This window comes from Myotis myotis, unplaced genomic scaffold, assembly GCF_014108235.1.
Source record: "Myotis myotis isolate mMyoMyo1 unplaced genomic scaffold, mMyoMyo1.p scaffold_m19_p_12, whole genome shotgun sequence".
NCBI lineage: Eukaryota > Metazoa > Chordata > Mammalia > Chiroptera > Vespertilionidae > Myotis > Myotis myotis.
In genome coordinates this window covers 41539440-41650783 of record NW_023416316.1, presented here as the reverse complement: position 1 = coordinate 41650783, position 111344 = coordinate 41539440, and the positions used below count along the sequence as shown (strand labels likewise).

Here is a 111344-nt window from a genome sequence, read left to right as displayed (position 1 = left end):
TGGGTGATAACATTGGCAAATATATTCTCCCATGCAGTGGGCTTTCTTGTTGTTTTGTTGGTGGTTTCTTTTGCTGTACAAAAGCTTTTTATTTTGATGTAGTCCACTTGTTTATTTTCTCTTTAGTTTCCATTGCCCTCACAGTGGTCGGCAAACTGCGGCTCGCGAGCCACATGCGGCTCTTTGGCCCCTTGAGTGTGGCTCTTCCTAAGCCTTAGGAGTACCCTAATTAAATTAATAACAATGTACCTACCTATATAGTTCAAGTTTAAAAAATTTGGCTCTCAAAAGAAATTTCAATCGTTGTACTGTTAATATTTGGCTCTGTTGACTAATGAGTTTGCCGACCACTGCCCTAGGAGCTGTATCGGTGAAGATATTGCTTTGGCATATGTCTGAGATTTTGCTGCCTGTGGATTCCTCTAATATTTTTATGGTTTCCCATCTTATGTTTAAGGCCTATATCCATTTTGAGTTTATTTTTGTGAATGGTGTAAGTTGGTGGTCTAGTTTCATTTTTTTTGCATGTATCTGTCCAATCTTCCCAACACCATTTATTGAAAGACTGCCTTGACTCCATTGTATGATCTTGCCTCCTTTGTCAAATATTAATTGAGCATAGTGGTTTGGATCGATTTGTGGGTTCTCTATTCTATTCCATTGGTCTATATACTAACTGCTTCTTAAGCCTTTTACTAGTGACATAGCACTGCATACATTAGTGGAATAATTGATTTTTAAGCGTTTTATTTCACATAAACAATCTCAATGTCCCCGCAAGCTTCATCTTGTTAGAATGTAAACTGTATGAGGGTAAGGACTCTGGCTTGTTTTGTTTACCTTTGTAGTCTCGGTACCCAGAAGAATGTCTAGTATATAATAGGTGCTCAATCAATACTTGCATGAATGGATGGAAGGAAGAATGGATAGATGGATGGGTAGGTGGGTACATGGATGGATGGATGGATGGAGGGAGGGATGGATGAATTTAATCCTTTCAGTATCCTCCTAGCTGGAGATATTGTTATCCCTTTTCAAAGATAAGTAAACCAAGGCTCAGAAGAAGGAAAAATAATATAGCTGTTAAGTGAAGGAACTCAGTGTCAGGTCTCTCTGCCCCCAGAGCCCATACCTCTTACTGCTTTGTGTGCCCCCAAATCCATTGGTCTGATGGAGGATTTCCCATCAAAATCCATAAATTAATCTATAAAGAACATTATATCTCTCTGAACACCACATTACTTAAAAAACAAAAAATACTCAACAAAAAATAAACACTCTGAGATTTATGAAGAGAATCAAATAAACTCTTATAGTAAAGCAAAATTTTGTAAACCAAATCCATTCCAGTCATGATGATTAATTATCATAGCAGGGAAATCCCTAGAGTTGAATCACTGGAAAAGGAAGACTTCAAGATGATGACCAATTCAACAGCATACTAGACCATATAATTTCCTCAAATGTAATTCCTGTCCAAAATGTAATTCCTGTTCAGAGCTTAGTTATATCTGCTGAATAAAGAAATGAAGATTGTGTCTCTAGGACCTAGTATCTAGTGCATAGAAGTGGTTTTTAATATGTGATGAATGAATGAATTCATTCACTAGCCTCCTTGCTTATGGATTACATAAATCCATAGTAATCTAGCTAGCATTTATTGAATACTTACTATTTTTAGGCATTGTTCAAAGAGCTTTACCTGAATTCGTTCAGACCTGGTATTATCATCCTGATAACCCATAAAATAGATCTAGGGATATTTCCATTATAAATAGGGAAAGTGATTCTGTTCAAGTACAGCTGCTAGTGCAGGGCCTAGTTTGTTCGGTTTTTTAAATAGATTTTTATTGATCTCAGAGAGGAAGGGAGCGGGAGAGAGCGATAGAAACACCAATGATGAGAGAGAATCATTGATCGGCTGCCTCCTACATGCCCCCTACTGGGGATCGAGCCTGCAACATGGACATGTGCCCTGACCAGGAATTGAATCGTGACCTCCTGGTTCATAGATTGATGCTCAACCACTGAGTCACGCTGGCCGATCAGGGTCTAGTTTTGCACCTGGGTCTGTTTCACCGCCAAACTTGTGTTCTAATCCTCATCAGACCGCCTTCTGAACCTAGCTCTCCTGACAGCTCCATCCACAGTACTAAAACTCTAGCAAAAGGTTCCAAGTTTCCCTCACTCAAGAGTATTTATCAGCTACCTAAATTGCCCCAAAGATTGCTGAGTCAGAAATGCTACTTGGGGCACCAGCTTTGGGACTTGTGGGGTGAGGGAGAGTTGGGAACTAGTTATTGACTTAGGGCAGAAAGGAAGGAGGTCATTGTTGCCATTTGTTGTGCAGAAACAATCTGAAGTTCCTGTAAGAGAAGAGAGGAGGCGGAAGGTGAGCCGATTCGTTTACCCTCCCTCATGTGTGCTCCTTTTGCAAGATTTGCTTTTTGGATGCTTCTCTTCCTTTTCCAGGTTGCCCTTGGCATTCATTTGAACTAAATTTCACCTGGAGGGAAAATATGAAAGCATAGTAAAACATGGTATAGTTTTCTCGGGTTTAGAAATATCCTAGGAGGAAGGCATACTAACTTAACAGGTAGCACTTAACATTTATCCCCAGTGTTTGCCTTTATTCCAATTTTCACCTAAACACACAAGTGTTTCAGATAGAAACTACTTTTTGACACAATTGTCTTCTCTCCTATAATTTGCTGTCTAGGTTTGAAAGTAGTGAAAAGGGGGAGGCTGAGAAAATAGTGGCTGTGATGCAAGGGCTGGTTTAATGTGGAAGGAGAAAAGCTTCCACAAAGACTTGAGAAATCTATGCCCCAGGCATTATACCAAGCATGGGGGTTACAAAGATGCTCACATATCAGTGAGCAAAGCAGAGATCTAAACCTGTCAGCACAATTCAGAGTGCTAAGTACCAAAAGGCCATATGCTTAGGGTGCTGTGAGAGGGCCTAGGGTGGGGCATCTGACCAGGGACAGCAGGCAGCTTCTTGGTTAAAGTCTGGGCAGAGCAACCAAAGGAAACCTACTAACATGGACTCTGACTTATTGCCAGACGGGGACATGTTTTCCAGTGCGATTTAACTAGAACTAGGGGGCGGAAAATGAGTTTTAGTAACTGGTCATGCTAATGTGGTGGCATTTTTGTCATGTGGGTTACTATAAAGAGGTGATACAGCATAGTGATTAAGTGCACGGTTCCAGATTCAGGCTGTTTCAGTTTAAATCCAGGCTTTGTGACTGAGGGCAAGTCACTTACACCCCCTCCAACTTCTATTTCTAGTCTGCAAAGTGGGGCAAATACTTGACTCTACTTCTTTAGGTTGCTGTACAGATTAAATGCAATTATTACATGCAAGCATTTAGTATCTTACACACAGGAGCCTTTCAAGTTTATAAGGTTTGAGTGAAATTTTTGGATAAATCAGTTATGTGTATGTATTCTTTCTCTACAAAGGAATTGTGAGTTTATAGTGCCATCTTAAGGATAAAGCAACCATATAAACTTGTCCTTTGATCAATTTTTTCTTATTACCAGCAATACACGGCCCATTTTAATCAGCACCTCGGCAACGCCTTCCCCTTTGTTCTTCCTAATTCAGCCACTATTAATGCTTCTTCTGTGCTACTTACCCTGTATATATATATATATGCCCCAAGCAAAATTTATCATGCTAAACCTAACTTCCTGGTTCATGTCCGTCTCCTCAAGAATGGTCACTTAGTCAGTGATTGTGCTCCCACGGGCTAGCATGCTCAACAAATATGGATGAAGTACACAAACGCTCAGTGAAAGCATTTAGTTTAGTACAAATATGTATGTGGATTTTTTTTAAAAATCACAAGGGATATAATTTTCTTTGGTCCATCAAAATTTCATGGTCTGAAAATCCACATACTCAAACTTTAACATGAAAATATGTCCCTGGCCAGTGATATGCGTAGAGTACCTGGAAAAAACAAATAAAAACCTCCTTTAGAGGGCCATGCACCCAACCCAGACTGTACAAGTTCCTCACATGTACAACTGCATGGAAAAAGAACACACAATCCAAAATTAGAAAAAATTTAGTGAAACAGTCCACTAGAAGCAAAATCAACCATCAATGAACAGCAGAATTAGATACCCAAGATTTCATGGGATGAAATTTTTTAAAACATATTTTTATTGATTTCAGAGAGAGAGAGAATCATTGATCGGCTGCCTCCTACATGCCCCACACTGGGGGTCGAGCCCACAACCTGGAAATGTGCCATGACCGGGAACCAAACTGTGACTTCCTGCTTCACAGGTCGACGCTCAACCACTGGGCCACACTGGCCAGGCAATAGGATGAAACTTTTTGATAGACACTTTAACTATTTTTTAAAAAATCAGACCCCCCCCTACACCCCAAGAAAAGCATTGAAAACGTAACAGAACAAAACAATACTCTATGAAAAACAAGCAGGTAGATTTTAAAGGGAACCAAACAGAACTTCTAACATGAAAAATACAGTCATTAAAATGAAAGAGTCCATGGAAAAGGCAAATATCTAGTTAGATGCATAAAATAGAAGAGACATGGTGAGCTAGAATATAAGATAATAAACCAGAATGCAATATATAGAAAAATTTTAAAAATGAAAAAATATAAAGGATACAATGAATGAGACTATCATTCATTCTGTCTTGTATTAATCCTATCTGATAAAAGACAAACATGCAAATTGACCGTACCTTCGCTATGCCCCGAGCTGCCGGGAGCCGGTCCATGCTTGCTGTTTCAAGGGACCTGGCATATATGGCATACTGTTCTTAATATGTTTGCTCACCTTCTTGGCACTATGTGTTTTAACCAAGGTCTCTGAGAAAGGTTGTTTCCCCAGGTAGGGATTTTCCCCTGAAGTTAGGGAGGGAATAAAACCTCTCAACTAAGTGCCAGGCGGGTAATTAATCACTTTAACTACGAACAATCATGCTTAAGCTACTTAATCTTTACTCCCTGGAATGGAGATAAGAAACGCCCTAACCTTTGTAATAGAGATTGATAGGATTGAATCAACTGGTATAAATACAGATGTAATAAGACAGCAAGACACAGAACTTAGAATACGGAACCAAGAGAGCCAGAACTTAGAACACAGAACTTAGAACACAGAACTTAGATTGAGAGAACATGACAAAAGATCCTGGACTGAACCTGACTACAGAAATTGGCAAGAGAACCTGACTAGACCCTGGTGACTGAACCTGGCTGGAGAACCTGGACTGAACCTGGCTGGAGAACTTGGACAGAACCTGGCTGGAGAACCTAGCGAGGGAACATGGCTACAGAACCTGGCTGGAGAACCTGGACTGAACCTGGCTGGAGAACTTGGACAGAACCTGGCAGGAGATCCTAAGCAGAACTTCGCTGGAGATCCAGACCAGAACTTGGCTGGAGATCCTGGCTGGAGATCCTGGCTAGGCTGCTGATCAACTGAACACTGTCTCTGTGTCATTCCTTCTTCGCCGACTCCGTCTACGCCTTTGGGGACCCCTGGACCCGCTGGGGTTGGACCCCGGCACCGAGCCACACCCACCAGCCAATCAGAGTGACTATATGCAAATTAACCCAACCAAGATGGCGGCCGGCAGTCACGGAGCTGGAGCAAGCAGGAGGCTTGGTTGCCCCCGCAATGGAGGAAGCCTAGCTTCCTGCATGCCCTGGCCTCTACTAAAGGAGTGGCTGGGGGTCTGGGTGCTGGGAGCAGGGCGGGAACTAAGCAACCGGGAGAGGGGTGCCGGGCCGCTGGGAGCAGGAACTAAGCAACCAGGAGAGGGGCACCGGGCCACTGGGAGCAGGGCGGGAACTTCCCGGGGTGGGCGTCAGGCAGCCGGGAGTGGGGTGGGAACTTCTGCCATGTCGCCATGGCAACGCGGTATAATTTCCCGCCCAGTAGCTGCTTGCTCATTCACTTACTCGCTCATTCATTCACTCACTCACTTACTCACTCATTATTCACTCACTCACTCAGCAAACCCTCTCAGGTCCCTGGCACCAGGCCAGACACTGAATGTGAAGCAGGATAAGACAGAGCTATGTCCTCAAGATAATAGTAATTCAGTAGGGCGAAGCAGGCACATGAACGAGGTAGTTGTACACATAGATGCACTGTACTGGGTTCGGTGAGGGCTGTAACTAATGCCGACTTTGTTCTCTTGATAAAATGGGGCCTCGGGAGCCAGGCCGCCCCGAGCCTGTAGGCCTGTGCCTAGGCCCGCAGCGGCCGGGGTCCCGGAACATGACAGAGGGTGCAGGTCGGGCTGAGGGGTCTGGTCCCACCCCTCACCCCCTCACCCCCATGCACAAATTTTTTTGCACATCGGGCTACTAGTATATACATACTAGCATATTAAAATATACATACTAGTGTATTAAAATAAGAGCTTCAGAAAGACAGAATGGGGGGAGGGTATATTCAAAGGGAGAATATTTGAGACTATTTCAGAATCGGACATGCCTAAAAATGCTCAAAATCAGGAAGTTCAACAAACTCTGAGCAACATAAGTCAAAATAAATCCATACCTAGATACATCATTATGAAATTATGGAATGCCAAAGCCAAAGAGATTGAAATGTAACTGGAATGAAAAGACAGATGAACTACAGAGGAATGAAAATTTAAACAAAATCAAACTTTTCAGTCATGAGGAAAGTGTGAAGACAGTGTAATAATATTTTTTAATATGCTGAGGGAAAATAAATGTCAACTGAGAATTTTATCATTCAAAAGGGCAAAATAATATTTTCAGATAAACAAGGAAGAAATCATGTTTTTTATGGTTATATGTATATATATACACACACATTTATATCAATGATAGTAAAATAAATCTATACATATTCATGAATCAATTATAATAAATGAATATATATATCAATGATAGTAAAAGTACCACATATAAAAATTCACTATATATATATATATATATATATATATATATATATATATATATATCTATGTGTGTGTGTGTGTGTGTGTATATTGCCTTTTTGCTCAAAATTATGATTTTGGGATTCAGCTATGTTGCATTTCTAGCTGTAGTTCATTTCTCTATGGTATGGTATGCTATTACATGATTATACTATAATTAATCCATTCTATCATTGATGAATACCTGGGTTGTTCTAGTGCTTTGCTATTGTGAGCAGTGCTGCTAAAATATTCTCATACAAATAGCCAGGTACCCATGTGAAATAATTCCTTATGGTTATATAGCTAATACATAAATTGCAGGTTTGTATGATATGTACACTTAACTCAGTGATGAAAAACTGCTTCCCAAGTGGCTACACTAATCTACACTATCCTTACCAGTATAGATGATGCCAAAACTTGCTTGTGTCAGACTTTAATTTTTGCCAATCTGATAATTATGAAATTATATTTCATTGAAGTTTTAATTTGCATTTTTCTAATTATGAATTAAATTGAGCATCTTATATGTCCTATGTCTATTCATGCAAAATGCCTATTTTGCCCATTTGTTTCATTGAACTATGTATAATTTTCTTGCTCTCTTTTTAAATTTTATTTATTTATTTATTTATTTATTTATTTTTAGCATTTAATGTTAAAGAGAGTTTATTAGTGAAGCAGTGAGGCAGAGAGTGGCTACTCCACAGACAGAGCAGCCCCTCCCTAGTGGGATTTACTTCTTTCATTGAGGCTCCTTTAATCGAAGGGTAAGGCATTCAAGAAGGCGGAAGAATATTCAGGATTTTTCTGGGGTAAAGGGGTGGAGACTTCTTGGAAGAGCCCCCTAGATAACACCTTGTGTCCTTATACCAGCTTTCTGTTTTGATTATGGTGATGTCATTTAGTATGCTAATATTACACTGAGTGTATAATGAGGGAGGTTACACAAGGTGAAATTAGTCACCATGTTGAATCGATCTGGTCTTCTGCAGGTTCTAAGCCATAAATCCATGAGGGAGGGGGTTGTCTTACTGTCTCCTTGATAGTCCTTTTAGCCCTTATCAAGTAAAGTCCTTTGGCTACATACCCTATCTCACTCCCCACTTAGAGATTTTGTTTCTCCTGATTGTTAAAGGGTTGTTGGGCCGAGGTATTTATCATATTCATATATTTTTGTAGGAATTCTCTAATACACCAGATATTAAGCTTCTGTTTGTTTTAAAGGTTGCAAGTGTCTTTTTTTTTAGCTGTGATTCCCCCCTCCCCACTCATGAAAGGCCTTATTTTATATTATATATTAACTAATAATCCTTTAATTCTATTAATGGTTTATGTATATTTTGTCTTATTTAAGAAATTCTTCCTTACCTTGTGTTTTGAAAGATGTTCCCATGTGGTTTCTTCTAAAACATTAAATGTTTGCCTATCACCTTTAAGTTTTTGATTCATCTGGAATTATATCCAGTAAAATTGCCAAGTTCTCTATCACTTCTTGGAATAGACTCGATATTGTGGCTGTAACAAATTACTACACTCTACTACACTATTTGTGGCACAAAACAGCACATTCATTATCTTACACGTCTGGAAGTTAGAATTCTGGAAATGGATCCCATGAGGCTAAAATCAATGTGTTGGCAGGGTTGTGTTCCTTTAAGGGAAGCTCTGGGAAAATACATTTCTTGCCATTTCCAGCTTTTTTTATTTTTCATTTTTTTAGAGAGAGAATGGGGTAGGGGGAGGAGAGAGAGAGAGAGAGAGAGAGAGAGAGAGAGAGAGAGAGAGATCCCACATGTGCCCTGACCAGAAGTCGAACCTGCAATCTAGGTATGTATCATGACTGGGAATCGAACCAGAAACCCTTTGGTGCATAGGGTGATGCTCCAGCCAACTGAGCCACCCAGCCGGGCTTGCCATTTCCAGCTTTTAGAGGCTTCCCACATTCCTTAGCTCCTGGCCACCTTCCATCTGTGCATCACTCACATCTGCTTTTGTGATCACAGCTCCTCTCATTCTGACCATCTTGCCTCCCTCTTATAAGGGCCCTTATATTTGGCCCACCTGGATGATCCAGGAAAATTACCCCATCTTAAAGTCCTTAACTTAATCACACCTGCAAATTCCCTTTTGCTGTGTAAAGTAACATATTCACAAGTGCCAGGGATTAGGATATGGGCCATCTTTGGGGGGCCATTATTCTGCCTACCATGATTTTCTTTTACTTTTAAATCAGATTTCTTAATAAGCCCAGTTTGGGTTTTTCCTTTTGAATGTTTCTATCTGTCCTGTTTTCTTAATGTATTTGGCAGACTAAAATATCCAATACAGTTCTCAGTAGAAGTAGTGATAGTATCATGCTTGACTTGTTCCAGAATTTGAGAATATTTCTAAGTATTTCATCATAGAATATGAGTTTGCTGGAGACTTTTGGAGTTGCTTTTTAATCATTTAAGGAAGTTTTCTTTTACTTGTACTTTCTAGGAAATTTAAACATGAATATGTGTTGAAAATAATTGAATTTTTTTTTCTGCTTCAATCTTTCTCCTGTAATCTTTTAATATAAATAATCACATTAATCGATTTAATTTGCTAGTACTTAATCTTGAATTCCTATAGTAAACCCAATTAGGTCATGAAGTATTTACTGTTTTCAACATTGGTAGATAGTTGCATATATGTTAATGGGTAAGATAGGATCTTTTCATTTCCTTAGAAATTTAGGGGATTTAGACACAGTTCAACTCATAAGAGGAGCTGGAAAGGCTCCCTTCCTTTTCTATGCTCTAAAAGAGGGCAGGATTAGAGCAGTGGTTCTCAACTGGAGCGATTTTACCCCTCAAGGGACATTGCTAATATCTAGAGACATTTTTTATTGTTAAAACTGGGGAGGTGCTACTGGTATCTAGTGGGTAGAGGGCAAGGATGCTGCTGACCATCCTACAATGCACAGGACAGCTGCCTACTCTTCCCCCAACAAAGGATTTATCTTACCCAAGATGTCAATAGTTCTAAAGTTGTGATTTCTTCTCTCATTCTGAATAAATAATCTCTATCCTAATTTTTTGTTTTTTCAGATGGGGCTTCACAACTTATATGAGCTTCAGGCTCCACAGAATCTGGAGCTGGTGGGAGAAAGTGGGCACCGTGTAGAGGAGGTTGTGTGTGTGTGTGTGTGTGTGTGTGTGTGTGTGTGTGTGTAAAAGAGAGAGAGAATAACCATTGAGCCAATGCTAGGAAGACAGGGGGAGGGACAGATAAATTTTGTTTTGACATACTTTCAAATAATCACAGTTACTAAGAAATTGGCCACAAGCAATAATACCAAGAAACTGAAGGAAAATCATTAGTTGATATATGGTCTAGCAATCCTAATTCTTGGCATCTATTCTAGAGAAATGCTAGCACATATACATAAAGATGTATCTGAGGATTTTTCCTGAAGCAATGTTTATAAAAATGAAAAATTGGAAGCAATCCCTATGTCAGATCTGTAGAGTAATGGATAAAGTATGATATATATATATACAAAACCCTAGAAAAGTTAAAAGGAAACCAGATTTATATGAGTCAACATGGATATATCTCAAAATTATATTTTTTAATGAAAAACCAAGTTGTATAACTACTCTTATTATATTTTATGTTGATAATATATACATGTAATACATTATGTGTTTATGTAATACATTTATGTGATATATTCAGACTCAAAATACTACTATGTATCTTCTCTAGTTTAAATGTAAAATATTAAAATTGCCTTAACGGACATTACATTACACAATGAATAAGTGTGTAAGAGTAGTTAACTGGGGGATCGGGCCTAAACGGGCAGTTGGACATCCCTCTTGCAACCCGGGACCGCTGGCTCCTAACCACTCGCCTGTCTGCCTGATCGCCCCTAACCGCCTCTGCCTTGGCTCCTGCAGCCATGGCTTCATCTGGAAGGATGTCCAGAATGACGTCTGAAAGGTTGTTTGGCTGTCTGGTCTAATTAGCATATTATGCTTTTATTATTATAGATATATGGATGAATGGATGTTTCTGTTTAATGCTTTTTTGGATTTTCAAACTTCCAAAAATACAACTTTAATTATTAAAAAAGAGTTTTATGAATACCAATCAAAGCAATGGAAGTGAGAAATTAAAACCACCATGTTTATGGGAGAGTTCAGCAATATCCCAGCTTCTTGAGATGCCGGGATGAAATGTCACTCTTGGTGACAAATACCATAGGACTGAATTTATAATTCATACAACTAATTTCAACAGATTCTCCACAGTTCTAACAATTACCCACTTCCTTTCCTTTGGGAAGTAACAGGGGGTGAGAAGAAACCCTTGCTCTGCCCCGGATGCTCCTGACCGAGGCTGGGCAAGAAGGACTATCACTTCACGTTGCAAGGACTTGCAGAGGGGATGGCACATGGTGCTTTAGCACCTTGTTCATGAAGGAATTAAAGGTAAATTCCTTCTGGAGCAAGTTAATACTGTTCTCCCGTTTTATATTCTCAAAAGAATTGAAGGCCAGTTTAGCTCTAGGCTTTCTATCATGACACATCACAAACAACCTCTGAAATCTAATATTAATTCCTAATGATTTTTTTTAGTCTTTCAGTTGTTTTTTGTATCCAAGAGATGGCAATTTGAAAAAAGGGGCAAATCTGTTGAGACATTGATACAGAATATAAAATGAATTATGGAAAAGTGCTTGGATCAATAGTTTGGTGTGTGGTAAGTGCTGTTGGTTTTAGCTATTACTAATACTACAGCTGTTACTACAAACAACTCTAATATTAATATGACGGCAGTATAAGTAGGTATTTTAATTGTTTTGTATTACGTTAGAAACAGCTTATCTGTAGCAGAAGCTTGCTCTATGGGTTTTAGGTCCCTTGGGGAAGGGTGCTGATTCTCCCCGGAACTCCTCCTCCCTGCCTAGATCTTCCCCAGGAGTTCTTTAACTAGATAGTCAGAACGTGTACGTGGCAGGAAGGCGGAGGGAGTGGGAGAAGGTTTGTTCCTGGGTGCTAAAGACTCGGGTTTAAGCATCTGACTTCTTCCCTCTTTCAAGCCATGAGGGTTCACTTTTTCACTTCAAGAATTTGCCAAAAGCAAACGTAATATGTCCTCTTACTTGGCATATAAACCAGAGGAGATGAGTCCTGTTAACCTGTGAGGGTTCTTGTTAGAAGAGTAAAATGTCTCGAGACGTCTCAGCGGAGTCCCACTCCATGCATCTTGTCCACCTTCGTGCTACTGTGGCACCATTATCAAGGGCTTGAAGTGCAGCCAAGAAAGAGAACAAACACTGAAGATGGAATTTTGATGGTGAGATGAAATGTGTAATCCTTGACCCTGCCCCTTTCTGCCAGCTTTCTGTTTGTGTCAGTTTTAAAGTTTCTGCAGAATGAAAGGCCGTCACTCAAAATAGCCCCTGGTGCCCTAGCTGGTTTTGCTCAATGGATAGAGCGTCAGCCTGCAGACTAAAGGATACCGGGTTCGATTCCAGTCAAGGGCTCATACTTCGGTTGCAGGCTCCTCCCCGGGCTGGGCCCTGGTCAGGATGCATGTAGGAAACAACCAATCGATGTGTTTCTCTCACATTGATATTTCTCTCTTTCCCTCTTTCTTCCACTCTCTCTAAAAATCAATGGAAAAATATCCTCGGTGAGAATTAAAAAAAATAAAAGCCCCCCTGGTCACTTACTCCTTGGTCTATAGAATGTTAAATGCAATTATTTTGCCATATCTATTAGCTAGCAAGGATGGGGTGATGAATTCCGCTGATGACTGGACTTTTAACCCTAGGAAGTGTAGGATTAGCTATTGTGTCTCACTCACGCCTTAACAGATTCTAGCTAATTTATAATCGTTCTAAAGACCTTATCCCTCTGCCTCTTTAACCACTACTCTTGGCAATGCAGACAGTTTTTATCAGTGGAATTAAAGAATCCAGATGTGGCAAGATAAGTGTGCATATTTTTATGGGTGCATGAAATTTTTCAAGAATGTTAGGTAGCACTGAGCCATTACAGTCTGCAGAGTATCCTTGGTTCATGATAAATTCCAGTTATACAAAGCCCAACAAAAGAGATTTAAATTAGTTATGGTACATCTATATAGTTACTTAAAATTATGTCATAGAAATTAATGTCATGGAAAGATATTCATAATATATTCAGTGAGAAAAGGAGGTCAAGTAATAATATATATAATTTGTGTGGTATCATCTTTTTTTTCCTAATGAAAGGAGCAAACCATACACGTACAAGTAAAAAAGATGTCAAAAAATACAGCAAAATCTTAACAGTGACTTGTCTGGGTTGCCCTGGCCGGTTTGGCTCAGTGGCTAGAGCGTCGGCCTGCGGACTCAAGGGTCCCAGGTTTGATTCTGGTCAAGGGCATGTACCTTGGTTGCAGGCACATCCCCAGTGGGGAGTGTGCAGGAGGCGGCTGATCAATGTTTCTCTCTCATCGATGTTTCTCTCTATCCCTCTCCCTTCCTCTCTGTAAAAAATCAATAAAATATATTTTTTTAAAAAAAGAATTATGAATAATTTTTCCCTTTGTGTGTTTGGTTTTTTGTGTGTTCTCAAATTATCTGCATTTACCTCTGGCAGGTTGCTCAGTGGTTAGAGCATCAGTCTGCAGACCCGAAGGGTCCTGGATTTGACCCTCTCAAAGACGGGTACTTCGGTTGCAAGTTCCCCAACCTGGGTTGTGCAGGAGGCAACCAATCGATATGTCTCTCTTATGTCACTTCAATGTTTCTCTCTCTCCCCCAACTCCTCCCTCAATTCCACTCTCTCTAGAAAGCAATGGAAAAAATATCCTCGGTGAGGATTTTTTAAAAAAAAAAATTACTGCATTTAGCCCTGGCCTTCTTGGCTCAGTGGATAGAGCGTCAGCCGGCGGACTGAAGGGTCCCAGGTTTGCTTCCAGTCAAGGGCACATGCCTGGGTTGTGGGCTCAGTCCCTAGTAGAGGGGCGTGCAGGAGGCAGCCCATCAAGGATTCTCTCTCATCATTGATATTTCTATCTCTCTCTCCTTCTCCCTTCCTCTCTGAAACCAATAAAGAAATATATTTTTTTAAAAAATTACTGCATTTAGCATATGTGGCTTTTATAATTAGAAGCAAAATTTTCCTTTTTAAAGGATGATGGCAGAGTATAACTGGCTGGCTGATTAAACAAGAACTCATAGTGTACGTGCACTTGTGGGGTCATCACAAGTTCTGGGGTCATTCTTAAATTTCAAGTTTATAAGCACGATTTGATTCACTATAGAAATTATGATGGTACAAAAATGATCAGACTGCTTCTCTTCCCTCAATTCTCATTACCACTGTCTATATTATTTCCCCATTAGGATAGATTCCCCCAGATGTAATCATTTCTTCAAAGAATTTGACTCTCCTAAGGCTTTTGAAGCAGGGTAACATATTATTTTTTTTTTAATTATTTATTATTTTTGGTATTAGCAATGTAAGGAATGATAGTGCTACTGAACTCAAGGGGTTCCCTGGCTGGGATATTCTATTCAAGAACAAGATGTGGTTGTCCTCAGGTAGTTTTATTTATTTGCAACAAGTAAAGGAGACGGGATTCATATCCAAAGTTCTGTCTCCCAGAACAGAGGTTTAGCCATTGCTGTTACGCACTATTTAGTTAATCACGTTTTCTTCTTTGCAGCTGGCTAAACTTCAGGTCAAGCTCAACAAGTTGCAGCTGAGTCTTCAAAATACTGTGCTACCTTTTAGCATTTAGCAACATAGCATTTAGTAAAAACTGCCCAGACCCTGAGACCTTTGTCTTATCTAACAACAGTATAGTGGTGCTCTTTTATAAGCACTGAGTATATTTTATTGTTTTCTGCCATTTGACAGTTTTCAAATTATTCTTTAATTTGCTTTTTAAAAAATTTTTAGTAACCATGACAAGTTCACATGATTTTTACTCATTCTTTTTTCTTCGGTTATAACTTTGAAGAGAGTGCCGATTCTGTGTGCATGAGGGGAGAAAGCAGAGACCGGGGAACGGAGCATTGGGGTTTTACTGGGGTTCTACTGCAATAGCTTTCTATTTTATTTATCAAAGCACTGTTCATCTTCACCCAAGAATATTTATCCATTGCTTTTTGTTGTTGTTTTTTAGAAAGAGTGGAAGGGAGAGAGAGAGACATGGATGTGAGAGAGACACATATCAATTGTGTTTGCGGGGCTCTAGCCTGCAACCAAAGTCAGCGGGCCCGTGACCGGAATCCAACCTGGGAGCCTCCAGGCTGCTGGCCGAAGCTGTGACTACTGAGCCAAAGCGGCTCGGGCCGCAAGGGCTTTTTCAATCGCCTACCCACTGCTACCCTTGACCGCCTCCAAACAGTAACCAGAGAAGTCATTTAAAACGTCCAAATCCTGTCCCTCTCCTGCTTAAAACCACCCGGTGGCTTCCCGCTGCGTTTCAAATAAAATTCAGCTGTGCCATGGTGGGCCCAGTTGAGCTGTGCAAGCTTGCTGACTGCACCGCAGCCACGCCGGCCTCTGTTCCTCAAACGCCCCACTTGCTTGCACATCCGTCTGTCCTGGCCGGGGACAGCCTTTGCTCACGCAGACACTTGGCTCCTTCTCCGTGGCTTTTCGCGCAGACAGCACCTCCTCCGACAGGCCTTCCGTGCCTCCCCCATCACATGCATCGTTTTCGCTTCTTGCAGCACCTCTCACAGCCTGAAATTATCCTCCGTTGGTTGGTTCGCTGGTTCTCTTTCGCTCTCCCAACCACCAAGTCAGGCAGGAGGCAGGCAGCCCAAGCCTCTCGACGACACATGGTTAGTCGGGTGACGATCGCGGTCCCCCCCGTCTTCAACGAAGGGGTTAACCAGGCTAACGCGCAGGTTTAAGTGGACGCACCCTCCAAAGGAAGCCAGGGCACTCTCGTTCCCGCGATCCCAGAAACCTCGGGAGGAGGAAGTCTTAATAAGGACCCGGGGAGCGAGCGCAGGGAATAAATAGGAAGAACCTGGGCGACGCAGTCTTCACCCGCCGGAGAGCGCGGAGACTTGGCACGGCGCTCTAAGGGAGCCACTGGGCACGGAGCCATTGGAAGTTTTCTTTTTTTTTTCTTTTAAGACACCAGGACCTGACTGAAAGCCAGCGGAACACACTGAGACGAGGAAGAACCGAAGAGCTGCGCGTCCCGGCGCACTTGGGCGGAATCCACGCAAGACCTGTCTGCCATCGCCCGCCTCGATCCTCAGCGAACCAGGACCCGCTGCAAACGCCTCCTCTGTCCCCTCGCGGGTCGGCTTCCTCCGAGCGCTGAAAGGGCTTTCAAAATACTAAATGAAGCGGACCTCTTTTTCTAAAATAAAAAAGTAACAATAACCACCATCTGAAAATGGCAGGAATGTACAGAGAAGAAAGTCCGGAAGCCGCATTCCGCTAATCTCCCAGGCCCGCCCCACGGACCCCCACCTGAGGCCTCCCAGGGGGCGGGGCGGGGCGGGGCGGGGCGTGCCCACGGCCGCCGCCGGGCTGGACTGCGCAGGCGCGGGGCGGGCTCACGGGCAGGGTCGCGCGCCGCGCAGTTCGCGCGGGAGCGGGACGTCAGGGCGCCGAGTGTGCAGGTCGGTGGGACCGGAAGCCGCCGTGGGGCCGAGGGGACGCCAGGATGGCGACTTCGAGCGGGAAGACCTCGACCCCCACGCCCCTGGCCTCCAAGAGACCGCTTCCGAAAGATCCCTCGTCGGAGGTCCCGAGCAAGAAAAAGAGTTCGGCGCCGCCTCTGTCGCTGTCCGGACATTTTGTGGAAGGCTCTATCGTCCGCATCGCGATGGAGAACTTCCTGTGAGTGGCCCGCGGCCGCGGGGCAGGCGAGCGGGCCTGGGGGCGCACGCTGCGTGCGTGTGCGCGCGTGGGGGCGCGGGTGGGTGGATGTGCGCCTGGCTGGTGGGTCTGGCGGGGTTACCCGCACAGATGTTCGCAGGCTGTGGAGATGGATGGATGTGATGGTGTGCGAGGCGTGTGTCTTGCGTGATGCGTTTTTGTTTTGGTTTTATTCGTTCAACGTTTTGTTTTTTTTCGAGCACCTATCATGCCAGTTATGGAAGAAGGTGCTTTATTTGTACAGTGCGCTCTCGTTCTTTCTTCACAACAATTCTTTGAATTACTACTTGAATCCAGATCAGGGAAGATCATCAAATGAATTACCTACCATAATAACGTTTTTGGAAGGCGTCATTGGCCGGGCAGTGCACGTAGTAGGGCTCACATCTCTGCCCGCTGCAAGTCACGGCCTGCAGAGGAAGGACATCATCTGTAAATCACAAAACTATGGGTCCGGGGACTCCCTGGAAGCAACAGTTAAAGCAGCGGTAGTGATGATGTGGCAGTGGCCAGGTGGATAGAAATGGTGACGGTGGTACGGGATGGAGGTTGCAAAGTACAAGAAAATGAGCCCGTGCTCTCAGTGGTTGGGCCTCCCAACAGACCCTTGACCTTTACAGATCCACTTTTCTGCCCTGGTTCCTTTCTCTCCCTCCAGACAACTAATCATAATCATTTTAGAATTTAATAAAATGTTTGAATACCGTGTTAGTATAGCACCTTGCAAGTTCATTTGATCAAGATTTTTTTTTAAGCTTGCACAGAGTGGTGTAGGGGAAACGGTTGGAATGACAGCAACATTTTTTTTTCAAGCACCTATCATGCCAGCTATGGAAGAAGGTGTCTTATTTATACAGTGCTCTCTCATTCTTTTTTCGCAACAATTCTCTGAATTACTATTTGAATCCAGATCAGGGAAGATCATCAAATGAATTACCTACCATAATAATGTATACATCAGGATGGCATGGGGGCACAAGGGGTGACTGGTTACTGTCTTTCACAGCTGTGAGAAAGGGCTTTGTAGGGACGTTATAAACGTCTTAAAAGAAGGGGAGAGGACTGTAGACCGAAGGAACTGCCTGCAACAGTTTGTTATATTTAGGAAGCATCAGGTATTTGAGTAAACCATAGGATGTGTGTGAGAGAACATGTGAACATGGGTGATACTGAGGGTCTGTTCGATACTGTGTAAGGAGTCCCAGCTTCATTCTAGGAAATGGCATGAGATTTATATTACTCTGGAAGCAGTGTAAAGGATGAATTAGAAAGGGTGCAAGATTGGGGGCAAGAAGACTTTTGCAATATGAAGGCAAGAGAGGATCAGGTTTTGAACTTGTCGAGTAGCACTGGGGAGGTAGGAGTGGAAAGACAAGAAATTTGACAGAATCTGGCAGCAGATTAATTGGGAAACATTAGGGTAAAGGAGAACTGCAGCATTGGCTAATTGGTCAGATATGGTATTATTCAGAACTGGAAACAGTTTGCAGAGAATAATAATAATAAGCGCCTTTTAGATCCTGTGACTTCAAGTTTCTTTGGGGGTGGGGGGTGGGAAGGTCTTCCATAGGCAGTATTTTAAGTGTCTGAGGCTTACAGGAAGATGTGAACAGATGAGAGATTTGGGAATCGTGCATATAAGTAATTGTTGAAGTTGCAGAAATGGTTGAGATTGCCCAAAAGAAAATATAAATATGAGAAATAGAAGGCCAAGTATAAAGTCCTGGAGGAATACCAATATTTAAGGATGAGCTGAAGAGGAATTCACAGGCTGAGCAGGAACTATTCAGGGAGGTGAGAAGAACTGTAGGAGAGTATTATCCAGAAGCCAAGGAAAAAGAGTGTTTCAAAGTTATCTGCTAAGCTGAAGTCAGGTAACAGGACTGAAAAAGAGCCCACTGCATTAAGAATTTGGAAATCTTTGAACCTTTGATGGAGCAGTGGAAGAAGAATAGTTTTGCAGATCAGAGAAGAATGAATGAGTGTGAGGGAGTAAAACTTAGATGTGAAGAGAAGGAAAAATATGGCTGGAAAATGCAGAACTAGGTGAGGTTTTATTTTCACAGTGAAAGGATTTCTGGGTTTTAGGAAAGAAGTAAGAGAGATAAGCTTAGAAAAAAAATGTTCTGGAAAAGAATGGTCAAGGGAAGGATTCCTGTTTGTGAGCCAAGTCAGTGGGGTTGGGAGTGGAGGGCAAGATTTCTAGGTAGCAGGAACAGCATGTGCAAAGGCTCCATTGGAGAAAGGAAGGAAGCCTAAAACAAGCCAAGAAACTGAAAGAAATTCATCATAAATATGATTTAGAGGTCTGATTAGAGAAGAGGGGAAGGAGATAGAAAGGAGAAAAAGTCGAAGCTAGAGAGAGCTGAATTATTAAGGATCCTATTTATTTTTCTTAATTTTTTTAACAAGTGACACCAGATTTGCACGTCTACCAACATGATTGGGTGACTGATGGAGTGTTGTGGGTAGAGGTTAAGGAAATGGTAGAATCAAAGATAATTCAAAACAAATGCCTAGGTTTCTGAATGACAACATTCACTAAGAGATCACAAGAGTGGTTTTGGATGACAAAGATGATGGCTTTCGTTTTGAATGTGTTAAGTTTGAGTGACAGTTGTGGGACTTCCAAATAAAGTTATTGAGGTGGTGATTTCATTTATAGGTCATCTGAGCTGACTTTCTGAGGCCGTAGAGAATACTTGAGATACCAGGCAAAGTAAATAAACTGGTAAGAGGTGGGCCTTTGACAATAGCTGTTTCAGGGGAGCTTAGACAAAAGGGAAGTCACAGAAAGGGAATTCCCAATAAACATAATGTAGAGTCAGAACAATTATTTTAAATGCAAAGGCTTTGTTTTGCTTTTGGCAACTCTTCCTGTTTGTAATATATATGTATAGACCATAAATTCTCATGCTTTTTTCTGTTGTTCTATTTTCGTAAATACCAGTAGCAACACTATTTTAGTAAGAGTTGTGCAGAGATTTCACAGCAGAATATTCAAGTGTTAAAAGAATAGGGCTTGTGTGTTGGGATTAAGAAATTCCACCTCAGGTAATTTTCCAGATGTGTGAAGTTCCCCAGAGTTTTACTTTAACCATTATAGAGGGTTCCTTCAAGACCCAGCTGCTAACAGAATAAAGCACCTGAAAAAAGTAGATAGATGCTGTGTTGAAATGTGGGGTTGGAAACCTGCCAGAAAATACTTCTCCTTTACTACCTGTTTTTGTTTTTATTACCACCTGGAATTTCAAAATTATTAATTTTTTTTAGTATTAAAGTTGAATGTGTTTGTTTAAATTATCTATGTGTAGGGTGTGGCAAAAATAGGTTTACAGTTGTGAGTATGCAAAACACAGTTTATTCTTGTATTATTAATTCTTGTTTTCCATAAAAACAACTGTAAACCTACTTTTGCCCCACACTATAGTTAGCAGATTAGTAGCAGGTAAAACATTTATTCTTGGAGAATTAGTTGTGGGAACAGGATGTTATTTATGGGGTTTAATTTAGGGTATTCAGAGATAAGCTAGGAAAATATATGAGTCAGAGTTAGCTTCACATTTTGCCACAGTTGTCCCTGGCCACTAATAAGGATTAGATGCTATCGATGTAGGTAGAGTCCTGGACAGCATGCAACTTTCTGGCACAAGGGAATATTATAGAAGTACTTGGTGTTGATTCATTCTTATTTCCTCCCGTAGGAATAAGTTCTATTTGAACATGGACTATGCATCCTTGGGTGAATCTCTGGCAGCATATTCAAGGAAATTGGATGTAATTTTTAAAAATTAATAATAAAATGAAATCATAGGGTTGATATACCAGTATATCTTCAGTTTTCTAATCAGAATAAAAACAATTTGATTGGATTATTTCAAATATTAGGATGTATAAAGTTACTGTTAAGCATTTTTGTTTCAAACAAATGAAATGTAAAATCTACAGCTTACAGATGAGCCATGGCTTCTCTTATATAACATTTTAAAAAATTATTTGTATAGTAGCTTTGATATATTTCATGTATTATAATTGTTAAAAAAGAATAAATAATGTCAAATTTTGCTTTACTCAACAGAATTATAGTTGAAACAGGCATATGAAATCTATTTTTCTAATGATATTTTCATTTTATTTAGTTAGTTTTTAAATTTTATTTTTTAATAATATTCAGTATTATTTTATACCAGAGGTGACGAAATTCGTGCAAGAGTAGACCTTCCTTCCCCTGGCTGCCAGCACTGGCTTCCCTTTGACACCTGGGACCTGGGCTTCCCTCGCAGCCCCAGCTTTGTCCAGAAGGACGTCTGGTCTAATTAGCATATTATGCTTTTATTATTATAGATAGATTAGCTTCAGGTGTATAGCATAGTGGTTAGACAATCATATACTTTACAGAGGAGTCCCCGATATTTCAAGAACCCACCTGGCTCCATTACATAGTTATTACAATATTGACTATATTCTGTATTCTGAACTTGACATCCCCATGACTGTTCTGTAACTACCAATTGTATTCTTATTCCCTTCATCTTTTTCACCAAGCCTCCAACCCTACACTCAGTCTGGCAACCATCAGTTTGTTCTCTGTTTCTGTGAGTCTTTCTGTTTTGTTTGTTTGTTTATGTTGTTTAGATTGGCTTTTTCATTTTTTTCCATTAATAGATTTTTTTCCCTCTAGTTTATTAACAACCTATAAATAACATTAAATTTGTAAGATTAGCTGGCTTTAAAGGAATTTGAGTAAACCTATAGATGATGATAATATAAAGAAAAAATGCTTTTGCAAAGAAAATATTCTTCACTTCTTCTCTGCTTAGTAATTTCACCTCTTTATAATTCAGAACATATGATATCTGTGAAGTGTGCCCTGGACCCCACTTGAATATGATTATTGGAGCTAATGGAACGGGGAAGTCCAGCATTGTGTGTGCCATTTGCCTTGGATTAGCAGGCAAACCTGCTTTCATGGGACGGGCAGATAAGGTGAGTTAACATAAGTACTTTTTTTAAAATTTCGAAGTGGTGACTTGCTTTAGTAAGAAATCCATTTCTACATTTCAGTTTCTTGGGTGTAGCAAAAGTATAGTGCTGAATTAAATAATGAAGTTGTCAGGTAGAGAAGCTGGGAGGACATTGCCATTTCTAGAAGTATTTTAAGGCTATAGATGGAGAGAATTCTCCAAGTATACAATACTTGCAATTCTTAGTGTCAAAAAAAATTTTTTTTTAAATGTATTGCTGGGATTGTAAAAAGGTGTGAAGTAAATTTACCAGGCAGAAACAAAATAGTGTGGATCTGAAAACTTAAGCAAGCTCTAGAATTGTTTCCCTGGGGGTATTTGCTTACCTTCTACCTTAAAGCCTGCCTTTGAATTAGATCCATGGGATAGGGGGCCCTGAAGGTAGTGTGGGAAAGGGCTAGAAGATAAAACTAGAAGCTAAGTACTATGTGTAGCACAGAAAACAATATCTCAGAATGGGACAGTGGGGTTGCTTACTCTTCTCATTTGTTAACTCTGAATATAGTAGAGAAAAAAAGAAACTCTTCCAATGAATTCTTAACCACAAGCCTTAATACATGTTTGGGGCCAGAATTCATATAACCTTTATGGCCTAAATATCATAAATTGTAATTTTAGTTTAGAGTGGTCACAGTTAGTAATATCTCCAGGCATTGGCAGAAGCAAATGCAAATTCTCTTAAGGGAAATAACTTCAATTCTCAAAACTATCCAAACAAAGGCCTAAGAAATTCATGAATTTTTAACCAAAAGTCACAAAATATAGGAGGAAATGAATCTCCAAATATAAAAGCTAACAAAAATATCAGACTACACAATCAAACCTACAAAGCTTATAAATAGACAGTATAAACTAGGAATCTTTAGTGTAAGGAAATAAAATAAAGCTGTAAGAGTAACAAAGGACTCCCACCAATGTGGTTCAGTGGTTGCGTGTCAACCTGTGAATCAGGAGGTCATGGTTCGATTCCTGGTCAGGGCACATGCCTGGGTTGTGAGCTCGATACCCAGTGTGTGTATGTGTGTGTGGGAGGAGCGGGGGTACAGTGATCATTCTCACCATTGATGTTTCTCTCTCTCCTCCCTTCCTCACTCTAAAATCAATAAAAATATGTATTTTTTTAAAAAAAATGTAACAAAGGAATAAGTAACAAAAAGATTAGAAATTTGAAAAAGAATCAAATAGAACTTAAAAAATATTAATTGAAGAGAGAAACTTTATGGATGGGTAAAACAACAAAGCAGACATTTAAGAAGAGAATTTATAAACTAAAGTACTGGAAATTTTTTCTTAAATGAAGAAAAAAATCAAGATTGAGAAATGATTGGTAAAGGATGATAATCCATTTTTAAATATAATATGAGAGATAATATAGATTTAAGGAAGAGGCAATATTTGAAGAAGGAATAAGAATTTTCCAGAAATGTTGAAATTTTGAATTCTCAAACTCAAGCAGTATAAATAAAAGAAATACATAAATAGACACATTCTAGTGAATTAAAGAATATCAAACACAGTAGTAATATGTTCTCAGAATGATGAGACAAAGAAAAAAGAGTAAAGTTTCTCACTAAAGAAACTTTGAAAGTATATAATGTAGGAAGAAAGAATATGGTCCCGTAGGAAAGTCTAAGATGTAAGAAGAAATGGTGAGCAAAGAAATGATAAACGTGAGGAAATTATATAGAAACCATCAAATAACACTAATATCTAATTTGTAAAGTTTAAATAAAAAAGATAAAACTAACTGTTGCCCATTCTGGACAACTAGAAGGAGTGATCAGATTCTATGGATTCTATGGATTTGTGGTGTTGGGAAGTTAAGATAATTGATTAACTTCAGAATTTATTAAGTTAAATATGCATCTTAAAATTTCTAGGGTAAACCACTAAAACAATTGAAATTTATAAATCCTCCAAACAAGAAAGGTAAAGAAGTAGAAAGAGAGAGGGGAGAAAAAATAAAACAAAACACTGCTCAAACAACCCAGAAGTCTTGAGAATAGAGGAGAAGAAAAGAATCAGGAATATAGAAAATAAGATTATTAAAAAACATAAGATGGTATAAAAAATCATGCAGCCCTAGCTGGTTTGGTTCAGTGGATAGAGCTTTGGCCTATGGACTGAAGGGTCCCAGGTTCGATTCCTGTCAAGGGCACATGCCTGGGTTTTGGGCTCAATCCCCAGTAGAGGGCGTGCAGGAAATAGCCGATCAATGATTCTCTCTCATCATTGATGTTCTTGTCTCTCTTCTCCCTTCCTCTGAAATCAATAAAAATATATATATTTTTAGCCATTTATGGTTTGGCTCAGTGAATAGAGCATTGGCCTGCGGACTGAAGTTTCCCAGGTTTGATTCCGGTCAAGGGCACATGCTCAGGTTGCTTTGCAGGTTCGATCCCCAGTAGGGGGCATGCAGGAGGCAGCTGATCAATGATTCTCTCTCATCATTGCTGTTTCTATCTCTCTCTCCCTCCCTCTCCCTTCCTCTCTGAAATCAATAAAAATATATTTTAAAAACTATATATAGTTTTTAAAATCATGCAAATATAGTTATTGTAATATAAATTGTCTAAATTCTTGTTAAATGAGGAAATCTGTTAGTGTAGGTAAATAGAAAGAGTTCAGTGCTATTTTATTCATAATAAGCATATTTAGAATTGAAAGTAAGAGGATAAAAAATACATACCTGGCAAAAGAAAGTAGGCATAGTTGAATTAATACCAGGCAAAATAGACATTAAAGTAAAAAATACTTTTGGAGATAAAGTTGGTTATTTACTATTGATGAAAGGTTCAGTTCTCAACTTGAATTCACATAATCTAGCTCCAAAACACATAAGCAAAATCAGCAGAACTAATACTTGCATGAGGATATTTTTTCCATTAATTTTTAGGGGGTGGTGGGAGGACAGAAACATCGATGTGAGAGAGACACTTCCCAACCCTGGGGGGGGGGGGGGGGATCAAACTGGCAACCCAGGTATATGCCCTTGACTAGGAATCAAACCCATTACCCTTTGGTGCTTGGGCTGATGCTCTAACCACTCAGCCAAGCCTGCCATGGCTAAATCAACAGAACTCAATGAGAAATGAACAGATTGCATAATCACAGTGGGAGGGCTATTAATAGATCAGTGAGATAAAAAATAGTAAGAATATATACATACCTCAGAGATGCTGTAAGTTCAGTTCCAAACCATCACAATAAAGCGAGTATTACACTAATTTTTTTGTCTCCCAATGCATATATAAAAGTTATGTTTATACTATACTGTAGTGTAAGTGTGCAATAGCATTATGTCTAAAAAAAAATAACCAACAAACAAAAAAAACCCAGTGTATATACCTTAGTCAAAAAATACTTTATTGCTAACCATCATATGAGCGTTAAGCAAATCATAGTATTTTTGGCATAGACTTGCTCAACACAGGGTTGCCACAAAACTTCAGTTTGTAAAAAAAAAAAAAAAAGTAAAATGCAATATCTGCAAAGTGTAATAAAATCTGTACCCCTGTAGAGATCAACAATTAAGCTTGAATCAGTGGTCAGGTTATAAATGCTATACCCAACAATTGGAATGGGTACGTTCTTTTTTAAGCATAAATAGAACATTTCTAAAAGCCATATACTGAGCCATAAAGCAAATACCAAAAATATCAAAGAATTTTAATCACACAGACCATAATCTCTGACCACAATGCTATTAAGAGAAAAATAATAAGATAATTAATTTTTTTCTATTTATTTGGAATTAAAAAATAGTACATAGGTCAAAGAAAAATCTTAATGGAAATTGAAAAATAAGAGCAAATTAATAAAAGAATGAACAATGATATAAGTACCACAAAACCAAAACCTGCTTTCAAAAAGACTAATGAAGTCAGTAACTTCTGAGAAAATAAAGTTGAGGTGTGGGTAAAGAACAAAATATAAAGGAATGAAAAAAAGTAATAGTTGGTATATAACATTGTGATCCAAACAACCCCCAAATTTAAATGCAAAAGTTTAATTCTTGCCCTTACTATTTGTAGGCCCTTTGTAGTCACTTAGGTACCGAGGCTAAGAAGTCAAAAAGCCACAACTTGTATCAGAGAAAATGAGCAAAAGCAATTCTACCATGGGCTTGGAGACCAGAATCTTTATGAACTGCCCTAATAATTACCACTGGGGCATTATCAGAATGAAGTAGAGAGTTAAAAGATTATAAGAGAATATGGACAAAATTATGCCAATAGATTTTAAATTTTTTTAAGTGAATATATAGGTCTCTACAACTAAATTATTGAAGTTGACTCTAATTAGAAAAAATGAGCTGTTGCATTTTTTTTAGAACACCAGATAATTATGGATTAGTTCAACAGCAATAATTTCTTATGTAGAGAATATGACTCTAGGTACCAAAATCAGTCAAGGAAAGAATTAGAAAATTATAAGCCTGTATCATTCATGAATATAGAGGCAAAAATATCAAAGAAGAAGAGCAAAACTTTAGCCTGCTGAATTGAATACATAAAATGCATAATACATTATGACCAAACTGAATTTATTTAAGACATGGAAGACTGACTGAACATTAGAAAAATTAATATAATATATCATGTTTTAAAGAACTGCATCATCATCTCAATTGATGGAGAAAAAGTATTCAGTTAAATTCCACAGTAATTTATGAGTTAAAAACGCTTAGCAAATTAGGAATAGATGGGATCTTAATTTCATAAGATATCTATAGCCCTAGCCAGTTTGGCTCAGTGGATAGAGTGTCGGCCTGCGGACTGAAGGGTCCCAGGTTCAATTCCGGTCAAGGGCACATGCCTGGGTTGCGGGCTCAACCCCCAGTAGGGGGCGTGCAGGAGGCAGCCATCAATGATTCTCTCTCATCATTGATGTTTCTATCTTTCTTTCCCTCTCCCTTCCTCTCTGAAATCAATAAAAATGTATTTTAAAAAAAGATATCTATAAAAATGCACAGCAAATTCAGGAATAAGTTGAGCTTACACTACCAGGGCTATTCAGCTTTGTACTGGAAGTTCTGTCAAAGGATACAGGTTGGAAAGACAAAAGTCAAGTCACAGGTCATATGAGTATCTGCATAAAAACCACAAAAGAAATTCTAGATAAGTTTTCTGATGAATTAATATGGATTTTTATCAGGATTGCTTGCTATCTAGCAAAAATTGCATATCTGTACACTTAACAATTAACAGAAAAATGCAGTTAAAAATAGATACCATTTATAATAGCCAGAAATATACAAGTTACACAGCAATAAATAAAAGACATGTACTATAAAATTTTATTTAAGAACTTTAAAATTTTGCCCTAGCTTGTTTGGCTCAGTGGATAAAGCATCGACCTGGGGTCTGAAGGGTCCCGGGTTCAATTCCAGTCAAGGGCACATGCCCCGGTTGTGGGTTTGACCCCAGTAGGGAGCATGCAGGATGCAGTTGATCAATGATTCTCTCTCATCATTGATGTTTCTATCTCTCTCTCCCTCTCTGAAACCAATAAAATATATTTTAAAAATAAAGATAAAATAAAAACTTTAAAGATTTCCTTGGCTGAGTAGCTCAGTTGGTTAGAGCATTGTCACAAAACACCAAGGTTGTGGGTTTGATCCCCGATCAGCACATACAAGGATCAATCAATGAATATAAAAATAAGTGGAAACACAGATCAATGTTTGTCTCTCTCTCTCAAAAAAAAAATCAATCAAAAATTAAATAAATAAAAACTTTAAAAGTTTGATTAAATGGAGAGAACCACTATATTAATGACAAGAAGACCTAATATATTTGTTCTTCACATTGATCTGCATATCCAGTGTCATTCCACTCAAAGTCCCAACACTGTTCATAGGAAGCTAGAGGCCCAGTGCATGGGATTTGTGCACTGGTGGGGGGCATGGCCTGCAGGGATTGGTGGGAGTGCCGCTCATCCTAGTCAGCCGAGCGGCTGTGGACCTGCCCTCTGAGAGGCTGCTCCCTGGTCCAGCATCTTCCATGGAGCCGGAGCACTCGCCTCTCCAGGGGACCCGATTGGGGCCGGCCCAAGGACAGTAGCCCTGAGAGGCAGTGGAGTAGGCCTTAGTCCCGTGGTGGCCACGAACCCGCCTCCCAGCCTCCGGGGTCAGCTCTGCGAGCCCAGCAGCAGCAGCAGCAGTGCGGTGCAGCCTGTGGGCATCCAGAGGAGGTGGCAGGGAGCTAGGAGGTGACAATCACAGCCGGGGTTCCTGCCCCTCGGCCTGGGGTTTGCAGTGGGAGCAGCTGCTCATCCTAGTCAGCTGAGCGGTGCTCCCACTGTGGTAGCACACTGACCACCAGGGGCAGCTCCTGCATTGAGCATCTGCCCCCTGGTGGTCAGTGCACATCATAGCGACTGGTCGACGGGTCATTCTAGTCGTTCTGCCATTCAGTCTCTGGGCTTTTATTATATAGCAGGGGTCCTCAAACTACGGCCCGCGGGCCACATGCAAATACAAATACTGTATTTGTTCCCGTTTTGTTTTTTTACTTCAAAATAAGATATGTGCATAGGAATTTGTTCATAGTTTTTTTTTTTTAAACTATAGTCTGGCCCTCCAACGGTCTGAGGGACAGTGAACTGGCCCCCTGTTTAAAAAGTTTGAGGACCCCTGTTATATAGGATTATAAGCTGGTTCTAAAATTTACATGGAAGAACAAAAGGCCAAAGAATAGCTTAGATACTCCTAAAGAGAAAGAAAAAAATGGGGAAACTTGTCCTACCAGATACAAGACTTAATAGGAAGTTACAGTAATTTAAGACATGTGCTATGTAGGACTATAAAATAGACCCCTGTGATGTGACAATGAAAATCCCAGGTATAAAATCATGATTAGTAGACTCTTGACTTATGACAAAACTGACATTGTAGATGTATGGGGATAAATAGTACCGAGATAACTGAGTACCCAGATAGGACAAAAAGAAATTGAGTCCTATCCTCACACTTTAACAAAAATCAATTTAATGTGATTAAAGATGATTGACCAGAAAGTTTTTAGAAGCTATTAGTAATAGAGAAGAATATCTTTTAACTATGGGTTAAAAAACATTTTTGTGTGTGTGTTTGTTAATCCTCACCCTATGATATTTTTTCCATTGATATTTAGAGAGAGTGAAAGGGAGGGAAGGGGGAAGAGAGAGAAACATCTATTGGTTGCCTGCTGTAAGCCTCCCATCCTCTTGACCAAGGAATGAACCGGACCCTGGGCATGTGCCCCGACCAGGAATCAAACCTGAGACCCTGTGGTGCACGGGACAATGCTCCAACTAACTGAGCCACACTGGCCAGTGCAAACAAGTTTTTTTTTTTTTCATCTTCCTGGGACTCAGTTGTGAAGATAATTATTTGCAAGGTGTCTTATTGTCTGATTTAAGAGCCAGTTTGATTTTTTTTTAGGTCCAGGGTCTGTTTTCATGCTTATGCTCATATACATATAGAAACTAGCTCAGTCTATGTACATTGTACTTAAGTTGTATTTATTCTGTATATTGCTCTTTTTCAAAAAAAAAAATACTTGGTGACACTTATGCCCTGACTAATAGCAGGATAAGTAATATTGGAGTGGTTGTTAATAATGTTTAATCTGTGCAACTCCTTTGAAGTTTACAATGGTAATGAGATTGGGTATATATTTCTTTGTGATTATTCTATAGAAACTGTTTTCCCACTGGCTTGTGTTCTTCTCTCTGAGAGTGTGGCTAAGGACACTGGTTCTGGAACCAGATTACCTGGGTTTAGATCCTTGCTCTGTACCACTTAAGAGCTTTGTAAGAGGCTATCTGGCAATAAATGGTAACTAATACTAGTATTGTTTTTTGTGAGTGGAAACAATGAAGGGGCTTTTTATACAGAAAAGCTATTGAATGAATATTGATCTCCTGACCTGGGAATGTCATCATACAGCTCCCCCCCCTTTTTTTTTATTTTTTAGGTTGGCTTTTTTGTGAAGAGAGGATGTTCCAAAGGCATGGTTGAAATTGAATTGTAAGTGTTAAAAGCGCTAAAATCACTTTTTTTCCTATAATTTTTTATTTCATGTTCATTCTCTCCTGATGACTTTAGAAAAGAATAATAACATAATATTATGACATAAATATTGGAAATATTTCAAGAATACTTAATCCAGCTAAGGTTTTTAATGCATCTTTAAAACCTAAATTATAAGAATTTTCTTTTGGAAAAATTATTAAGGAAATTGTAAGTTTATGGGAGATAATGAAATAGAAATATATCATTGTTAAACATTCAATATGAAGTTGCAGTATTTTTTACAAATTTAAGATGTCTGTGCATGCTGATTTTGAAAGTAATGCTTGCTTGTTAAATGCAAATATAAAAGTGTATAAAGTTGAAAACGAAGGCCTTCTTGATATAATTTTACTTCTAGAAATAATCGCTGTTAATAATTTGGTGAATATCATGCATGGCAAGTACTTGGCACCTCAGTCTCCATTTTCCACATCCTTCTTCATGACAGAGATCAATAATTCATTATAGTATTCTTTTTCCTCGAGCTTAGATGTTATCAGTTTACCACACTTGACAGCCATTTCTTTTTTCTTTTTTTATTTCAGAGAGAGGAAGGGAGAGGGAGAGAGAAAAAAACATCAATGATGAGAGAATCTTTGATCAGCTGCTTCCTGCACTCCCCTCAATCCAGGCATGTGCCCTGACTGAGAATCAAAACTGTGATCTCCTGGTTCAAAGGTTGATCCTCAATCACTGAGCCATGCCAGCTGGGCCAATTTTTTCCTATCTTATTTAATTGTTTTCTATTTCATTAATTTCTACTATTATCTTTACTAATTTTTCTTTAAACCTTTGGTTTCTTTGCTCTTTTTCTGATTTCTTGAAATGGATATTTATTGTACTAATTTTCAATCTTTTGTTTATCTATTGTACTAATTTTCAGTCTTTTGTTAAGGTCAAAATTTTCCTCTCAGTATTTATTTCCATCGCCCAAATACTTTTTTTAAAAATTTAAGTTAGGTTTATTTTGCTCACTGCAGCGAGGGAGGAAACACTCCAGAGAAACCCAGGGCATCCCAGTACTAGGAGTTGAGAGGGGCTTCTTAGAAGATCTGGGCTTAATGCTGGTGAGACTAAGAAAGGGTTTGGGAAGCGGGGGCCATTCTGGATTGCAGTCTGTTGAAATGAGGGGATGGGCAATTGGATGATCAGGTGTCCATAATTTGATAGTTAATTATTATTAATTCATTATTGGTTAGTTTTACCCATAATGATCTAGCAGGCAGGAAGATGAAAGTAGGTCTAGAGCCAGCATTAATATGGGAGCAGCACCCCTGTGAGTTGGAAAGGGAAATGTTTAGTCTCATTTTTGGCTTCAGAATGGCCTCCTCTCTGTCTTGTTGAAACGTGGATGGATGTGGAGGGTCCTTGTAGCACACTGTTTCTATTCCATGGGCATTGTCTGTGTTCAGTTGAATACGTCATAGTCTGGCTGCCAGCAAGGCTGGTTTTTGTTGTTATGTTTCATTTTTTCACACACCAAGAAACTGGTAATGTCTTGGAGGTATCTCTGTACCTTGGTGCTGGCTGCATGGCTTTGGCTGACTGCCTTTACTTCCTGTGCCTCTTGATTTCCCACACGTAGGGAGCATGGATTCCTTTCCGCACTAACATCCCGGGTCTCAACAAGGCTCATTGAGAGGTCACTGCAGTGCCCTGGACCTTCAATGGTTGCCTCATCTGGTGTCATCTATCTAAACATTAACAAGGCAGAGAAATAAGAAAGCACAGTTTCATCCATTTTAAACATGAGACATTGCCCCCTGCCTTAACTCTCGTGTAAGTCAATTTCCTTGAGCGATTCAGAGATTCCCAGATATCACGATTCTGTTTGCAATTCTATAAGAATAATATAAATAGTAAATAATCATTAGACACCCCCTCCCCAAGCTGTTTTATGCAGGGACACATCATCAAAGTTTGATCAAGTATTAACAATGAAAACATACATTTTGTGCTTTTTGGAAAGAAACTCTTGCATTTCTTTGAGTAGAACCAAGATGTATGAAATAATAGCAGCTGTTATTTTTCTTTGTTTGTGTTTGTTTGCTTGTTTTAGCAGCTGTTATTTTTAAGACCTTTTAAATGTGTCAAATGCTTTGAGTATTTTTTTCACTTAATCCATGCAGCCACACTGTGAAATTAGTATCATTATCTCCATTTTATAAATGAGGAAGTTGTCACTCAGAGATTTGAAGTAACTTGCTCTAGCCCTCTCAACCAGTGAGTAGCAAAGCAAGAGTCACAACCAGGCATGTCTGACTTCAGCCCACTACTCTCTGGCAAGCCAGAGAAATTGGGTACTTCAGCCTTCAGAGGTATCCCACTGTGGATATGGGAGCTTTGGACATGCTTTGAGCCCTTCTGGGCCTGGCACTTCTAACTCATCTTCCCCACGATGAGTGATGGCCACCTTAGTGGCCGGGAAAAAACCCATCCCTAGTCAAAGTCCTTGTCCTCTCACTCAGCCTCCCTCATAGCTTCTGCTTCCTGATAGTCAAGTTCAGAAACTATGTGAACACAAACTCAGGCAGCCCTACAAAAAAAAGAGTGGTCCCAGGATGTCAAGCTTTAAAATCTGGGCCAATTTGAGGTAACCAAAGGTACTTTAAAAAGGCTAAAATGTTTTTCTTCACCCAAGAATCCTCTAGGTCAGGGTTTTTTCACACACTGAGCTGGATCCTACATGGCTTCTCTGTGGCTTGGTGATATCATCAAGACAACATCTGAGAAATCTGCCTTCATGAAACCCCCCTCCTGCCTGTTACACAGGTCTTGCAGTTGTTCCATGACTAGGTCCTCCTGGTGTGTTGTTCATGTCCTGGCCATCACCTTCATGCCACTTAGAGGAACTCCCATTCCTGAGATTCATAAGGATAAGTGATATTGTAGCAGGAAGAGCTGGAGAAGAGACTCATGAGGGAGGGTGGAGGTCAGCTCACAGGGGACACCTCCAAATGACCAAGACATTCAGAGCATGGTATCTGGGCCATGGATTTACTCACAGTTGTACCCATACACAAGCTTTGTGGCAGGTCTTATGGTTGGACTGCAACACATTCAAAATTCATCCAGTGAATTAGTTGGCTAGGGCTAGAAATTTATTTTCTCACAATTCTGGAGGTTAGAGTCCAAGATCAAGGTGTCAACTGGGTTAACTTCTGACGTTAGTTGTGTATTTGTCAGATATGGCCTTTATTATGTTAAGGTATGTTCCCTCTATTTCCAGTTTACTGGGAGTTTTTGTCATAAATGTATGTTGGATTTTGTCAAGTTATATTTATTCTTCATTTTGTTTATGTGGTTTATCACATTATAATTGATTTGTGGATATTGAACCGACCTTGTATCCAGGGAATAAATTTTACTTGATCATGGTGTGTGATCTTTTTAATGTATTGCTGAATTTGGTTTGCTAATAACTTTGTTGAGGATTTTTACATCTTTGTTCATTAGGGATTTGGCCTGTAATTTTCCTTTTTTTGTAGTGTCTTTGTCTGGTTTTGGTATCATGGTAATGTTGGCCTGTAAAATGAGTTTGCAGCCTTCTCTCCGCTTCGATTTTTTGGAATAGTTTGAGAAGGATAGATAGATATTCATTCTTTGAATATTTGGTCAAATTCACCTGTGAAGCCATCTGGTTCAGAGATTTTGTTTGTTGTGAGTTTTTTTTATTACTGATTCAATTTCATAAGTAGTTATCAGTGTGTTCAGGTTTTCTGTTTCTTCCTGATTCAGCTTTGGAAGATTGTATGTTTCTAGAAATTCAATTAATTTCTTTTAGGTTGTTCACTTTGTTTATCTTTTCAAAGAACCAGTAAGCTCATCAATCTTTTGTATTGTTTTTTTTCAGACTATTTTATTTATTTCCACTCTGATCTTTATTACTTCCTTCTACTCACATTGGGCTTTGTTGTTTTTCTAGTTTCTTTAGGTATAAGATTAGATTGTTTATTTGAGATGTATTTGCTTTCTTGAGGTAGGCTGTATTGCTATAAATTTCCCTCTTAGAACTGCTTTAGCTCTGTCCTATACATATTTTCATTTTCATTTGCCTCAAGGCATCTTTTGATTTCTTCTTTGATCTCTGTGTTATCCCCGTTCATTGTTTAGTAGCACATTATTTAGCCTCCACGTATTTGTGTGTTTTTTAGTTTTCTTTTTTTAAAAAAAGATATCTTTATTGATTTCAGGGAGGAAGGGAGAGGGAAAGAGAGATAGAAACATCAATAATGAGAGAGAATAATTGATTAGCTGCCTCCTGCACATCCCCTAATGGGGATCAAGCCCACAACCCAGGCATATGCCCTGACCAGAATCGAACCTGGACCCTTCAGTCTGTAGGCTGGTGCTCTATCCACTGAGTCAAACCAGCTAGGGCTAGTTTTCTTCTTGTGATTGATTTCTAGTTTCATACTATGTGATCAGAAAAGACGCTTGATGTGATTTTACTTTTAAATTTATTGAAACTTGATTTTAGGCCTAACGTGGTCTGTCCTGAAAATTTTTCCATGTGCACTTGAATAGAATGTATATTCTGCTTTTGAGTGAAATGTTTTTTGTTTTTTTTTGTTTTTTTTTTTAATATATTTTTTATTGATTAAGATATTACATATGTGTCCTTGTCCCCACGTTACCCTCTACCCCCCACCCCCCCCACCCCCGCTCATGCCCTCACCCCCCCGTTGTCCATGTCCATTGGTTAGGCCTATATGCTTGCATATAAGTCCTTTGGTTGATCTTTCCCCCTTACCCCCACCCTCCCCTACCTTCCCTCCAAGTCCCGACAGTCCAATCAATGCCTCTCCGTCTCTGGATCAGTCCTTGTTCACCAGTTTATGTTGTTCATTATATTCCACAAATGAGTGAGATCCTGTGGTATTTATCCGCTCTCAAGTTCCATCCATGCTGTGGCAAATGGTAAGAGTTCCTTTTTCTTCTTCCTCTTCTTAAAGAATACCTTTCAGCATTTCATATAATGCTGGTTTGGTGATGATGAACTCCTTTAGCTTTTTCTTATCTGTGAAGCTCTTTATCTGACCTTCTATTCTGAATGATAGCTTTGCTGGATAAAGTAATCTTGGTTGCAGGTTCTTGCTATTCATCACTTTGAATATTTCTTGCCACTCTCTTCTGGCCTGCATGGTTTCTGTTGAGAAATCAGCTGACAGTCGTATGGGTACTCCCTTGTAGGTAACTGACTGTCTTTCTCTTGCTGCTTTTAAGATTCTCTCTTTATCTTTTGCTCTTGGCATTTTAATTATGATGTGTCTTGGTGTGGTCCTCCTTGGATTCCTTTTGTTTGGGGTTCTCTGCGCTTCCTGGACTTGTAAGTCCATTTCTTTCACCAGGTAGGGGAAGTTTTCTGTCATTATTTCTTCAAAAAGGTTTTCAATATCTTGCCCTCTCTCTCCTCCTGGTACCCCTATAATTCTGATGTTGGTACGCTTGAAGTTGTCCCAGAGGTTCCTTACACTATCTTCATATTTTTGGAATCTCTTTTCTTTTTTCTTTTTCGGTTGGGTATTTTTTGTTTCTTTGTATTTCAAATCTTTGACTTGATTCTTGGGATCCTCTTGTCTGCTGCTGGATCTCTGTAAATTATTCTTTATTTCAGTCAGTGTATGCTTAATTTCTAGTTGGTCCTTTTTCATGTCCTCCATGGTCTCCCTATACTTATTGAGGGATTCATTAAATTTATCGGCGGTTTCCATAAAATTCTTGAAAAACCTTATAACCGTGGCCTTAAACTCTATATCCAATCGTTTGCTTTCCTCCATTTCTGCCATTTGTGACCTGTTTCTTTGTCTCCGCATTTTGGCAGCTTCCCTGTGTTGATAGAGTGGCCCTGTGCGCCAGGTGTCCTGTAGGGCCCAGTAGCTCAGCCTCCCCAGTTACCTGGGGTGGACACTCTTGGTGCACTCTTGGTGCCTTGGTTGTTGTAGAATCACTGGGAGGAATTGACCTCCAGGCCAGTTGGCTGTGAGAATCAGCTGTGTCTAAAGTGGGAGAACTTCTGTGCTGAAGACACCCTTCTGGGGCAAGACTTGCTTCAGTGGGGCTTTGGTGCTCACTGAGTCAGCTCCCTGAGTGCGTCCCTTATGGATCTGAGGAGTTGCAGTCTGGATGGACCCCCTCTGACCACTGGGTAGAGTGGCTCCTGGATCTAGGGAGGTGCTAATTCAGCCTCTGCCTGAGGCCACACAGCAGGAGCCACGAAGAGGCTCAGCTGTGAAGCAATGCAAGCCGCTGCGGGGCCTTGGGCCTTCTCTTGGAAGTTCCAGGTCTGCCTGGTTCGGCTGCAGTTAGGTACATTCACATGCAAAAGCCTCTGCGGCAGCCTGGGTGGGGCGGGGTCTCAGGGAGTCAGAGGGCGGAGAAAGCGGCCATGGCCGAGTCGCGCGTCTCAGTGTTCCGGTAACGGCTGCAAGCACCTCTGAGGGAAAGCCGCCCTCAAGTTCGCTCGCTGCCGGACAGACCAGTTTCTCCCCGTATGAGACCTGGGTCCCCAGAGACTTCCCGGAACCGGAGTTCAGAGCCGTCGGGAGTTTGTGATTCAAAAAGTCAGCCGCGTCCTCAGGCGCCACCCCCTTTCCTCGCGGGCGCCGCCGTACCTCTGCACTTCACCTCCGCAGCGCCTCTGGCTCTCAGCGTGTTTTTCTTTCCTTCTAGTTGTGGAATTTACACTCAGCCAGCCTTCCTGTTTTTCTGGATGATGTTTGCTTAGTCCTTTGCGGTAATTTTCAATTGTTGTATGAGGCGATAATTTCCCGGTGTTTACCTATGCCGCCATCTTAGTTGCTCGAGTGAAATGTTCTAAAAATATCAATTAAATCCATCTGGTCTAGTGTGTCATTGAAGGCTGCTGTTTACTTTTTGATCCAGACAGAAGTCTGGATAATCTATCCTTGGGTGTCAATGGGTTGTTAAAGTCCCCTACTATGATTGTATAGCTGTTGATCTCTCCTTTTATGTCTGTCAGTATTTGCTTTATATATTTAGGTGCTTCTACATTAGGAGCATGAATGTTTACTAGAGTTATACCCTTTTCTTGGATTGATCCCTTTATCATTATGAAATGCCCTTCTTTGTCTTTTACAGGCCTTGTTTTAAAGTTTGTTTTGTCTGATACAAGTATTGCTACCCAGCCTATTTTTCATTTACACTTGCACAAAACATCTTTTTTACCTCCCTTTACTTTTAGTCTATGTGTGTCTTTCAATCTGAAGTGTGTCTTATTAAGGAAACATATGTACAGGTCTTGTTTTTTTATTTGTTTGGTTTTCTTAATCTGTTCAGCAACCCTGTGTCTTTTAATTGGAGCATTTAGTCCATTTACATTTGAAGTAATTGTTGATAGGTATGTGGTTATTGCCATTTGGATGTTTTTAAGTTGATGGTAGCTTAATTTTGAACATATTCTAAAATTACTAAAATTTTTTATTTATTCTGTCCAGATTTATGTTTTCATCGTTATTTTTTACCTCTTTTGTGTGTTTGTGTATCTGTTAACTTATTGTAATTACACATGATCTTTCTACTTTTGCCTTTTAACCTTTGTCATAGGTTTATAGTTGGTTGATCTACTGCCTTTACTATGTATTTATCTTTTTCAATGATTTTTTTCTTATATTTTTTTAATCATATTTTTATCTTTTCTGCTTAAAGAAGTCCCTTCAACATTTTCTGTAATACTTGTTTAATGGTAATTAACTCCTTTTTTCTTTTTCTTATCTGGGAGTCTCTTTTCTCTCCTTCAATTCCAATGATATCTTTGCTGAGTAATCTTTGTTGTTGCCGAAACCGGTTTGGCTCAGTGGATAGAGCGTCGGCCTGCGGACTGAGAGGTCCCAGGTTTGATTCCGGTCAAGGGCATGTACCTGGGTTGCGGGCATATCCCCAGTAGGAGATGTGCAGGAGGCCCCTGATCGGTGATTCTCTCTCATCGATGTTTCTAACTCTCTATCTCTCTCCCTTCCTCTCTGTAAAAAATCAATAAAATATATTAAAAAAAAATCTTTGTTTTTTGCAGCTGATAGTCTTATGTGAGCTCCCTTATATGTAGCTAATTGCTTTTCTCTTGATAGTTTTATGATTCTCTCTTTGTCTTCAATTTTGGGGATTTTAATTGTGATGTGTCTTGGTGTGGACTTCTTTGAGTTCATCTTGTTTGGGACTCTGTGCTTCCTGGACTTGTAAGTCTGTTTCCTGTGTCAGGTTAGGGAAGTTTTTCACTTTCCTTAATTCAATTTCATTTCATTCTCATTATTTGTTCAAATAGGTTCTCAATCCCTTGCTCGCTCACTCTCTCTCTCCCTTATCTCCTTTTGGTTCTCCTGTGATGCAACTGCTATAACATTTGATGTTGTCCTAGAGGTCCTTTAAACTGTCCTTATTTTTAAAAATTCTTTTATCTTTCCGCTGTTCTGGTTTGGTGTTTTCTGCTACCTTATCTTTCAGATCCCTGATTCAGTCCTCTGCTTCATCTAATCTGCTGTTGATTACCTCTAATGCAGCGGTTCTCAACCTGTGGGTCGCGACCCCTTTGGGGGTCGAATGACCCTTTCACGGGGGTCGCCTAAGACCATCGGAAAACACATATATAACTACATATTGTTTTTGTGATTAATCACTATGCTTTAATTATGTTCAATTTGTAACAATGAAAATACATCCTGCATATCAGATATTTACATTACGATTCATAACAGTAGCAAAATTACAGTTTTGAAGTAGCAACAAAAATAATTTTATGGTTGGGGGTCACCACAACATGAGGAACTGTATTAAAGGGTCACAGCATTAGGAAGGTTGAGAACCACTGCTCTAATGTATTCTTAATAGCTTCTATATCTTTGTTGAGGTTCTGAGTTCATCTATTTTCCCCCTAAGTTTATTGAGCATCCTTATAAACAGTTTTGTTTTGTTTTTAACTCTGTATCTGGTAGATTGTTTGACTCCATTTCATTTAGTTCTTTTTCTGCAGTTTTGTCCTGTTCTTTCATTTGGGATATGTTTCTTTGTCTCCTCATTTTGGCTGATTCTCTGTGTGTGCTTGTAGTGTCAGGTAGATCTATATCTCCGAGTCTGTGCGGAGAGGCCTTATGTTGTAGGTGTCCTATGAGGCCCAGTGGCACAGTCTCCCTATTCATCTGAGCCCTTTGCTCCAGGAGTGTCCCTTGTGTAGGTATGTGTGTCTTCCTGTTGTAGTTGAGCCTTGATTGCTGTTGGCACATCAGTGAGTAGGATTGCCCTTCATGCTGACTGGCTCTGAGGGTTCATCTTGACTACAGTGGACAAGCTGTTGTGTGGTGGCTGACTCAATGGAGTGGGAGTTGCTTTAGTGGGGTTCTGGTGCCAGCTGAATCTACCTTCAGGTGTTGTTGTTTGTGGACCTCGTTGGGTGTGGTGTGAAGCTGGCCACTGGGCTTGTTGGTTCTAGTGCAGTGGTTCTCAATCTTGGCTGCACATTAGAATCACCTGGGAATCTTTTTAAAATCCCGATTTCTGGGCCTCATCCTCCGGAAATTCATTCTTTGTTACGGGGTGAATTTAAAAAGATTCCCAGGTGATTCTAATGTGCAGCCAACGTTGAGAATCACTGATTTAGATAGTTTGTTTCTTTGTTACTAATGTTGTGGCCTCACCCCATAAAAAAGAAACAGAATTTCCGGAGGATGAGCCCTAGAAATCAGGATTTTAAAAAGATTCCCAGGTGATTCTAATTTGCAGCCAAGGTTGAGACCACTGTTCTAGGCCAATACAGGCCGCAGCTTATTCCAGTCTTTTGGCCACCTGATGGGAGTTAACAGTGTAAAGTGAGACCACATGCTGCTTGTGCTGGGCTTGGGGCTATGGGACATTTAGCACAGTGGTTCTCAGCCTTGGCTGCACATTAGAATCACCTGGGAATCTTTTTAAAATCCTGATTTCTGGGCCTCATCCTCTGGAAATTCTGTTTCTTTGTTACTAATGTTGTGGCTCCACCCCATAACAAAGAAACAGAATTTCCGGAGGATGAGGCCCAGAAATCAGGATCATAAAAAGATTCCCAGGGCCCTAACCGGTTTGGCTCAGTGGATAGAGTGTCGGCCTGCGGACTGAAAGGTCCCAGGTTCGATTCTGGCCAGGGACATGTACCTTGGTTGCGGGCACATCTCCAGTAGGAGGTGTGCAGGAGGCAGCTGATCGATGTTTCTCTCTCATCGATGTTTCTAACTCTCTATCCCTCTCCCTTCCTCTCTGTGAAAAATCAATATGTAAAATATACTTAAAAAAAAAAAGATTCCCAGGAGATTCTAATGTGCAGCCAAGGTTGAGAACCACTGATTTAGCAAGAGGCACAGGACACACTGAATCCAGCTCCTGCCTATTTGGGGTTTGGAGGCCTCTGAGAGATTTTAGGAAAGTGCAGCACTAGCCAAGGCCAGATGCTTAGGTGGAAGAGCTGTTGGAAGTGGCTTGGGCTGGTGCTTGAGTTGGGCTGTGGTCTTAGGGAATCACCAGGCAGGGAAAATGGTGTTAGCCAGATTAATGGAGATCACAGATTTGGTGCCTGCCTGCACTTGCTGGGTGGGTGGAGAAGGGGTTAACAGAGAAGTAATGGCATCTGCCAGCATTTACATCCTAGGAAAGATGTACCCTGACTCCTATGCCCACTCCTGTCCCTCTCCCTGAAGCCAGTCAGTTTTGTTTCTCCCCATAATGTTCCTGGTGCTCTTCAAGCTGCTGCCCCCTCACTGGACTGCAGAGCAAGTTAGTCTGTGAGTGAGCAAGTCTGTTCATGGGCTCCACAAGAGGAATGCCTGGGACTCCAGTAGATCTCTGTCTCACTCAGATGCAGTCCATGTTGGTTTTCACAGCCAGCTATTATGGAGACTTCTCTTCCTGGCACTGATGCCCCAGGTTGAGGACCTGAGTGTGGAACTGGGACTCTATGTGCTCCTCAGGGGGAATCTCTACAGCCAAAATAGTTAATTGCCACATCATGTCTCCATCCCTCCTACTAGTCTTTCTTTGTGGCTTTTTTTTTATATCCTTCGTTATGGTTATGGGACTTCTTTTTAGCTGGTCTTCAGGTGTCACTGATCGTTGTTTGGTAATTTTGGTGTGGCCATTGGAGGACGTGAGCACACCTTTTGCCTACTCTGCCATCTTGACTGGAAGTCCCTTAATAACTTTAATTAGAGACTAATGTTAATTAAGTATCTTTATCTTCCTACTGAATAAGATCATGAAATACTTTTATTTTAATAATATCTATGAACTTATGCTATTTTAATTCTGTCTTATTAAACCCTTCAAAGACATATCTATTATTAGTTTATACTGTCTGTGTTTGTCTTGAATTACCACACACATTTTCTCTTTGCCTTGTCTTTCATTCTTTCTTGCATTTTTGTTCTTCCCTTTGGGATCTCTTTCTGCTAAAGGGCATACTTTAAAATTTCTTTTAATGAGGATCTTCTAGTGCAGCGGTTCTCAACCTGTGGGTCACGAACAATGAAAATACATTCTGCATATCAGATATTTACATTACGATTCATAACAGTAGCAAAATTACAGTTATGAAGTAGCAATGAAAATAATTTTATGGTTGGGGGTCACCACAACATGAGGAACTGTATTAAAAGGTCACGGCATTAGGAAGGTTGAGAACCACTGTTAGTGGAACACTTAGTTTTTGTCTGAAAATGATGTAATTTTGCTCTATCTTGAAAGCTGTATTTGCTAGATATAAAATTTTACATTGATAGGTTCTTTCATAGCCCATGCAAAGTATAATTTTATTGTCTTCTGATATGAGCCTAATTGTAGTTTCTTTTATAGTAATTCTCTTTTTGTCAGGAGGTTTTTGAAATTATATCTGTTTTTGGTATTTTGTAGTTTTACATTATATATTTAGGTGTGGGTTTAATTTTTATTTATTTTGTTTGGGATATAATGAGATTCTTCAGCCTGTGATTTGGAAAATTTATCTTTTTATAAAATCTTCAAATATTGCCTATGACCCATGCTGTCTTCCCTCACTTCTAGAACTCATTAAACAGATGTTAGACTTTCTTAGTCCCAGTCATCCATGTCTCTTAATAGCTTTCACATTTTTCTTTTTATTTCTTTGTGTAGCATTCTAGGTCCATTTCTCTTTGGGTTTTGTGGGGTTTTTTTGTTTGTTTTTTTCTCAAATCTTCTTGTTTACTGCTTATATTTTCAATATTTTCTTAAAATACAGTAAACCTACCCCTAACCGGTTTGGCTCAGTTGATAGAGCGTCGGCCTGTGGACTGAAAGGTCCCGGGTTCGATTCCAGTCAAGGGCATGTACCTTGGTTGCAGGCATATCCCCAGTAGGGGGTGTGCAGGAGGCAGCTGATTGATGTTTCTCTCTCATCGATGTTTCTAACTCTCTATCCCTCTTCCTTTCTCTGTGTAAAAAATCAATAAAATATATTTTTAAAAAATACAGTAAACCTATGTATTTTATTTTGGAGTTCATTAATTCCAATATAATTCTACTTTCTACTATTTCTGCTAGTTCTTACTCTTGATGCTTTGGGGTGTGTGTGTGTGTGTGTGTGTGTGTGTGTGTGTGTTTCTAGTGAACCAGTGAGATGCTCCTTTATCTTTGAACTTTATCTGTTAATTCTTTGAGAATACAGGTAGATTCCTACAGAGGGAATTTTTATTAACTTTTATCACAGACCATTGGACACTTTCAATCAATGATCACAATATACAGAATTTTCAGTTTGAGGGTTTTTTAACCTCCGTAGGTATGTCATTTAACTTAAAGATGCATCTCTGTTTGAGACTGACTTGTTAGTAACTTTTGAGGGAGGTTTTTTTGCTTGTTTCACAATTCAAGCCATAGTTTAAGACAGGCACTTTACCTTGCTTCCCATGTGGTAGTGGAGGAGTGTTTCCAGTTTGCGCTTACACTGAGCGTGTATAGCCTTTGGGGGATGGTTTTTATTAGACTGTCTACCTTTGTAAAAGCTCTGGGCTGTATCTGCAACACCCCTTCCCTGTAAGCTCATGAAAATGAATGTGCAAGATTACTCTTTTGCCAAATGCCCTTAGAGTGAAAACCCGCTTCATTTTTTTCACTCCCGTGTTCCTACTTGGGATTTTGACCAGAATTCATTTCTTTCATGCTAACTCATAAGTGCATTTATGAAGATATTTTAGTATTTTATCTATCAATTTTTGTTGTGTTTGTAGCAAGATGATTTTAAAAACTCTACTTTATTATTCATTCTGCTGGAAGTGAAAGTTTAAAACAACAATTTTTTAAGTCCTAAAATCTTCCCGTTTGAGTTCTGATTATAGTATAATTTGTATATACAACATTTATAAATTGTCATATAGCTATTGGATACCAATAATTTATCTTTCTACCACATGCTGCTGGTTCCCAGTGAAGAAGATTAATGAATAGATGGGAAGTGTGGTGCAGTAGTACTCCTAAAAGCAAGAAATAAGTAAATACCCTTCTTTCAGGTTCTTTGTCATTTAATGTCCCTGTATATCCATGTGATATAGTCCCCTCTGAATTCATAGTGGCGTACATAATGAGGAGAAGCCATGGACAGGCTAGTTTTGATGTTTGGAAATGCATATGCAAGAATTGGTTTCATTCATACATTTCCCACACAGAGGGACTTTCAAGGTTGTTACATGCTTTTATATACCAACCCATTTTGAATTGCAATCAATACATCTAATTGGAGAATAGCATAATGATTAAAGGATAAATAACTTCAGATATGTGAATCCTCTGGCAGTGTTTGAGAATTAGTATTGGAATTTATTTCAATTTTATTTTAAGTTTAAATAATGTTGAATGTTGAAAAGAGTACTAAATCATGTGTTAATACTAATAAAATGTCAGAGTTTTCTTCTCTAGATGGGCCAAAATATCAAAAGAAATAAAAATTATTATAATAACCATGTTCGGCAACCTTTGGTGCAAGAGTATTTTGGAAATTTTATTTCTGAAATAATGCATGTATTTTGAATATAAATATTTTAAAATTATTTTTTTAACTAGATTCAGGAGTTCTGGAAATCTTGTAATTACTCGTGAGATTGATGTGGCAAAAAATCAGTCCTTTTGGTTCATCAACAAAAAATCGACAACCCAGAAAGTAGTAGAAGAGCAAGTTGCAGCCTTAAATATTCAAGTGGGCAATCTTTGCCAGTTTCTACCTCAGGTATGGGAGAATTAAATGTAAAGATGGGAAGCTTTGTATATAATGTTTCCTTTTTATGCTGTATAAGAATGTAAATACTTTTCCAAGGATATTGTAAAGATTACTATTTAAGCTGAGCATAGCAGTCTTATGCTAATAATTCTTTGTAAGAAAGGTAGCATCTTGTCTCTTACAGCAGCAATTTCCAACCTTTTTCATCTCAAGGCACACATAAACTTTACTAAAATTCTGCAGCACACCAAAAAATACATTTTTTGCCAATCTGACAACAAAAATAGATAAAATTTTGATTCATTCACACCATACGGCTATTGTGTTGGTTGTTGTCATTTTTTTTTGACAATCTAGGGCAGTGGTTCTCAACCTTTCTAATGCCGCAACCTTTTAATACAGTTCCTCATGTTGTGGTGACCCCCAACCATAAAATTATTTTCGTTGCTACTTCATAACTGTAATTTTGCTACTGTTATGAATCATAATGTAAATATCTGATATGCAGGATGTATTTTCATTGTTACAAATTGAACATAATTAAAGCATAGTGATTAATCACAAAAACAATATGTAATTATATATGTGTTTTCCGATGGTCTTAGACCCCCCCAAAGAGGTCGTGACCCACAGGTTGAGAACCGCTGATCTAGGGGGAAAGAGGTAAGTGCCCCTGACTTAAATAGTCAGGTATTACATGTTGAAAAATTCTTGCCCTAACCGGTTTGGCTCAGTGGTTAGAGCGTCAGCCTGCGGACTGAAAGGTCCCAGGTTCGATTCCGGTCAAGGGCATGTACCTTGGTTGCGGGCACATCCCAAGTAGGCGGTGTGCAGGAGGCAGCTGATCGATGTTTCTCTCTCATCGATGTTTCTAACTCTCTATCCTTCGCCCTTCCTCTCTGTAAAAAATCAATAAAATATATTAAAAAAAAAATTCTTGCAGTACACCAGTGGGGCACACTGATTGAAAATCACTGTTTTAAGGTATAATCTTAATTTCTAGTAATTTGGAAAATTTCAATTAATAAATAGTCTAAGTTATGGAGTATTGTACAGGAAATAAAGTATTATTTTCAAGTACAAAGAGCTTGAATTACTGTGGGCTTCCATTTGTTAATTTTTGTTAATAAACAACTTAATCATTGGATTTATATAAAATATTTGATAAACTAAAACTCTTAAATTTTTAGGAATGCCTTGTAACACCTTTATATATTTTGGGGGTTTTTTTTAGTAAAAATAAAACTTCTTGCTAATGCATATTAAATGTTAAAGTGAGATGCCTTTTAACTTTATCTTTGACTGCTGCCTGGTAATAGTAACTATAAAAAATTATAGTTCATTTTTTCTTTAAAAACAGTGATGATTTGTTTATATGTTTATATCAAGTAAAAATTAAACTTTGAAAGCATTTATCATCTGATGTCAGATGATTTCCAAAAGTGGATGTTTAAAATTGCCTCTTTTTTTAACTTCTAATATTCCAATTGATGTGTGGTAGATGATCATTTTGACTATTTTCTCTTATCCAAAACTGTTTATTGTATGTATATAAACTTTTGAAACTGGAGATATTGACATAGAATTTTTTAATTTTTATTTAGTTTATTGGGGTGACATTGGTTAATAAAATAGTATAGGTTTCAAGGGGTACAATTCTATAATACGTCATCTGTATATTATATTGTGTGTTCACAAACCCAAGTCAAGTCTCCTTCCATCACCATTAATCCCCCCCCCCTTCCCCCTCTTTTACCTCCTTCCCCACCCCTTTCCCTCTGGTAATCACCATACTGTTGCCTGAGTCTATGAGTTTGTGTGTTTTTTATTTGTTTCTTAATCTCTTCACCTTTTTTTGCCAGCCTCCCAACTCCCTCCCCCTCTAATAGCTGTCTGTCTCTTCTCTGTGTCTGAGTCTATTTCTATTTTGTTTGTTAATTTATTAGATTCCACATATAAGTGAAATCATATGGTACTTGTCTTTCTCTGGTTTATTTCACTTAGCATAATAATCTCTAGGTCCAGTCATCTTGTTGCAGAAGTTAAGAGTTCCTTCTTTTTTATGGCCAAGTAAAATTCCATTGTGTAAATGTACCACAGATTTTTTTATCCACTCATCTACTGATGGCCACTTGGGCTGCTTCCAAATCTTGGCTGTTATAAATAACGCTGCAATGAACTAAGTGTGCATATATTCGTTCAAATGAGTGTTTCAGGTTTCTTCGGGTATATCCCCAGAAGTGGAGTAGCTAGGTGAAAAAGGCAGTTTGATTTTTAATTTTTTGTGGTAGCTCCATACTGCTTTCCACAGTGCCTGCACCAAGCTGCATTCTCACCAATGCAAGAAGGTTCCCTTTTCTCCACATCCTCGCCAACACTTGTTGTTTGTTGATTTATTGATGAAAGCCATTCTGATAGGTGTGAGGTGATATATCAGTGTAGTTTTAATTTTCATTTCTCTGATTATTAGTGATATTGAGCATCTTTTCATATGTCTATTGGCCTTCTATATGTCCTCTTTGGAGAAATGTCTATTCGGGTCCTTTGCCCATTTTTACTTGGATTGTTTTTTTGGTTGAGTTTTATAAGTTCCTTATAAATTTTGGATATTAAGCCCTTACCATATGTTTTCATTGAATATGTTCTTCCATTCAGTGGGTTATCTTTTCATTTTGTTGATGGTTTCTTTTGCTGTGCAAAAACTTTTTGATTTAGTTCCATTTGGTTTTCTTTTGTTTCCCTTGCCAGAGGAGATATATCAAAAAAATGTTGCTATAAGAAATGTCCAAGATTTTACTGCCTGTATTTTCTTCTAGGATTTTTATGGTTTTGAGTTCAACATTTAAATTTTTAATCCATTTTGAGTTTATTCTTGTGTAGAGTATAAGAAGGTGTTCACAGAAATTTTTTAAAGGTTCTCAAAAAGATGATAGTTTATACCCTAAGTTTATTTCTATTATTTTAAAGAATAATATATGAAAGGACACAGTTTATATTAAGATCACATCTCAAAATAAATATTTTTTCTTTTATTTCATCTTGACAAATGTGATCATTTAGTGAAAAATATTTTGGAGATATTTATAAATGATAATAGTTGCTGATATTTAAGTTTTGTGCTCTAGGATAAAGTTGGAGAATTTGCAAAACTCAGTAAAATTGAACTACTTGAAGCTACTGAGAAGTCAATTGGTCCTCCAGAAATGCATAGATATCACTGTGAACTCAAAAACTTCAGGGAGAAAGAAAAACAACTAGAGGTATTTATAAATGGACAACTCATTTTAATTGCCCCTCTTTGATTTCTATGTCTCAAAATGTGGGAAAGTGAGTGCTGAACCATTGAGTAAATTCATATATTTGTGATTTTTTTTTTTCATGCAGGATTGTAGTGCTAACATTAATTAAATTAAGTGACAAAAAGTGAGACTATGCCCTAACCGGTTTGGCTCAGTGGATAGAGCGTCGGCCTGCAGACTGAAAGGTCCCAGGTTCGATTCCGGTCAAGGGCATGTACCTTGGTTGCAGGCACATCCCCAGTTGGGGGTGTGAAGCAGGCAGCTGATCGATGTTTCTCTCTCATCGATGTTTCTAACTCTCTATCCCTCTCCCTTCCTCTCTGTAAAAAATCAATAAAATATATTTTTTAAAAAGTGAGAATAGATTTGATAAATGTAAAGTTTGAAATTTTTGACTATCATTTCATCAAATATATGTTATTGAATTTCTAAGGAACTAATAATAGTATTACAAAGTATTTTTGTCTCAGAAGTTTCAGTATTATTCTCTTACTCATTTAATATTTATTAAAAACCTACTATGTGCCAGGCATTATGTAAGGCTTTGGATAGTGCAGCAAATACCATACAGTTTTTAATATAGTGTCTCTATTCAACCTCTGATATTTCAGTTGTATGAAGATAGACTTTGTAAGAAAACTATACATTTAGTAGAAGTGTTGATTTTTTTCACCTTTAATAAAACAATTAAAATGTCTCTTTGCATATTGTTTGTAAAGGTGTTTTATTTAATGAATCATTTCGTAGGGCTCAGAAACAAATAATTCTGTAAGTTTTTTTAATAAGATACCTTATAAATGCTTTTTCTTGTACTGTAACTGTCTATACTTTATAATATGTTTTTGTTATAATTTAGTATTATTTTTATTATTACACTTATTCAGAGTGAATGACCAAAGGATTTGTAATTATTTTACCTTCAGATATCTTTTTACCATCTCCACATCAAACAATCTAATATTCCCATCTGAAACACTCCCTGAAATTACCTACTGTCATGTGAAAGGAAAAAAGCATATTTTATACTAAATTCTAAGTACATCTTTGTATTTATTATTTTGCAGTAGCTTTTCTTCTCATTTCTAAGTCCTTAAGTTATGGGTGTTCATAACATTAATATTTTTATTTGTATATCACATTACAGTTTATGAGCTTTTACCCAAAGCAAGTGAGCTGCTTCTACCCTTGACATGAATGAGGCAGTTAACTTTCTTCTCTTTAAGCGAGAAGAATCCAGGCTCAGTGAGGTGGCAGGGCTTCCTCGGAGTCACATGACTAATAAATTATAGTGCCTAGACCAGAGCTTACATGTGCATGTTTTCCATAGTTTTTTGGTTTTTGTTGTTGTTGTTTTGTTTGGTAATCCTCACCCGAGGATATTTTTTTCATTGATTTTTAGTGAGAGTGGAAGAGAGAGGGAAAGACAGAAACATTGATGTGAGAGAGACACATCGATTGGTTGCCTCCTGCACATACCCCGACCAGGGCCCGGGCTAGAGAGGAGCCTGCAACCAAGGTACGTGCCTCTGACCAGAATAGAACCTGGGACTCTGGTCTGCAGGCTGCCACTGAGCACAACTGGCTAGGGCTGTTTTACATAGTTTTTAGAACATCTGTGGAATTCTTTACTGTAAAATTTTGTTAATATTATACATTTTTTATTATTAAAAAACTTGACCTGTTCTTTTCCCAGTTAAACTAATAGTTTAAACAAATATTTCTTATAGACCTCATGCAAAGAGAAAACGGAATATCTAGAGAAAATGGTTCAGAGGAATGAAAGATATAAACAAGATGTGGAGAGGTTCTATGAACGTAAACGACATTTAGATTTGATTGAGATGCTTGAAGCTAAAAGGCCATGGGTGGTAAGTTCTTAGTTATTAGAGGCAAATATAGTGATTCTTGAAGTAGAAGAAAAGTTAGAAAGGAGCTCTAAAATTCCAATTAGGTGCTTTTGTTCATTTTTGCTTTATAATATATAATAAAATGTATCTGTCTCTGTGTTATATAGCTGTGTGCTGTGTTATTAAAATATTAACAAGTAACAGTTTACTAGGTCTAAGGACTCAGAAAAAAGCTGGGATTTCTTCCAAATTTTTGTCCTTAACAGATAGTTTTGTTTTATAAAATGGTAATGACATAAAAATGTTTACACACGTAAAAATTAAGTTCTTGAGTGGCCTCCGGTCACTAAAAATTTACTTGGAGTGTGCTATTAATATCAAATTCAGCTGTAGACACATAGCTGAAGGACATAAGCTGTAGTCTTCGACTCACATGCCTCATAAATTTACTGAGGCTACTGTTTCTAATCACTGTGAGATGTATATTTTATTATTTATGACTGCAGTTTGAGCTAAAGATTCAATTCCCTCATGCATTCCTTCACAGTGGGTAAAAAGGAATAAGAAAGTTTTTATAATGTTTGTTCCAGGGTTAGAATGGAAATAATTGTTACTAGATTGAAAAAATATGTGCCTCTATTTTTGTCCCTCTCCCCCCCTGCTGTAACTTCACCCTACCCTGTCTTATAATTCCATTATTAAACTTTTGCATCCTTCCGCACATTTTTATTACATTTTTCTATACCTATTAGTACTCTTGCACTTTATCTTTGCTTTATGAAGTCTTCAGTTTCTCTTTTATTTTCTAATATTGACATCAGTCTTTTTTCATTTTTTTTTTTGCTTTACTCTAATGTTTACTTACGTTCTTTTCTCTTTTTAACTTCATTGTAGTGCTCCATTTATTTTTATTAATTCCTGTGACATGACAAGCATCATTTTCACCTGCATGTTTCTTTTTCTTCTATTTTTTTTACACATTTTTCTATTGTCTTACACTTTTTTCATTTTTATTTTTCATAACTGAGTTTCTTTTGCTTCTTTATACATTCCTGTATCCCTTCTCTATTAAGAGACTAGAGAACCTCATTTTTACTAGCCATTAGGATATCAGAAACAGGAAGAGATGGATATCAGAGTCCAAACTACTGATGGAGATAAATGCTCAATGAGTTTCAAGACTCTTAGTAAATCATTATGTTTGTATTCACCATTTCTGAAGTTGTTTCAGAGGGCAAATGTTATATTAATAAACCTGTCAAATGGATATCAAAACAGTCTTTTCATAGATTTAGTTTCTGCTTCTACCTTGATGTTAGTATATGTGTTAGTTTAAGCTAGTAGTGCATTAACTTCTGTTTTGTGTTATTTTTAATAATTGCAAGGAATATGAAAATGTTCGTCAGGAATATGAAGAAGTAAAACTAGCTCGTGACCGAGTAAAGGATGAAGTAAGGAAACTTAAAGATGGGCAGATTCCTATAACACGTCGAATTGAAGAAATAGAAATGCAGCGTCACAATTTGGAGGCTCAAATCAAAGCGAAGGTACTTTCCTGGCTCAATTTTGGACTTGCACATACAAAAAAATATTTTGCAAGACATGTAGTGTTGGTTCCTTAAGTTTAACTAGAAATTGTACCATCATAGGGCTTGCAACATTCTAATCATCACTGTTGGAAGGTTGCTACTTTATATCAAGATATAAAAAGAGGAAACAAAATGTGATTAATTACAAGAGGATTCAAATAATATTCCTATCAGAACGGTTTAAACCAGCCGTGGGCAAACTACAGCCCACTGGCCGGATCTGGCCCGTTTGAAATGAATAAAACTAAAAAAAAAAAAAAGACCGTACCCTTTTATGTAATGATGTTTACTTTGAATTTATATTAGTTCATACAAACACTCCATCCATGCTTTGTTCCGGCCCTCCGGTCCAGTTTAAGAACCCATTGTGGCCCTCGAGTCAAAAAGTTTGCCCACCCCTGGTTTAAACTATGGACTCTGCTATCTTAAAGGATTGTTTTTAGCATCAGATGAAAGAACATGAGAAAATAAGTGTAAAGAGACTAAAAAAACATGTCTGCATATTGCTACAGTTGTTTTTAATATCAATAGGAATAACCTGTAGATTTGCAGATAACGTATTTTTTGGGTGATAATGATGTATTTGGTTTGAAAGAAATCATGGAAAAGCATTGTGGGTTAACTTACATAACAACTTAATATTTGGATGGCTGAAGCACATACTTCATTTTGCTTGAATTTTTAAAATCTCTCCCCTTCTGGTTCAATCTTACAGGCAACAGATATTAAGGAGACATCTCAAAAATGCAAACAAAAGCAAGATGTTATAGAAAAGAAAGATAAACATGTAAGATTTTTGTATTGAAATTTTTATTATACTAATTTGCCCTAAAGTTTGTGTTCGAGTCTGGATTTTGGGATCACCTTTTGTTTGGGAATTGTCTAACATCTTCCTTATTCTCTATTTCTTATAATCTATGAGGAAAACTAATATTTGGAAGTATAACCGTTGCACAGAAGATAATTAGGAAAAATTGCTCAAAACTAATCATAGATACGCATTATCATCTTTGTAGCTACGTGGCTGAAGTTGTGTGTTTTTTTTGTTTGTTTTTTACTAGGCTAATGATAAAATTGGATTCAGTTACCTTAATAGCAAAAAATAAAATATAAGGAATTTATTTTGTTTATATCAAGAGTAGGGCATTAAAAAGCTGATTACAAATTCTTTTTCATGGGTAGGACTTCATGGCAAATTTATTTTAGAATGTTGGGCAAGAAAGTGGGGTTTTTAGCTAGTGGATCCGCAAATGTAAGTGGGATTCTATTTTCTAGGATCATTCAACAACTGAATTTTAAATTATCTGCCTTAGGGGTAGATATTCAGCCTCACCCCTTTTTCTGTGCCTTTATCTTCAACTCCAAGGCTTCTTTCGTTTATTTCCCTAGAGAATAAACCTCAGATTTTCATGGCAGAAGCTTTGGCTGCCAGTGTTATGTGATCAAGGTATGTGTATGGGTAGGGTGTAGGGACATTGGGTAGGAGGTAGTGCTGGAGTAATTACATTCTATGCGATGTCTTTTATACTTGACACTAGAGGCCCGGTGCGCAAAAATTTGTGCACTCGGGGGGGAGGGAGGGTCCCTCAGCCCGACCTGTGCCCTCTCGCAGTCTGGGACCCCTCGGGAGATAACGACCTGCTGGCTTAGGCCTGCTCCCGGGTGGCAAAAGGCAGGCCCAATCCCTAGGTGCAGCCCCTGGTCGGGCTCAGAGCAGGGCCAATTGGGGAGTTGGGGCGCCGCCCCTGTCAAACACAGAGCAGGGCGATCGGGAGGTTGTGATTCCACCCTCAGTCACGCTCAGGGTAGGGCCGATTGGGGGGTTGGGGCACCATCCCCTGTCACACTCAAGGCAGGGTCGATGGGGAGGTTGTGGCGCCACCCCCTGTCACGCACAGAACAGGGCCAATCGGGGTTGGGGCATTTCCCCCTGTCACTCACAGAGCAGGGCCCATCAGGGGGTTGGGGCACCACCCTCTATCACCCACAGAGCAGGGCCGATCAGGGGATTGGGGCGCTGCCACTCTCACACTCAGGGCAGGGCCGATGGGGAGGTTATGGTTCTACCCCATCACACACAGAGCAGGGCCCGTGGGGCGATCAGGGGGTTTGGGCGCTGCCCCCTGTTACGCTGATCCCGGTGCCGGGAGGCATATTACCCTTTTACTATATAGAATAGAGGCCTGGTGCATGGGTGGGTGCTGGCTGGTTTGCCCTGAAGGGTGTCCTGGATCAGGGTGGGGGTCCCCACTGGGGTGCCTGGCCAGTCTGGGTGAGGGGCTGAGGGCTGTTTTCAGGCTGGGAGTGACTGAAGTTCCCAACTGCTCCTTTTTTTCTTTTTTATTCTGGGTCAGCTTTACCTTGAGGCTTGGCTCCAGCTCTTAGGCCTCCTGCTGAAAGTAGGTTTCTGGCCTTTGCTTACAATGTTGCGAATCTGCTGGCTGAAGTCCGGCGGTATTTGTTACAATGTTTCTTAAACTGCCTGCTCAGAGGTGCGCTCAGAGGTGCAACCGCAGGCGGGGAACGTTGGTTTCCTCCAACGATCCTCCCTCACTGAGGCAAGCAAGCCTCATGTTAGTTTCAAGCTGCCTGGCTGCCGGCCGCCATCTTGGCTGACAGTTAATTTGCATATCTCGCTGATTAGCCAATGAAAAGGGTAGCGGTCGTACGCCAATTACCATGTTTCTCTTACCATGTTTCTCTTTTATTAGTGTAGATTTCCTTGTTCTAAGAGTCTCTGGGATTTTTTTTGATTTTTTTTTAGAATTGTCAGCTTTTTATTGTTCCTTTTTCTTTCACTCTTTTTTTTTTAAAAAATAGCATTATATTAGTTTTAGGTATACAACATAATGATATGATATTTGTATATGTTGTGAAATTATCACAAAATAAGTCTAGTTAACATTTCTATTGTACATAGTTACAAATTTTTTTAACTGGATGTTTGTACCTTCTGATCCTCCATCACCCATTTCACCCATCCATTAACCTCCCACCTCTGGCAACTACCAATCTATTCTATGTATCTATGAGCTTATTTCACTTTGAATAGTCCTCAGGTTTCATCCATGTTGTTGCAAGTGACAGGATTTACTTCTTCTTTTTTAAAAAATATATTTTATTGATTTTTTACAGAGAGGAAGGGAGAGGGATAGAGAGTTAGAAACATCGATGAGAGAAACATTGATCAGCTGCCTCTTGCACACCCCCTACTGGGGATGTGCCCACAACCAAGGTACATGTCCTTGACTGGAATCGAACCCGGGACCCTCCAGTCCACAGGCCGATGCTCTATCCACTGAGCCAAACTGGTTAGGTCAGGATTTACTTCTTTTTTATGGCTGCATAATATTCCATTGTGTATATATCACATTTTCTTTTTCCATTTATCCATTGATGAACACTTAGTTTTCTGTTTCCATATCTTGCTTATTAGAAATAATAGTGCAATGAACATGGAAGTACATATGTATTTTTAAGTTAGGTATTTTTGTTTTCTTCAGATAAATACCCAGAAGTGGAATTGCTAGATCATGCTAGTTCTATTTTTAATTTTTGGAAGAACCTCCAAACATGCCCATAACCCAGGCATGTACCCTGACCAGGAATTCAGCCGTGACCTCTTGGTTTGTAGGTCAGTGCTCAACCACTAAGCCACACTGGCCTGGCAATAAATGTGGTCTTGATAACTTCATTTTAGAATTTTTTAAGACCTCTTTGGACTTTTATATTTAGTTTTATACATGTTCTATGTATAATTTAAAAGAATGTGTAGTTTGCCTTTAGGTATGGAGATATATGTTAGAATAGGCTTACTATAATTATATTTACACAAATGTCCTACTTATTTTTTTATCTTTCTGATTTATTCAATTTTAAAGTGTCAATACCTGAGTGTAGATTTATCTATTTATTTTAAATTATATTAGTTCTTGCTTCCTAGATTTTAAGCATTATTATTTTGTTCTTTCTAGATCATGTTTTGATTCATTTTATTTACTATAAATAATATATAGTGGGCTTCATATAGTAAAGGAGTTTAGCCAATTCACATTTACTGTTTACTACTTGCTTTGCATGGGTTGATTCCTCCTGTGCTCCTTTCTATTTTATTTCTATTGATCAAGATTTTCTTAATCTATTTTTTCTAAAGTTATATATTCTAAACCTATTCTACTGATTACTCTTAAAGCTTAAATAACACATTTTTTTCATTAATATATTTTTGATTTCAGAGAGAGAGAGAAACATCACTGATGAGAATCATTGATCAGCTGCCTCCTGCACACCCCCTACTGATCAAGCCTGCAACCCAGGCATGTGCCCTCATCTGGAATCGAACCACAACCTCCTAGTTTATCCGTCAGTGCTCAAACCATTGAGCAATATTGTCCAGGCTTCTTCCATATCTTTCTGTCTATATCTTTCTCTAACCCTCTCCTTTTAATAAATTCCTTGGCATTTTCTACATAGGCATTGATGTCATCTACAAATGAGGACAGCTTTATTTCATCCTTTCTGATTTGTATGCCTTTTATTTCTTTTTCTTTTTTTTTTTCCTTATGCAATGGCTAAAAATTTCATCACTGTTGAATAAGAATGGTAAGTTTAGGCATTTTTGCCTTTTGCCTGATCTTAGGAGGAAAGCATTCAGTTTTGCACCATCCTATATAATAAAAGGCTAATATGTAAATTGACCAAATGGTGGAACGACCAGTCACTATGACACACACTGACCACCAAGGAGCAGACACTCAACACAGGAGCTTCCCCCTGGTGGTCAGTGTGCTCCCACAGGGTGAGCACCGCTCACCCAGAAGCTGGGCTTAAGGCTGGCGAGCCCAGAGGCAGTGGTGGGAGCCTCTCCCGCTTCCACGGCACTGCTAAGGATGTCCAGCTGACATCCTATGCCAGTGGTCGGCAAACCGCGGCTCACAAGCCACATGCGGCTCTTTGGCCCCTTGAGTGTGGCTCTTCCACAAAAGACCACGTGCAGGCGCACACGTACAGTGCGATTGAAACTTCGTGGCCCATGCGCAGAAGTCAGTTTTCGGCCTGGGTGAGTCTATTTTGAAGAAGTGGCGTTAGATGAAGTGGGGGGTGCCCTGACCGGTTTGGCTCAGTGGATAGACTCAAGGGTCCCAGGTTCAATTCCGGTCAAGGGCGTGTACCTTAGTTGCAGGCACATAACCAGTAGGGAGTGTGCAGGAGGCAGCTGATCGATGTTTCTCTCTCATCGATGTTTCTAACTCTATCCCTCTCCCTTCCTCTCTGTAAAAAAAACCCAATAAAATATATTTTAAAAAAAAAAAGAAGTTGGAGGTGTTGGTCGGGTCAGGCCATAGGAGACTCGGCGCAGGCGGGCCGCGGGATACGCAGCGCAGGGGAGGCGTGTAATTCATGCACGAGTTGAGTGAACCCGTCAGTCAGCAGTCTCATGTGCAGTGGTTAGTGCTAGTCGCGTCTACAAATCGTGCGCGGGTGACAAAAGTACCTACTCGAAGCATAAAGTTACCTGTATTTTTCCAACCAGCTGCAAATCCTACCGGTATTTTTGTCATCAATTTAAGAATAGATGAAACAAGTATACAAGACGAGTGTGGATGGGAGAGTTGGAAGGAGTCGACCTCAGCGAACGTACCTCAATCAGATTGAGGACGTTTTTAGTAAAGGCCAGCTTAGGAGTACCCTAATTAAGTTAATAACAATGTACCTACCTATATAGTTTAAGTTTAAAAAACTTGGCTCTCAAAAGAAATTTCAATCATTGTACTGTTGATATTTGGCTCTGTTGACTAATGAGTTTGCCGACCACTGTCCTACGCCCGAGGGCTCCCGGACTGCGAGAGGGTACAGGCCGGGCTGAGGGCCCCCCCCCCCCCCCCAGAATGCACGAATTCCATGTACCGGGCCTCTAGTTGACTATAATATTAGCTATAATTTTTTATAGGCGTTCTTTATCAAGTTCAGAAAATGCCATTCCTGTGTTTCTGAGAATGAATGAGTTTCCTCCTCTTCTGTTTTTTTGGGGAGATTGTGTAGAATTGTTAATTATCCTTTAAATATTCTGAAAAATTATCAAATGATACTATCTGGATCTGGATATTTTTGAGGTGGAGTTTAAAGTTATGAATTCAACTTAATAGTTAAAGCTGTTCAAATAATCGATTTCAAGTTGGATGAGTTGTTCTAGTGTTTTTGAGGAACTGGTCCATTCTGTCTTAAGTTGTTAAGTTTATGTGTTTATAGATTCTCCAGTTATCCTTTTGATGTCTGAGGTCTGTAATGATACAGTGATACCCCTGTCCATTCATGATATTGGTAACTTGTTTTAGGATTGTTTTGTCAATCTTGCTAGAGTTTTGTTAAATTTAATGTGGGGTTTTTTAAAGAACCAGTCTTTTGTTTCATTGATTTTTCTCTTTTCAATTTTATTGCTATCTGTTCTTACCTTTATAATTTCCTTTTCTCTGTGTAAGTAGGTATATTTTGCTCCTTTTTTTAGGCTCTTAAGGTAGAAGTTCAGATTGAGATGTTTCATCTTATGTATGAACTTAATAGTATAAATTTTCCTCATTGCTGTTTAGCTGTGTCCACAAATTCTGATATGTTGTATTTTTTGGTTTGTGTTTGTTTCATTTTTCTTGAAATCACAATTTGTTTATTCATTTGCCATTGGTGGGCATTTAGGTTGTTTTTGCTTTAGGGATATAATCAATAAAGCTTCCATAAGTATTTCATATACATTTAATTATGAACATATATTTTTGTTTCTCTTTGATAATATTCTAGAAGTAGAATATCGTAGGCCAGATAGTTTACCAAAATGATTGTTAATAATTTATTGTACCCGAAACCGGTTTGGCTCAGTGGATAGAGCGTCGGCCTGCGGACTGAGAGGTCCCGGGTTCGATTCCGGTTAAGGGCATGTACCTGGGTTGCGGGCACATCCCCAGTAGGAGATGTGCAGGAGGCGGCTGATCGATGTTTCTCTCTCATTGATGTTTCTGACTCTCTGTCTCTCTCCCTTCCTCTCTGTAAAAAATCAATAAAATATATTTTAAAAAAATAATTTATTGGAATTAATAAAAGTTGGCTTGTGATGTCTTGAAATTTTTTTATAAATTGTTCTTCATAAATAATTTGAGAAACACTGCTTGGAGTAGCCTTGCAAGGTTAGATTTAGTTAGGTAGCTATGAGAACTCTCCTTACATTATACAAGATAAAGCAGAGTGAGTACTGCTGGAAGTTAGGGTGATAGATATGAAAATGGGAAAAGCACTGTGATCAGAGAACTCTGATTTTGAATATACCATTGGAAATGTAAGACAAGAACATTAGCGGAGTGAGTAGAGAGCCTGTAGCAATAAAGGATTGAGGAAGGAGGGAAAGATGTGGACTCTTTTCAGAATGTAACAAATCACAACTACATTTGTTAGAGAAATGCAATAGGTTGTTTGAAGTGCGTATTTAAGTTTTGTGGCCATTAATTTAAAGTGTGGCCGGTTTTAGAGATTTCTTCAATTAGTTTAATTGCTTAAATACAGATACTAGTAGATAGAAGGTATATAGTTAAGTTTAAAAAGAACTAGGCTTTCTCCTGGCCAGTGTGATAATAGGATTAGTGGTGTGTTGATAGGTCTTTGCAAGGGAGTGGTTATAGTGGAGGGTTCTGGAACCTCAGCAGGTTAAGGAAAGAAGTGATGGATTTTTTTAAAAGGTACTAAGGTCAATGGATTGTAGGACCATATGGGGGTCAAAGGATGGTTGGAATAGGAATACTATAGCAAATAAAATGGAAGGAAAGGAAATGGTGATCAAAGAGTAGGATTGTGGATATAGAGTTTTCAGAAGTAGTATGTTTTAGGGAGATACACATGTAACGGTAAAAGAAGGTGGATGAGGGAGGAAGGTTTTAGGTAAAATGGGTGAAGTTGCCCTAGCTGGTTTGGCTCAGTGGATAGAGTGTTGGCCTGCGTCCTGAAGAGTCCCGGGTTCATTTCCGGTCAAGGGCTTATGCCAGGGTTGCGGGCTTGATCCCCGGCAGGGGGCATGCAGGAGGCAGCCAATCAATGGTTCTCTCTCATCATAGATATTTATCTCTCACTCCCTTCCTCTCTGAAATCAATTATATATATATATAAAGATGCTGAAGTTGAAGTCAAGGAACACTTAGAGGCCAAAGAGTTAGATTTATTTTTCTGTATGTATGTTGAAGTCTCATGACAGACATAATGATGGAGAGGACGACAATGAGTCAGTCTGGTACTAAAGTCATCACTGAATGAAGAGGGTAAGGAAGAATTCTGAGGGAGGTAGGTAATAACCCAGCAACAAAGATGATGGTGTTAAAGTCTTATCACATGGTCTTCAAAGGAACTGAAGTGGGGCTGTTAATGGAGGAAGCAGTATAGTGGAGATTAATCAGGACACCTTCCTCACCTCTTGAGTCCTAAAGTACTCTGAAGGATTATGGAAGGAAAAGGTCACAGTTCAGAGGGCTCTAGGGAGAAGCATGTCAGGAATAGCCAAATTTTAGTTAGTACAAAAAGAGAAATGGAAGATAGTAGAATAGAAATGGTATCCTAGTGAAATTGGTGATCTAGGAATCTTGAACTTAATGTGCCAGAGCTAATAAACATGGGTATAATGGGATTAGTCATTGTAGTTTCTTGGATGATTTTTTGGTACCTAAGATGTCTCCATTTTGCTGAGAGGGCAAGATTATTTTAAATTTCTTGTTTTTCATGGAATTGGACTTCCTCATGTGTTTGGTGATTCTTAATTCTATGCCTCTCTTCTATGATATGCCTATTTATTCTCCTGAATGGCTTGGACTTCCCTGGCTGAACTCTATGGCTTCTTGTTTGCTTTCTTCTTTTAGACCCATTGAATATTGTTAATTTTCAGATATATAACCTAATTTTTCAAATATTTTTTTCTCCTGTGCATTGGTGTAGGAGAGGGGATTTTGGCATATGTTTTGTTTATTATCTTAACTCTTCCAAAGCTAAGTTTTTAGGAAGAAGAAGTTGATACCAACCCATTCCAACAATAGTGAAATGTAAAATGTAGATGTCCATATAACAGGACATTATGTACGTATTAGAATTTTATTTTGCAAGGACATATGAGGATAATGAGAAACTGCTCTTACTATGTTTTTAGTCATGCCATTTAGTAAAATATGTTCTATAGATAGGCAATAAAATGAAATGTGTAAACACATTAAGATTATATATAGATTTTTAAAAATATATCTCTGTTGATTTCAAAGAGGAAGGAAGAGGGAGAGAGAAACATCAGTGATGAGAAAGATCATTGATTGGTTGCCTCTTTCATGCCCCCTATTGGGGATCAAGCCCACAACATGGGCATGTGCCCTGAAGGAAACTAAACCCTGACCTCCTGGTTAATACGCAAGATTATAGATTTTTGTATTTTCCATATTTTCTATAATCAGTATGTTATTTTATAATGAGGAGAGAATAAATGTGACTTGAAAAGAAAGTGAGCTAATAGGCAAATTATGAGTTGTGTTAGCCTTGTCTATTTTGATATAAAATTCTATTTTATTTAATAAAGTGGGTGCATAAGTGTGTATTTATGTTTATGTGTGTGTGTCTTAAAATCTTAACTCTGTCTTAGATAGACTATGTCTGGTTTTGACAAAAATTTCACTAACAACTTATATGATAGAGGTTTTTTAAAAAAAAGAATTTACCCTGAATGTAAGTTAACAAATCTAAATATATAGGTCGATGTTTAAAAATCTCACAATTAATTTGAAGTGTTAGTAGAAAATAATTTTGTTGGAAGAAAATAGTTTAGTTTAAAATTAATAGGGTAAAATAATCATCATTTCTATTATTAACTTTATTCAAAGTATCATATTGTGTGTCTCTTAATTTCAGTGTTAGGATCTGAATGAAGCATGTATTTACTTCCTATAAATATCTAGAAAGTAAATACATGCTTTCTAGATATTCGGTTGGCTTTATAAATAATTTGTTTATTCAGCAAATACTTAATGAAGGTTAACTATATGTTAAACACTGCTCTAGGTACTTAGGATGTATTAGTGAACAAGTAAAGATATAAATAACCTGGTAAGAGTAACAGTCTAATTCGAGCAGGATAAGTTTTAGTGAGTAAAACAATCATGTTCTTAGATTGTTGACATTTTAAAAACTATATTACTATAAAAGCCTTATAAACTAGGAGAAAAAAAACCATCTCCAGTACTAACCGTCTTTTGTTTTATTAGATTGAGGAACTTCAGCAGGCTTTAACAGTAAAACAAAATGCAGAGCTTGACCGACAGAGGAGAATAAGTAATACCCGAAAAATGATAGAAGATTTGCAAAATGAACTGAGGACCACAGAAAACTGTGTGAATCTTCAACCCCAGATCGATGACATTACAAATGATCTGAGACGAGTTCAAGATGAAAAGGAATCATGTGAAAGCGAGATAATTGATAAGCTTAAAGAGAGGGAAACTCTAGAGAAGGAGAAAAAGAGTAAGTTTTATTAAACTTAGGATGAAGCGATGTTTATAAAATGGAGCTATATCTGATGATGGGCTTTCTTTTTCCCCCCTGATACCATGTCTTTCAATATTCAGATCTCCCTGTTGAGGAAGCTCAGCTCAGTTCTTCAAACTTAGTGCCTTAATTACCTATGGCTATCATGTATCATTTGCCAGTGGCTGGCCATTGTCTTAAATCAGATTATGTCAGTTTATTTAATTCTCTAAAACTGCTTTGCTTTCTTTACAAAGTCACTCACTATTATTTCTCATATCACATTTAAGCTTTTTATTCTAGCCTTCATAAACTTTCCATCCTTGAAGCCTGTCCAGTTATATCTTTGCTTTTCTTTCCTTCAAAGCATGTCAAACTCGCGATAAACGAGGCATGCAGCCCTCTGGCCACTAGTTTGACATGCTTGCGTGTAGACTATGTGGATAGATCTATAGCATTATTCAAATAGAGGATATGTCATATTCGTTTTGCTCTATATATACTAGTATAAGATCAGTTTTTCAAAAAGCACCCATTTTTATATATTTATCAAAGTATTCAATGTGTATAGTTAAAAAACAAAGAAAACTAGAACAGAAGGGAGGCCCAACATGTTGCTAACCTCCAGACCCCTCTCAAGAATAAGCACTTTTAACTATTTCAACAATTTTTTCTAATAGTCCTTCCTGTATTTTCAGCATATTCTTTTTTCACCATAGCTTAATTTGTCAATTTTAGACTTTTTTTTATTGTTGGCATTATTACAGCTATTCCCCATCCCTCCCCCTTTACCCTCCTACACTCAGCCCCTGCCCCACCCCAGGCCTTCACCACATTATTGTCTGTGTCCATAGGCTACGCAAATCCTATATAGTAAAAGGCTAATATGCAAATTGTCCCCTTGGGAGTACGACCTACTGGGAGTTTGCTTGTTATGACATGCGCTGACCACCAGGAGGCAGCGTAGAACGATGGAAGGCCCCGGCTGGCAGCCAGGGGAAGACGGGCCCAATCAGCCCTGATTGCTGGCCAGGCCTAGGGACCCTGCCTGTGCATGAATTTTGTGCATCAGGCTTCTAGTATGTATATAAGTTCTTTGGTTAATCTCTTCTTATGTCTCACCCTACTCCCCTCTGAGATCTATCTATCCTATGCATCCATGCCTTTGGACCTATTTTGTCAGTTTATTATACTCAATTACATTTCACATTTAAGTGAGATCATGTAATATTTAGACATCTTCTCTTAATATTTTGTTACTTTAGATGAGGCTTAAGCTCATAAATCCCCTCCCTATTATTGTAGTTCCTCAAATGAGATTATTATTAGTTATTAATCATTAAAATTTAATATGTATTATGAATAATTTTTCTTTTTGTCATTTAACAGTTGTCACTATTTCTTGAATGTATACTGTAAGCTAAAAATACTAGTACTCCCATCCTTTCTTTTTACTTTCCTCCTTTCTTCTAAATTCTCTAATCTATACTCTGGTTTTTATATTGTTAAGGCTGAAAACATTTTGTGGAGAAGTTATTAATCATTAATTATGTTGAATTAATTATTAAACAATCAAGTTTTATGTGCTCTGTTTATGGGTTAACTCTTAAGCTAGAAATATTAAGTATTATTCATATTATTACAATGAAACTGGTTCATAGTATTGTATTATGATTTAATTTCCTTTCATTGATAGCGTTTTTAAAGGTTATACTTTACCTTTTTAAGCACCATTTGTTTTAGCATTTTCTTAAATTGAAAAAAAAATACCAACCTATCTTATCAGGCATTCTCTTGTGTTCTGGAGCCTGTCATCCTTGTCCTTTCTAAACTGATTGTTTTCAACGCCTTCTGCATGGCAGTCATCTGGAATTTTTCTCAGATCCTTTTCTGTGTTGGATAAAGCTATTTCTGAATTTCATGTCTCCTGTTTTTGTGGGAGTTTTTTTGCCTACATTATTCCCTTATTTTGTTAGAATACATCTTCAGGTAACCTCCTAAGAAGGGTTACTAGGGAATTAATTTTAGAATCTTAATATCCTAGAAAATATCTTTTTCATTATCCCTTTTCTTCAATGTTGTATATATAATGGTAAGTTAAAAATAATTTTTCTCAATTTTGAACGCCTATTGTGATTGTCTTCTGATTGGAAGGCTAATGTTTTCTCATTCCTTTTTATCTGACCTATTTTTATTATTTTTATTTTTGATAGCTTAATCGCCTTTTATTCCAAGTATTTGGAAATTTGAGAATGTTTTATTATGGATGGGTCTTTCTGTACTGGGTACTTGCTAAGTGGTGTTTGTAATTTGTGGATCTAAGATATTTTTTTATATTATTAATAGATTATTTTACTAATAAAAGTTTTCAGGGTAACAATATTTTGTTTCATTTTTCAATTTTCAATTTTAGGTGTCAATGATCAAATTGTACAATTTGACAATCTTATGAATCAAAAGGAAGATAAGCTGAGACAGAGATATCGTGATACATATGATGCTGTTTTATGGCTGAGAAATAACAGAGACAAATTTAAGCAAAGAGTCTATGAGCCCATAATGCTCATGGTAAGAGCTTTTGTTTATGTAGAACCTGTTATTTTTATTATTGTAATCATAGATTTTTGTTGTTTTAAGAATTCTTAGTCTTATTTATACCCCTGGTTTTTTCATTATCAGACTTGCAGCAGCTGGTATACTGCTAAATCCATACATAGGCTTTTTAAAGGGCCCTTGATCAATACACCTGTGAACTTTTTCTAGAAAGAAATATGAAAATGGCACTTTATTGACTAAGAACTGTGTATAAAGTTAGCGTGGTTAGCTGGTTCCTTCTGTAATTGCTATTCTTAGGTCATAGCAGGCAGTAGATTAAATGCTGCCAAAGGGGTAGAAAACTGCTGTAAATACATGTTGATATAAGGTACCTGACAGAAGGTAGACAAGAAAATCATTTGCTACAGAAACAGAGCATTATGAAGATTCTGAGAGTGAAACCAACAGTTTATTGACCTCATAAACATTTCTTAGCTCTTTTTAAAAAATCTTTATTGTTGAAAGTATTACACATGTTCCCTTTTTTCCTCCATTGATTCCTCCAGCCCGCCCCAGGTCCTGGGTCCTTGGGTTATGCATTCAAGGTCTTTGGTTGATTACCTTCCCTCCGAGATTCCATACTCTGTTCCATGCTTCCATGTCTCTAGATCCATGCCTTTTGATAGTTCTTATTGGTGATAATGGGTCATCAAGAATAGGATGAGCTATATTTAGTAAATCATCTAATGAAGTGTGGCCATGGGTTTAACAGGAAGATTTACATGTAAAATTTAAAATAATAAGTTTGGTCACAAAAAGTAAAATCCACATTCTTTGGTAATGATAGCTATACATACATAATATAAACTTAAGGATTGTTTTTGTTAGATAATTTCTTGTACTTTAGAAAAGAATGTAGTATAGATCCTTGCAGGATTCATGAAAAGTTCTATTTTCCAAAACTTATGATTGTGTTATACTTTATTAAAAATCATTTCATATAGTTTTTAACATTACATCTTATATTACATTAGCAAAATTAATATGCATAATACTGTATTCTTTTCTTGTTAAGATGTATATCATTTAGACTATTTTTGGTAGATCAAGAAGGGAATATCTATTTTGGACCCAGGTACCATTTGATTGATTTGGTAAGGACTGGGAGAAAATATTGTGCCTGGCCCGTGTGCCTCAGTGGTTGAGCTTTGACCCATGCACCAAGATGTCACTGGTTCGATTCCTGGTCAGGGCACATGCCCGGGTTGTGGGCTCGATCCCCAGTAGGGGGCATGCAGGAGGCAGTCGAACAATGTTGATGTTTCTCTCATCAATGTGTCTGCCTCTCTTTCCCTCTCCCTTCCTCTCTCTAAAATCAATAAAAACATATTTTTTTAAAAAGGAAAAATATTGTGATCCTAAATATAAGTTACAGTCAAGTGTGATTGTCAACACATTTTTATTAAAATGCCAATTTCAAAATAGTACTTTCGAACTTTATTAGATATTTTATCCTCTCGTCACTTGGTTTTTTAATAGTGGCCTATCACTAACTTGGATTACTAGCTGGCATATATTGTCATTTTACAAATCTTTGAGATACAATGATAGACTCTGCTTTTTTACCCTTCCTAGAATAACCCTTCACCTTTTCTACCACTTTCTTCCAAATGTATTCCCATACACACTTAACCCTTCCAGATTAAGTTGAAATGCACCCATCTTCATAAGCAAGTTAACAATATGTAAACTTAAAATTTTAGTCACATAACTTGTCAATTAGCAATCAGATTTCATGAGTTATTTCTAACAATTTCAATAATGAATTGGAAAAATGTGGGAAAATGTTTTTACACTTATATTCCACAGTAGTGTTTATAATAGCAGAACGATGGGGCAAAAGAACAAAGTTTTCAAAGATATTGTTAGTTACGTGAATTACTCTATGTCCTTATATTAGAATACTATGTAGCCATTAAAAATGTTGCTGCAGGCTCTACTTACATAAAAGGACATTTGTGGCATGTTAATGAATTATTAAAAAGACTACAGAATAGGATGTATAGAAAGATTTCATTTTTAAAAATTGTGAAACAGAATGCTGTCATTAACCACCAGATCATCTTGGAGTGCTACATACACTTCCTATGTCTACCTGTCTGTCTTACTACTGTGACTAAGAAGATGTGGCTTTGGAGAACTTTACCAAATATTTTCTTCACCAATCTTATGAGAAGGAGCATGCTAAGAAACTGATAAGCCGCAGAGCCAACAAGGTGGCCAAATCTTCCTTCTGGATATCAGGAGACCAGACCATGAATGCAGTGGGAGTATGCATTACACTTGAAAAAAAGTGCAAATCAGTCACTACTGGAAGTGAACAAACTGGCCAGTGAATAACTGCCCCCCTTCCCCACTTCTGTGACTTCCTTTAGAAGTACTACCTAAATTAGCAAGTGAAACCCATCAAAGATTTGAATGACCATGTAACCAACTTACACAAGAAGAGAGATCCAGAATCTGACATAACAGAGTATCTCTGACTAGCGCACCCTGGGAGAGAATGATGATGAGAGCTAAGTTGTAGGTCGCTTATTGATAGCTATAAAAAAAATTTCTACTTCCTATAGTCGTATTGGGGTTACTTTTGCTTACTCTTTCTATAAGTTGGAGCAAATATCCACATACATTTTCTTTCAATTGTGCTATTCTTTCCAATAATGTAATTTGGTGCCCCCCCCCAAAAAAAAAAAATTGTGAAGAAATAGACACTAAATGTTTTTAGTGTTGATGTCCAGGGAGTAGTATTTTATGTGGTGTTCAATTTATTTTGTTTGATTGTGTATCTTTCTCCATTTTTCCATACTATTGATATCCTGTAATTTAAAATAGTGATATTAGACAGCATTTATGTAACAAGTGCTGCACTAATTTTTTATTGTATCTCTTTTAATTCACATTTATTCCTATGAGGTATAGGCTGATTTACTTTACCCATTTATAGGATGAAATAACTAAAGTTTTCAGAGATTTTAGTTCAAGGTTATGCACAGGATTTAAAGTGGCATCTGTCTGACCCCAGATGTCACATCTTGGCTTTTAACTACTGTGCTGCATTTTATATATTTATAAAGCCTTTTATTTATTTATTTATTTATTTATTTATTTATTTATTTATTTATTTATTTATTTATTTTAAGAAAGCTGATTTCCATCTGCTGGAGCTAATCTCTCCCTTTAAATTTCCTAGATAGCATTTTTATATACCTCTGTTGTACTGTGCTTTTCATTATATTTATCATTTGTGATAGATTGAATTCTTGAAAATTTTTCCTGACCTATCTTTGTATCATCAAATACCATTGAGTCTCAGCATGCAGAAATGTCTAATTAGCTGGTATTTTTAAATAAATGATTAAGTTTTTATGTTGTAGTGGTACTAGCCTTGGGTATCTCCTGAAGACACTACTAATAGTTATAATCCATAGCTAGTTTTTTTCATTTTCATAATTTTATTCAGTTATTTGTGTTTTTGTACCAGTTATTGCCATGTATAATATTAATTCCTCTTAAAGATGAGGAAGAAAAAAGTTTGGGGACAGATGAGAAATGTTTTTACTTACAGATCACAATCTAAGACTTTCAGTGTTTTCAATGAGTTGACCAGAAAGGAACTTTATTATTATATAATACCAAAACCAGTATGCACCAGGTACTATTCAAGTCTTAGCTTTCATTTTATGATGTATTGGATGTTTCTGGGTAATAATTTAGATTAAATAGATGTTTTACAATGTTGACCCTTCAATACCAAGTTGTTTTGTTTTTTGGGGGTTTTTTGGTCTCCCTTTTTCTCAGTCATCAAATTTAATCTAATTAAATCTATGATAAACGTGATTATTTTCTAGTAATCTGGGTTTCATGAAAATCAACTTATTTTTTCTCTTTGTTTTCTTTAGATCAATATGAAAGATAATAAAAATGCCAAATATATTGAAAATCATATTCCATCAAATGACTTGAGAGCCTTTGTATTTGAGAGTCAAGAAGATATGGAGGTTTTCCTCAAAGAGGCAAGTATAAACTAACATATTTTGACTCACTTGACACTTCCAGTGATTTTAAAATTTAAACTAGAGCAAAAAGTGATAATGGCTGATTTTACCAGCAGTAACTCTAGTGTGAGCAACTCTTACTAATTTCTGTCCTATCTATGCCGTTATTGGGAAATGAATTTGTTTTCTAAGAGGAAAAACAGCCTATACTCCCCTCTGTGATACACAATTTTGAAATTAACATTTGGAATTAATATGAAGAGTAATTCTGTGACATTGTCTAAAAAGATAGAAACATCATAATGATGGACTTTTGGTCTTGAACATCCTTTTGGAAACTATATTAGAATGAACTTAGTTTATCTTTGAATGGGAAATCAATCTGATGTTATTGTTTGATATAAATAAATCTTCAAAAAATGAGATTCCTGTATCTGGCTAGAAAACACCACTAACCAAGACTCTAAGCCACTGAAAGGTAGCATAGCTTAGGAGTTAAGAACATAGCCTCCACGGCTGCCAGGATTTGAATTCTGACTTTGATACTAACTTGGGCAAGTTGCCTAAATATGAGCCTTAGTTTCCTCAACTCTAAAATGGAGATAATACTATCTACTTCAAAATATTTTTGTGAGGATTAAATGAAAAAGTATTAGCTAGTGCTTGTTAGCTATTGTATTTATTATGTGTATATTATTATATGGCTGTATAGTATATATTGTTAGCTATATATGCTATTATATCCTGTCAGTAAGATTTCTTTTTCTTTTGCATATGCCATCTACTTCTTTTAAAGCCCCAGAAAGATTTTGTTTGTTTAAACCTTTGCTAGTGAGTCTTAAGCGAGGACAAGACCCTAAATCAGCTCAAGTGGGCCTCTATTTGTCTGGTACACAAGTGAGTAGATTAGATTAGAAAAATTTCTTGCTTTGGCTTTTAACATATTGTCCTCCATCTCTTTCGGGAGTTGGTAGGGAATGTGAATATATGGTGACTGCATAAAAAGATTAAATGTATGAAATTATAAAATGTACTTTGTTAAACATTTGTGTATTTTAGGACTAATTTAAGCCTGACCCAGTGAGTTAGTGTTCTAGTGTCAGAGCTCATTCAAGAAGTAGGTTGCTTGGGTTACAAGTCTGTGACACACCACATATTGTGAAGGGCGCACCACATAGTAAGAGGATTTCCAGTTTGAAAGTCACCAGCTTAGCCAATTCTGAGTACCCTGCTTTGCCTCAAAAACACATGCTTCCTCTGTGCTAAAGATATGAACTGTGTATTGATAATTTAAGTTCCTAAAAATTAGACCTTTATTATTTTTTTCTTGTGCTGTTAGCAATGAACTTTACAAAGGGTCTCATCAATAAGACCAGAACTTCCTCTTACATGTATGACTTTTTATGTATTTTTTAAAAATATATTTCATTGATTTCAGAGAGGAAGGGAGAAGGAAAGAGAGATAGAAACATCAGTGATGAGAAAGAACCATTGATCAGCTGCCTCCTGCATGCCCACAACCCAGGCATGTGCCCTTGACCGGAATTGAACCTGGGACCTTTCAGTCCACAGGCCAACACTCTATCCACTGAGCCAAACCAACTAGGGCCTTTATGTATTTTTAATTGTGAAATTTATTGTATGTACTAAAGTACATTTCCCATCTTTTTAGTAATTTACAAACCATCTTCACAGTTTTTGCCACTTCATATACTACTGTGCACTACCATCCCAACATGTAGTGCTACTTTTTAAAAAAAGATTTCTCTTTTTAATTTCGAGAGAGAGAGAAACATCATTGTGAGATCGAGACATCAGTTGGTTGCCTCCTGCACACTCCGTGCATGGGATGATGCCCACTGGCCAGGGAGAACTATTATTTTTTTATTTAAATCACTTCACTTTTTAAAATATATATTATTGATTTTTAGAGAGATAGGGGGAGGGAGAGAGAGAGAGAGAAACATCAATATGAGAACAAGACATTGATCAGTTGCCTCCTCCATGCTCCCTACTGGGAATTGAACCTGCAACCTGGGCGTGTGCTTTGACTGGAAATCAAACCGGCAACCTTTTCAGTGCTCAGGACAACATCCAACCAACTGACTCACACCGGCCAGGGCTAACTCACTTCACTTTTTATTACTCAAAATATTCTGAAAGGGAGTTTAATATTACTGCAAAATTAGAAAACAGTTTGCACAACAATAATGATAAAAACAATGTTAGTGCTAGATCTGTACTGTTTCTTACTGAAAGCAGAGAACAGGATACTTTTTAAAAAGGGAGGGGGAGATAATAAGGAGTTATACAGCAGTTTTCTTCCTGTAATGAGAATTGAAAAGGAAATTATTTTCTCTTTGTATAATTCTTTTATTTAGAGTAACCACTAAAGCAGTATATTTTACAAACATAAATAAGAATCAGTATGAATCTATACCTTCTATTTCTTTTTAACCCTTTGTGGTTGTATTAAATTTGGACATGGGTGTCGTACTGGTCGGAATTAATTTCCATTGAAAGAGCAGTGATGCCGAAACCGGTTTGGCTCAGTGGATAGAGCGTCAGCCTGTGGACTGAAAGGTCCCAGGTTCGATTCCGGTCAAGGGCATGTGCCTGGGTTGCGGGCATATCCCCAGTAGGAGATGTGCAGGAGGCAGCTGATCGATGTTTCTCTCTCATCGATGTTTCTAACTCTCTATCTCTCTCCCTTCCTCTCTGTAAAATATCAATAAAATATATTTAAAAAAAAAAGAGCAGTGATACATAACATGCAAGATTATGAAGGATAAACAAGATTTATTAATTCTTTTTTGGAACTATGTCACTACTAGTAGAATCACTACAAACGTTATCACTTTCTACGTCAGAGTCAGTATTCAAGGTGCCAAAATAAAACTCTTCATCATTACTTTCAGATTCGCAGTACACTTCTTTCGGTAACTTTCTTTTTGCCATTTTGGAGTATTATTTTGAAATATCTTAACAAGCGAGAATGCCTAATTACAGTTAAACGTAATTTGTAAAGCTTTATTTGAAATTCTGCGAAGTATCTCCGGAGCTTGTCTATTTCTTCACTCTCAAAAGGCGACTGACTCGCCACGGTGTTTTGCATGGAGAGTGTGGAACGACCACGTTTGTTTATATTGAGTTTCGATTTGTCGGGGCAATGTTTTGGTTCGTGACAAGGTCGCTTAGACACTTAAGAGCTTTCAGAGAAATTATGAACTGATACATGAATGGAGTTAAGATTCGTACGGTTCCTTGCTGTGGTGGCTGAAAGCAGACATACGACCGGAACGGTAAAAAAGCTTCGGTAGCGGGGAGTAGACAAATGACCGCAAAGGGATAATAAAATTTTATTTTGATGTAACCTTAAACTTACAGAAAATATGCAGGAGTATACATGGAAATTCTGTATACCTTTTACCCAGATTCACTAATTACTTGCATTTTCCCTGTTTGCTTTATTATTTCTCCATTGCAGAGTAGTCAGTTTTGCTATAACCCAATATGTTCATTCCTAAAAATCATTATGTTATGCAAAATTATACAATAGAAGCCCATTGGGCCTATGGAGAGAAAAATGACAGCATAGTTTTACACATTTAAGATTGTCAAGAAATATACAAATACAATAAATATGTACTTTGTTTTTAGAAAGACCTGAAGCTAGCTTGTGGAAGCAGGCCTTGGAAGGGTATAGTGCAGTGATGGCGAACCTTTTGAGCTCGGCGTGTCAGCATTTTGAAAAACCCTAACTTAACTCTGGTGCCGTGTCACATAGAAATATTTTGATATTTGCAACCATAGTAAAACAAAAACTTATATTTTTGATATTTATTTTATATATTTAAATGCCATTTAACAAAGAAAAATCAACCAAAAAAAATGAGGTCGTGTGTCACCTCTGACACGTGTGTCATAGGTTCGCCATCGCTGGTATAGTGGGTCAAACAATTGAAAGCGCTTATCTAAAGTTGGATAGAAAGCTGCAACAGCAAATGTGGTTGGATAGGGCTCATAATACATGTGGTGACCTGAGGTAGCTGGTAGATGTTTGAGAGGAGTGTATGTGTGTCTGTATTTGTGCACAAATTACGTGTATTTCTCAGCAGCTAGGTTGAGTTGGGTGCAGTTTTCTGCATTCACCTAGAGAAAAACCTCATGTTTCTTGTAGATAGAATTGCATGTAAGCAAATTTGAAATCCATGTATTTCTTAAATTGTCTCCTAATATATCAGTTGCTCAGAACAAATTTGTCTTTAAAACAAGTATTATACAAAACTGTTTTTCTCCTTGTAATTATGTATGTGGAGATACTTTGAAACTATGTTGTATCCTATTCTTCATGAAACTAGGTTTAAGAACCAGTGATTCTGCCCTAGCCGGTTTGGCTCAGTGGGTAGAGTGTCAGCCTGCAGACTGAAGGGTCCGATTCCGGTCAAGGGCCCATGCCCTGGTTGTGGGCTCGATCCCCAGTAGGAGGCATGCAGGAGGCAGCCATTCAATGAGTCTCTCTCTCCTCTCTGAAATCAATAAAAATATATTTAATTTTAAAAAAAAGATGATGCTGGTATCATAAAATGACTTGAGAAATGTCCCTCTTATTTCCTGAAAGAGTTCTGGTATTATTGCTTTTTTTTAACTGTTTCATAGAATTTATCAGTGAATATTATAAAAGAAATGGACTCTTTGTAAAAACACATAACTACAATATCAATATCACTAAAAATTTTTCTTGTAAGTACCATTGAATACCCTGTCAGTGTTTAAATTTCTGATCATCCCATGAATGCCAGTAGGAATACATTAATTTTAAAAATCATTTTGGTTGAGCATAGATGGTTATTAAATTAATATTTTCTTTTTTTATATTCAGGTTCGTGACAATAAGAAATTAAGAGTGAATGCTGTTATTGCTCCCAGGAGTTCATATGCAGACAGAGCACCTTCAAGATCTCTAAATGAACTAAAGTAAGTCTTGAAAATACTATTAGAACTAACCTGTACCTTTTAAATATTGAGTAGTCATTTATCTCTTTAATATATTTTAATTATCTTTTTGTCACATATTTGTTATAGGCCGTATTATTTCCCTTTAGGATCTCTACTTAAGTCTAAAATAAGGAAAAATCTAGGTGCAGGAACAGACTATGGTATAGTTAATATATGATGATGATGTTTTAAATCATTGGAATAATATTGGACTATTTAATTAAAAATACCAAAATGCTTGGTTAATTATTGGGAAAATAAAGTGATAAAACACCACTTAATAATGCAAAAATAATTTCCAGAGGACTAAATGGAAAAATTGCAATTATAAAACAGTAATAAGTAAATATCTTAACTCTGAATGTAAGCAGACATTCTAAATACAAAATCAATAGAAGTGTCCAAAAAAACCAGTTTAATAGTTTGTAATCATAAATATATAAAAATTAAACCTTGACAAGGCAATAAATCTCAATTATTAACCACTTAAGTGATTTTCAAATATACAAATACACAAGGAAAAGACTCTTATTTATTGGCTACTTGTCAACCATCAGATTTTTTTAATGATATTTTAAGAAGAAAAATCTAATAGGTGTTTTTCCTTTCAGACAATATGGATTTTTCTCTTACTTGCGAGAATTATTTGATGCACCTGCTCCTGTCATGAGCTACCTTTGCAGCCAGTATCATATTCATGAAGTTCCTGTAGGAACTGAAAGGACCAGAGAAAGAATTGAACGGGTAAGAAAGTACTAAATCGGTAGTTTTATTAAGTTTTCTTAGCTTACACTCAAGGAAAAAAGGTAAGAAATTTAAAGAAGCTTTATCATTCTGTTGTTTTTAACCACACAGAAATTATCTTTGTATTCTGTATTTTGAATATAACATAAAACATAATATAACCTAAAGTATTGACTAGTACTTTATGACAGGAGTGATGTGGAGTTACCTAGAGTAAATAAATAATACCTATAGGGTCATTAAGTTAAATCCTGAAAAGAAATACCTGGCACTCTTACCTGATTCTGTTCTGCCTTGCTTGATGGACCTATGTTTAAACGTTACATTAATGATTTAATCATTTAGGTTCTTGTATTCTGGATTATCTTTCAGAGAAATTATACTTCAGGATGGTAGGCTTCAATATAGTGAAATCTCCCCGTCTTAAAGCTTCTACTTAAGATTACCTCATATATCAGTGACCGTCCTTACTTAATAGGGTCTCATTTTCCTGGCTTATTGTAGTACTTAGGCTTTTTTTTAATCCATTGGATTCTTTAAAAAAAATGTTTGTTTTTTATTTTCCTATTATAGTTGACATTCAATATTATACTAGTTACTGTGTACAGCATAGTGGTTGGATTTTTATATGACTTACAAAGTGATCTCCCTGATAAGCCATTCTTTTCTATAATTCTTTATTGTTGAAAGTATTACATATGTCCCCTTTTTTTCTCCTTTGACCCCCCCCCCACCCACCCCCCCCCCCAAGCCTTCCTTCAACACACTATTATCTGTGGCCATGGGTTTATGCATACATGCATACAAGGTTTTTGATTGATTATCTCCCACCCTCCTCCACCTTCCAGGCTTTTTTTTAATATACTAATTGCAATTTTATTTGGGTGACATTGGTTGATAAGATCATACAGGTTTCTCAAGGAACTCTTAGTTCCTATATTCTGCCAACATGGTTTAGAATTATCTTCTTACAAGTTAACTCCAAGGCTCCAAACCACATTTGTTGTTTGTATCACAGGCAGAATCAGGGAAGAAATCTCTTCTAAAACAGGTTTTCCATAACACCAAGTTGCCCTATTAATACCACTTGTAAGCATCTAGGACCCAATTACAGACCTACTATTACTTACAATATTGACTTTATTAGAAAATATGTTTAAAATTTTCTAACAACTGGTTTACAGTTATTCCAGTGTAGCGCTCTGGTCTTAATTCTACGGTGTTTAGAAAAAAGGACAAGACCATATTCATAAACCAAACCAATGTCTATCATAACTTTAGGTATAGGTAGGGCTGTTGGAAGGTGAGGGTAGCTTTACTATTGCAAAAAGACTATAGAAAATTCGGTAAGGGCTTTCAGTTTTACTGCTTGAACAGTGCTTCATGTTGAATTATTTTCATGTATTTTAAGTCACCCAGAGAGCTGTTTTACTAGAGAAACAGCATTGGAATTCAAATAATTTACATTGAAAGTAAAATTAATTCATAATAAGTCATATTTTCCTTCATCTCTTTTCAAATATTTTTCTTAAACTCTATTTTTATATAGGTGATGGTATCTTTAAAATCCTTGAAAACATTGAATATTTCTTATACTTATTGTTTCATTGTCCAACTCGGTGCTATATTGTATATAAACACCTATAAATTATGATGAGATGCTTCTCAGACATGTGCATATACTGTAAAGTCCCTGACATTATTTTGGATATCTTTCAGAAGATATAAACTTATATTGAGGAAACTACTTATCTTTATATCTGCAATCATATCTAGATAATGACAATAACAGCTATATTTCTTCCTAGACTAACCGTACATTTTTTAGTGTAAGTTTTGCTTTATTATTGAATTTTAACATTTTAGGTTCTCTAACAATGATTACAACCTACTTATGGAATTATTCTCAATTTCTAATACTTCCCCCTTTGGTTAAATTTTCTGCTGACGTTCTTGATGTCCTTTTTGGTGGGAATGCCTTTCCCCCACCATCTCTCAGTTCAATCCCATTTAAAACTTATTTTCCTGAAACTTGGGTAACCTGTTCTAGGCTTTCCCTTTAATCCAAATTATTCAGCATTGGATGCCAGTTTATAAAATTTAGGATGCTTAAATGTCTTTTCTCTTCACTTAGACTATAAACTTCTGCAGAGAAGCCATAATAGTATTGGCAATAAACCTTTAGAGATTAGAAAGAAACTGAATTACAGCAGCGTATTCTTTATTAGATCTATTCCTTGTATAAGTTCTTGAGAAAAAAGATCCCCCCAAAATGCAAAAATTAAGTCTCTGAAATCCTTGAAAAGTGTTTCCATTAAGTATTCTCTCAAATTATACGGGAATTGAATTTAAGATTATGTATATTTGAACAGTATAACTGAGGGGAAGGAAGAGTAAGTAATTTACCTGAAATAACAGTTCAATGTATGGACACATGGGTCCTGGTATCTTTTCTGTAGATACAATAAACCTCCGAAAGTACACTTAGTTGGGAGAGATTGTATAGCGAAGTAGAATATAGTTAGCTTTGCTAGTTGTTTTGGTTTCTCCTAATTTTCTTAATGTTATCTAAGATAATAACATAAAATGTATCAGCCACCGTTTTAGAAATACTGTTGGATAAGTTTTTAAAAAACAACTGTATACTATATTTTGATCTAAAATTCATTTGATCTGTATTTTTAATTCTTTGTTTTTTTTAAATATATCAGTTATTATTAGATGTGCACTGATACTTATTTTACATTGTAGGTAATACAAGAAACCCGATTAAAACAAATGTATACAGCAGAAGAAAAGTATGTGGTGAAAACTTCTGTTTATTCAAATAAAGTTATTTCTAGTAACACATCCCTAAAAGTAGCCCAGTTTCTCACAGTCACTGTGGATCTAGAGCAAAGAAGACACCTAGAAGAACATCTAAAGGTTAGTTTTTTTTAATTTATTAGAAAAAAATATTAACTGGATTTATAATACTTTAACTAGGGCTCTTTAACTATTTTGAATATCCCATAGGAAATTAATAGAAAATTGCATGCAGTGGAATCAGGGTTGATTGCTTTGCGTGAGAAGAACAAACATCTAGAACACAAAGATAATGAACTCAGACAACGAAAGAAGGAGCTTCTTGAAAGAAAAAACAAGAAAAGACAACTGGAACAAAAAATTAGTTCCAAACTAGGAAGGTATTTTGTATCGTTTCATGGGGTGTGGCTGGGGACACAAAGCAGTATGGGATATTATTAGTTTACCCTGGAATGACACCATAATTCCCTCAAGCACATTTTGTAATAATTTTTTTCTCAAACTTTAATCCTACTACCAGGGGAAATGAATATTAGCTTTTAGTTTCAAGGTTTTTCCCATATCTTACTACATCATAGCTCAGATCTTTTTGTTGTTGTTCTTTTATACTTCTTGCCTGTAGAATAAAGATATAGATATTAATGACATAATTAGCCTTTAATAATAAATGATAGCTCATTGGCTTGTAAGTTTACCTTGACCTAATATAGTATGTGTTTATAAACACATTCATAAATTGAATCATATTTGAGATGCATTAAGAAAAAAAAATTTTTTTTAAGCAAACAAATGTCATTAACTTTTATTTTAAAAGTTAATAATGTACCTTGGTTGCTTAAGACAAGTTCTAACTGCCTAGAATTTTTTTTTTTTTTACTTTAAGCCTTTTTTCAACTTAAACCCTTCACTTCATTCAAGCACCTGCAAACACTTAACCTTTACTTTGCAGCTGCTATACTGTCTAAAACTAAACTTTCTCCTCATAAAGTATTGTTGATTTTCATAGTGAAATGACTTTTCATATGTACAGTTATGCACTTTGGAATACTACAGTGGTGGCCTGACTAGTCCCTACTCTCTTCAGTGCCTCCAGAATACTATAAATTTCTCTTTTCATGTCCCTACCCCCATGTAAGAATATCTGTTGTGATTTTCTGCCATTACATGAAATTTACTTAAATACTACTTTCCCTTAGACTTGCTTTCAAGTTTTCCAAAATCTTGTTTCACTCTACCCATTCCAACTCATCACCCTCCCCCATGTACCATTCAGGACACTCTATAACTCCACTGAACTAGTTTATTCTTGTTTATTATTGCTCCCATCTTTTGTTCTTGCTTTATCCCCTAATGGCAACATAGTGTAGTGGAAACAATTCAGACTTTGGTGCATTTGTACCACTTCATATCTGTGATCTTAGGTAACTTAGCTTCTGAGCCTTACTTTATTCATCTTAAAATAAAGAACAAAGTATTGCCAAACCGGTTTGGCTCAGTGGATAGAGCGTCTGCCTGCGGACTGAAGGGTCCCAGGTTCGATTCCGGTCAAGGGCACGTACCTCGGTTGCGGGCACATCCCCAGTAGGAGGTGTGCAGGAGGCGGCTGGTCAATGTTTCTCTCTCATCGATGTTTCTAACTCTCTATCCCTCTCCCTTCCTCTCTGTAAAAAATCAATAAAATATGTTTAAAAAAAAAAAAAGAACAAAGTATTAACTTTATATATTTTTTAGTTAATTTCAGAGATGAAAGGAAAGGGGGAGAGAGAGAATCATTGATTGGCTGCCTCCTGCATCCCCCCTACAGGGGCCCACAACCCAGGCTTGTGCCCTGACTTGGAATTGAACTGTGACCTCCTGGTTCATAGGTCAGCTCTCCACCACTGAGCCATGGGGTGTGTTTTTTTGTTAAGCTCCTTAAGGGGAGGGAGGGGACTGTGTTTATAAATAATATTGAAAACAAGAGTAACAACTAATATGTATCAGTTATGAGCCAGGCACGATAATAAGTGTGTTACATAGTTTACATCTTCACCACAGTTCTGTAGGAGGGGTTCTCTTATGATTTTTAATTTTTAGATGAAGAAACTGAAGTCCAGAAGAGTAACTTGTCCAGTTATGCAGGAAGGAGCAAATTCAGATCCACATTTGTAACTCCAAATGCTATGCCGTTAGCACTAGCATTGGTTGCCTAGCTAGATTACACTGGGCACACAATACTGGGTGTGGTAAAGTAAGTTTATAGTTGTGAGTACACAAAACAATGTTTGTTCCTGAATTATTATTTAGTATTGCATTATTTTCCATACAAACAACTGTAAACCTACTTTTGCCTCACCCTATACATATCTCAACAAATACTTTTTGATCCTGCATAGTTGCATAAAATGATTGTTTAATCTAGAAGCTAGCAGTTTAGACATCTGGGTAGCATTGCTAAATAGCTCATAAAACAGCAGGGGACCAAGGATTTGGGCTCAATCCTTGTGTATAACTGATATCTACATCACTATATGTTTCGTCATTACAGTTTAAAGCTGATGGAACAGGATACTTGCAATCTTGAAGAGGAAGAGCGAAAAGCAAATACCAAAATCAAAGAAACAAATGTTCAAAAAGCAAAACTTGTTACCGAATTAACAAACCTAATCAAGGTAAGGCATTTTCTTTATGTTAGGTAGATAAGACAAGTTAGTAAAATCTTAAGAGATTTTTAACTTTTATTATTATAGATAATAAAAATGTCAAATAATAAAGTGTAATAGACTAATTAGACTGGATGTCCTTCTGGACAAACCGGGGCTCCGAGGGAAGCCCGGGTCCCAGGTGCCAGCAGCTGGGGGAAGGAAGGCCTACTCTTGCATTTCGTGCATCAGGCCTTTAGTAAGATAATAAATTGGTTAAAAGCACTCATTATGCTAAATTATAAATACACAGGAAAAGTTTTAAAAGTTCTCTTGTAAGAAATAGTTATAAAAATAACCAAGTCACATCAGATGAATATTTTTATGGTTTATAATTTTACATTAAGAAAAATAATACATTAAAAAACAAACTTTTACGGGTTTTTGTTCCTAGATTTGCACTTCTTTGCATATACAAAAAGTAGATTTAATTCTTCAAAATACTACAGTGATCTCCGAGAAGAACAAATTAGAATCAGATTATATGGCTGCATCATCACAACTACGTGTCAAAGAGGTAAATATTTTGCTTCTATTTTTTTTAATTTTTGGGTTCTAGCCTCACATCTGTTTGAAAACAATATATATCAAAATATCCAGTATGCAGTTTGTGTTCTGTTTATTTTACAAATTTAATGCATTCTGCTGATTTGGAAGCAATATTTGAAATACTTTACTATGTATTTGTTATTTGATGGTGGTAATAATCATAAAAGATAAATCAGAATATCTGATTTAGTTCCTTGAAAACTAAAGTACCCTGTCTGCTTTCTTATTAACTCATAAATTATAGTCATGAACATAGTAGCTTTAATTGCCATTTGCACATTTCACAGAGTACACTGCAGATGAGTTCTAATTAACAGTAAGAGTGATATTGTATAGTTATGGCAATTTAATCTTCTGTAACTGTCTGTGAAATGATGATAAAAATTGAAATAGTGTGCAGGGGAGGATGTACTAAGTTAACATACAACACAAAGAAAGGCTGGCAACAAAATGGTAGTGACCTGGTACAGTTTTTGAGTCTCAAATCCACATAATAACAAACCCATGGACAACATATACAACAAAGCTAAATTTCAGGGTATTTTAATTTGGTGTACTACAATATATTCTCACATTAACCACCCCAAGTTGGCATCAGACTGTCCAAGTTAAGACTGCACAGTCCCCAACAAGACTGACCTTACTTTAGACACCAGCTGCAAGTTCCAGGGGTCCTCAGGCCACCTGCAGTTTTGACCAACTGGCTACAAATTGGAGGGTTCCCATGATCTCATCAGGTTCAGGAGTTTACTAGACTGACTCACAGAACTCAAGAATATGTCATACATATGATTATAGTTTTATTATGAAGGATACAAATCACTACTAGTCAGATGATAAACTAACTTAGCAAAAGTAAATGAAAGGAATCTTTTTTATTTCCTCACCCAAGGATATGATTATTGATTTATTTTTTTAGAGAAACATTGATCAGTTGCCTCTCATACATGCCCCATCTGGGGATCGAATCCACAACCTAGGTATGTGCCCTGGGAATCAAACCTGCAACTTTTTGGTGTACTGGATATCGCTCCAACTAAGCCACCCAGTCAGGGCTCTAACTTTGTTTTGACTTCCCAATAACCTCACAGAGAAAAGGTCTTTCAGTTGACTTTAAAAAACAGAAATTTGATATTAAGAACAAAAAGAACTTGTATTATTTCAGTTATATAATGTTTGTAATATTATTCTGAATATATTACATTATAGGATAAGCAAATAAGGGATTATGTTATGTCATTAGGATTTTCAGCATAAGAGAATAAAGATTCAGATATAAAACAAAGGAATATTCAAAACCTTGAAATATTTAAGTTGAATTAATGAACTCAATGTATTGTCTCCAAAAGAAAAAAATTTCCCAGATATGTGTATTGAAAAGACCCAGATTTGGGCCTCTAAATACTTTTGGACACTAAAATCGGCCATTGGAGAAATGGCCGATTCCTGAGCAGGGAAAGAAATGTCCGAGATTAACCTCAATTATATTGTCACACCAGAAAGCAGAGAAGTTATTAAAAGATGACTTGACTCGGAACATGAAGAATCTCCTCCTGCCACAGATGAAGTGGTAATAGATTGAAACACATCAAATATCTTAATCTATGAATTCATAATGATACTTTTAAAAAATAATATTGGTCATCTTTAGAGGATATTAGGGAACCAGCTCATTTTGAAAAATGGCAAAGAAAGAATTTAGCATTTATCCTTCCTTTCCTCTGTAAACTGTTATTTAGGATAAACAAGTAATTCAAATCATAAATGCAGAAGGAATTAGTGTATAGAATATTGTCACTTTGCAACTGCACTGCTAACATCACAAAAGAAATAGCCAGATATGTATGTGGATCTTAATGGAAGGACACGAACACCACCTATGAAATAATATTGTAAAAAATTATATGTCATTTTGATTAAGCTTCTAAAACAGGGTTTTCAACCTCAGCAAGATAAACATTTTGGACTAGGTAATTCTTTTTGTGAAGGGTCTTTGTTGAAGTGTAGTATGTTTAGCAGTATCCCTGGTCTCTACTTGCTAGGTGCCAGTAGTACACACTCCCTCAAACCTTAGCTATGACAATTAATTGTTTACAGACACTGCCAGATGTACTCTGGGGAGGAAGAATGTCCCCATTTCAGAACCACTGCTGTAAAACTATCAGTTTCCAGAAAATACAGTGAATTTAGCAAGGTTGCAAAATTGAAGTTCAATATGTAAAAATCAGTTGTGGCTCCATATATTAGCAATGAATAATTGGAAATTATAATTTAAAAAACAGTACTGTGTATAATCACATTAAAAATGAAATACTTAGGGACATATTTACAAGACCTGTATACTGAACACTTTAAAACTTTGCTGACAGAAGTTAAAATAGGACTTACGTAAATAGAGCAGTTGATTGTGTTCATAGATCAGAAATTCGGGATTTGTTCAAATGTTGCTTCTTCCCTAAATCTATAAATTGATTAAAATTCCCAGCAGAGTTTTTAGTTTTTAGAAAATTGCAAACTCATTCTAAAATGCAATGGACTTACAAAAACTGAAAAAGCATTTGAATGACAACACCTAATTTTAAGACTTATTATAAAGCTACAGTAATGAATACATTATTGTATTGCTGTAAGAGTAGACATGGGTCAGTGGAACAGAATAGATAATCCAGAGATAAAGTCACATATATTCAGTCAGTTGTTTTTCAAAGATACCAAGACAATTCAATGGAGAAAGAATAATCTTACAGATAGTGATGGAACAATGGAATAGTCATCTACAAAAAATGAACCACAACCCTTACCTCATACCATATACACACAGACACACACACAAATGGGCATAGACTTAAATGTAAGAACTAAACCTATAAAACTTATTGAAGAAAACATAAGAGAACATCTTAATGACCTTAGACTTGGCAAAATAGGACACAAAAGGAATCAGAGGTTGTAGTTTTATCAAAATTTAGAGCTTTTTCTTTAATAGATGCTGTAAGAAAAGGCAAGCTACTAATTGGGAGAATATATTTGCAAAACATACACCTCACAAAGGACTTGTATCTAGATGAGGAGCTGCTACTGTGGGCTAAATCTAACTTAAGATCTGTTATATAAAGTTTCCTGCAAGCTAAGAATGGTTTTGACATTTTTTTTAAAGGGTTAAAACAGAAGAATATGTGACAGACTATATTTCCTTACTGGCTCTGTATAGAAAAAGTTTGCTAACCCCTAATGAATACTATAAAAAGAATTCTGCCCTGGCTAGTGGTGTTCAGTGGTTAGAGTGTCAGCCTGGTCAAGGGCAAATACTTAGGTTGCAGGTTGGATGCGTGCAGGAGGCAACCAGTTGATGTGTCACTCTCACATTGATGTTGTAAGTCTTTTTCCCCCCTTTTAAATCTTTATTGTTTGAAAGTATTACATATGTCTCCTATTTCCCCCCATTGATCAATGCTTTTTTCTCTCTCTCTCCCCCTCCCTCCCACTCTAAAAATCGCCAGAAAAAAATATCCTCAGGTAATGGTTAACCAAAAAACAAAAACAAAAAACACAACAAAACAACTCTTAACATTTATCAATACAAAGAAGACAAATAACCCAATCCAAAATATGGGCAAAAGTTTTAAGCATGCTCTTCACTAAAGAAAGTATACAGATAGCCAATAAGCACCTGAAAAGATTCCCAATCTTATTAGTCAGTGGGAAGTGTGAGTTAAAGCAATAATAATGAGTTAACACCACAGGCCCTCTATAAAGCAGTGGTTGCCAACCTTTCGGACCTCACAGACCACCAGTGGTCCATAGACCACTGGTTAGCGACCACTGCTCTAAAGTGACTAAAATTTTAAGACTGAGTATACCAAAGTGCTGGAGAGGATGTGCAGCAAAGGCAGACTAAAAACCTATATGATCCATTTACATGAAATTCTATGAACTACAGAATGCCTAGTGACAAATAAATCCATGGTTGCCTGGGAGGGTACAATGGGATGGATTACAGAGGGGTACAGTGCTGCTGCAGGTGATAGAAGATACATTCATTATCTTGGTGGTGATGGTTTCACTGATGTATATATATGTCAAAACTCAGCAAGTTGTACACTTTAAAATGGACAGTTTATTCAACAATTACACTTCAAAACTGAAAAAATTTTAAGAAAAACTTGCATTATGATTTTTATAATTTGCTTCATTTAGGTCTTTTATAATTCTAAGTATGAAATTTTAATTATATATAAGTAGGAAGAGTAACATAACATACAAGTGTCCACTATTCCTGTTAAACAAATATTATACTTTGCCATATTGGTTGCAGATTTTTAAAACTTTTCATGTATTCAAAGTCCCCTTGTATCCTTCCCCATCAATTCTTCTACTTTCTTAGATTCTGCTCCTTTTGGGCAGTATGTGATTCGCTTTACACTTAGCTTTTCACAAACATACCTGTTGTGTAAAAGTGAACTTTTAGTAGTATCTTTTTGTGGAAAGAATCACTACAGGTCAGATTTTCGGAAATAGAGACAGGACTGTACAGATGAATGGAAAGAGTAAATGAAAGTGGGATAGGAGCTTCATTATTCTGAAGCCAGCTTCTTCAAAGTCTCCTGAAAAAGCTTATGGCTAGAAGAAACTGGAGGAAAAACCAGTTTTGCTAGCAAATAAGCACAGGCAAACATAAACACACCTAGCCAAAAGGAGCTCAAGGTCAGGTTTGATGAGCAATGCCAGAGGCTTGGAAGATGGAAAGTTCCTTCCCTCTCTCCTCCCCACCAAAAAAAGCAGGGGCAATAGTAGCAGTAGTCATTCTCAATACTTGTATAGAAGGGATACAGCAAAGGAAAGAAACCAAAGCTGTAGTACCCAAACTGGAAGGCGGCAGGGGGAGGGTCGGCTGGATATGAAACTAGCTACCAAAGGAGGGGCCTTGTCAGTGTTCGTTTCGTGGGAGTGTGGAGGAAGCCAGTCTGCCTGTTGCGCATTCTGTTGGTAAATATTTGTAGAGCCCATGCTTTACTGATTGAGCCTATAAACCTGGTTGTTCGTTATAAAGAGATTTCATGAAGAAATTGAACCATTGTGCAGATACTATATGGAGCTTTAAGTGAAGTCGCACAAGACAATATTTGATCCTGGTGCCCAGAGTTTTGTTTTTGAATCAAGTTTTAATTAAGAACTTAAAATTATGGGTTTGTATTACGTTTACAGAAGTATCATGAAATCATGATGTCTTTGTAGTAAGCATTCTCCCAAACTTAACCTCCTCTTGACATAGTGAGAAATATTTTTCCAACAGCCTTTGTTCACATAGATATACTAAGATTAGATGCAGGATAAGAGAGTATTCTCTTATGATCCATTTTATTAGTAGTAGCAGAAATATTCATATTTCCAATGGAGCTGACTACTCTAGAGAATAGGAAAGTTTCTTGGGAGGAGGTTTTGTTTTTAATCTTTGAGTCACTAAGTAATTTTTTACAAAAATGGCCACATTATACTGTCCAGATAACCAATTTCTGATTAGCTGCTTGTCTAGATTTTGTTACCTATAAATAATACCCACTTAGATCTCTACTTCATATCCCCCACATATGCACACCTTAGACAGGTGTTCCCATACAATCTTACTTGGTACAACCCCTGACTTTTCTCAGCAGTATTTTGCACCATTCTGCTTCCCTTTTTCATGTGTTGATCTGAAAATCATTTAATGCTTTTTATTTATAACTGTTTTGCCAACCCTGTTGTAAGGTTCCTCTATTTTTATGCAGTGTGTACTTGACAGATTTGTTGCTGACTGACCATAATCACTAACCACATTTTAAATAGTCAGAAATGATAGTGAAAGAATACATACTAGAGTAGGTGTATGGTAGTTCTTTTTCTCTCTTGTTTCTTTTTTCTTCTCATGTTTGCTGTCATTTACCTATACATATTCTTATCCTTCTTCTTACTCTCCTACGTTATTTGAAACAAGGAGAAATCATTTTTTTCCCTACTTGTCCCTCTGAATACATGGCAGATTGCACTAAGGAACCATTATTACCACTTCTGTTTTTGTCCTTTATTTATTCTGATTCTGAAACAAGTTCACAAAAGAAGATTGACACAAAATTTCAGAAGGGGTTATCATCCTTGATGGAACTCGGGAATAGCTAACCACCACCCTCGAGTTTAATACTTTCCCAAATTGTTGGAAAGCAAATAGGGAAACAGGATTACAGACCTACAAAACATCTCCAGAGAAAGGCAAATGTTGTGAACCTCTGTCTTGTAATTATGTCACTACCTTCTGGAATATTTTCAGAACAAATTAGTAAGCTGACAGCATGTGAATCCTGATACGGAGATGGACAGATGGATGGATATACCTAGAACTTGGTTTTTTACCGCGGGCAAGTTTCCTAACACTCCAAGCATATAATCTTCAGCCATAGATAGTATGATACTAGTAAATACCTGACCTGCAGGAGATTGTGATATCCTATCTAATAATAGACAAAGATTCAAATTGACCGTACCTTCGCTACACCCACCAGTGGCTAATCAGAATGATATGCAAATTAACCGCCAACAAAAATGGCGGTTAATTTGCATACGTAGGCACCAAGCAGTGGAGCAAAGACCGAAGGCGGCTGCAGCCAGAGCAGCAAGGGCTTGAAGGTGGCTCCGGCCGGAGCAAAGGCCTGGGTCCCGGGTGCCGGAGGAAAACCAGTGCCGGCAGCCAGGGGAAAGGAAGGCCTATTGCACGAATCTTTTCATGCAACAGGCCTCTAGTTTAATTTAATATGCTTAGTGTACACCAATATTTCCTTAAAAGTATCTATTTACATCAGGATCAATATAAATTAAAGATTGGAAATTAGTTTATTTGTTAATCCTAATACTAAATCCTGTGCTTTTATCTAATGTTCTCTCCTCTCCCTACCTGCTTAGCACTCTCCCACTCCCCCCCAAAAAAAATTTCAGAGGAGACATTTTTAAAATGAGATACATTTGGGGGGAGGGGGATTATTTAACAAGTAAATAGTATTATTGCCATTACTTTATTGTAATATGTATTCTATCTTATATGTATTAAAACATATAGGTAACATTTGAATTTTAGACCATTAAAATTGGAATGAAATTTTGTGCTTGTATTAAAAAATGGAAGAAGAAATGTTTTAATTTACAGCTAGTGTTTAGTAAAAGTTCAGAGTTCATGCTACCTAGAACTTAGTTTGGTTCCTTTTTACTAGCCTAACTGTACTCTGTTTGACTCTTATTTTAGTAAGTTGTTAGAATTACTGTGTTAAATAATTTGATGTGTACCTGCTATTTAAGAAATTATGTGAACAATTCTGATTTCTTCCACAAGAGGGCCCTCTTAGAGAAGCTTTTCCTTCATTAAGTTACTTCTGTACACCTTTCACGCCAGTTGAACTTTCTCAAAAAGAATTTCAGAGAAAAGATAATTCTTACTAATTTCCTCTCAGCATATATCCTACAAACTAATCCTTTCTGAGATGTTGGTGGGAGGTATTTTGTAAACTTTTTCTTTTTCCCCCTTATGTCTTATATAGATGAAACATTTCTATTGTGTATTAATTGTTAAGGGCTAGACTCTTAAGTAGAAATGTATATAAAGCTCTTTTTACTAGCCTAACTGTACATTATCATCTTACATAATTCTATACTCCCTTCCACCCCTTACCCTCCCCCCAAAATATATCGCAACAATTGTGGGGGTGGGGGACAGATGTTATGTGAAGAGGTATGTCACAAAAATGTACTAGTATGTATAGCCCTGGCTGGTGTAGTTCAGTTGGTTGAAGCATCATCCCATATACCCAATGGTTGAGGTTTTGATTCCTGGTCAGGGCACATCCCCAGATTGCAGGTTCAATCCCCTATCGGGGCTTATGCAGGAGGCAGCTGATTGATGTTTTTTTTTTCTCTCTCTCTCTCTCTCTCTCTCTCTCTCTGATTTTTTTTAAAAAATTTTTTTGTTGATTTCAGAGAGGGAGAGAGACAATCATTGATCAGCTGCCTCCTGCATGCCCCACACTGGGGATTGAGCCTGCAACCCAGTGTGGGGCATGCAGGAGGCATGCAATGTGCCCTGACTGGGAATTGAACCATGACCTCCTAGTTCATAGGCCAAAGCTCAACCACTGAGCCACGCTGGCTAGGCTATCTCAGATTTTTTTTAAAAAAAAATTCATTTATTTAAGTGTACCTATAGAAAAAACATCTTCTCTGGTAAAGATTTTATTAGACATAGGCCACCAAAGAGAAGGAAATCTTTGAATGAGATTTTGTCCCCCTAAGCACAGAGCCCCAAGTATTCAGCTCAAGGATTTCTTTCCCAAAGTGTTCTAACATTTCATTTAGCAAGGTCCAGAGTACTAGGCAACAGGAATAGAAGACTTCAGGGGTGTTTAGTTTCTACTTAGCTGTCCCCTTGTTTTACATTTGCCTGAGTGTGATTGTCCCTAGAGAGCAGAGTAGGGATGATTGGGAAACTAACCTTTATTTTTATTTCTCTCAGGGTGTAGAGACTGAGGACTTCATTAAAGGAAACTATAGTACTGTGTGATTAGTATTAAGGCTTGCTTGTGTTTTCAGTTCAGTCCAGTATATATCCCTTTACTTTTTATAACATTTTGTCTTGGTTTAGTTGATTTGCTATCAAATTTGTATGTTTAAAAATCACCCAAGGACCTTGTTAATAACAGATGTTCAGGCCTCAGCCCCAGAGAACTTAATCAAATAGGTCTGTATCATTACTGTTTTAATAATATACCACCCCAGGTATTTTTTTGTGCACACTGAAGTTTGAGGTTTAATGGAAAGAGTAAGCTAGACCTGTCTTCTTAGAAACCTGCTGACCTATTTCTGTAATCCTGAACAAGTTTCATATTAAGAAACTTGTTCTGAGCCACATCTAGAAAAGATTATATTTTTTTAGATTGTGAGGATTAGATTAATTAACATATATGATAGTGGTTATAACAAAGCTTGGGCCACAGAAGGCATTCCATGATGCCCTTCTCGTTACACGTGAAACTTTTGCCATCTGGCTCTTGCCACTCTGATCTTTTATATCCTTACCTCTCCTCCACACATGTTAGATCTTGTTACATATATAAGTGGATCTTTGAGCTTCCTTGCCTTTACTTGTGTAATCACCTATCCTGGGAATGCCTGCTGCTGCTTGCTCTTTAGTAATATCATACTTTTCCTTTAAGACCATTCACTTATAGCTTCTGTGACTATGACCTTTCTGCATCCCCTACCACTATGTATATACTTTCTTTTGCTTTTCTCTGTTCAATCTCTCCCACTGAGAGGATATAATGAAAAGAGCATGAGTTCTATAAGCAGGCATAGATGTGAATCCTGACAGCCTCTAACTAATTGTGTGAGATTGGACAAGTTGCTTTAATTTCTCTGTCTTTTTATTTTTTATGTGCAAAGTGGGAACAATATTACTGTTCAGTGTTATGAGAAATAAGGGAATAATGTGTGTGAAGCATCTAGCACATAAGCTTTAAATAAGTAATAGCTGTTTCTTTTACAGTGATTTTATGTATCTTTCCCCTTTACGTTTCTCTGCTCAGTGCATAATAAAAACTGACATTTAATAGATTCTCAATAATTATTTGGTGAAGGAATGAATGTATCCATGAATAAATGATAATTATATGGACAGGCATTTGGAAAACTATCAAAGGTTCTACTTACATTTGAGTGCTGAGTTTTCTGATAGGAAGCCTATACACTGTGTATTTCAAATTTCATTAGAGTGAAATTATATATAGCTAAATCAAACTGAGGGAAAGGTAATTAAATTTAAAGTTCTTATGGATTAGAGCAGGGGTCCTCAAACTTTTTAAACAGGGGGCCAGTTCACTGTCCCTCAGACCGTTGGAGGGCCGGACTATAGTTTAAAAAAAAAACTATGAACAAATTCCTGTGCACACTGCACATATCTTATTTTGAAGTAAAAAAACAAAACGGGAACAAATACAGTATTTGTATTTGCATGTGGCCCGCGGGCTGTAGTTTGAGGACCCCTGGATTAGAGAAAAGTTGTACATGCTGATAAACTTTTAATCTTTACAATAAAAGCAGTCATTTGAGATACGGTTTTCCGATTATTTCCTTATCACAATCAAAATTTAATAAGTTATTTGACATGTAATGTAATGTAATTTTATAAAATAGCCCTCTGTTCAAATTTCCAAAATATTTTTTTCTTATAATAGCAACATTTCATTGAGTTGGATGAAAATAGACAGCGATTATTGCAGAAATGCAAGGAGCTTATGAGGAGAGCTAGGCAAGTATGTAACCTGGGTGCAGAGCAGACCGTTCCTCAAGAATATCAAACAGTAAGTATAAAAAGTATATAATGCCACAAGTTAACATTATTTGTAAGCTTAAAATGTGTTAGGCATTGTAATGGCCCATGAAAAACATGATGTTCCATAAAAAATGGGAGATTTTCAACTGAGTATGTAATTTTGCTAAACAAATTTTCTTTACTGTATTCAAACTTGCACCAGTTACTCGTGTTGCTTAGTACTAAAGTTTTTAAAACATGGGTATCACCTTGCAAAATTATTAGTACCATAACATTCATTTTTCCAATGAAAGGTCCCTCCCCCAAGCCACTTTTCAGGAGTAGGATTGGGAAATGGGATGTGGTTTTTCATGGAAACATAGTACCAGTAATTGGTATATAAGAAACAGTAAATAGAGGTGATATTTAGAAAAGCAGGCAAAATGAAAATGTTTTCCTGAATATTGGGTTTTTATTTGGAGTTCAATGGGAACAGAATCTTTAGGGCAAACATTTATTGATAAGAAAAGGAGAAAAGAGCCTTTCTTTCCATTATATGCTGATATATCACTCAGTAACATGAGAAGATCCTGCCCTTTAGTCCAAATTCCACCAATTATGTAGCCCTGTGACCCGACCCTAAGCTTTATCCTACAAGTAGGGATAATACCTTGGCTACATACCTATCCTCTTAGAATAATGTCACAATGAGAAAATGGATAGAAAATATATTAAGATATCTGACATTTGTATGGATTTTTTTAATTCTTAATTTCAAATGTTACTTATTTCAATAGATAAGAAAATGTCTACTAAGGATATAATGAAATGTCTACAAGGATATACGTAAAACTGGAAAAAATTAATTGAACTATAATTTTCAAATCCTCAAATGTTTTACTCTATGATATCAGACATAGAAACCACAAAGAATAGACTGGGTACATAATAAGAATGTAGATTTTTTAAGACAAATTGAGGAGCTATTATTTCTAAAAATATGCTAGAACTTCTCCAAAATACATTGGGTTATCATAAAATAAATGTAAATATAATATCTGTAGTAATTTTTCTTTCAGAAAGTAGCATGATTCTATCCTTGATAAGTCATACTGCTTTTAAAAGGAACAAAATTAGGAGATAATTCATACATTCATTAAAAATATGTGTATGTGTATTGAACAAGACAGAGTACTGAAAATTATAGTCTAGTCTGAATCATGTGGCAGATAAAAAAACAAAACAAATAAAAAGGCAAATAGATGTTGGGTAGGAAGAGGTGCTAAAAATAAAACAAGGTAAGAGGATAGTGTCAAGGAAGGTTCCTTTGAAAAGATACTATTTTAGATGAGTACTGAGTGAAGAGAAGAAATCAGTCTAGGGAAGATTTGAGGGAGAAAATATCATAGGCAGAAAAAACAGTTCATACAAAGCCCCCAGGACAGAATAATATTTGACACTAGAGGCCTGATACACGAATTCATGCATGGGTGGGGTCCCTCGGCCTGGCCATTAGGGCTGGCCGGCCGGCGGGAGAGACTGCGGGAGGTTGGCCAGCCATGGGAGGTTGGCTGGGGGAGTGCACTGATCACCAGGGGGCAGCTCCTGCATTACGCTTCTTCCCCCTGATGGTCAGTGCGCATCATAGCTAGTGGCCGGTTGTCTGGTCGTAACGGTCACTTAGGCTTTTATGTATATAGATGTTTTAGAATAAAAGGAATCTTCAGTGGGGCTAGTCCAAGCAAAAAGGAAGACAGTGTCAGGTCATGTATGACCTTTTATACCATAGAAGGAGTTTGGGTTTCATTTTGAGATGGAATATACTAGAGGATTTTAAAGGAGTGATATGACTAACTACTGGAAATATCAGGGGGAACACTTTATAAAATACATGATTGTCTAATCACTATACTATATACCTAAAACCAATACAAGGTAATACTAAAAGTAAACTGTAATTGAAAAAAAATGGTTTTAGTAAAATAAAATGAACTTCAAAAAACTTTCTCATCCCATCAAAATTGGCAGAATTTTCTATTAGTATTACTTAATGAACTTTAAACTATTAATTGAAAGAATAAGTAAAAGAGCACTCCTAACTGCTATATGGAGAATAAAGTAACGCTATAAGACTGGAAGTTAGGGGACAGAAGATTATTGCTGTGGACCAGACAAGAGAATAGAGTCACATGGATTAGGGAGGAAATCCTGGAGACAGAAGCTTATAGATTTGAGGAATTGTTTAGAGACAAAGCCAGCAGGACATTCAAATGGATTTGAGGTGAAGGGTGGGAGAGAGAACCCCTAAATTTTGCCATGAACTGGAATGATGATGAGGAGAAATAGGTTTGCTCAAATTGGTGAGTGAAATAAAGATATCTGATTTACCATCTTACATTTAAGATGCCTTATTAGAGTTAAGTGAAGATATTAAATAAGTGTTGAGCACATGAATTCAAAGCTCAGTGGATAGTCAGATTCAACAAATATCTGAAGTCCTATAGAAGTTGAACTGCTTTCTAAAAAGTTTAAAAAAACTTAAGATATTAGATTAATGTAATACCAGGATCTTTTTCAGAGTTCCAAGATTCATTTTGTACCTTGTAGTGTAAGAACTTTGCAGGTTGTGCTACAAACAAACAAACAAACAAAAAACAGTGTACTGATTGCTTCCCCCTATAGGAAAGTATTTGTTCTGATTTGTCTCTCTGGCATGGATAGTTCTGTGGTGAAATTCTGTCAAATTAATTAGATTCTTAGGATGCTTTTTCAGTACAGTATAAAGTTCTAACTTCTTGCTCTCTTTCAATGCCCCACATATTCTGGACCCATTCTACCAATTCAGCAAGTACCCAACATTCCAAATGGACACAACTCCTCACCCCCCATGGTATGCAGTGCTCATTCTTTTTTCCAAGCTCCTGTCTCCCCTCTGCCTTGCTTTTTCTTAGCCATTTGCTTTAAGGCCCGGAGATGAATTCTGGGCCTCTGAATTCTCCTATTCTCTTGTAGCTCCTGTAGCATGAACTGATACATCCTACTCTAAATTCCATAGCCTATATAATATGTACTGCTTATTTTAATACTCAACATCAGTACACTGCCTTAAGGTATTATCCCGTGTAAGTGTATATATTTTATTTCCTTTAAAAGGTGTAAGCTATTTGAAAGCAAAACCCTGTTTATAATTTCTTTGATTCCTTCTGTGTTAGCATGCTGTTGAACACATGGTGGTAGAGTAGTAGATACTCGGGCCGAATATTTTAACTATTTGAATTTAACTTTTCACTGTACTATCTACAATGATGGATAATTTTTTTCTTCCTTAGGCTTTCCAGGATCTTCCAAACACACTGGATGAAATTGATGCTTTATTAACTGAAGAAAGATCAAGAGCTTCTTGCTTCACAGGACTGAATCCTACAGTATGATTCTTTCCCTATTACCTACTGCAGCCACCACCACCACCCTCTCCCTACACACACTCATGCACACATAGAGTTTCCTCCAGTACTTGCCTCCCACTCTGTACTAGAGCTCTTGGTAATAATAAGCTAGACAGCAGGAACAATGTGCTTTAAATGCCAGATTTCTGAATCTATTAGAATTTTAAATAGATTTTTCCTAAGGAACACAGTGTTCTGTGCCTTTTCTTTATAAAAAGAATAGTTGGGCTAACCTGAAATGCTGCAGTGTTTATTTTTTTCAGAATAAAAAATGGCATTTTCAGTATGTTACAAGAACATACAAACAATGCAACACATTGGCATTTTCAATTAATGTTTTAATTAATGCAAATTGTCTGTAATTTTATCCTTTGGTAGATTTATTTTAAAGAAATGATTTTTCCCTGCTAGGTTGTTGAGGAATACACAAAAAGAGAAGAAGAAATCGAGCAATTAACTGAGGAACTAAAGATAAAGAAAGTTGAACTGGATAAATATAGGGAAAGCATTTCACAGGTAATTGTTTTCTTTATCTTTTCTTTTTGTTGTGTTCTTACCATTAATCATATGGACATGTAGAATAATACAAAATGAAATGATATGTTTCTAAGAAAAAGTGCAATGTTTGTTCTTGTGACTAGATTAATACTGATATTAAATTTGTTTTATGTAAAGTATATCAGAATGTAATAACACTTCTTTTGAATTGTGTTTTTATATTGCCTTTATTTGCAGGTAAAAGAAAGGTGGCTTAATCCTTTAAAAGAGCTGGTAGAAAAAATTAATGAAAAATTCAGCAATTTTTTTAGTTCCATGCAGTGTGCCGGTGAAGTTGATCTCCATATAGAAAATGAGGTAAAATTGCTTTTGAAATGTTTCCTGGCAAGTAATTTTAATTGTAGGTACATTGTTATTTACCCTAGATTTATATATGAAAATTTTGCTTACTAAAAAATTGTTCAAAGGAATGAAAGGACCACCAATAGAATTTCATCAGGGTCACTTATGTGTGTATCTGACATTTGAGATTGGTGACTAATACTTGACTCTTTATATCCAGACTTAAGTAATGGTTGTTCAGCTGTGATGAGTAAATGCATTTCATTGCCTTACAAATCTACCACTCTCCAAGTTAGCAGAGTCATAAACTGGCAGACATAACTGAAATAAAGTATAATGTCAGTGGCTTCCTTTTGCTCAGAATTTAACAGTTCACAAGATGAAAATATTTGAAAATTTGTTAATTTCTTGAGCTATAAGTTTATACATTGCAATTGTTGGTAAAATAATATTGCCTTAAGTAATGTGTAAGGAGCCCTAGCCGCTTTGGCTCAGTGGATAGAGTTTCGGCCTGCGGACCGAAGGGTCCCGGGTTTGATTCCGGTCAAGGGCATGTACCGGAGGCAACCAGTCAATTTGTCTCACCTAAATGTTTCTCTCTGTCTCTCCCTCTCCCTTCCACTCTCTAAAAACCAATGGAAAATACATCCTTGGATGAGGATTAACAAAAAACAAAAAAATCAAACCTCAGATCTGATCCCAGAGCCTAAACTCTTAACTCTGTTTCTTCAGTGGAAGTTGTATAGTTTTTATGGGATGAAAATTTGATTACTGAGAGCTTTATCAAACTCTTGACCAGATAAGGCATAATTACAATCAAGTAAACATAGGGAAACCAATGGTTAGAACGGTAATAGAAATCCCAACCTTTCATCTAGAACCTATTGCATAGTACCGTTTCTTCTGGATAGTTTCTCTGTGTTTTAAATGATAACTCACTACCATAGAAGTGATTCTTCGTCTTTTCAGTTCAATAGTCCTACTTAGCCATGGGCCCTGGAAAATGGACATTCTTATCTCTTCTCAGCCTCTCCCTTGGAATGTTACTATTCTGGGCTCCTCAGACATAATTCTAGAACTCCTTCTTTAGCCAGAGCTTTCAGTGAGATGAAGGAAGGATCCTAGAATGAGCAAAAAGAGTGGGTGGCAGAGCCCAAAACAAAACTAACAATTAGAGCTGTTATAGTTAAGAAATAGTGTAGTTAATAAATTTGTTGTGGAATAAAAGGAATGTATAAATTTAAAAAGTGAATTGAAAGTATTAAAACTTACTGTTTATTAGCTTTGTTTTTGTTTTTGGAGGGCAAAAAGATTGACGGTGGCGTATTTCTAAAATTTGATAGCTATAAGGATTTTTATTTATGATTAAGATATTTGTATTTTTATAGAAGTTATTACTGTTAATCTTAGATCTCTGCTGTCCATTATGGTAGCCACTAACTACAATTGGCTATTGAGCACTGAAATGTGTAAAATGTGCTGTAACATTTATGTAAAATGTGTGTAACATTTATGTACAATACATAAATGTTAAAGGCTTAGTATGAAAAAAGAATGTAAAATATCTTTAAACATTTTATATTGATTACATGTTAAAGATATGTTGGGTGTATTGAATTAAATATTAAAATTAATCTCACATATTTTTACTTTAATGTAACTACTAGAACATTTTAAATGCATGCATGGCTTGCATTATCTCTCTTGGTCAGTGCTCTCTTAGACCTTAAAGGCTCTATTTTCATTAACTAGTTATTAACCTTTAATTATCAAGTTGCGTTATCTCATTTTTAGGGTAAATCTGAATCTGACTGGTCTAGAAATGACTAATAAGAACAGTAAACAAGCCTTAGAGCAGCCTCATTTTAGGCAAAATATAAAGAACACTAAGTGCATTCATTACTACAGATATTTAACGAGCACTTATGTGCCAGGTTTTTGCTAAGTATTGTTTGTATATATTTGATTAAATATAAGTGTCATTTAAAGTATGCATATATTCTCTGCCTATATTTTTCTTCTTAACCTACTGAAGAAGGGGAGGACACTGAGCCCTCTGTAGTGACATACACAGGTGCTTCGAAGAGAAAACGGCATGATATTCCACTGTTCTAATTATTTGCACCTATAGCTTTAAAACCTAGCACTTCAGGAGCTGGGATAGATAGTGCCTTTCCATGACTTTCCACGATGGGGCTCTTCACTTAGTAATTTCAAACACCCTCGGGGAAAACTACTAAACTTGAAAAGAATGGTATGAGACAAGGAAAAAAGTTACTCTTAATCTGGTTATTTTTCTTACCGAAACAGATCCTTAGAGACCCACTAAAGCTTGTAAATAGCAACTGGTTCTTTAATATTTTATTGGTTTACTTTAAACTGTCATTAAACTTTTAAGTTCTTTCTTCTTATAATTGATTTATTCAGTCTATTTTTATGTAATAGTATGAGGTTATCAAAGATCTCTCATCTTTTATTAACTTTTTTAACATCTTATAGGAAGACTATGATAAATATGGAATTCGAATTAGAGTCAAATTTCGAAGTAGTACTCAACTGCATGAATTAACTCCTCATCATCAAAGCGGAGGTGAAAGAAGTGTTTCTACTATGTTATACTTGATGGCACTTCAGGAGCTTAATAGGTGTCCATTCCGAGTAGTTGATGAAATCAATCAGGTACAGTGATTATTCTTTTACTTGAGTTTTATTTTATCTTTTATCTCATAATAAGTTTAATGTAATCATTATTATTGTCATGGTTTAGGGAATGGACCCAATCAATGAACGCAGAGTGTTTGAAATGGTTGTAAATACTGCTTGTAAAGAAAACACTTCTCAGTACTTCTTTATTACGCCAAAGGTAGGTAATAAGTAACCTGAAAGTGTCTTCGTCGTGTAGCAGATTTGGTCCTAATATGTACATTTGAGCAGGAACACTCCAGGAAAGGAACTAGAAAGATTACAGTAGTATTTATATTACTAAAGGGGACAAGTTCCAGTGACACCTTAATCAGAAATCTTTTTATGGGAGACAGAAACATAGACATGGCATTATGTTCTAGGACACAGATTTCTTCCTGCTTTTGGCACTTACTCCTCTAGAGAAGTACCTTTTTTAGCACTCACAGGAGAATGCAAAACCCTGGAACTTTGTGGGCTTCCTCGTTTCCTGGGAAGGCCTGTCTTTGGCAACACTTAATGTCACCACTGCCACTACCCTGGCCCAGAGGAAACCATAAGTATCCCAACATCTATTCACAAACTAACTATGATGAAAACAGAAGTATCTTTATAGAGAATCTTCTATAAGCTAGAACCATTACAATGGGAAATTTTCTTTTGTTAGGCCATATACTGTGGGTAAATTATAAAACTGATGTATCCAAAGACATATTTATTGATGTAATCAGATTTTTTTTTTAACTAAGTATTCCCACACAAAAAAAATTCCATTGGTGAGACCATCCTAAATTCAGATTTTTAGTGAATAGTGTACTCTCTCTCCTTGTTCCAGCAGATACTCTGTGGAATAGCCAGATCTGTTAATACCCTATTGTTTTCCAAACACCATGCCCTATACACCAAACCTTCTCTGGTATATACTTTTATCACAATGCCTGACCACAAAAGTTGCTTGAGAAGCGTTTGTGGGAAAAATGAGTAAAAGTGACTATCCAATTAAAATTCTGGAGGACACACTTCTCCAAGGTCTTACCTAAGAAGTTGTCTCATCCCTTTCGGCCTGTGAATGTAGAAGGTTCCCTAAGCATGTTGATCATTCCTTAGGCCAGGCTTCAGATGTACTAATTCAGGTAAGGATCACAGTCTGGCAGGGGATATATTGAGTTGTTTCATTAATATTACAAAAAATATTCTTACATGTGTAAGGTTGGAAAATTGTACTTCTTAGTATATATAGCATTATATGACAGCTTATTTTAACACTTACAGCTCCTACAAAATCTCCCTTATTCTGAAAAGATGACAGTATTGTTTGTCTACAATGGTCCTCATATGCTGGAACCAAACAGATGGAATTTAAAGGCTTTCCAAAGACGGCGGCGGCGTATAACATTCACTCAACCTTCTCAATAAAGTAAAAGAAGAGGCCTTTGGGATTTTTGTTACATTCTATTTATAAGAATGGCTCAACTGAATAAAGGGAGATTCATTAAGACTAAAAGATCAGTTTTTTTGGAAACCTGCTGTTAAACACAAATGGGTTGATGAACAGAGACCATAATAACTTCTTTCTGTGGAATAGCATCTTCCAGTAGTAAAAATTAAGTCTTTTTCAGTCTTTGTTGACTTGAGTCCTTACCACTCTAACCACAAGTCATTGGGTTCCCATGTTAAAAGTATTTACTATTTCAAATCAAAGGTGCCGTGGAAGGGGTTATCAGTCACAAAAAGTTTAGTTGACATGGTAACCCTGAGCTTTAATTGCAGAGTAACTTTAATTACTTTAGTCTAAAGATGACTATAGAGCTTAAGTCATATTTTCTCCCAGTATTATATTTAATTTTTAAAAATTGATATGGAAATGTCGTCTTATGTACAGTAATAATTTATGACAAATCTATTCATTTATTACTATTAAAAATTACCTTATCACCAATAGGAAATGGAATTTTATGGGCCTTTAAAAAAGTTTTATGAAATTTGATATTAGAATTGTACTGGTATCTCAAAGGAGAAAAGTACTGGTTAAAAATGGTAGTGGGACTTTTTTGAAATGCCACAAGGTGGCCACTAGATGATGCAAAATGCAACCAAAAGACTGACAGAATATAAAATCAAGTGACAAGGGTTTTTAAGGAATAACTGTAAAGTGTGTGGGATTTTTTTTTTTTAATTTAAAGTCAATTGTATTTTACATCTTAAATTTCTAAGAGCATTTTTATAATTATTTTTAGTAAGATTTTTCTTAAGATTTCATATACTGGTTTCTACAATTTATATTTGAAATTTTTAAGTGTTATGTAAAGAGTGAAGGAAAATGTTGACTTGTTTAAAACCATAATTTTTCTAGAACTTAACCTTATAGGTCCTTCCTTACAGTGTTATCCTACCCCATTATCTTAGAAAATCTAGTCTTAACTGTTTCTTTCAGTATGAAAGAATAGAGGAGAAAATCGTTTGTTTATCTCTGAGTTGTGCCAATTAACAGTGCCAAACAAATTCTATTCTTTTAAAAAATAAAAGTTGTAAGATAATGGACTAATCCAAGGGTTAGTACCAGTAATGACAAAATTAAATTTTTTTGACTTAGTAGGTTGAATAAATTGAAAAATCGCATTCAGTTTTGGTTTTGTATATTCTTAGCCATTGAAATTTATTTTCTTATTATGTCAAAAAGTAATGAACCATAGATTATGTCCTTTCACTTAGACATTTTCAGTTTAAAATGTTTTCTTTATAAAAATTTTAAAAGGGCCTTCTCCTCTTAAACTAAGTCTAATGCATGTACTATGAAAAATATTTTTAAGTAGCATTTTTCCTAGTATGAACAAGATACATAAACACTGAAAAACTTGCTAAAGTGATACTGTTACCAAAAATGTTTGTTGTTTAATACTTTGTTTTCCAACAAAATATCTTCACTAATATGTGCTTGGTGTCGTTTGTTTATTGTCTGAGTTAGTGCCAGTCATCTGATTTCTGCAAAATGAGTATCAGTGTGACAGAGAAGCTTGAATTTTATATGCATTTGAAAATAAAATATAATGGTCAGTTTTATTTCACTTAGCATATCTCAACAATTATTCCATAACTTATTTGTTAGCATTTACATTTTTTTACTGGACAAGGTTAATATTTGTTTTTGCATTGAATTTTGAGCTGTGAAGGATAAATTATATATCATCTTAACATGTTAATAGAAGAATAATGTCTAGCACATTAGAGTATCAGCCACTTAAAATTTCATATGTTTTCTGCAAAATCTTATTTTTTGTTTCATTCAAATTGCAAAAACCTTAAGGTGACAAGCAAGTACTTTTAATGACAAAATCTTCATTGATCTGCCTGAGGAAAGAGTCCATTGAAAAGATTTTAGTATTCAAAGTTAGGAAAGATCTGCTGCTGCTTTCTACTTGTCTTTAACATGTGCTTATTTTCTTTGGAGTATGAATCTTTAGTAGGTAGAAAATATAATTTTGTCCTGTTGTGTGTGTAATTAAAAAACCTCTTTGTGGGAAATACTACTTTGTTGGTAATAAATGCATATTTTCATATTCTTTTGGTGTATGTTATTTTAAATGAGAACTGTTTTATTTAGATATTTAAATATTTTAATATATTAAATATTTAATTTTTAAAAATCTTTTAAAAATATTTTTATTGATTTCAGAGAGGAAGGAGAGGGAGTGATAGAAATATCAATGATGAGAGTGAATCATTGATCGGCTGCCTCCTGCATGCCCCCTACTGGAGATCGAGGCTGCAACCTGGGCTTGTGCCTTGATCAGGAATGGAACCATGACCTCCTGGTTCATAGGTCCACACTCAACCACTGAGCCATGCCGGCCTATTTTGAACATTTTTAAGGCTCATTTTGGTTTCAGGTTTATGGAAAAACAAGTCTATTGAATGCCTACCTTTATAGAACAGTGTTTGGCACTCCATGTATGTTCCAGAGGATAGAAAATTTAGTCCCTGTCTGCCTGCAAGGAAATTAGACTAATAGAAGCAATAAACACATGAAAAAGGTTGAAATTATCTAAAGAAACCAAGTTACAAGGCAAGTATAAATATTTTTAGGTTGAGCCCTGACTGATTTGGCTCAGTGGATAGAGCGTCAGCCTGCAGACTGAAGGGTCCTGGGTTCGAATGCGGTCAAGGGCATGTACCTTGATTGCAGGCACATCCCCAGTGGGGGTTGTGCAGGAGGCAGCTGATCGATGTTTCTCTCATCAATGTTTCTAGCTTTCTTTCCCTCACCCTTCCTCTCTGTAAAAAATCAATAAAATATATTTTTTAAAAAATATATTTTTTTAGGCTGAAAGCCTAGATTTGCAAAAAACATTCCCAATAGTCAATTTGTCTTATTTCTTACATTAACCTACTAAAGTAAGTTTTTTAAAATGTATTTTTTAGGCAGACTTTATCACTTGATTATGACAAGTTACCTTATCCCATTTCCTCATTAGTGAAATGAGGATAATGCCTTACAGAATCAGATGAGATCAGGGGCCTAATAGGGCACCTCACCTCACACTTGGAAGCTTATGTTTCATTTTTATATATATATATATTCAGCTTTATTGATATTGGATATTTTAAATCTTGAAAAATATGATGTACTATGCATTTTATACATCAAGGTCTGAGAATTCTGTTCACGTGTAGATTTTCATTCTGTTTCATTGGTAGTGTCAATTGATCAAAGGATGTAGATACCTATAGGCTTTGAGTGATTTTCGGGCAGTATAGCTGGAAGATCTGAGTATTTTTTTAAAAGGCAGCTTTTTTTTAACCCCAAAGAGAAAGCAGGGCTACTCTGTTTAGCTCCTTCATAAGAACTGTGCTTATGAGGACTTGTTGAAGCCAGGAGCGGCCTAAAATCAACACGGGTTCTGTACTCTCTGCCTTCCTCCGAGAGGCTGTAACCTAGGCTGGCTGTTGTTAGGCAAGTTAGAAACATGCAAGGTGTGCTCCTTCCACAAATATTACCACCTTACCTTTCAGACTGTCCTTTAGTTAGTAAACATTCATTTTACCTTTCAGGAGCAAGCTTACATACTCTTAGCATTCGGGTCCATGTGTTTGAAATTGACGGGGCCAGGGGTGGGGCTGGGGTCACTTTGTCATTCCTGCCAAATAGTAAGGAGTAGGTTGAAACAAATTATCCCAGTGGAAAGATTTGGGATAAACTGTCCAATGAATGTTATAAATTTAAATTATTTTCATATTTAAAATCCTAATGTAGCCCTGGAGATTGTGACATGTTACATTCTTTATCTTTCATATACTTAGACTTGGGAAGGATCTTCCAGGCGGCTTAGACTCCTTTTCAGTCATAAATCATGAAAAGAAACCATTTGAGTGATTAAGGTTAGCTCTGATAAGCCTAATAAGTTATTTTGTAAACCAAATGCTATAATCATTTGTTGATAAGCTGTATTATGCTTTCAGAGTGTTTCCATGTAATTATACACAAAAACCCTATTCTGTAGGTGGAAAAAGAGGAACTTTTTCAAGCGTTTACTATTGTTAAAGGGCAGAGGTGGGGCTGAAAAAAACAGGATTAATTAAGTTTTTTTCTAGAATATCATGCTGCCTTTTTATCCTGGCCTTTTTATTCTGGCCCTTTGAATTGTTGGAGCTATACCCATAAATACTTCCTGGTTATGTAATTAACTTCTTTGTGGGTAAGATACTGCTTCTCCAATATGCCTCTGAATTAGGGTACAAGCTACTTCTGTCATAACAAAAACCCAAACATAGTTTATACGAGATAGAAGTGCATTCCTTTCTTAACAGCATAAGCAGCCTGGGTGATGTACCAACTCCTATTGTGTTGTTGCTCTGCCATCCTCAACCAGTGGGTCCGTTACCATACAAGATGGCTGCTTCAGCTTCTGCCCACCTATCTGTATCCAAACAACTAAGGGAGAAAGGCACAAGGGGGAGAAGACAGAAGACTCCTTTTAAGAGCATGATCTTGCCCTAACCGGTTTGGCTCAATGGATAGAGCATTGGCCTGCAGACTGAAGGGCCCCGGCTTTAATTCTGGTCAAGGGCCCGTGCCCTGGTTGTGGGCTCAATCCCCAGGTGGGGGCATGCAGGAAGCAGCCAATCAATGACTCTCATCATTGATGTTTCTCTCTCTCCTCTCTGAAATCAATAAAAAATATATAGGTGTTTTAAAAAAACAAACAAACATGATCTGCAAGAGGAGAGGCACAAATTACTTTTGCTCTTGTTCTGAACATAGTCCCATGGCCTGCAAGTGAGGCTTGACTATGTCATCCCCACCTGTGTGTCTTGTGTCTGGTTAGACTCCAGCCCCTGTTAAGAAGGGGGGGGGGGGGGGGGTGAGTATTTGGAGACAAGTAGGAGTATCCACAGACCAAGAAAGAGATAGCCAGTCTTTCTATGGCCTATGGGCAACGCTTTTAAAGAAGAAACTAGGTTTCCCTTCACAAAAATCAGTTACCACAGCCTTCAAGATTCCTACACATCTCCCCACTCTACCTCTTCTAAAATAGCAACCTCGAGCCACTGCTATTCTCTTAACTGGTTTTTTCCTCATAGCATTTATCACTAATTTTATACTTAGTTTGTTGTCTTTTCTACTCGAATATGAGTTCTCTGAAGGCAGACTTTGTCGTGTTGATTGCTGCCTACCCAGAAAAATTGGTAGAAAATGGATTGCTGCCTAGAAAAATGCTTAGTATATAGTAAGCACTCAGTAATTGTAGCATTAATGAATGCTCTCTCTCCCAACACTGGGCAATTTGAGCATATTCCACTAGTCGCCTGTTCAATCCTAATTTACATGTACTGAGGGAAACACTGTATGACATAGTTTGAGGATAAAAAATACAGCCTAGCCCTAACCGGTTTGGCTCAGGGGATAGAGCGTCAGCCTGTGGACTGAAGGGTCCCGGGTTCAATTCCGGTCAAGGGCATGTACCTAGGTTGCGTGCACATCCCCAGTGGGGGGTGTGCAGGAGGCAGCTGGTCGATGTTTCTCTCTCATCGATATTTCTAACTCTATCCCTCTCCCTTCCTCTCTGTAAAAAATCAATAAAATGTATTTTAAAAAAATATGTGATTCTACTTAAAAAAAAAAAAAAAAAAAAAAGCTACCAAGTGCTATAAAGTGGACCACAAGGACAAATTTTAAGTGCAGTAAGTGGTACTCAAGTTGAATTCTGCTGGAATTGACAGGGATCTACCTGAAATCTGGGAAGACTTGAAGTTACAGAACTTGGGTATTTACAGTGGGCCTTCCAGAAAGTGGGAAAGCATGCAGGCAAACTTTTATAGGAAGTAGAAAAGTGTGCAGGTCATTAAAACTGTCCAATTATTCCGAGCTGAAGACAGTTTTGTCATGTCCAGCTCTTGAGGATTTTGTTGGTTAAACAAAAAGTTTAATATGGGTGAGAGCTATTCCCCCCAAAGTCATATTAACAGAATCCAATGAAAGTAAGTCTTAGATCAAATTCTACCACTCAGACATTTGTTAAGCATTTCTTATAACCAAGCACAAAACTGTTCCTATAATTTGTAAGCAAATGGTGAAGTTCTAGCTCTTTATCATTTGGGGTGATTTGATTACATTTTGCATGAAAAATAGACTCATATCCTTTAAATGGGCATGAAAGAACCAGAAATCCTTAAACCCAGTATCTAGCCATAGAACTGTTGGTTCAAGGTTTGGGAACCACCTTTAAGGGCAAAGTGTATCATACTTGCTGGATCTTATACCCAGTTTATGAAATAATGGAGACTGTCTGAACATTTTAGCCTATTTATTAATACATATCTGAACACCTTTAATTTCTCAGAACCCATTTCAAATATGCATCATACTAATTACACACCATCAATATAATAAAAAGCTACTCTGACATTCTCTGTGCTAATTAAGCAAGCATCTGGCTGGTATGAATACATGGATAGTAGATGGTACTTATGATAGCCACCTCCCTAATAGGGTTTTTTCATCTAGAGCACAGAGTGGAAACTTTTATTAATCCTCACCCAAGGATATTTTCCCATTGATTTCTTAGAATGGAAGGGATGCAGGGAGGGAGAGAGAGAAATGTGGATGTAAGAGAAACACATTGACTGGTTGCCTCCAGCATTTGCCTCAACTGGTGTCGGAGATCAAGCCTACAACTGAGATACATGCCCTTGACTGGAATCGAACCCACAACCCTTCAGTCCGAGGGCCAACACTCTACCCACTGAGCCAAACCCACTAGTCCTGAAGTGTAAACTTGGGGCAACTGACTGGCGGCACTAATTTAATCAAGCACATATTCTGTGCAGGAATATTTAAAAGGAATTATAACAATGGCCAAAAGCATAGTGAAAAATCATAGGAAGGTAGGGTGGGGCTGGGGCTAGAAAATGGAAAATAAGGTACAGAATTTCCTCTAAGATATAGAGCGGTTTTGTCTGGCAGAAGCAGGAGAGTAACAACTAGAACTTGAATTCATAAAGATTCATTTGACCATCAGATTTGGGGGGAGAGGGGAAGGACATGTGAAAAAGATGTGGAAAGCAGGTAGATGCATGATAAAACCTGGACAGTTACTGTGCAAAGAATAGAAGTAGACAAGTGGAAGGAAAGTACAATGGCTAGCTATATGTAGAAAATATAAAATATTGATCTGCCTATTTGTATAATAGCCTTTTCCATATATCCTTTACTTTTGACAAAAAAAAAACTATAGAAAATGAACATTACTTCCATTAAAGAAGAAGGTTCAGAGAGATTAAATGGACTTACCCAAAGTCACAAACCCAGTAAAGGCTGAAATTGGTAGTAATCTATTCTGAAAAGAGCATTTAAAAAAAAAAAAAAAAAAAAAGCATGGAAAATGGCAAAACTCAGGAAGCAGGCAAACTTATGATAAAGATACATGTGCATGGTTGTTGGCGACAGTGTAAGTAAAGACCCCCTGTGACTTAGCACATTCATTTACAGGAAGTTATCCTACCATGTTCTCTCACATGTATTTTTAAGCATGTGTGTGAGAATATTAAGTTCAATATTGTTTGAAATAGCAATACGTTGAGAACTAGTTAATAAATTATGATGCAAACATCTATTTAATAGAATATCATACGGTTGTTAAAAAGAGTTTTGTTATGTACTGATAGGGTCAGATCTCCAGGCTATTATCAACTAAAACAGCAAAATACTGAAAAGCGTGAGTGTGTGTTTAAAAATTTAAAATATCCCGGGTTTCAGCGCACACACCAAAAAAATATTCAGGTGGGGGGATGAACAGGGTTAATGGGGTCAAATATGTGGTGACAGAAAGAAACTAGACTGGCTGGGGAGCACACAATTGGGATACAGACACCATACTATAATGCACCTGAAACTATAAAATGTCTTTAACCTACGTTACCCCAATTAATTTTTTGTTTCTAAAAAAACACAAACATATGTCTAAAAACACAGACAAACATATGTTTACATTTTCTGTCTCTTGAAGGATACAGAGAAACTAACCGTGGTTGCCTCTGGAAAGGAACTGGATAATTTAATTATGTGCTTTTTACATTTTAAGAGAAAAGAATATGGCGTTTGGACTCAAAGAGCATTTGTTTCTATGACTTAGCTAGCTCTGTGACCATGGCCAAGTTATTGTTTTCTAATTTAATGTGACTGCATCGAGGAACACATGAAAATCAAAGTCTGTTGTGAAGCCAACGCACAGACACAATCACTGTAAAACTTTGGTGTAATTCATTCTAGTCTTTAAAGAAATATATTTAGAGGAGAAACCAAGATGGTGGCATAGGTAAACACCGGAGATTGCTGCCTCGCACAACCATTTCAAAAATACAACTAAAAGACGGAACGGACATCATCCAGAACCACAGGAAGGCTGGCTGAGTGGAAATTCCACAACTAGAAGGAAAGAGAAAAGCATACCGAGACTCAGAGGGGGTCCAGTGCGGAAGTAAAATACAAAGGTGCGGAAGTAAAATACAAAGGTGCAGAGGTGCATGCGGAGAGGGCTGGCGGCTGAGGACAGATTGCTTTTTTCAATCGGGAGGGAGTCTCAAGCTCTGAGCTCCAGTTCCGGGCGAGTCTCTGGGGACTCAGACTCATACGGGGAGAAACTGGTCTGGCATCAGTCGGAACTCAAGGGCAGCTTTCTCTCGGAGGCACTCGCAGCGATTGCTGGGGCCTCTGAGGGCAGGACTGAGAGCAGCCATACTGCTCGCTCCGCCCGCCCTGTTGATCCCCTGGAACCCCGCCACATCCAAGCTGTGCACGGAGGCTTTTGTATATGAAAGGCCCGGACCTTTGTAATCTGAAAATTACTTAACAAACTGCAGCTGCCCCAAGGCCCCAGGGCAACTTGCATTGCTTTACAGCTGGCTTCTGCTGAGTAGCCTCAGGCAGAGGCTAGATTAGCACCTCCTTAGATCCAAGAGCCAGTGTACCCAGTGGTCAGAGTGGGACCATCCAATTACAATTCCTCAGATTCATAAGGGACACACTCAGGGGCCAGACTCAGTGAGCACCAAAGCCCCACTGAAGCAAGTCTTACCCCAGAAGGGTGTCTTCAGCACAGAAGTTCTCCCACCGTAGACACAGCTGATTCTCACAGCCAATTGGCCTGGAGGTCATGTCCTCCCAGTGTTACCTACAACAATCAAGGCTTAACTACAACAAGGTTGTGCACAAAGCCCACAAGGGGGTGCACCAAGAGTGTCTACCTCAGGTAATTGGGGAGGCTGAGCCACTGGGCCCTATAGGAACACTTAGCACAGAAAGCCACTCTATCGACACAGCGAAGCATAAAAAATGCTGAGACAAAGAAACAAGACGCAAATGACAGAAATGGAGGAAAGCAAACTACTGGATATAGAGTTCAAAACCTCACTTTTAAGGTTTTTCAACAATTTTCTAGAAACTGCCGATAAACTTAATGAGACCCTCAAGAAATCTAGTGAGACCTTTGATGTTGAGATAAAGGACCAACTAGAAATTAAGCATACACTGACTGAAATAAAGAATATTATACAGACTCCCAACAGCAGACCAGAAGATCGCAAGAATCAAGTCAAAGATTTGAAATACGAAGAAGCAAAGAACACCCAACCGGAAAAGCAAAATGAAAAAAGAATCAAAAAATACGAAGATAGTGTAAGGAGCCACTGGGACAGCTTCAAGCGTACCAACATCTGAATTATAGGGGTGCCAGAAGAAGAGAGAGAGCAAGATATTGAAAACCTATTTGAAGAAATAATGACAGAAAACTTCCCCTATCTGGTGAAAGAAATAGGCTTACAAGTCCAGGAAGCGCAGAGAACCCCAAACAAAAGGAATCCAAAGAGGACCACACCAAGACACATCATAATTAAAATGCCAAGAGCAAAAGACAGAGAATCTTAAAAGCAGCAAGAGAAAGACAGTCAATTACCTGCAAGGGAGTACCCATATGACTGTCAGCTGATTTCTCAACAGAAACTTTGCAGGCCAGAAGGGAGTGGCAAGAAATATTCAAAGTGATGAATAGCAAGAACCTACAACCAAGATTACTTTATCCAGCAAAACTATCATTCAGAATTGAAGGTCAGATAAAGAGCTTCACAGATAAGGAAAAGCTAAAGGAGTTCATCACCACCAAACGAGTATTATATGAAATGCTGAAAGGTATCCTTTAAGAAGAGGAGAAGAAGAAAAAGGTAAAGATACAAATTATGAACAACAAATACACAGCTATCAACAAGTGAATCTAAAAATCAAGTGAATAAATAATCTGATGAACAGAATAAACTGGTGATTACAATAGAATCAGGGGCATAGAAAGGGAATGAACTGACTATTCTTGGGGGGGAAGGGGTTGTGGGGGATGTGGGAAGAGACCAGACAATAATCGTGCACCTATGGATGAGGACAGTGGGGGGGGGGGCGTGGTGAGAGCGGAGGGTGGGGTGGGAACTGGGTGGAGGGGAACTATGGGGGGGGGGGGGAAGGAGGAACAACTGTAATAATCTGAACAATAAAGATTTAATTTAAAAAAAAAAGAAATATATTTACTTCCTTCACATTCCAAAGTAAATAATTTAATTTTAAAATGTCTTATTGTTATAAGTGCACCATATTTTCCTGTCCAGGTCTAGGAACTATCTCTGTGTTACTGTCAAATTCAAATGCACCCTTCTTGGTTAATATCATATCCCACCCAGAGGAAAAAGAAACAGTTGTTACTTCAAATACCATAGTTCTTGGAAATTTGTATTGAAACAACCTAGGTTATCTTGCCTATGCAGGCCCCTAGTGTTATTTATTTTAATGCTGGTTATATTATGACTCCCAAGAGTACATCTTCCAATAACTTCCACGACTGTCAAAGATTGTACTGTGCTTCACTGATGATGAAGACAAATACAAGTCCTGCCCGGAGTAGGCAGGAAAATATGGACCATAATTCATTTTCTAGCCATGTGAAATTTGCCATTCAAAATTTATAGCATCAATGCAAAACAACACATTTTTCAACAGTATCTTCTCTTGAGCTCTTTAGGCCATAATCACTGCAAATTTAGACCAGCCTCATTCTCTGTTGACCACACACTGCAAGGAGAGAGAAGGCTAATAAAGTGCACATGTACAAAGTGAGAATAGTAGCCCCATTCATACAAGAAATGTCTGTCCCTTGTTGGGCATGATGTAAGGCCAGCCTGAGACAGAACAATATAGCCACATCTATCAGAGGTAAGACAGGACAAATTGGAAGGGCCTGCTGGCATCTTGGAACAAGTCTCAGAAGGAGGAAGACAGCCACCAACCCCACCTCCCCCAACACACACATGCACACACAACCTGACTGGAGCTCAGAGCTTGTGAAAGAGGCTGAGTCACAGGGCCCAGGGCAAGATCCCCATTTGCGAAGCTGTCTAAATTGAGCTGGGCCATTCACACAGGGAGTATGGAATAGAAATGAGCATCTTTGTTAAACCACTTTATAATAGTGCAGTCTTATAATTAATATGCTCCCATGTATGAAATGTTGCACATCTTTCTTTTTTTCATAAAACTGGTAGACGAAAAGGATTTTTATGTTTGCTTATTTTTGCTTTAATTTGAACTTCCATTATATTAGTAAGGTTGAGCCTATATTTATGTATCTCAACCATTTCTTCTTTGAATTACCTTTTCATGTCTGCACCCATTATTTTCTACTAGTGGCTTTTTCATGTTGATTTTAGGGGATGTATATATGGCTAGCCATTTGCCTAAGATAAAAGTTATATTTTTGCCAATGTATTTTGATTTTGTTTACAGTGTGTGTTTGCTGTTGTTCTAGGTAAGATTTGCTGGATTTATGTTTATTTTAACTTTTGTTTTAGTTAGATTTTTCAATAGGTGCTTTATGTCATTTTCAGAAAGGTCTTCCTACTCTTAGTTGATATGAATAATTTACTCATTTTCCTCAGTATTTTTTAAAAATATATTTTATTGATTTTTTACAGAGAGGAAGGGAGAGGGATAGTTAGAAACATCGATGAGAGAAACATCGATCAGCTGCCTCCTGCACACTCCCTACTGGGTATGTGCCCGCAACCAAGGTATATGCCCTTGACGGGAATCGAACCTGGGACCCTTGAGTCCACAGGCCGACGCTCTATCCACTGAGCCAAACCAGTTAGAGCTTCCTCGGTGTTTTCATAGTTTTGTTTTTACATTTAAATCTTTGTTTTATCTATAATTGATTTTTATATAAGAATGAGGCATTAATAAGCAATTCTACCAATGCCATATACTGAATAGTCCATCTCTTCATTGCTTTGAAATTCCATCTTTATCATATATTAAAACCCAATCTGTGTTGGGTTACATTTTAAAAATTACTATTGATTCACAGTACACAGTCTTATGTTAGAAGTAATCTACTTTTCTTTCTCAGAATTCCCCTATTTCCCCATGATTTTATTTCCAGGTAAGCTTTAGAGCAGTGGTTCTCAACCTTGGCTGCACATTAGAATCACCTGGGAATCTTTTTAAAATCCTGATTTCTGGGCCTCAGCCTCCGGAAATTCTGTTTCTTTGTTATGGGGTGGGGCCACAACATTACTGTTCTGGGGTGAGGCCATAACAAAGAAACAGGATTTCCGGAGGATGAGGCCCAGAAATCAAGATTTTAAAAAGATTCCCAGGTGATTCTAATGTGCAGCCAAGGTTGAGAACCACTGCTTTAGAGTCATTTAGGCATGCTAAAAAACAAGCCTATTGAGATTTTGCTTCTGATCATATTGATTTATAGAT

At 37.3% G+C, this 111344-nt stretch overlaps 1 protein-coding gene across 12 annotated transcripts; it reads left to right on the top strand.

Annotated features, from left to right (window-relative positions):
• Window positions 1-16500: 16500 nt before the first annotated feature.
• SMC5 (structural maintenance of chromosomes 5) lies at window positions 16501-100608 on the top strand. Of its 12 annotated transcripts, XM_036330869.1 has the most exons (27): window positions 16665-16799; window positions 19504-19569; window positions 20543-20615; window positions 21683-21824; window positions 29824-29876; window positions 43971-44133; window positions 47250-47384; window positions 49151-49291; window positions 50656-50817; window positions 51575-51646; window positions 61128-61383; window positions 63800-63954; window positions 67881-67994; window positions 72859-72953; window positions 73586-73718; window positions 76470-76643; window positions 76734-76903; window positions 79051-79174; window positions 79599-79721; window positions 90004-90129; window positions 92926-92970; window positions 93410-93505; window positions 93938-94042; window positions 94262-94381; window positions 96866-97045; window positions 97134-97229; window positions 98321-100608. In XM_036330869.1, exons 3-27 carry the CDS (start codon window positions 20569-20571, stop codon window positions 98462-98464), a joined length of 3171 nt encoding a protein of 1056 aa, XP_036186762.1. In that variant the 5' UTR covers window positions 16665-16799; window positions 19504-19569; window positions 20543-20568; the 3' UTR covers window positions 98465-100608. The 12 variants fall into 12 exon arrangements, with proteins under 12 accessions (XP_036186764.1, XP_036186761.1, XP_036186759.1 ...); XM_036330874.1 differs by lacking the exon at window positions 20543-20615; XM_036330865.1 differs by lacking the exons at window positions 19504-19569; window positions 20543-20615 and having other exon boundaries at window positions 16503-16799.
• Window positions 100609-111344: the final 10736 nt, after the last annotated feature.

Excerpts from the sequence above, each read along its gene's own strand:
- SMC5 (XM_036330865.1), top strand. The coding sequence starts at position 16,624 with ATGGCGACTTCGAGCGGGAAGACCTCGACCCCCACGCCCCTGGCCTCC. Across the intron at positions 49,292-50,655 it reads AAGCTAAAAGGCCATGGGTG|GAATATGAAAATGTTCGTCA; the intron begins GTAAGTTCTTAG and ends AATAATTGCAAG. Across the intron at positions 73,719-76,469 it reads CCAGAGAAAGAATTGAACGG|GTAATACAAGAAACCCGATT; the intron begins GTAAGAAAGTAC and ends TTTACATTGTAG.